The sequence below is a fragment of the Mytilus trossulus genome, chromosome 4 (genome assembly GCF_036588685.1).
Source record: "Mytilus trossulus isolate FHL-02 chromosome 4, PNRI_Mtr1.1.1.hap1, whole genome shotgun sequence".
NCBI lineage: Eukaryota > Metazoa > Mollusca > Bivalvia > Mytilida > Mytilidae > Mytilus > Mytilus trossulus.
Genome location: NC_086376.1, coordinates 94,514,754 through 94,644,332, shown reverse-complemented (window position 1 = coordinate 94,644,332; position 129,579 = coordinate 94,514,754). Strand labels below are relative to the sequence as shown.

Below are 129,579 nucleotides of genomic sequence, written 5' to 3'. Positions count from 1 at the left end.
CTGAAGTACAGATGACTTCTTTGTTTCTGAAATATATCTTACTTCCGTGTCTATGAAGCATACGTATTAACCTGTCCGTCACCGTGGTTTATTTTGTTTTTCTGCATCTGTCGTCTCTTAAACTTCCTTTGTCTTATATTTATTTGAAATTCTGGTCTCGGTAGTACATGTAATATCATTATTTCCAGAGTATATCACTACTAAGTCTCTGTAGTGTATTGTGTAATGGCTGTGTAGCATAGATTAATGTCCTAGTTGGTGAAAAATATTTAATTTCCGTTTATTTTAAGTATTTCTAATTTAGAGTTTAATAGTTCTTATCAAATGAAAAAACATCATTAACATAACTGAGAATGGAAAAGGAAAAGGAAAGAATATGTTTAAATTATGTATCTTTATAAACAATAGAACAGTGTTGCTAGTAGAGGCATGTCAACTTTTGATGATAATTCAAGGTTTTCTCGAATTTAGCACATTACTTTTGACAAATATGTTTAAAAATTTTAAATTCGTTTATCTCTTTTTTTCAAGTTTCAATCGAAATAAATGTATCGCTTATAATCGTGAACCGTTTAACAGCATTTCAAGTTATAAGTTATAAGAAATAGAAACATTCTAAATGCGCGCTACAAATTTAACCTTGCGCCTGGTAGACAGTCTACAATATTACAATAATTTGTTATCTTGGTGGAATCAGGAATAAATAGAATTTAACATCGGTGTAATCCATACACCGCTGATTACACTAAGATAACGAATTTATTTCAGTCTATTGATGCGGTCCTTTACTCATTTTAATCCGGGATGTTAAATTGAACTCTCAGATCTGTATTGAGTTTTTTTGCTGGGATATACAATTATACCCGGTCACTTCCACTCTGAGTAGTATTTCTATTTGTATCTATCTGATGAGTTAAGCCTTTGTCAACTGATTTTTTATAGTTTGTTATTATGCTGTAATGTAACACCACTATCCCAGGTATGGGGAGGGTTGGGATCCAGCTAACATGTTTAACCCCGCTACATTCTGTATATTTGTGTCTGTCCCAAGTCAGGAGCCTGTAATTTAGTGGTTGTCGTTTGTCGATGTGTCACATTTTTTTTTTCGTCCTTTGTACATAAATAAGGGCGTTAGTTTTTTCGTTTGCATTGTTTTACATTTATCAATTCGGTGCTTTTTATCGCTGGCTTTGCGGTATGGACTTTGCACATTGTTGAAGGTTGTACGGTGACCTATGGTTGTTAATTTCTGTGTCATTTGGGCTCTTGTTGAGAGTTGTCTCATTGTACAAGGGCTGTATAGCCATTCAAGGTCGTTAAAAACTTCCATTTGTTGTCATTGGCAATAACTATATCAAATCTCCTTTTTATATTAATAAAGATTTTCCAGTGCAATACTATTTTCACCAATGTTGCTGTGCATTGACAATTTTTTTTTAATTTTCGGGATTAATTTTTGTCTTTTTAATACATTTCAAAATGGGTTGCTTAGATGCGTTGACAACCAAAAAGTAAGAGGTCGTGATAACTCTGCTTATTTATGCTATTCTGCTGAACATTAATTTTCGTAATGTTCAAAAAGTACACAAGACTGATAAAAATGACGCTACCTATTATCAATGAAATGTCAAAACATTTAATGGAATAATATGTTTCAGTCACAAAAGACCAATATATAATAAATGGGTTGTTTCCTTAAGGTATAATCATTTTGTAGTCGTTACAAAATTATATTTTGATTATAATTTTACAAATGCATATCAACTATCTCTAAGAATATCTAGTGTTTACCCTGCAGCCTTTCATCGTAGTAATTAGAGTCAGGTTCTAATTAGACATATGCCCTATATAGCGGTTGATAGCATGATTTAGTACATATGTTTCGAAAAAACATAGCACACTTTGGAAAATAAGGTTTGGTAATAATATAGAAACATTTAATAATAAAATATTAATTAGTAACTAATGAATAATTCCACAGTTAGTCTATTAGACAATACTAAAATTATCCGAATGCAACAAAGAAAATAAACAGTCTACAGACTTTCTGAGTTGGAAATAGCAGGACTCGCTTACCGAGAAAATATACCAAATCCCATTCTATCAATCAAATAACCCGATTATTCAAGAAATTTTTCATTAAGTATAACATTTTCACGGATCCCTTGGGCTGTCTCGGTAACTGGAGAGCATCTTCGCTAACCAAGGTCACGTTTTCTCCACGTGGAGAATAGGGATTGGTTTGCTTTGTCGTGCCGGCTTTATAAGAGGGGGCAAGGGGGTCCCAATAACAGCAAAACAGCAAATTGATTTGGCTTATAACAGATAACAAGGAATTAAAATGGACAAAAACAGATAACAGTAAATGAAATATTAAAGGGACGTATTATGGAACACTGTTGTCCGTCTGTCGTCAACATGCGACACTCCAACAATGACGTAAACCAATTTGCATAAAACCTTGGGAAATTGTTTATTTCTATGGACGTGAGCTCCCCTTCGTTGTTTTTTTTTTTTTTTTTTTTTTTTTTTTTTTTTTAAATTTTGGATTTTAAGTTTCTGGGTAATGGGGTTTTATTCAATAAAATTATGGTTTTTTGTGTTGGTTTTTTTTTTAAAGTTTTCTGGTAATATCTCAAAAATCTTTTTACAAATTTGCAAGGAATTTTGGTGAATTGCTTATATCTCTTGATATGAGCTCCCTTTGAATTTTTATAAATTTTAGAGTTTTAAGGGGTTTTATTCAATGAAAAAAGTGGTAGTTTCAAGTTTTCTGACAATAATTCAAAAATGTTTTATAGAATTCTTTTTTCAGCATTTATTTTTATAAAAAATGATATCCAGTAAAAATTCAAGGGCAGTTATGGTATCAACGTAGGCCTAATTGACATAGTTCTTGTGTTTGTTGCTTCTAATATATGACCTGAAAGAGTTAAGATATATATATTCGCATTCTGACTTTTTTTAAATGCCCATTTAATGAGGTCACCTCGGGTGTGTGAATTTTTTCTTAATAAGACTATGAGGTAAAGTGGTATAGAAAATCAAAAGCACCAATTATAAGCATGTAATTTATCAAGTACCTCGATCCAATTTTGACACTCCAAAAGTAATTTATTCCACTATTTTCAAAGGTTCATTTTGAACATTTTTTTTATCAGGCTTTGGTTGCACCAAGTGTAGTAGTAAGTAGAATACATAGTTAAGTAGGGGAACAATGGCTTGGAGACGAAATAAATCTTTGTCTGTAATGAGGTATGTGCAGCTTTGGAACCCAGTACATGGATGGAATTTTCACTGTACAATGTGTTTGGTACTGCTTTTAAAAGAATCACAGAGCTGAGTCAATGTACCATATTATATAAAAGGTTAACTGGTTGTAAGGACCTAGTCCTTAATTTAGATTCTTGTCGGATATTCCTGGCCATATATTTTCCTTTTGTCATTTTAAGAATTGTTCTGCCATGATTTAATATGATCGTACAGGAAACAAGGAACATTATTCTCATACAAAACAGTAAGATATTTCTAAATACATGTTCCCAAAAAAAATGGAATTTATTACAAAAGATAATCATAAGATATACTCAAATTGTGCCGGACCTCATTTCTGTGATGGGTATATGTTAATGAAATCCTTTTCCGAATACAGGACCAACATATTAGTAGTGGTAGACCCCAATGTCCAATGATATTCAATTTCTACCAAAAATTTGCTGTCAAAAAAATGCTAACCTTCCAGTTTTCCATAACAGTTAACAGCAAATACATTATCACAATAACAGATAAAAAAAAATTAAAAGCCCAATAACAGCTAACAAAGAAAAAGACAATAACAGCTAACAGCAAATATATTTTCAAAATAACAGATAACAAAGAATTAAATTGCCCCATAACAACATAACAGTTAAACCCCTTGCCCCCCTCTTTATGAATATATAGCCGCATCAAACCGCAACTGGAACGTTAGTTTAAACAATATTTATTCAGATAAATCAACATTAAACGAATATACAATGAAATAATATAAAGGATTCAGAAACCAGCAATTTGCTTTTACAATTCTGTCTCCTTTTACACTTATTGAACAATACATAAATATAAAAACTGGAACGTTAAGTAAATACGTCGGATATATCCGCACTCCAGTTACCCCTTGTAAAAATTTACATCAATTGTTAATTTGTTCTCGAACTTAATATTCATAACATATTTTCCGATTTGTCCACTTTCTAAGATTAAGGAATGTAATCTTAGTGTATTTAAGCTTCCCAGTAGCTTTTAAACGACAAAACACCCTTGTTTCATTAAAAAATACAAACGTTTTCACGAAATAGATTATGAGGTTAATTTTCATTTAGAACATTCAACTTTTTACACTTGTGGTTCAGAGGCTTAATTTATATTAAGTTGAACACATCAGGCGCAAGATCTTGATAGTATAACGAGTATTAAAAAAATATTTCATCTGCTAAGATATATATCATTTCATGGCAAATTATGTTTTACATAAAAGTGGAAACGTCTTGGTGCTACGTATGTTACTAATAAATACTTAACAACTAGAATACCTTTCGCATCACAAGATAAAGCTTTTATTCTTATCAATATCCAATACATTTTTGAAAAGGGATAAACAATTCATACACATTCCTTCTTTATTTACCAAGTTCTTTCCGCTAATATATGTGATAATTTGAAAGTTTTGTATCATTTTTTTTTTTATAACGAAGATGTCACTCTGTAACTTGTGAGCAAATTATTGTAAAGTTTATTGTAAAAATGTTTCCTACGAACCCCTCAATGAATTGTTGTAAATTTTCTTTACAGAGATCTCTTTTTACACAAGGTGTCGAACGAATCTAACGTGCCCATTCCAACAAGACGTGGCTGAGTATCTATACCCACCGTAGAGGCATGAAATATTTTCACTGGTTATTCAGTAAAAACATTTAATCAATCTGTATTTGAGATTAAGTCGAAAAACATGAAATCGCTCCCAAAGATAAAACAAAATGATCGGATGTTAATATCACTATATAAGTGAACTTCTGTACATGTGTAGTATAGTAGAGATGAAATGATAAATTGCAATGTAATTCAAATATCGATCTATCGTAACTTTCGTTCATATGAGTATAACGAAAGCTATTGATTGAATAAATTGTGACATAAAGATAAGCATGAGAAATATATTATCATGGTCTTGAACGAACAAAGGTAATGTTGGCACTGGATGTAAAGAGACTAGGGTCGGATGATTTGGTGTCTTTGCTTTATTTCATAAAAAAAAAGCTCAATTAGTTTAAAGAGGATGCGTCATTAAAACATCATCAAGTGTTGTTGAAAACATATGTCAAGCTGTGTCTTGTATAGCCTACAATTTAGCCATGAACTGCTTTACATTACATTACTAGTTAAAAGATAGATTCAAGAGATTCGGTAATTCTTATATAATCAAGTTTATTTTGTGAAGAAAGATGTGTTCACATGTAACGAAATACAGATTATGCGCATGAAAAACAGGTTAGCAAACTAGCACAAAGAGATGAGAGATTGATGGTCAACCTAGAGAACGAACTTCTGTACTCCCAACTCTGATTAATTAACATAGTTTTTTTTTAGTTTTCGAATATTCATTGAATGAAATAAGATACAAAATTACGAAGCAATCACTCGCTTTAAGAATTACGGGTTTAAAAAAGATCTGCTTTCTGTAATGACTTTGCACGCAATTCAGCACGTGCTTCTCCATAGTTAGAAATGACACAATACCTTTCCTAGCTACCAATTCCAAAACATTCACCTTGTTCTATAGGTAACCAGTGGTTGCCAGTCCTAAATGTACAGTTATTTCTTAAATATACTGACTGACTTTAGAAACGCAACACTCATTTTGTAGATTTGTTTTACCAAATAAAGTGTAATCCTCATACAACTACCAGTCATGCTTATCATGCTTCTTTCTCCTTCGAAAAATTAACATCTGACTTCCCTATGGTTATTAAACATTCCGAATAATTGAGATCGCACGAATTTCAGAAAGCGAAATTTCGAGCCAATAAAAGATGTTTTTCTTTTTTTTTCTTTGTGAAACAGTTCTTTCAATCCTTGGACACGCTGAAATGAGCGAAAAATTATGCTTCACCATATTGCAAAGACTGAGGAATAAAAAACTAAATCAACCCCTTAGAATACTGCAAACAGGAAAACGTGAACGTGCTGCAACCAGACAATTTGACGTCAGAAACTCGTTCAACTGTCCTTTCGTCAATGATACCGTTAGAATTGATTTGTTGAAGACCATCAATGACCATTTCAACAAGTAGTTGCAATGCAACGTCAATAGGATTTGATTACGCAGCGTCATTTGCGAGACAGACCTACGACCGCAACGTCAAAAGTTAATCAAATTGCTGAATGCCATTTTGCACAGCTCTATGCCATAAATGTTTCCTATTAACTAAACTCCCAAAGAATTGACTACAGAAAAAATATTTAAAGCTTTAAAGTTTCAACCGCATAATTGCCAAAAACCAATTGTAATGGGTGGAACAACGGTAAAATCAGAAAGTGAAAACAGAACCCAAAACGTGCCGAACAGAATTGGTTGACCTTTCTGATAATCATTTTGGCGTTTGTTACAGGCAGTCATTGCTTCTGACGGTTACACGTTCATTGGTAAGGGGAAAACCAGGGTTTTAGTGTATAGCACAATATTTGAATGTTGACAATGACGTAATCAATTCAACTTTCGACCTGGATTTTTTTTTATACATCGAAGTAATGAAAGAACTTTCTGTTCATAAGTTTGTTTACAAGAAATTGAAATTTTGAAAATGGGATATACCAAAAATAATCTAGTGATGCGTTTCTAAAGTCGGTCAGTATATATAAAAATATTCGTCAAATTAAATTCATCTTTTTTTATAAATTATCATAGAACGCTGTTGTAGAGTTTTCTATTTGTTTATGGTATGTTTTTCTCTCAGTAAATTACTATGGTACGCAAAGGGCACGAAATTTAATTAAGAACACGTTTACCATATCATTATCCTACACATATCAGTATATGTGGTTAATTTTCACTGATGTTATCCCAAAAGCTGTTCTCTCTTCTTGTGATTATTAATGTACGTACTTATTATGTATATCAAATCTCTTCTTAATTACTCATGTCTCTTTAATTACTCATTCATCAATCTAAAATGAACAAATGGTGTCACAAAAATTAAAAAAATGAAGAAAAAATGCGTTCAATTTGAAGGTTGCGCTGACAAAAATAAAGGCATGAATTAGTTTTCAAGAAACGTTTATAAGAACCCATGACATTTGAAATGCAATTATTTACTGCATTTTAATGAAGTGATTAAAGTTCAGAAATAAGTCATGTACTGTACGACATTGTAAGTTATTATCATGTCCTAATCAGTTTGAAAAAAATAACATCTTCCGTAAACTGTAAGAAAATATTGACATCAAATTCGGAAGAATGAAAAAAATTCAGATTTGACCTAATTTGACGCCGCGAGGTACATTATATCGTCCCCAATTTGCAGAGGGAAAACAGTAATTTCACTGTCAAAAGTCATTTTTTTCAAACAAGATGAATTTCGCCTTTTCAATATCATAAAACGTAATTATCTGTCACTGGTTTAATTTCCGGACCGGGGTCCCACTTGATATTTAGATGTTTCTGTAGGGTTTCAGGAAATAGGACTGTTTGAGAATTAGAGTGATTGATTCATTAAATTTATAATGGCGAATGTCGACGGTTGTCGTTAACATGTTTTCGTTATCTCTCGTTTTACTGGTTGTTTAAGCGCTGCAAGTGCATGAGAACTTGAAGTAAAAATAAAAATTCAATCCTTGGTAAACGATCGTACACAGTCAACACTTTGTAAAAAGTAATGAGTCAGATATACGCAATGAACAGGACAAAGGAAGACATACAATATTGACTTGATATACTTCTACTAACATCCTGAAGCAGTACATAATCGTAAAAAAAATACGACATTCTCACGATTGAATTTATTTTATAACTTTGAGAATAGTATAATGGATAGACAATACTACAACATTATTTTGTAGAAGAAGAAAATAATTGGTTATTTCCGGATGTCCAGCAGCACACCATAAAGACATTATTGGGATTATTATGAGAAAACAATACAATTTATGAAAAATGTACGCAACGGTGCTGGGATTCCCTTGATAATAACTGGGTTGACTTCAGTTAGAGAAAACGAAGCTTATAAGTTACAAAATATAAAGATATTAAAACAGGACATGTCGTTAACAGTATGTTCATCGACTTTTGCAATATCAGTTTAAGGCTAATCATGTAGTTAAAACACAAATAATTGTCGCAATTTTTGTAAACATATTATTAAAACCAGCTTTTAAAAGCAAACAAACAAGGACGAATAAAAAATGTTTTCCGTCTGCAATCCAGCTTATAAATGTGACCCATTTCTAGATGTGATTTCAATTCATGATAACTCAATCTACAATGGCGGAGGACATTTCAGCGCATTGATATGACTTTTTAGCGAAAAAAATCTGACCTTTAAGCGCCAAAGTATAATAACCAATTTTAGCGCAATATTTTGAAAATAAGAATAAGAAATAAGTATAAGAAAAGCAGAATGAGAATGTTAAATTTGATGTATGCCTTTTTGTGCTTCTTTGTTACATTTGTTGTTTATGTAGTGGTATTAAGATGATAACATAATATTGACTGTGGTACCCCTATTTTTGACATTTTTACTCTTTGAGTATGTTTGTTTTGTTCATGCATCGTTGACAATGTAATGGAATTTGATGCGACTGTCATACAAGTGAGAGGTTTAGCTAGCTATAAAACCAGGTTCAATCCACCATTTTTCTACATTAGAAAATGCCTGTACAAAGTCAGGAATATGACAGTTGTTATCCATTCGTTTGATGTGTTTGGACTTTTGATTTTGCCTTTTGATTTTTTATTTTCCTTTTTGAATTTTCCTCGGAGTTCAGTATTTTTGTGTTTTTACTTTTTTTTTTAACCCATTTTATCTGAAATTAAAATTATCAATATCCATTTTAGCACAATATACTTAACCTATTTCATAATACATGATAAATTATAAATAGCAAATTAATAGAAACCAAGACAGCACAATATCAAGAAAAATATGAATACTTGTATGCATTAGCTTGGTACCAACTATAAAATTACTATTATTATGTCCATAGAACGAATATGGACCCTTATTTTTCGCTTTGAATTACATCGAGGACTTCTGCTCAAAGCTTAGGTGGAAATATAGAATCTTCAGTTACATATAGATTATGGTCAGATATTCTGCGAATTCGACACATCTCTTATCTGCTGACACAACGGACATGAACTCTTCTACAAAACAATCAGATATATTTCAATTATATAGAGATGCTATGTTGAATTAACCTTCAAACTATTTGCTTCATCCGATTCACCCTCTTTGTATTTAGCACTTAACACAACTTGATGATTTTTTCCCACAACGTTGTGGTTTCAGTTACATTTGTAGGTGAGTATTATTCAACCAGTTAAGTTCCGCTAAAATCGGCTATCGAAAATACAGGTGAACGGGTTAATCATGCGCTTAAATGGCCTCAAATGTCTGCAGTAAAACGACCCCTAGTAGTTTCATTGTGTTCGCTTCAATATCCTGCGCCCAGCACCATAGACCATTCAGCGAAATGTAGCAGGCTATATAAAATAAGCATTCGTTAGTTGAGTCATTATCAATATAGAGAAACACATGTCTTATGTTGTGTGCATGTAACACCACACAGATAAGTAATTTTTAGTTTTAGAAGCTGTTAAGGATCTCATCATTTTTTTTTGTTTATTGTTATTTTAAGATTTTAACCTTTGAACTCTCTACGACTGACATCCTGAATCGGATAATTGAGGGTTAAATAAGACTAATCTAATGACAATCACTTGGTCTTAAATTGAGTCCCACGTTTTTTAATAGGTTCTTATTATTTTCTTTTTTTTACAATTTGCTACAGAAACACGTATTGACTGCACCAAATAAATATATGGCATTTTAAAGGTACCATTCGTCTCTTTTGTGTCCTTCAAGAACTATCTTAATTATTTGCACATTCATTCTTAAGTATCAGTTCCTTAATGACATGTAGTAATACAATTTTCTTCGACGTTTTCAAAATTAAACATGATCCAATTCTAAATGCAAGTTTTTGGAAACAAAAAAAAATATTTTAAAATGTCCATTTCAGGAGCAACTATTCTGAATTTGTTTTAAACAGGGCAAGAATACTTTCATGTGTTATTAATAGTTTTGGTTAAGACGTAATGCTTTCTAAATTTTCATTTACAAATACAGTATAACCTATTTATTTAACCTTACTAGCTATAATACAGTATAACCTATTTATTTAACCTTGCTAGCTATATTGGTTTGATTGGGCTAATTTGGTTGTCTTTGCTTAATCAAACAAGTTTGGAATTAACACCTGCTCTTCAAAACTAAATTGTCTAACATAATTCAATTACTGTTATGTTGAATTTAAAATTAAGGCTACCTTATTTAGTCAAACTAGCTTGATTTATGAAGAAAAACATGTCATTTTTTAGTCAATATTGACCTGATAATAATTTCAGCCCTTTTTCCACTTTGACATCGTAGTTTTGATTCTCGTCTGAACTGGTTATGAATTATTGCGGAAAAATCTTAATAGTATAGCAAATTATTTGGCCTTCAAATGCGACATATTCCGTTTATTTTAAGTATATAAACTCGGCCAAATTCATGGTAAGACATGTTGAATAGACACCTGGTTATTTTTACTGTATGCTGACTTCTAAATGTTCATTTATTATTGTTGTCAATGGCATATACAATATCCAATATAGCCTGTAGATCGTATTTTACAAGGCATCATTGAGATACTGCTTTCCATACTTGTATTCCGAATTTCGTGAAAAAATTAGTTTAAAGGTGGTATGGGTGTCTTCCTCCATCTTGAATTGTTAAAAACAGTGAACCAAAGTTCCAGATTTTCTATCAAGTTAGCAAAATTTGATGCAGAAATGCAGATTTTTAATATGAATTTTCATTTAAAAGAACCAATTTATAAGAATATAACTTATAAATATTAATATTATTAATTCGTATATTTTAACAAATTTTATTCGTTTAGGGATAGTCACATGTTAAACTATATTTTCGAAGGTAGAGAGAAAACGGCGGATAGCAAAAACCATATTGACCGGCAAAAGCATATCGCACGGTTATTTTTAGAATATCTAAAATCCGATAATCTTTGTGACGTCATGTAATGAATTTCAGGATATTGTTTAACGTTTTGAAACACATGATATCTGTGATCGATTATTTGACGAAAAAAATCTTCAATTACATAAGATGTCAAAAAAAAAAGGTAAATGAAATAACAACTGATATGTTGTTATTGTCAAGGAGACAATGTAAAATCTATAAAATTCCAACAAACCTTAATGACGATTTTGATACAAATATGATCGGAAATTAATAATATAACAAATATAGTCTTTGTATGAGGTCAATACAGGATATATCGACCCAAAGAAGTATATCGACCTCGGACTTCGTCCTCAGTCAATATTTTTCAGGTCAATATATCCTTGTATCGACCTCATACAAAGGCTATATTTGTATAATATTTTTGCAAATGTTGATTATGTTTGTTTGTTTTTTATTTTTTGTTAAATTGTAATTTTAAGGGGAGGTAACTCTAAAATAGTGCATTTACTGAAGGATTCTACATGGAATTTTCCTATTTTGTATTTTAGCCGGAAAAAACTCACGGTGACCCTACCTTTTCTTTTGAAATTCTCAAAGCATTGTCTGAAAGCGACTTTTTCATGAAGTATTTAACAATTCTATCATTTTGTTTGGTTTCTTACCACAAAATGGTGTTTTTTCCTGTATATTCCTTACAAAATGTGTCATTTTGTCGCGTCCTGTAGCTTGAGAAAATGCGCGGTGACCTATCATTTTTATTATACATTTCAACATATATCAATAGATACTACATTTTTTTTTTATTTTAGACTCCCATACGACCTTAAGTGTAATTCTTCTTCTTAAATCTTATAGGTATTGTTTAGCCTTTTACTTTAATTTGCCAATTGAGTTTCCAATCTTTTCTAAATTAATCATAAAAAGCAAAAAAAAATATGTTAGCGCCAAGTGCTGTTGTTCCTAATGACTCAGTGTTTGTATGATAAATGTCTAAGTTTCCTTATCTTGGAATGAAAACGGTTCAATGTCATGCCAGTTATGAACTGCGCACTTTAAAACAGTTCAAAAAGGTGACGATAGAAGCCATGTACAGTTACCACAAAGAGATTTTCTCACACTAGCATCTGTAATACAAGAATTTTGTTTTCCCATTTTTTATTGCAACTCCTGTGGCTCATATGTAGATAGTAATGTATTTTAGTCAAGACTAGGACAACAAGTTGACACGGAATAAGCCCCAACTAGAAAATGCAGAAGAAAATGTATAAATAAAAGTACCGATATCTGATTAACTTGTGAATATCTAAAAGATGCCAATTTGCAAATTTATCATACTTTTTACCTCGGTAATCAATGTGCAAGACATGAATATACGATACAGTCCTCTGTCAGTAAACTTTTAATTTTGTAAACGGTAAAGGGATATACCAAATTTTTCGCGGGTATTTTATGATTCAATGCCAAGAGTAATTGACACTTAATCAGACCAAATCAGTCAGTTCAAAAACAACATTCTTATAATGAAATTAAAGATTTTTTTAGTCCGTTTCTGAGTGTTTTACATTTTTATGTTGTGTCGTTGTTCTCCTCCTATATTTAATGCGTTTCCCTCAGTATTAGTTTGTTACCCCCATTTTGTTTTTTGTCCATGGATTTACGAGTTTTGAACAGCGGTATACAATTGTTGCATTTACTTATCAACATCTTGATTTCACAAATAAAGAATTTTTAATTTTAGTTCCATATCTGAAATTCTTACTTTGATTCGTTTTCTCTTTTTAAGTTCTGACTAAAAACCATTTGTTTAAATCTCTTTGTACTGTTATCTCTGTCGACCTTCACCGTTTTGTTTCAGTTCTTTGGTAAAACTATATTTTTTGTTTGAAGCATTATTAGTGAGATAAGCTGTCAAGAACTGAAACATTTATCTTAAACATCCGATCGCCGCAATGTTTGATTGACATGCATTTACGTCATTTTGTTGCACCTCATGTTAATGACCTTTTCATTGACTGAAACTTATACCATTGCATAACATTTGTGCCGTTGTTGGAATCCAATTAAATATATATGCAGTTCAAGGGCAAGGTCATCTTTTTCTTATCAGCAATGGAACAACTTTGGTGATTAAAAAATTAAAAAGCCAATACATTTGAAAATATATGACCCACAAGTATTCTTACTTTTGAAAATGAGTGTTCTAATCAAATTCAAGATAAGAAACAATAATAGTTAGTAAACAGCGTTATTTTGTATCTTAAAATGAAAAGCAGGTCTATAACACAAAAGTTGATGCGATAATATCATGACACAACATACAAAGTTGTAATTAGATATTTTGCACTTGAAGAAAATTTCAAGAAAAAACAAAACTGACAGCTTAACCTGCTTTGCAGAGTTTGCCCTGAAATATAATCTTTAAATTAAGTATTACAATCCCAGTAGCACAGTTCTTCTGTACTGGCATAAATTTACGGATAATGTTTTGGTTTTCTTGTTTGTTATAAAAGTCAGGAAATCATTTGAAATGAATTCTATTATAGTTTTAATTTGGTTCAGATTAATTCCTCTTCAAATTGTGCATTAATTTTCTCTGTCAACGGTTAATTTTGAAAACGTGTTTGTGCATCAGTGAATATGCATTAATTGTTGAAATGCACATCTGATGAATGCATTAATTTTTTAATAACAAACACTGGACACTTTTAATTTGCAAAACACTCATTTGCAAATCCGCCGCCGCCTCAAACAAGAGCTACAATATCATGTATATAACCAAAATGTGCGGAATTACATGGGATTCAATTATTTCATTGGTTTTATACTGTTACTTTCATATTTATTTTGCAATTTGAATTATAAAAACATGGGATTTTCAATATCCCATGGGACAGGGCAAAATCCCATGGGATTTACCGTTATCCCATGGGATTTTGGTTACATGAATATTTCAGACGATAACATTTAATATGATAGAAATAAAGTAGAAATGCAATGTAAAGAGTTCGTTTATGTATTTTGGCTCTGGGAATTTTTTTAAATATGAAAATTGTGCTATAAAATTGTTTTTAGAAGCCGTAATGCTGACGAGAAAAAAGCATTATAGACCTTTTTTGTTTGACAGTCCGAATTTTTACATTCACGCGGTACGTTCATAGGACCAGAAATTATTGTAAGGATTTTTACAAATATTTTACCCTCAAACTTTTCAATTGGATTTTGTGAAAAAATGTGGTAAAACGCATGTGATTTTCACTTTAACTCTTGATAAATAAATGTCAATGGTTTCAGAAAAGAAATCACTCAAAAAGAAATTCTACTTCCGACCAATTTATCTTTTTGTGATTTGTTGAACTCTTTTGCAATATTTTGTATCAAATTGATGCAGATTGTTGCCAATTAACACCAAAAATAGAACTGTAAATAGTTATCAAAAGTACCAGGATTTATAATTTAGTACGCCAGACGCGCGTTTCGTCTACATAAGACTCATCAGTGACGCTCACATCAAAATATTTATAAAACCAAACAAATACAAAGTTGAAGAGCATTGAGGATCCAAAATTCCAAAAAAGTTGTGCCAAATACGGCTAAGGTAATCTATGCCTGGGATAAGAAAATCCTTGGTTTTTCGAAAAATTTAAACTTTTGTAAGCAGGAAATTTATAAAAATGACCACATTATTGATATTCATGTCAACACCGAAGTGTTGACTACTGGGCTGGTGATACCCTCGTAACAATCAGAAATCAAACACATGGAAGATATTTGCACAAGCAACACACATTTGTAAGATAGCAAGGGGAAAATAATACTAAGTTTTTTTTCAACTGTGTCCTGCTAGTTACACTACTTTAGAAAGATTGATTCGGATTTTACCGCGCTGGTAACATCAAGAAGGGCTTCAAAGTTATTGTGAAACTGCATATTCTAGAGGTGGCTTGAATCAGATGTGGATACTTAAAAATTCCAAAGATCTTTTAGAGTACATACAATCTAATTCTCTTTCATTTTGTAACAGTATTAAAACATTTGACTTTTCTACTCTTTAAACAAGTATTCCACATTCCAAACTAAAAGACAAAGTAAACGAGTTGGTATTACTTTGCTTCATAAAAAAGAATGGCTAACGTAGATACAAGTATCTTGTCTTAGGGAGGGATAAATCCTACTTTGTAAAGAATCACTCTGATTCTAACAAAAAATTCTCTGAAACCGATATTATCAAGATGCTTGATTTCTTGATTGACAACATATTTGTTACGTTCGGAGGACGTGTTTTTCAACAGACTGTCGGCATCTCAATGGGAACAAACTGTGCCCCTCTACTTGCTGACTTGTTTCTTTATTATTATGAGGTTGACTTCATGCAGGAACTTCTTAGGAAGAAAGATAAGAAGTTAACAATATCCTTTAACTCTACTTTCCGCTATATAGATGACGTTCTTTCACTAAACATTTTTAAGTAGCAACATTCCAGAAGCACCTGTATACGGGGTAAATATCTCTCAATTGATACGATATTCCCGTGCTTACATTTCCTATCATGATTTTCTTGATAGAGGGTAACTGCTCACAAGGAAGCTATTAAACCAAGAGTTCAAAATGGTGAAGTTGAAATCATCCCTTCGTAAATTTTACGGACGCCATCACGAGTTGGTTGACCGCTATGGAATAACCGTTTCACAAATGATATCGGATATGTTCCTTACGTCGTAACTACAATCCCTTCCCTCTCATGAATGTGACCTACCGAATTAGACTATTTACCGGATGTGTAATCACATACGCAACACGACGGGTGCAACATGTGGAGCAGGATCTGCTTACCCTTCCGGAGCACCTGAGATCACCCCTAGTTTTTTTTTTTTTTTTGGGGGGGGGGGGGGGTTCGTGTTGTTTATTCTTTAGTTTTCTATGTTGTGTCAAGTGTACTACCGGTATTGTTTTTCTGTTTGTCTTTTTCATTTTTAGCCATGGCGTTGTCAGTTTGTTTGAGATTAATGAGTTTGACTGTCCCTTTGGTATCTTTCGTCCCTCTTCTTTTACAATGTATAAATCCTCAACAGAAAGTTCCTTATCAAATAGCAAAATTAAAAGCCACAACACGTAAATCAGGGTAAATAATGAGTTCATTCAAACTAGGTATTGTTCCTGGTTTTTTTTCTTCATAAGGAAGACCTACTGTTTTGAAAGGAATTAAATGAATATATATACACTGACGTTAAGATAAATTATTTGACATCTAACAATAAATCCATTCATAATGAACTGATTGATATTTTAGTGTTAGAGACACGATCTGTATAAGTTGTTTTTGGCTTTGAACTAGCCTTCAGTAACTACAAGTACTCTCAGATTTGTATTTAGTATCTTTGATGTTTTTGTTAGTTGTGTTTTTGCTTTGTATGGATATAATGAGTTTTATAGTTTTTTCGTATGTTGTACTGTTTAAATACTGTTTCACATAGAGTTTGGCGCTGCTGGAGGGGTTATATGTATATTGTTTGCTTGTAAATTTGTGGTTTAAAAAACTTCAATATCATTTGAAATTCAAGAGTGTCATATCTTTATTTCCTAGTCTATGTGTGGTTATAACTTCGTTCCTTTCGGTTACATCCCCTCTGCAACGTATACATTAGGTTCTATTATTTTATTAACTTATTAATTTTCAAACGTGTTTGTCTTCACTAAAGATATATTAATTGTTTAAATACTCATCAGATCTGGTGAAATAATTTATGAAATGTGGTCTCCGTTTCATTCCACATTACGATGTGGATTAGGTTGTGCTTTTTTCTAAAACATTTTTGACATCACTGAATGTACTTCTGAATTAATTTGTATTATGTTGTAGAATTCAATCGCATTTAAAGATATTATTCATATTTTTAAATATACATGATTAATTTATATGAAATAATTAATTAAACATTAAGTTTTGCTGTCTTTCGTATAACTGTTTGTTTAAATATTTCTGTATCGTTCATTATTTTCTTTCAAGTTTTCGATGCAATATTTTTTTTTGCTGTTTGTAGCATCATATGTTAGATAACCTGTCCAGAAACTGGCACTCAAATCTTAACCATCAGATCGCCGTAATGTTTGATTGATAGCCCCTTACGTCATTTTATTACACCTCACGTTAATGACCTTTACATTTACTGAAATTTACACCGTTAAAGAACATAAGTGCCTGTGTTGGATACCAATTAAAAATAGATGCAGATCAAGGACGAGGTCGTCTTTTTTAATCGGCAATGGAACACAGTTAGTGCTATAAAGCCAAAAATCAGCTGACATTCAGTACTTCGGTACCGACGTAGATATACGGAGATTGTTTTCTAATGAATTTGTGGTTATACAATTTGGCAATTATGAATTGTATCTCCCTTCTGTATAGCATTGATGCCTTGTCCTAAATCGTCTTTTCGTTTAAAATCAAGATTTCAAATAGGTTGTTGTTTGATATTTGACTTTTTTAAACGTCCTGTACATCGTAGAAGATCATGCATCAATTGTTGATATTCGAATTTTATTAAATAGTTCATAACATTTGGCACTGTTTAATTACACTTTGAGAGTGGTATTTAAAAAACAAATTTAAATGTTGTGTTATAAATTATAAAATAACAAAACTACCAAACTCCAAGAAAAATTCAAAACGGAAAGTCCCATATCAAATGGCAAAATTAAAAGCTCAAACACTTTAAACAAATGCAAAAGAATAGCCTTATTCTTGATTTGATACAGGCACTTTCTTATGTAGAAAATGGAAATCTGTTGAATAACGTACAAACTACACATTTGTTGAATCAATTTATAACATTTGGCACCGTTTAATTGAACTTCATGGTGTGTGCATTAACTTTTTTTTAATTCATATTTTGTATTTGTTTTAAACATCACTAATTATACATGTATTGTCAATACTTACATCTGCTGAATCAATTTATAAGATTTGGTTCCGTTGAATTTCACTTCAATGTATGCATTCGGTGTATTTAACTTTGTAAACGTTTAGAGCATAATGAACATACATTAGTCGTAAAAATGCGTATCTGGTGAATACATTTATAAAATTTGAAACCGTGTAATTGTGCTTCAAGGTTTATATAATGTTTTTTTTAATTTCATTTTGGTAATCACTGAAACTTCTTCATGATTTTGTCTTTGGTAGAGAGTTTTCCCACTGGCAATTATACCTCATCTTCTCATTCTAATATTTAAAAAAAAATTATTCAGTTTTATTATAAGTGATATTATGAGTTTCATGCATTTTATGTACGAAACAATTAACGAAAAACTTTGATATACAAAAAAGGACAACAATTGAATTATAGGCTCCTGATTTGCAAGGGAAAGGTATATGCAGATTGTTGCGGGATTAAACATGATTGAGGGCGCCAAACTCTTTCTTGAACAGTATTTTAACAGCACAACATAAGAAAAAACTATGAAACTCATCATATCAAAACTAAGTACAAAAGCAACTAACAAAAACACACTAAGAACAGATATGAGAGTACTCGCAGTTACTGAACGCTAGGTCAAAGCCAAAACATCATACACAAATCATGTATCTAAAGTACCGAAGTACTGGATGTATTTGATTTTAATTTTGTTAAGCACTTACACTGTTTTGCTGCAGATAAAAAAAAATGACCTCGTCCTTGATCTCCATCTATATTTTTAACAACCGTATACATATCAGTAAAGGAAAAGGTCATTAACATGAGGTGAACAAAATGACGTAAGGCGGCTATCAATCAAACGGCGATCTGATGTTACGATACATGTTCCAGTTTCTGGACAGTTTATATATTGCAAATGATAGTTACACCAAAGACTTAAAAAAGCGGCAAATAAGATTATTGTTTTAATTAATAATTCAAATGTTATAAATTGATTCATCACAATGCATTATATTTACACGCAAAAATCATTATGTTTGTGCGCATTTGTTTGTGCCATTTCCGCGCATTTATTTGACAGGTAAACTCAGGTAGACATAGTAATACTTATTCATTATTTAAAAGTAACAAAATAATACTCACTCCGATAGTCTTTGTCTCCTACTCACTGCCGAGGAGGTGTTTCTGTTGTTTCTTTGTTATCCCCTTATAGTTAATGTGTTTCCTGAGTTTCAGTTTGTAACCAGAATTTGTTTTCTCTCAATTGATTTATGACTTTCGAACAGAGGTATACTACTGTTGCCTTTATTTAAATCATACAAAATATAAAAAGTTAAAATTTTGATAGTACATGACTTTACAGGTCGGTGCGAGTCTAAATTTGAAGCCAATTGCTTTGAGAAATGAAAGTCCGTTAACTTTTCCATCCTGGAATTTTCTCATTTGCTCCATCAATTTTTTTTTTACGTCTACGCGCTACTAATTGTGTATCAAGTTCATTTTCCAATTTAACTGCGATCACCATTCGGTGAAATATTCTTCATCCGAAATATTTGCAATGAAGTTACAAGTATTGGTATTAATCTTTAGCGGAATTTATCACGATTACTCTATATTTGTTGCAAATTGAATATGAACAATATGTAATATAAATTTACAAATATTTTCAAAATAAATAATTTAGATTCATATTTATTATGAAATTTAAAAATGCATATTCGTGGATATCTTTTTTATATTTTTTTTATCTTAGTTTAAGGTTCCAAATTTTATGTTTTTATCCTTCAGATGAGCATTTTACAAATGATATCAGATATGTTCCTGACGTCGTAACTACAATCTCCTTCCCTTTCATAAATGTGACATACCAAATCAAACTATTTACCGGATTTGATATCTCATAAGCAACACGACGGGTGCCACATATGGAGGAGGATATGCTTACCCTTCCGGTGCACTTGCGATCATCCCTATGTTTTGGTGGGGTTTGTGTTGTTTATTCTCCAGTTTTCTATGTGTTGTCGTGTGTACTATTGTTTGTCTGTTTGTCCTTTTAATTTTTAGTCATGACGTTGTCAGTTTACTTTCGATTTATTAGTTTGACTGTCCATCTGGTATCTTTCGTCCCTCTTTTTTTTTTAACAATTAATGTATATCCATTGATGCCAAAAACGATAAAAAAAATCTTAAGCATGTCTTAAAGTGCAATTATACTGTACCAAATTTTATAAATTTATTCATCAGAAGCATATTTCAACATTTAAATTATCCCAAGTCATGCCAAAAACTTAAGTAATAGGAAAAAAACTACTGCCTTCATGCTGAAATGTTATATCTAGTGATCCACAAAACCAATGAAAATGAAACAATTGAAAATAGCTCATGCACACGTTGAAAAGCATGCATAACCGAAAGGAACAAAAAGCAATAACTAATAAATCTAAGATGAAGGGAACAAAAACATGCATTCGTTAATTAAAAATCATGTCCAGTCTATAACAACAAATTTCAATAAAACAATACCCACATCTTCCTCGCAGCATAGAACATGTAAACTATTTGGATATTGATACTGAATTCAACAGTGACATTTCTGTGTGATCTCAGCATATACATGTAGGACTCAAATATATGGTGGGTTCCAAATCTATGGCAGATTCCTAATCTATCGTAAATATGACGTCATGCCATTCCTAATATATGGCAAGTTTTGTTATTTCCTAATATATGGCGGATTTTTGTTGTTTCCAAATTTATGACAAATGTTGTGCAAATGGAAAGCACTGCAGTACATAAACGACAAATTACTTGTCCTAAACAAGTTGAACTTTACGACATCGGGATCATGTCTTTAAACATTTGTGAAATGAACATTGATTTCCATAATGGTCAACCCAACAATTTCGTAAATGATGAATTCAAACCTGAAAGATTGAAATGATGCGCCACATAAAAATAGAAAATAAAACATCTGTGCATGGTACCTGTTTACAGGGGTGAATCCAGCCATTTAAGAAAGAGGAGGGGGGGGGGTGTTCCAACCCAGGACAAAAGGGTGTTCCAACCACATGTCCCCATTCAAAAATGCATTGATCGTCCCCAAAAAAGGGGAGGTTCTAACCCCCGGACCCCCTGGATCCGCCACTGTGTTTAGCCCATTCATTAAACCATCTAGTAAGTCCTTTAAAAAATAAAAAGGCAGGTTTTTATAAATATCAAAAAGAAAAAGAAAATTGAACAGTTTAAATTTTCACATAATGTTATTTCATCGTTAAAACTATTTATTTTACCTTTGGTGACAATTTAAATCATAAAGGTATCTGGTAATTTTTTGATCTTTCACTTTATAAACTTTTCCAGCTGTAAACCATTTATTATATCTCCTTTTTTTTAAATGTCCGGTACTGAAAACAGCCGCAGTGTCATTATTCATCGATAGCGTCGGCAGGTACAGCACATTTTGCCTCTCTTTCGAATAAAAGATGACATTATGGCTTTTTATAAACCATCCTTAAATTGTTGTGGACGGAATACCTTCATTTGGAATTGTGTTCAAATCAATGGGTTCCGCCATCGTTAGCGGCGACGACGATGTAATATGGCGTTACTGGTATTCAATTGTGACGTTATGAAAAATATCTGCCATAGATTTGGAGAAAACAAAAATCTGCCATAGATTTGAGTTGTTTGGCATTTGTAACGTCACATTTGCCATAGATTAGGAATCTGCCATATATTTGAGTCCTACATATATAACTTAATTGGCTCTATGATAGAAAAAAATCAAAAACAAAGTGACTGTTTGAAATTAAAGAAGAATTATGAATACAGTTGTGAAATAAAACACAATCCGACACAAAGATAACGCTGCCTTCTAACTGTTTCAAATATTTTTTTTTAAGTTCAAGCTGTCAGAAAAAAATCTTTATAGTAAAAAACAAATGTCAGTTAGTCATACACTTTTTAATTGAAAGATATTTTGTGAAAAGAATCGTAGATGCTAAGAAATATTAAAACATGCGAAACTCATGTCTAATATATATTAAAATTTATTGACGTTTTATCATAAACACTATTCTATAGCTGTCAACAGAAGAAGACTGTATCCTATGGATCTGCATCAAATCGCTTTAAACAACAACAAAAATACAAATAATACATATTTTGAAGTACAATTATAACAGAAAAGGACCGAAAGTATGACCACACTAGGACAGGAAATCAAAGCTATTCTTGGAAGAGATGCTTTCCATAATTTTAAATGATTCATAACAACCAGTTTAAGAAAACATCCATGTATCCAAGCCAGTACCGAAGTACTCATTATTTTTTTCAGCATAAACGCTGTTCTATTGCCGATCAAAAAAATATGACCTTGTCCTTGATCTGCATCTGGCAAACAGAGACATAAATGTTCTGCAATGGTGTAAATTTCAGTAAATGAAAAGGTCATGGTGTGAGGTGACGTAAGGTTATCAGTCTAACCTTGGCGATCTGACATTGAGATACAAGTTCCAGTTTCTGGACAGCTTACACATTATCAATGCTTCAAACAAAATAACAAATGTGTAAATAGCAAAACCAGAAACTAAGAAACCAGAAATCAGAAACAAGAAACAAGAAACAAGAAACAAGAAATTAAAAATTATCTAATATTGAATATGTTTCTAATAACTAATTATAATTGACCTGATATAAATAAACATGTATAACTGATAAGGACTCTGATCTTTATGCACCTGCTGTAGCTGAAAACCTTATCAATTGTAATAAAACTTAATTATATACAAAAAAGTGTCAGTTCAGTGTTGGATTTTTAATTGTGTTGAAAATTTGACATTGTTTATAGATGTTTTAATCGTGTGTTTACTTTATAGTAAAGAGTTGCTGATGTAAAACTATTATAAAGTGTCAGTTCAGTGTTAGACCACAAACATAACTTGGTACAGATTTTTATTTGTGTTGAAAGGTTGACATTTTTTATACATCTTTTAAAAGTGTGTGGTTGCTGATGTAAAACAATTATAAAGTTTAAGAAATATCACCTCTGAATTTGATTTATGATTTCCTTTCTTTCCTTTTTTTCATTGTTTTAATAAGTAAATCTCATAATCATCTGTTCAACCAGTCGAACCAAACTTAAAATTTAGGAACTATGTCTAAAAAAGTTTTCCTGAAGAAGACCTATGCTGATGCAATGAAAGGTATGTAGATTTCTATTCTTAATTCTACTACATAAATAATATACATTTTTACCCCAAGAAAATAACTAATCTGTTTTTTTTAATCACTACCCTATATTTAAATCAAATAGGCCCAGGACCAATCCAGTATCCTTCGAAATTAATTTCATTTACAAAGTATTATGTGCATAGATTAAGAGTAATTAAGAGCTGGTATACTCAATGTATGACAAATTTTTCTTGTTTTGGAATACATTTTTTCGGCATTTATTTTTATACTTTTTTAAGAAACACTTGCTTGTAGTATAATTATTGTGTGTGTATTTTTAGAAAAGAAACATAGAGCCGGGACTGTGTTCTTAATACTATAAGAGTTGTTTCTGTTACGGTCATGTAGATCTAAGCCTATCCTCATCAGGTATCCCTGGCCTAAACATTTTTGTTTTGTAATATTAAGAATGGTTCGAATGGTGCAAATGTATCCCCTTGAATCAACAGACTTTCAGTTGAAATCCCCACACTTCTTTCTGGAGAAAAGATAAAATAGTGAATGACATGCCAATTTACTTTGAATTCTGATAAAGGTACATGAGTTTCAATCTTGAATTTATAGGTCTAGAAGAAGAAAACTCATTTGAGGATGGTTCTCCAGGTGAAAGTGTAATAAATCCACAGTTATGTATTTTCAAGTATACAAATATAAAAGCCAAAGATTCCAATGAACCAACATTCCCATGGAGAGAAGAAAAAAAGCAACTCAGAAAAGCAGACCACCAATGAAAGTTGAGGAAGATTTAGAAGAAGTAATAGAAATTATGTCTTCCCCAGAGAAGTCACCATTTAAAAAACATAATGATTCCGTGCAAATGCATTTGAATAGGTCAAAGATAAGACGACAAATAATTCCCTTATGTGATGATCAAGATAGCGACAGCTCAAATGATGATAATAAAGATGTGGTTATACATGTACTATCGTCAGACACAGACTCTCTTCCAAGTCTCTATGATCCAGCTCTTCAAAAAGAAAAAGATGTTGATACAGATTTTGAAATGGAAGACGAGGAAGATGAGGAAGAGGAGGAAGAACTCGAGTTTAAAAAATTCCAAGGACAGATGCATTTCGACCTGTATCAGGCATTTACATCTATTAACCGTGGACTCACTGCAGACGAGATCCTAAATGTTCTTTTAAGCCCCCATGGATTCAGCATTTGTGAAACAGTTCCACAATATGTGCAGACGCCATCGGGCTTTCTTTTGGACACTAGAAAGCTAAAAGATGCAAAAGATGTACGTGCCGATGGAAATGGTGCATGGAAGGCACAAACAAAACCAAAAAAAAATACAAAATCAATTCAAAAGGAAAAGCACATATTGCCAGAGATGCTTTGTACTCAGGATCTGACAACATTTATGAGATTATTAGATCATATTCTACACACAAAGAAACATCTAATTTCCGACGCTTGATTATTGTAGTAAATGGCTCTCCGTTTATCATACTGCAGTACTATTTTATTGGGCCAACTGTTCCTGTGCTCATGAAGCCTCATGGAAATTCAAAGCAAAAAACTGCACCTGTGTACCGTAGAGTTGCACCGAGTTCATTACAAAGGATGACAAATATGGCAAATTCATCTAGGTATTCAACCAAATCAGTAATCAAAAATTTTATTGAGGAAGAAGGTGGAATAGAAAATATTCATGCACAGGATATCCCAAGAAATGAGCAACAAATAAGGAATTTGAAACGAAAAATGAAAGATGATGATACAGATGAAATAACTGAAATTCTACATGAATTTGATGTTCAACGCGACAATTTTATCAGGAAAATAGACATCCGACCAGACTTTATAGTTGTTTTAGCGTCTGACCAACAACTAAAAGACTTAAATCGCTTTTGTACAAGACATCCATGCTCTATATTAGGAATTGATCATACGTTTCATTTTGGTGAATTTGATGTTACCGTGACAACGTATCGAAATCCCATGTTACAGGATATTACTCCAGGTAAAAAAAATGTTAAATACTAGCCCTGTGTTTGTTGGACCAGTTTGTGTACATAAAAAAAAGACACACAGACTTATTTTACATTTTTTTCAACCTTAATTGCAAAAGAAAAAGAACTAAGAAACATGAAAGCTATGGGCACTGATGGTGAAGTTGCCTTGGCAAATGCCTCACTAATGGCATTTGAAAGTGCTACTCAACTCAGGTGTTTTAATCACATTCAAAGGAATATTAAGAACAAGCTTCAAGAAATTGGTGTGTCAAAAGAGAATAAAAAGATAGTTATTTCAGACGTTTTTGGATCATTAGCTGATACTGCACTTAGATATGCTGGACTGGTAGACTGCCTAACAAACATAGAATTTGACCAAAAATTAGAAACATTACAAGAAAAATGGGACACCTTATCTCCTAATTTTTATATGTGGTTCAAGAGACATTATGCAGATAATTTCAAATCACATGTCATCCAGTCTGTAAGGAATGTGGCTGGGCTTTCAAGATCTGAGTGCTACACAACAAATGATAATGAAAGCATGAATAGTGCCTTACAGAAGGTATGCGGAAAGAACAAGACACTTCCATCATTTCTTAAGGAACTGAAGGATTTCATAAAAACTCAGGAGAATCAAATTTCGTTGGCAATTGTTCAACAAGGACATCTAAGATTGAAAGAAAAATTCCAAAATCTTGAAGTTCCAATATCTACATGGGCAACATGGGATCCATCAGAGAGAGAAAAACACATTTCAAAAGTTAACAATTATATTGCAAAGGCAAAGGAAAGTTGTAGCCGTATATATACTCCTTTGGAGGTAACAAATGGTCTTAGTTCCTCACCAGACTCATGTGGTATTACAGATGTCCAGGAAAATATTATTAAGGACATTTGGGAAAAAGCAGAAAGATTATTACAAAAGGAATTCTCCATTGTTTTTATCCCTGAGTACCCAGATGCCAGAAGAGTAAGTAGTTTGTCCAATCCTAAAACATGCCATTTTGTGGAAATTTGTAGGAAGACAGGAAATATCAAGTGTGAATGTCATTTGAATAAACTTCACAAAATTTGCCATCATGTACTAGCGGTTGCAGAGAATGCTGGAGTATCGGATGATTATTTACAATGGATACAAAAGAAGAAAACAACTCCCTCTCTATCACTAGCAGTAAATACCACTTTGCCAAAATCAGCTGGGCGAAAACCAAATGAAAAGAGAGGGTGGGCCAAGAAGAAAGCTACATGTACCAAACCATCCGACCTTTCAGTCATTGAACCTTTCCAAGTGGACACTGAGAACAATTATATATTCCGATTTTTAAAAAATACCAGGATAATGGTGTGTTATGGTTGTGGAAAAAGATTTCGTTCATCAACTGCAGAAGTTCCTAATCCTCCATTTGACATAGTTCTTGCCAAAAATAGGAGTATAGGAATTATGTCAACGAACTTGGCCAGCTTAAACTGTCACTCAGGCGGGAATTTGTCCATTACCATATTAACACACAGTGTATTTTGAAAAAAAGATCTATTGTTCGATGGACAGAAAATTCTAGTTACACATAATGTAACAACAAGACTGAGTACAGAACATCGTGAGTTCATTCAGGAGAGATTAGGTCTACAACTGTAAATCACTAATAATGTACCATGAAGGAAATACAGCGTTTTAATTCTGAGCTATATGGTTATTTGTAAACTCTTCACATTGTACAAATCATGTTAACTAAGTGTTTTGTAAATTAGGATAAAATACCCTTATTTCTGTTGATTTTTCGCTTAACCCTAATGGTCACATTGACATTTGAATCATCTCTTCACTATTTTTTTTTCATTTTTGTGAATATGTACATATGCTTGAATTATAGTCATTTTATACACAGTTGAAAATTGTGTCATTTTTATACGCATGTTTACAGGACGTATAATGGTATACCATTGTCCGTCTGTCCTTCCGTCCGTCCATCTGTCCGTCTGTCTGTCGTCAACATGTCAGACATTAACTCAAAAATGCTTTTACCAATTTGCAAGAAACTTTGGTGAATTGTTTATATCTATTGACGTAAGCTCCCTTTCAATTTTTATAGATTTTAAATTTTATATTTCCTAGTTATGGGATTTTATTCATAAAAAGGGGTGATTTTCTAGTTTTCAGACAATACCTTTATTGCTTTGAGCAGTTTTCATTAAACTTTGGTGCCTGGTTAATATCTATTAAGATAACCTCCCTTTAATTATTCATAAATTTCTGATATGACATTTAGAAGTTATTGAACCTTATTTTTAGAAAATGTGACGGGCGTATCATGCGCTCATGGCGCAGCTGTTTATTCTTTTTTTACTCATTTTTACATAGAAACTATGAACAGTGTAACTGATTTTTTTTTCCAATTTCACTTGTGGTATTCTGATCACTATTTATCTAAATGATTAAAAAACATGACTCAATTTGTACTCAAAATGCCACTTGAAAGATATTTTTACAGCCAGAATATAAAACAATATTAAAACATCTATAATCAATGTCATCCTTTCAATGTAACAAGTTAAGTATGCAGTCCAACACTGAACTGACACTTTTTTGTATATACACATGTGTAAATAGCAAAACCAGAAACCAAGAAACCAGAAATCAGAAACCAGAAACCAGAAACAAGAAACAAAAAATATAAAAAATATGTAATGTTGAATATTATTTTTAAATAGCAAAACCAGAAACCAGGAAACCAGAAATCAGAAACAAGAAACCAGAAACAAGAAACAAAAAATATAAAAAATATGTAATGTTGAATATTATTTTTTTAATAACTAAATATAATTGACATAATATAATTACACATTTATATTAAACTGATAAGGACTGTTCTGTATGCATCTGCTGTAGCTGAAAACCTTATCAGATGAAACAAAACGTATATACAAAAAAGTGTCAGTTCAGTGTTGGACTGCATACTTAACTTGTTACATTGAAAGGATGACATTGATTATAGATGTTTTAATATTGTTTTATATTCTGGCTGTAAAAATATCTTTCAAGTGGCATTTTGAGTACAAATTGAGTCATGTTTTTTAATCATTTAGATAAATAGTGATCAGAATACCACAAGTGAAATTGGAAAAAAAAAAATCAGTTACACTGTTCATAGTTTCTATGTAAAAATGAGTAAAAAAAGAATAAACAGCTGCGCCATGAGCGCATGATACGCCCGTCACATTTTCTAAAAATAAGGTTCAATAACTTCTAAATGTCATATCAGAAATTTATGAATAATTAAAGGGAGGTTATCTTAATAGATATTAACCAGGCACCAAAGTTTAATGAAAACTGCTCAAAGCAATAAAGGTATTGTCTGAAAACTAGAAAATCACCCCTTTTTATGAATAAAATCCCATAACTAGGAAATATAAAATTTAAAATCTATAAAAATTGAAAGGGAGCTTACGTCAATAGATATAAACAATTCACCAAAGTTTCTTGCAAATTGGTAAAAGCATTTTTGAGTTAATGTCTGACATGTTGACGACAGACAGACGGACAGATGGACGGACGGAAGGACAGACGGACAATGGTATACCATTATACGTCCTGTAAACATGCGTATAAAAATGACACAATTTTCAACTGTGTATAAAATGACTATAATTCAAGCATATGTACATATTCACAAAAATGAAAAAAAAATAGTGAAGAGATGATTCAAATGTCAATGTGACCATTAGGGTTAAGCGAAAAATCAACAGAAATAAGGGTATTTTATCCTAATTTACAAAACACTTAGTTAACATGATTTGTACAATGTGAAGAGTTTACAAATAACCATATAGCTCAGAATTAAAACGCTGTATTTCCTTCATGGTACATTATTAGTGATTTACAGTTGTAGACCTAATCTCTCCTGAATGAACTCACGATGTTCTGTACTCAGTCTTGTTGTTACATTATGTGTAACTAGAATTTTCTGTCCATCGAACAATAGATCTTTTTTTCAAAATACACTGTGTGTTAATATGGTAATGGACAAATTCCCGCCTGAGTGACAGTTTAAGCTGGCCAAGTTCGTTGACATAATTCCTATACTCCTATTTTTGGCAAGAACTATGTCAAATGGAGGATTAGGAACTTCTGCAGTTGATGAACGAAATCTTTTTCCACAACCATAACACACCATTATCCTGGTATTTTTTAAAAATCGGAATATATAATTGTTCTCAGTGTCCACTTGGAAAGGTTCAATGACTGAAAGGTCGGATGGTTTGGTACATGTAGCTTTCTTCTTGGCCCACCCTCTCTTTTCATTTGGTTTTCGCCCAGCTGATTTTGGCAAAGTGGTATTTACTGCTAGTGATAGAGAGGGAGTTGTTTTCTTCTTTTGTCTCCATTGTAAATAATCATCCGATACTCCAGCATTCTCTGCAACCGCTAGTACATGATGGCAAATTTTGTGAAGTTTATTCAAATGACATTCACACTTGATATTTCCTGTCTTCCTACAAATTTCCACAAAATGGCATGTTTTAGGATTGGACAAACTACTTACTCTTCTGGCATCTGGGTACTCAGGGATAAAAACAATGGAGAATTCCTTTTGTAATAATCTTTCTGCTTTTTCCCAAATGTCCTTAATAATATTTTCCTGGACATCTGTAATACCACATGAGTCTGGTGAGGAACTAAGACCATTTGTTACCTCCAAAGGAGTATATATACGGCTACAACTTTCCTTTGCCTTTGCAATATAATTGTTAACTTTTGAAATGTGTTTTTCTCTCTCTGATGGATCCCATGTTGCCCATGTAGATATTGGAACTTCAAGATTTTGGAATTTTTCTTTCAATCTTAGATGTCCTTGTTGAACAATTGCCAACGAAATTTGATTCTCCTGAGTTTTTATGAAATCCTTCAGTTCTATAGAAATGATGGAAGTGTCTTGTTCTTTCCGCATACCTTCTGTAAGGCACTATTCATGCTTTCATTATCATTTGTTGTGTAGCACTCAGATCTTGAAAGCCCAGCCACATTCCTTACAGACTGGATGACATGTGATTTGAAATTATCTGCATAATGTCTCTTGAACCACATATAAAAATTAGGAGATAAGGTGTCCCATTTTTCTTGTAATGTTTCTAATTTTTGGTCAAATTCTATGTTTGTTAGGCAGTCTACCAGTCCAGCATATCTAAGTGCAGTATCAGCTAATGATCCAAAAATGTCTGAAATAACTATCTTTTTATTCTCTTTTGACACACCAATTTCTTGAAGCTTGTTCTTAATATTCCTTTGAATGTGATTAAAACACCTGAGTTGAGTAGCACTTTCAAATGCCATTAGTGAGGCATTTGCCAAGGCAACTTCACCATCAGTGCCCATAGCTTTCATGTTTCTTAGTTCTTTTTCTTTTGCAATTAAGGTTGAAAAAAATGTAAAATAAGTCTGTGTGTCTTTTTTTTATGTACACAAACTGGTCCAACAAACACAGGGCTAGTATTTAACATTTTTTTTACCTGGAGTAATATCCTGTAACATGGGATTTCGATACGTTGTCACGGTAACATCAAATTCGCCAAAATGAAACGTATGATCAATTCCTAATATAGAGCATGGATGTCTTGTACAAAAGCGATTTAAGTCTTTTAGTTGTTGGTCAGACGCTAAAACAACTATAAAGTCTGGTCGGATGTCTATTTTCCTGATAAAATTGTCGCGTTGAACATCAAATTCATGTAGAATTTCATTTATTTCATCTGTATCATCATCTTTCATTTTTCGTTTCAAATTCCTTATTTGTTGCTCATTTCTTGGGATATCCTGTGCATGAATATTTTCTATTCCACCTTCTTCCTCAATAAAATTTTTGATTACTGATTTGGTTGAATACCTAGATGAATTTGCCATATTTGTCATCCTTTGTAATGAACTCGGTGCAACTCTACGGTACACAGGTGCAGTTTTTTGCTTTGAATTTCCATGAGGCTTCATGAGCACAGGAACAGTTGGCCCAATAAAATAGTACTGCAGTATGATAAACGGAGAGCCATTTACTACAATAATCAAGCGTCGGAAATTAGATGTTTCTTTGTGTGTAGAATATGATCTAATAATCTCATAAATGTTGTCAGATCCTGAGTTCAAAGCATCTCTGGCAATATGTGCTTTTCCTTTTGAATTGATTTTGTATTTTTTTTTGGTTTTGTTTGTGCCTTCCATGCACCATTTCCATCGGCACGTACATCTTTTGCATCTTTTAGCTTTCTAGTGTCCAAAAGAAAGCCCGATGGCGTCTGCACATATTGTGGAACTGTTTCACAAATGCTGAATCCATGGGGGCTTAAAAGAACATTTAGGATCTCGTCTGCAGTGAGTCCACGGTTAATAGATGTAAATGCCTGATACAGGTCGAAATGCATCTGTCCTTGGAATTTTTTAAACTCGAGTTCTTCCTCCTCTTCCTCATCTTCCTCGTCTTCCATTTCAAAATCTGTATCAACATCTTTTTCTTTTTGAAGAGCTGGATCATAGAGACTTGGAAGAGAGTCTGTGTCTGACGATAGTACATGTATAACCACATCTTTATTATCATCATTTGAGCTGTCGCTATCTTGATCATCACATAAGGGAATTATTTGTCGTCTTATCTTTGACCTATTCAAATGCATTTGCACGGAATCATTATGTTTTTTAAATGGTGACTTCTCTGGGGAAGACATAATTTCTATTACTTCTTCTAAATCTTCCTCAACTTTCATTGGTGGTCTGCTTTTCTGAGTCGCTTTTTTTCTTCTCTCCATGGGAATGTTGGTTCATTGGAATCTTTGGCTTTTATATTTGTATACTTGAAAATACATAACTGTGGATTTATTACACTTTCACCTGGAGAACCATCCTCAAATGAGTTTTCTTCTTCTAGACCTATAAATTCAAGATTGAAACTCATGTACCTTTATCAGAATTCAAAGTAAATTGGCATGTCATTCACTATTTTATCTTTTCTCCAGAAAGAAGTGTGGGGATTTCAACTGAAAGTCTGTTGATTCAAGGGGATACATTTGCACCATTCGAACCATTCTTAATATTACAAAACAAAAATGTTTAGGCCAGGGATACCTGATGAGGATAGGCTTAGATCTACATGACCGTAACAGAAACAACTCTTATAGTATTAAGAACACAGTCCCGGCTCTATGTTTCTTTTCTAAAAATACACACACAATAATTATACTACAAGCAAGTGTTTCTTAAAAAAGTATAAAAATAAATGCCGAAAAAATGTATTCCAAAACAAGAAATATTTGTCATACATTGAGTATACCAGCTCTTAATTACTCTTAATCTATGCACATAATACTTTGTAAATGAAATTAATTTCGAAGGATACTGGATTGGTCCTGGGCCTATTTGATTTAAATATAGGGTAGTGATTAAAAAAAACAGATTAGTTATTTTCTTGGGGTAAAAATGTATATTATTTATGTAGTAGAATTAAGAATAGAAATCTACATACCTTTCATTGCATCAGCATAGGTCTTCTTCAGGAAAACTTTTTTAGACATAGTTCCTAAATTTTAAGTTTGGTTCGACTGGTTGAACAGATGATTATGAGATTTACTTATTAAAACAATGAAAAAAAGGAAAGAAAGGAAATCATAAATCAAATTCAGAGGTGATATTTCTTAAACTTTATAATTGTTTTACATCAGCAACCACACACTTTTAAAAGATGTATAAAAAATGTCAACCTTTCAACACAAATAAAAATCTGTACCAAGTTATGTTTGTGGTCTAACACTGAACTGACACTTTATAATAGTTTTACATCAGCAACTCTTTACTATAAAGTAAACACACGATTAAAACATCTATAAACAATGTCAAATTTTCAACACAATTAAAAATCCAACACTGAACTGACACTTTTTTGTATATAATTAAGTTTTATTACAATTGATAAGGTTTTCAGCTACAGCAGGTGCATAAAGATCAGAGTCCTTATCAGTTATACATGTTTATTTATATCAGGTCAATTATAATTAGTTATTAGAAACATATTCAATATTAGATAATTTTTAATTTCTTGTTTCTTGTTTCTTGTTTCTTGTTTCTGATTTCTGGTTTCTTAGTTTCTGGTTTTGCTATTTACACATTTGTTATTTTGTTTGAAGCATTGATAATGTGTAAGCTGTCCAGAAACTGGAACTTGTATCTCAATGTCAGATCGCCAAGGTTAGACTGATAACCTTACGTCACCTCACACCATGACCTTTTCATTTACTGAAATTTACACCATTGCAGAACATTTATGTCTCTGTTTGCCAGATGCAGATCAAGGACAAGGTCATATTTTTTTGATCGGCAATAGAACAGCGTTTATGCTGAAAAAAATAATGAGTACTTCGGTACTGGCTTGGATACATGGATGTTTTCTTAAACTGGTTGTTATGAATCATTTAAAATTATGGAAAGCATCTCTTCCAAGAATAGCTTTGATTTCCTGTCCTAGTGTGGTCATACTTTCGGTCCTTTTCTGTTATAATTGTACTTCAAAATATGTATTATTTGTATTTTTGTTGTTGTTTAAAGCGATTTGATGCAGATCCATAGGATACAGTCTTCTTCTGTTGACAGCTATAGAATAGTGTTTATGATAAAACGTCAATAAATTTTAATATATATTAGACATGAGTTTCGCATGTTTTAATATTTCTTAGCATCTACGATTCTTTTCACAAAATATCTTTCAATTAAAAAGTGTATGACTAACTGACATTTGTTTTTTACTATAAAGATTTTTTTCTGACAGCTTGAACTTAAAAAAAAATATTTGAAACAGTTAGAAGGCAGCGTTATCTTTGTGTCGGATTGTGTTTTATTTCACAACTGTATTCATAATTCTTCTTTAATTTCAAACAGTCACTTTGTTTTTGATTTTTTTCTATCATAGAGCCAATTAAGTTATATATGTAGGACTCAAATATATGGCAGATTCCTAATCTATGGCAAATGTGACGTTACAAATGCCAAACAACTCAAATCTATGGCAGATTTTTGTTTTCTCCAAATCTATGGCAGATATTTTTCATAACGTCACAATTGAATACCAGTAACGCCATATTACATCGTCGTCGCCGCTAACGATGGCGGAACCCATTGATTTGAACACAATTCCAAATGAAGGTATTCCGTCCACAACAATTTAAGGATGGTTTATAAAAAGCCATAATGTCATCTTTTATTCGAAAGAGAGGCAAAATGTGCTGTACCTGCCGACGCTATCGATGAATAATGACACTGCGGCTGTTTTCAGTACCGGATATTTAAAAAAAAAGGAGATATAATAAATGGTTTACAGCTGGAAAAGTTTATAAAGTGAAAGATCAAAAAATTACCAGATACCTTTATGATTTAAATTGTCACCAAAGGTAAAATAAATAGTTTTAACGATGAAATAACATTATGTGAAAATTTAAACTGTTCAATTTTCTTTTTCTTTTTGATATTTATAAAAACCTGCCTTTTTATTTTTTAAAGTACTTACTAGTTGGTTTAATGAATGGGCTAAACACAGTGGCGGATCCAGGGGGTCCGGGGGTTAGAACCTCCCCTTTTTTGGGGACGATCAATGCATTTTTGAATGGGGACATGTGGTTGGAACACCCTTTTGTCCTGGGTTGGAACACCCCCCCCCCCCTCCTCTTTCTTAAATGGCTGGATTCACCCCTGTAAACAGGTACCATGCACAGATGTTTTATTTTCTATTTTTATGTGGCGCATCATTTCAATCTTTCAGGTTTGAATTCATCATTTACGAAATTGTTGGGTTGACCATTATGGAAATCAATGTTTATTTCACAAATGTTTAAAGACATGATCCCGATGTCGTAAAGTTCAACTTGTTTAGGACAAGTAATTTGTCGTTTATGTACTGCAGTGCTTTCCATTTGCACAACATTTGTCATAAATTTGGAAACAACAAAAATCCGCCATATATTAGGAAATAACAAAACTTGCCATATATTAGGAATGGCATGACGTCATATTTACGATAGATTAGGAATCTGCCATAGATTTGGAACCCACCATATATTTGAGTCCTACATGTATATGCTGAGATCACACAGAAATGTCACTGTTGAATTCAGTATCAATATCCAAATAGTTTACATGTTCTATGCTGCGAGGAAGATGTGGGTATTGTTTTATTGAAATTTGTTGTTATAGACTGGACATGATTTTTAATTAACGAATGCATGTTTTTGTTCCCTTCATCTTAGATTTATTAGTTATTGCTTTTTGTTACTTTCGGTTATGCATGCTTTTCAACGTGTGCATGAGCTATTTTCAATTGTTTCATTTTCATTGGTTTTGTGGATCACTAGATATAACATTTCAGCATGAAGGCAGTAGTTTTTTTCCTATTACTTAAGTTTTTGGCATGACTTGGGATAATTTAAATGTTGAAATATGCTTCTGATGAATAAATTTATAAAATTTGGTACAGTATAATTGCACTTTAAGACATGCTTAAGATTTTTTTTATCGTTTTTGGCATCAATGGATATACATTAATTGTTAAAAAAAAAAAGAGGGACGAAAGATACCAGATGGACAGTCAAACTAATAAATCGAAAGTAAACTGACAACGTCATGACTAAAAATTAAAAGGACAAACAGACAAACAATAGTACACACGACAACACATAGAAAACACCAGATACGCATTTTTACGACTAATGTATGTTCATTATGCTCTAAACGTTTACAAAGTTAAATACACCGAATGCATACATTGAAGTGAAATTCAACGGAACCAAATCTTATAAATTGATTCAGCAGATGTAAGTATTGACAATACATGTATAATTAGTGATGTTTAAAACAAATACAAAATATGAATTAAAAAAAAGTTAATGCACACACCATGAAGTTCAATTAAACGGTGCCAAATGTTATAAATTGATTCAACAAATGTGTAGTTTGTACGTTATTCAACAGATTTCCATTTCCTACATAAGAAAGTGCCTGTATCAAATCAAGAATAAGGCTATTCTTTTGCATTTGTTTAAAGTGTTTGAGCTTTTAATTTTGCCATTTGATATGGGACTTTCCGTTTTGAATTTTTCTTGGAGTTTGGTAGTTTTGTTATTTTATAATTTATAACACAACATTTAAATTTGTTTTTTAAATACCACTCTCAAAGTGTAATTAAACAGTGCCAAATGTTATGAACTATTTAATAAAATTCGAATATCAACAATTGATGCATGATCTTCTACGATGTACAGGACGTTTAAAAAAGTCAAATATCAAACAACAACCTATTTGAAATCTTGATTTTAAACGAAAAGACGATTTAGGACAAGGCATCAATGCTATACAGAAGGGAGATACAATTTAATTGCAAAATTGTATAACCACAAATTCATTAGATAACAATCTCCGTATATCTACGTCGGTACCGAAGTACTGAATGTCAGCTGATCTTTGGCTTTATAGCATTAACTGTGTTCCATTGCCGATTAAAAAAGACGACCTCGTCCTTGATCTGCATCTATTTTTAATTGGTATCCAACACAGGCACTTATGTTCTTCAACGGTGTAAATTTCAGTAAATGTAAAGGTCATTAACGTGAGGTGTAACAAAATGACGTAAGGGGCTATCAATCAAACATTACGGCGATCTGATGGTTAAGATTTGAGTGCCAGTTTCTGGACAGGTTATTTAACATATGATGCTACAAACAGCAAAAAAAAATATTGCATCGAAAACTTGAAAGAAAATAATGAACGATACAGAAATATTTAAACAAACAGTTATACGAAAGACAGCAAAACTTAATGTTTAATTAATTATTTCATATAAATTAATCATGTATATTTAAAAATATGAATAATATCTTTAAATGCGATTGAATTCTACAACATAATACAAATTAATTCAGAAGTACATTCAGTGATGTCAAAAATGTTTTAGAAAAAAAACACAACCTAATCCACATCGTAATGTGGAATGAAACGGAGACCACATTTCATAAATGATTTCACCAGATCTGATGAAAATTTAAACAATTAATATATCTTCAGTGAAGACAAATACGTTTGAAAATTAATCAGTTAATAAAATAATAGAACCTAATGTATACGTTGCAGAGGGGATGTAACCGAAAGGAACGAAGTTATAACCACACATAGACTAGGAAATAAAGATATGACACTCTTGAATTTCAACTGATATTGAAGTTTTTTAAACCACAAATTTATAAGCAAACAATATACAGATATCCCCTCCAGCAGCGCCAAACTCTATGTGAAACAGAACTGTGGATTTATTTATTTTCGTGGGTACCAATTTTCATGGATACAGGAAAACTTGCATATTCATGGGTATTTAAATTCGTGGTTTTGACAAAATTCACATGCATTTCTTTAGAAAATTTGCATTTCGTCGAAAATTTCAATTCGTTGTTTCCCTGTACCCACGAAACCCACGAAAATTGGTATCCAACGAATATTAATGAATCCACAGTATTTAAACAGTACAACATACTAAAAATCTATAAAACTCATTATATCCATACAAAGCAAAAACACAACTAACAAACACATCAAAGATACTAAATACAAATCTGAGAGTACTTGTAGTTACTGAACGCTAGTTCAAAGCCAAAAACAACTTATACAGATCGTGTCTCTAAAACTAAAATATCAATCAGTTCATAACCAATGGATTTATTGTTAGATGTCAAATAATTTATCTTAACGTCAGTGTATATATATTCATTTAATTCCTTTCAAAACAATAGGTCTTCCTTTTGAAGAAAAAAACCAGGAACAATACCTAGTTTGAATGAACTCATTATTCACCCTGATTTACGTGTAGTGGCTTTTAATTTTGCTATTTGATAAGGAACTTTCTGTTGAGGATTTATACATTGTAAAAGAAGAGGGACGAAAGATACCAAAGGGACAGTCAAACTCATAAATCTCAAACAAACTGAAAACGCCATGGCTATAAATGAAAAAGACAAACCGAAAAACAATAGTACACATGACACAACATACAAAACTAAAGAATAAACAACACGAACCCCACCAAAAACTAGGGGTGATCTCAGGTGCTCCGGAAGGGTAAGCAGATCCTGCTCCACATGTGGCACCCGTCGTGTTGCGTATGTGATTACACATCCGGTAAATAGTCTAATTCGGTAGGTCACATTCATGAGAGGGAAGGGATTGTAGTTACGACGTAAGGAACATATCCGATATCATTTGTGAAACGGTTATTCCATAGCGGTCAACCAACTCGTGATGTCGTCCGTAAAATTTACGAAGGGATGATTTCAACTTCACCATTTTGAACTCTTGGTTTAATAGCTTCCTTTTGAGCAGTTACCCTCTATCAAGAATATCATGATAGGAAATGCAAGCACGGGAATATCGTATCAATTGGGAGATATATACCCCGTATGCAGGTGCTGCTGGAATGTTGCTACTTAGAAATGGAAAGTTCACAATTGGAAAGCTGAAATCATCTGTTTTGTCGTAAAGTTTTGTCTTCAACCGACCCTCATTGTCAAATTCTAGATGTAAGTCAAGATATGAAGCCGACTTAACTGTATCTGTAGTATCCTGTATCTCCAATTCGATGGGAAAGATGCGTTCCACATAGTCACCAAATTTTGAATGGTTTAGTGAAAGAACGTCATCTATATAGCGGAAAGTAGAGTTAAAGGATATTGTTAACTTCTTATCTTTCTTCCTAAGAAGTTCCTGCATGAAGTCAGCCTCATAATAATAAAGAAACAAGTCAGCAAGTAGAGGGGCACAGTTTGTTCCCATTGAGATGCCGACAGTCTGTTGAAAAACACGTCCTCCGAACGTAGAAAATATGTTGTCAATCAAGAAATCAAGCATCTTGATAATATCGGTTTCAGAGAATTTTTTGTTAGAATCAGAGTGATTCTTTACAAAGTAGGATTTATCCCTCCCTAAGACAAGATACTTGTATCTACGTTGGCCATTATTTTTTATGAAGCAAAGTAAAACAAACTCTTTTACTTTGTCTTTTAGTTTGGAATGTGGAATACTTGTTTAAAGAGTAGAAAAGTCAAATGTTTTAATACTGTTACAAAATAAAAGAGAGTTAGATTTTATGTACTCTAAAAGATCTTTGGAATTTTTAAGTATCCACATCTGATTCACGCCACCTCTAGAATAGGCAGTTTCACAATAACTTTGAAGCCCGTCTTGATGTAACCAGTGCGGTAAAATCCGAATCAATCTTTCTATAATAGTGTAACTAGCAGTACACAGTTGAAAAAAAAACTTAGTATTATTTTCCCCTTGCTATCTTACAAATGTGTGTTGCTTGTGCAAATATCTTCCTTGGGTTTGATTTCTGATTGTTACAGTTCTATTTTTTGTGTTAATTGGCAACAGTCTGAATCAATTTGATACAAAATATTGCAAAAGAGTTCAACAAATCACAAACAAAATAAAATTGGTCGAAAGTAGAATTTCTTTTTGAGTGATTTCTTTTCTGAAACCATTGACATTTATTAATCAAGAGTTAAAGTGAAAATCATATGCGTTTTACCACATTTTTTCACAAAATCCAATTGAAAAGTTTGAGGGTAAAATATTTGTAAAAATCCTTACAATAATTTCTGGTCCTATGAACGTACCGTGTGAATGTAAAAATTCGGACTGTCAAACAAAAAAGGTCTATAATGCTTTTTTCCCGTCAGCATAACGGCTTCTAAAAACAATTTTATAGCACAATTTTCATATTCTAAAAATTTCCCAGAGCCAAAATACATAAACGAACTCTTTACATTGCATTTCTACTTTATTTCTATCATATTAAATGTTATCGTCTGAAATATTCATGTAATATTTTCTGCCGTACGTTTAACAAATATCGACCAAATACTGATATATTAAGGTGTGTTCCTTCGTGAACTTGAAGCTTCGTTCCTTGATATTTTCCAATTCACAAAAAAAGAAGTCCAAATAACATGCGTATATATAATAAACTGCTAGATTTTAATGACGTTCTGAACTCATTACAAAGCACAAAATCGTGTTCTAATGTATTGCTAATGATGTGGTAGTAGACAATCATAAAACTTTCCTATATACAAAGTCCAAATGACATGGGTTTTTTTTAACTTATCATATAGAAAATGTTGGACTTTAAGTCACATTTCATCTTTAAGACGTTTAGCTTTTAGCTGTCCTGGTTGAATTTTGAAAATGAAAAGAACAAATCATGCTTTATTGAAGTTGATATTTAATTAAACAATGATTTTGTCGGTTGACAAGGGCGGCCCATGTCTGTTAGTTTTGGCCTTAGATGTCTCCATAATGTACCCAATACTTTGTATCATTTCAAATCACCAATGTGGTGTTCTACTTGAATTTTGTATTCACCAATCACTGCTTAAACGTTGTAACATGGAAACAAGGGGTCAACTATATTTTTTTTCAAAATCCATCAAGGAAAACTTTAACTAGAACAAGATATCTTGAAGCGGAGAAGACCGTCGTTGATTTTCTCGATTTCTCGAATTCCCGATATAATATATTTCCCAATTTCGCAATTTAACTTTTTCTCAATTTCTCAATTTTTCGATTTCTATAATTCCCAATTTCGCGTTTGCAAAGTGAAAGGAGAAGACACGAAAACGCGAAAAGGCGAAATAAATGTCTGCATCCAGCCAACATTCATATATTTATTTATTTGGTTGATATATATTCTTAAGCTATATAGGCAATACAGTATAAAACCGTCAATCCAATATGTTACGTAATGATAATCATGATGTTTTTTGTGTTTGAGACCCATCCATTTTACCTGTAAACTGTAGGTGTCATTACTCGGTGTCGAGAGATGTTGAAAAGGTCTAGTAAGACATCTGCTCGAAAGTACAGCATCAGATATCAGAGTGAAGTAAGGCATTATGTTAAATATATGGACTTGCTCGATGTATGAGACTGTCATCAAAGTGAGAGGGTTAGCGCTATGAAACCAGGTTTAATATGACAGTTCTTGTCCATTCGTTGTTTATGTGTTTATGTGTTTTGTTATTTGATTTTGCCATGTGATTATGGACTTTCCGAATTGATTTCCCTCTAAGTTCAGTATTTTTGTGATTTTATTTTTTAATAACTGCGAACACACTTTTACCCCTTTGATTCTTTTTCTTCTTAAATCTGATTAAAATTTGGATCGATCGTAACTAGCTTTCTCCTCTTATAACAAAATCAGAGGTGTTTTGTTTTGTTCTCTTTCATTGTGATACACTAAGTATGTGTTGATCTCTTTTAGCTTCTTTGCAGTTTATTGTGTTGTTGGGTTGCCTTTATTCATGTGCTTATGTTAGGAAATAATTGAAGAACAATTACACGGCTGATTTAGACATTAGAACTACTAGCATCCTGAAACAAAATTAATAAGTTATTGTCCAAGGATTTTCTTATCCCAGGAAGAGATTATCTTAGCCGTATTTGGCACAACTTTTGGGAATTTTGGGTTCTCAATGCTCTTCAATTTTGTATTTGTTTGGCTTTACAACTGTTTTGATATGAGCGTCACTGGTGAGTTATGTAGACGAAACGCGCGTCTAGCGTACTAAATTATAATCCTGGTACCTTTGATAACTATTGTTACTCTATATGTTGAACTCTAGATGATCATTTCTAGAAATATTTCATTTTTGTATGCTGTTGGGTTGGCGCATATCAGTGAAAAACGGCATGGTTTCATATTAGATGGTTAAAAACTTTGAACTTGCTTTAGGTAACTGAGATCATTCTCACATCATGGAACTGTTTATTATTGAGTATTTAAAATAATATACCTTTAAAATAAACCTGAGAGATTTTCTTGTGGTGATTTTCATAGCATCTTTTATGTTCCCTTCATAACAAATGAAAGTTAAAAGGTGGTTGAGATTCGTGAAATCTATATAGTTAAACCCGACAAAAAATGTTTATATGTTTGTTCTAAGTCCGGAACTTTGTCTCGATATCTCTTTCTAGTGACGCATATTCCAAACCTCCTTTTATTGACGGATGTCACATGAGGAGCGGGATCTGCTTACCCTTCCAGAGCACTTGAAACCACCCCTAGTTTTTGGTGGGGTTCGTGTTGTTTATTCTTTAGTTTTCTATGTTGTGCCATGTGTAATATTGTTTTTCTGTTTGTCTTTTTTCATTTTCAGCCATGGCGTTGTCAGTTTATTTTCTATTTATGAGTTTGACTGTCCCTTTGGTATCTTTCGTCCCTCTTTTATTGACATATACCACAAATCTATGTATATGACGTCCCCATTAATGACCTATACCCACATGGTCTTTTATTACAAACACCCGACATCCAATTTCAATGATGTGTATCCCACGTTTCCTTTTGCTGAAGTTTAGAACAAATCTAGAATGTACTTTTTTTAAGTAAACACCTCACATGTAAGTTGTTTGACATGTACCCTACTTTATTCGTCATTAAAGTTAACCAAAATCCTCTCTTATTGACGAATACCCGATACCTCCTTTAATTAACGTATACCTAAATCTCTTAATGATGTATACCCCACAATACCCTATTACACCTCTTCTTACGAACTTATAAATCGAAATCTCCTCTCATTGACATATATCTATAATACTAAAATTACGAGGTCCAATTTGTCAGCCGTCATCACGTGAAAACGACGAATCAAAGAATTCAACTTTATATACAACTTATATAGTACAAAAGTGTAGATTAAAAATTACACCACTCCAGGCCCTTTTGTTTTCCACGTAATTAATATTGCCAATAATTAAGAAGTTCCGGGTCAAGTCCGATACCGATGCCAATAGTATAATCACCTGTTACTTATTACCTTATCTGTACGTTCCGCATCTGACAGGGGCACCACCAAACAGTGTATGCAGGACTAATATGCTATATACACGGGTCATAATCACAGGGTTGACACTACTAAATTGTCAAATTGTTACCGATTATAGTATTTTAATCAGTAAGACTTTCTAAGATAACAATACGAATACTAAAAATCTGGAATAAAAAAAAGGCGTTTACATAGGTACAGTTTTCAATTTGTTAGCGGGCATGAGTGACGTAAAACAGCGAATCAAATAATTCAACTTAATTTGTAACTAATATAGGACAATGCTGTTGATTAAAAAATACTCCATTCCAGGACCTTTTGTCACACAGTTTTCCAAATAATTAGTATTTGTCATGACCAATAATTGATAAGTTCCAGTTCGACGGGTTCAAACAGAAAGATTTGAAAGCAGAGAAAACTGTGTATCTTATAATCCGCATGATTTTATCAGATGACAATACTAATACTAAAGCAAGGCTTGCGCATAGTTATATACTTAAGTCACGGGTGTGTTCTAGTATATATATATATATATAAGAGTAAGCGACAATTACCCCACCAAAAACTAAGGTTATCTCAGGTGATCCGGAAGGGTATAACTGTTATTCTCTAACTATGTACTTGAACTAAATCGTACCAATAAAAGCAACAGTAGTATACCAGTGTTCAAATCGATGGAGAGAAAACAAATCCGGGTCACAAACTAAAACGGAGGGAAACTCATCACTTACAAAAGGAAAACAACGGAACAGGAACACTAAAGTGCAACAAAAAACGCCAAAATACATAGAATCGAACTATTTGCCAGATTTCTGACGTGGTAAATTAATTTTTAAGAAAAAATAAACTTGTTTTAGGAAGAAAAAACATACAACATATTGTTAAACTATTCTTTTTTTATTAATATAGAAACTGTTGACATTTAGATGTAAAATTTGATGATATTGAAGTTGTCTTTATGATATATGAATGGTCCTTGTTCGTTCAAAACACTGTATTATTGTCTCATGAAATGAAAGTAAATAAAGTCGGAATCAGTTCAAAATTGAAAAAGAATAGGCTGTCTTATTGTCTTTGCGCGAATTTAATGGAGCATGAAACCGGTGAATGTGCTCATTGTATGGACATAGAATGGAGGAACACCATCGGCGCCATGTTTCACTACCTCGACATGATCTCCCTTCTGTAGATGGACAATTTCACTATTTGATGCGCAACCCAATTCTAGATGCTCTGCGTCTGCGTGAATAATCATTTCATCGTGGTCGTTGACGTGAAGAGCCATTTCTAAAATGGAGTCCCTCTTGGTGCATATTGTGACACTGAAATAAAAGAATCCTTCTTCTGGTGCTACAAATTTTCCAGTATCAGCATGGTATGCGTGTCCAGAGTTTACTCTGACTTTATCGAAATGAGCAATCTCTTCAGCGACCATGTTTTCAATAGGATGGGTCAGTTCAGCAGAAAATGCCACGTGGTGAGATTTGAAATATTCGACCTCCTCGTGCAGATGTTTAATTTCTAGATGGAGTGCGTCAATCTCATGCTTATTATGCTCTGTATGGTTTTCAACATCTAAAATATAAATACAGTCTATGGTTTATAATGCAGCATTGATGATCAATTGTCTAAGTAAACTGAATAATTTATATTTATTGTAATTCAAATATGCAAAGAGAAAATATTTTACTGTTGATTGTCTGTTGGTTGATTTTGTTTTGCCATGGCATCGTCAGTTTGTGTAAGACTTGTGAGTTTAAAAATCACCTTGTTTATTGCACCTCTCTATACTGAGATAAGTCTAACATTTATAGATTATGTTTTTGTGCGCAAAAAAAACTTTGAAGTATATAAATGTCATAGATATGATTTTGCTTTTTGATAGCATAATTCTTACACAGATATGCATCGGATATATACAGCACTGAGACATAAATCTAACAATTATAATATATAAACTTGAGAATGAAAATGAGGAATGTGTCAAAGAGACAACAACCCGAACAAAGAGCAGATAAACCGTATTGCCTATCGTTTCAATGAGAATTTCGTTAGCTGTGTATGTACATTCAGGATCATTCAGGAAAATAAGATATAATTATATCAAAAGAACAAAGCGTGTATTTGTGTACATTGACAAATAATGTACTTTTAATATTGTACTGAAAGCTGATCAAAGGTCAGGGTATATTCGTGCGTTTTAATTTATTATGTATTGTGTACGGTTAATAACCATGATGTTTTGATCGATATTGCCGTAAATACATAGCTTTGCTTTTCTACTTTTGAGGTTACAGAAAAGATTTTGAATAAAAAAAAAAATTCTAATTTATAGCTCTGTTTTAATCTATGAAAAATCTTGTAGAGACAGCCAAAGATTTAGAAGGTTATTCAAATAAAGTATTATTGAAAATGACAAGGTGAATACAGCTCCATACCGAAAACTGAAATATACTACGATACGAATGAAGAGTGAACGAACATGTTTTGAAATTTAAAAGGACCCGTAGAGTCTTATCCCCTTAGGTTGCCGAAGACATAATAATACTAAAAAAAACCTAACAAGAACAAGTAGAGCTTAAAACTGATAGTTACAGAACACATTCTTTGAAATTATCAAGGACAAAGATGGTCAAATAACGGAACGTAAACGTACATACACCATTAAATTAGCAAGGACAAAAATGGTTAAATTGACAATCTCAAACATGATAAAAAAAAAAGAGAATTAACGTGCACATACCATGAAAATAACAGCCTCAAGGATGGCAGAAAAATTTAAAGTTACCGTACACATACAATGAAATTAACAACGTTAATATGGCCACAAGGGCACGGAGGCCTATGAAACCGAAAGTCAACGAATTATATGGCGACATTTACAAGGATATGAAGACATAAAACTTAGAATGACCGAACATAGTATTACTGATTTTTAGATGGCCATCGCTGCCTTTAAAGTTTAACAAGACTTTGATAACATTAATATAGCATTGACATTTTCCAAATAATTTACCCTTCGGCTTTACTATAAAATTAGACGGACAAATATATAAATGGTAAATATAGTATCAGAATAATTGATACAGAGACATGAGTATCGCAAAAAACAAGACGGGAAATGCGTTATCATCTGTTTCTAAAACGTTTTAAAGTAAAAATTCCAAATTTCTTACACAAAAATAAAATTATGATAATAACAAAAAAAATATATATTTTTTTAAAGCAAGGAACAGTTCTTATATCAAAATTAACATTTAATCATTCCGTATGACTGTTTTTGTTCGATAAGTTACCTAGTACATTTTCAAAACTTTTCAAATATCTGTTATAAGGCATTTTGATGTGAACAGTGTCACAAGATTATTTTAAAAACAAAATTCCAAAATAAGGCGTTATATGAGGAAAATACATATCGTGTTATATTGTTTTAATTGAAATAAGCTCTTACCGTGAATCTCTTTTTCGATTTCGTGTTTGATGAATTTTTCAAGGTCAGCATTGAGTGATGTTAAATCGAATTCGGCCTTAAGGAAAGCGTCATGGTGGCCAACTATCGGGGCATCGTGGTGGTCACCATTGTGGTCATCAACTGGATTAGTTAGCCCCTGGTCAAATAAACTGACAACGCAAAACAGCACCAGGAAGGAAATTTGGTAACGACCCATTCTCACACAAGTTTAGACTGATGTATATGTTGTAGTAGGTAAACGTCGACTGTCGTTTGTGATTGCTCTCATTTGAATCTCATTTTTATACTAATGTGTCAAGGCGCATGGGCATGCCCGAATTAGCAGTCCAAAATTTGGAACATTGAAACAAAGAAAAAATACTGCATCGGCAGCATTTAAATTATGTCAGTTTTACGAAGTTTATACAAGATTTATCTGTAATTTTTTTTAAGGAAACCCTGACAAATATATCAATTCCAAGTGCAATTAGGTTTTAAAACGTGGATGTATGCCAAGGTTATATGCATTTCAAGTTAGAGTGCAGAATGACACGGGCAGAGGGTAATCAAATTCTACATTAACTTGATAAAAAATGATACATACATATGCACTTTGGTTTGTTACGCAAACACATTCGAAAGATTTATATTATGTCAGCATTTCGTGGCTACTTTCTTAAAAGTCAGCCGATACATTTTAGATTAACCGACATTTCCATGGCCAAATATCGAAAGTCGGTTTCAGTGGCGTGGTTAGTTTTACCTCGAACTTTTAATGCACCAGGGAAGGAAGAAATAGTTCGTTTTACTCCTCTCTATCTCTCTCTCTCTCTTTATATAAATATGCTTATGTGAATACAAATAAAGAAAGAAAGAAAGAAAATTATTTGTAGTATAAAAATTGTAGCCCAAATGGGAATGAAGCGTGTATAGAATAATTGTATTGACAGGTACATATTTATAACTGTTTTAAATCGAGCGCTACTAATGAGTTTGATAAAACATTTGTCCTCCAATACAAATTCCTTGCTCGGTATCTTTGCTCAGTTTTTACAATCTCTGGGTGAATGTCACTGCTGTTGGACGTTTCATTACTGATAGAATCATCAGCACAGTAGTCAGCACTTCTATACTGACATGATAATATCATTTTTAAAATTTGTTTTTAAATTATCTGTTCACAAAACCCTTAGTTATATATTTCTACCCACAGTCATTCTTACGAGTTTTCAGGGACAATTTTTCTGCATTTTCATTTTCAATGAACTTTTAATAATAGGAAAATAAGACGATGTTTTATGTGATCGTCAATGATTTTTTTTAAATTTATATTTGATTTTGGCCTTTACACTGAATCGAGAGACACTGATGAGAGTTACATAGACAAGCACGTGTCTAAAGTAACACATTATAACCCTTGTATCATTACATTCTACTACAGCACATTGAAATCAGCTGAAAATAGCTTGAATACAGGGGATGTTTCTCGTACTAGAACGTACCAGATTATAATACACTACAAATTGCCCATGCGCCTTGACACATTTGTATAAAAATGAAATTCAAATGAAATTAGATACAAACGACTGTCGACGTTTACCTTTTTCAACATCTACATCAGTCCTGAACTTGTGCTAGAATGGCTCGTTACCACATTTCACTCCTGGTGCTGTTTTGCGTTATCAGTTTATTTGACCATGGGTCAACTACTCCCGTTGCAGAACCACACAACGATGCCCCGCTCATGCCGATTATTGGTCACCGCACAGCTTCACTGAAGGCCGAATTCGATTTGACATCACTAAATGCTCAGCTAAAAAAGAACGTCTACCATATCATTGAAAAGGAGTTTCACGGTAAGAAATTATTTTAAGAAGAAACAATATTACACGACGTGTTATAGACGATATAAATTTTTATACATATAGAGCTTGTTGTTTGTGGGTTTTTCTAAACAGTCTTGGAATCCCATTCACATAGCATTTTCACATAATTAAAAATCAAAATGTTTAATTTAAAAAAAGTAAAAAATCGAGAAAAAACGGGAGTTTCACACCCGGACACCCCCTTCCCCCCCTTTCCCCCCTTTTTTTCTTAGATCCGTCAATTAATTTATTTATGATGAAAAAAATACTTTCGTTTTGATTTTTTGCTTCCAACTTAATTAAAAAGTAACACGAATGGGTGATTGTTTATTCCCCTTTTCGTTTTTCTGTCTCAATTATTGTGATAAAATATTTGCCGTCTATATTTTTGGAATAATATATTCCTCACTTCAAATAATCGTATAGGAAAAGGGACATTTTCTTGGAAAATTTCATTGGTTTATTTCTGTTAATAAGTCTTGTTTAGGATGAAGGTGGTTATTTAAAAAAAAATTTATTCAAAATAATGGGTATACTAACGGTAATTTTTGGTCTCGTCTGGCACAAAAGTCGCAATCGCGGTTTTCGTCGCAGTATTCAAAACATAAGAATAACAATCTGGCAGCGGCGGCTGCGGTAGGGTTGACTATTTCTATAAAGCTTTATGTTTCAAAATGTAGATGGCATGAATGCTTCAAACTTTATATGCTGATACCCAATGTTTCCGGTCATCTTTCCTCATTTTCATGGTTCAGCGACTGCTAAAAAAATATTTAATTTGTCATATGAATTTCTCACTTGTTATTAGTAATATGACAACTAATGTATGTTAGGTACATGTATATGGGTGCATTGCAACGTCTAGCTGCAACTCAGTCAAGGTTCACCTGACCTTGGCCTCAGTGATTATCTTTAAAGTTAAAGGTTCGTGATTAGGTCTGTTTCTCAGATACTCTAAGCAGTTTGTCAACTATATATTGTGTTTGGAATTATATAGTAATGGGTACATTTCAGTCTTTAAGTTTTCGTTTGACCTTGACCTCATTTCTATGATTCATTGGTCAAAGCTATTTTTTGTGTTTCGTTTTGATTTTCATGTACTCTAAGCAATATGTCAACTATATTAAGTGCTTTCAATGTTTTTGGCTGTACATGTATCATCTGATTTTGAACGCTGATTTTGAACTATGCATGGTTGAATGGTCAATGCTAAGTGTTTGTGTTTTGATCTGTTTTTCATTAACCCCATGCAATAGGTCAACTATATTTGTTGAATGGAATAATTGTAAGGTGTACATATCTGTCAACTGGATTTACTTGACCTTGACCTCATTGTTATGCATCTTATAAAATATCAACTCCAAGTGATACATGTAGTTAAACCTGTATCGATAAGACTTTAAAACAAAACAAAAAAAAAACAATTGTTAGTAAAGCAGTCGAGACATTTCAGCGTGTGCATTCATTTTTTGATTTATGCATTCTGCGGTAAATCTGTTGTGATTTTAAAAATCGTCACTATAACAGCTCTTATTTATTATTCAAGACACAGCTTAAAATATGTTCTTGTTAGAAGCTATATAACTAGTAATATTCTCTCATTGGAGGGGGGTGATACAATAGAATTTCTATGATTTTTTTTCTTCATCTCTTTACCTTGGTGAAAGAAAGAAATACAAGACTATTCTTGCAAAGACATTAAAATGCCCCCCCCCCTTTTCCCCCAAAAAATAACATCTCGATACTTTTACTCTTGTTAACTTAATCACATGCATATAATTTAGTTTAATATTAGTATCATTCAATAAAGCATTGCTTCAGTACATGATCGTTAAGTGAGGACATTTGTTGCTGTATTTTGACATTCTTTCAAGAATTTAGGTGCTCCATCACTTCGTAAAAATGTATGTGCTTCATATACAACACCATCATAAAATTAGGATTGGACATATCATTTGTAATAAGAATTATGCAAGTGCATCGAAACTTTCGAACCAATTTAGATATTTGGTAAAGATTTAAATTAATTTGTGGTGCCTCTCAATTTACTAGGTATTCTTAAACTTGTCCTTGTTACTTTCCGAGCATGCGTTCAGTATCCTTCTGTTGCATATCCCCTTGTTTTTGTTCGTTCAACTTCAATATGCGGATCCAGAGGGCCACCCCCCTTTTTTGTGGTAAAAATTTGGTTGATTATATAGGGAATCACAGAAGCATGACTGGAACGGTCCCTTTCTAAGGGCAGTCATTTCCATCCCTTCCCCTCTTTATGAAAATATCTGGATCCGCTACTGACTGTCTTCCGTTTATACAACTCTTTATACTCTTAGTGTATTCCAGAAATACCTATCACCCGTTTATACAACTCTTTATACTCTTAGTGTACTCAAGAAATACCTATCACCCGTTTATACAACTCTTTATACTCTTAGTGTATTCCAGAAATACCTATCACCCGTTTATACAACTCTTTATACTCTTAGTGTATTCCAGAAATACCTATCACCCGTTTATACAACTCTTTATACTCTTAGTGTATTCCAGAAATACCTATCACCCGTTTATACAACTTTTTATACTCTTAATACCTATCATCTTGTTAATCCAGTAATACCTATCACCTTGATAATCTTAATTGCTGTCTCAAGTTTTCATTTGTAAAATTCAAATAAAAAAGCGTATGCTGCAAACTTACATAATTTTCCCTGTTTGAACCTCGCTTGCCTTAAAATAATGCTACGCAATCGATCACAATAAAAAAGTTAATAACTTAACATGAAAAAAATAAAGTTAAAAGCAGAAATATACCCTAGCCTTCGATCTGGTGTCAATACAATATCAAAAGTACATACGGTATTAATATCAACAAATACTAGCGTTCTTCTTTGATATAAAGGTAACATTTCTTTTTTTTCTTTAATGAACCATAATTTTCATTGAAACGATATGCTATGATGTTTTTTACATAATCGTTAGGTTTCTGTCTCCTCTTTGTACGTATCCTGGTGCATATCTTTGTAAGAAACATTCAAAAGCAAAATAAGTACATATGACATTTACTCAAAACAAAGTTAGAGTTTAAAAATGAATTTCTCTCAATGTTAGACTTTTTTCAGTATTAAAGAAAGAAGGCGAAATAGAAATAAAAAGGATGTGGTATGAATACCAAGGATACAACTCTCCATCCAAGTCACAATTTCTTGAAGTAAACCATTATAGGTCGAAGTACGGTCTTTATCACGGTGCCTTGGCTCACACCGAACAGCAAGCTATAAAGTGCCCCATAATGACTAGTGTAAATTTCTTCAAACAGGAAAAACAACGGTATAATCTATATGTTAAACAAGAAAAAAGTAACATTTATGAACCACGTCAACAAACGACAACCACTGAACGCCAGGTTCCTGACTTATATGACAGGTATCGCAAATGCAGCAAGTTCAAACGTTTTGATAGGTACCATCCTTCACCCTTACTTGAAACAATATTTTTAACATCACTACATAAAAAGACACACTAAAAATATCAAAGTTTAACTAGCAAAGGGATATTATTCAAACTCATAAGTCGAAGAACTGCTAAAAATGTCATAGCATAACAAAAACAACCAAACGACAAACATTCTTAAAAAAGACATTTTCCCTCTTTAGACATACTTAAAATTCGGTTTATTTTTAAAAATAAAGTATTTCTAAATGCTGTCATATGAACAACAGTTTTTTTTTTTATTTTTTAGCTGCTCAAAACAACACGCACGAAATTGAAGACCTGCATTGTGAAATTAAACAGCTACACAAAGAAGTTGATTACTTAAAATCTCACCACGTGGCCTTTTCTGCTGAACTGACCCATCCTATTGAAAACATGGTCGCTGACGAAGTAGTTCATTTTGATAAAGTCAGAGTAAACTCTGGAGGTTGTTACTGTGCTGATACTGGAAAATTTGTAGCAGAAGAAGAAGGCTTCTTTTATTTCAGTGTCACAATATGCACCAAGAAGGACTCCGTTATCGAAATGGCACTACACGTTGAGGACCACAAGGAAATGATTATTCACGCAGACGCAGAGCATCTAGAATTGGGCTGCGCATCAAATAATGAAATTGTCCATCTTCAGAAGGGAGATCATGTTGAAGTAATTAGACATGGGTCTGACGGGCATCCTCCATTCTATGTCCATACTATGAGCACATTCACTGGTTTCATGCTTCATTAAATTCGCGCAACGGAATTGATACGGCCATGTATTTTCCATTGTGACTTAATTCCACTATATTTACTTTCATTTCATTTTGACAAAAAGGATTTGCAACAATACAGTGCTTTGAGCAAATAAGGACCATTCATATCATAAAAACTTTTTTTAAATTATCATAAAATTTTACATCTGTAAACAGTTTCTATATTAATAAAAAAAAGAAAAAGAATAGTTAAAAAGTATGTTTTATTTTTGTAAAACAAGTTGATATGTAAAAAGAAGATGTGGTATGATTGCTAATGAGAAAACTTTTAACAAGAGACCAAATAACACAGAAACTAACAGATATAGGTCACCGTACGGCCTTCAACAATAAGCAAAGCCCATACCGCATAGTAAGTTATAAGAGGCCCCGAAATCACAAATGTAAAACAAATCAAACTAAAAAAAACTTACGGCCTCATTATTGTGCCAAAAAAGAAATATGTAACATAGCGACAAACGACAACCACTGAATACAGGCTTCTGACTGGGGACAGACACATACAAAAAGAAAGTTAACGAGATATCAACTCTCCTCTTAATCTGGAACAGTGGTGTAACAGTAAAACATAAAAACGGCCTATAAAAAAATCGAAAAAGACTTAACTCATCAGATGGATACAAATAGAAATACATCTTACAAAAACATGTGAACTCGACTGAGAAATTATACATCCGAAGATTGTCTTGCTTTGATTTAGTTCAAGTATATAGTTATAGAATACATTGTAAGTGAATGCCTGTAAACAAAGTATTCAATATATTTCATGGTTTTCAGTAAATCCATTCAAGCTGATAGCTTTTTGGTAGTTGTATTTAATAACAGTCAGAGTCGTAGCACTGGGCAGATTTACTCATTTTTTTAAAGTACGAGATGTATAGGCATGCGATTATATTTGATGCGTATGTATGCGTCAATATGAGATATATTGATATAAATCAATGTGCGATGTATAGGTATGCGTCAATGTACAATGTGAGTATACGTCAATATGAGATGTACAGGTATGCGTCAAATATTATAAGTTATATGGTTCGCTACTGACCCCCTACGGATCCATAGAGGGTTAGTAAAATCCATAGGGGGTGAGGCCGGAGGCCGAGTCCCCTATGAATTTTATTCACCCTCTATGGATCCGTAGGGGGTCAGTAGCGAACCGTATAACGAATTTATCGGACGCTGGACTTTTTCTGCGGCGTTTTGTTGAAAAATAAACAATGAAACACAACAACATTAACAGATGACGTCGCCATTAACGCGTCACGAACCCCATATGAAACTTACTAACCCCATACGGTCTCATAGGGGGTCACCACGTGACGGCGTTTAACCAATCACAACGTGATAATTCATCTGTGGTCCGATAAGAGATGTTAAAGTATGCGTCAATATGAAATGTGAAGGTATGCATCGATATGAGTGGTGTGTATGCGTTTATATGAGATGTGTAGGGATGCGTCGATATGAGATACTAAGGTATGCATCAATGTGAGATGTTGTCATACGTCAATACGAGATGTTTTGGTATGCGTCAATACGAAAAAGTGTATGTATGCGTCAATATGAGATGCGTATGTGTGCGTCAATATGAGATATGAAGGTATACGTTAAAAAAAGATGCGTCAATGTGAGATGTTGGCATACATCAATACGAGATGTTTAGATATGTGTCTATATGAGATGTGTATGTATGCGACAATATGAGATATAAAGGTATGCGTTAATAAAAATATGAAAATATGAAATATAAAGGTATGCGTTAATAAAATATGCGTAGTTATGCGTCAATGTGAGATGTTTGTATACGTTAATACGAGATGTGTACAGTATGCGTCAATATGAGATATATCGGTATAAATTAATGTGCAGATGTATAGGTATGTGCCAATGTGATATGTGGGTATGCGTCAATATAAGATGCACAGTTATGCGTCAATATGAGATGTAGATATAGGAAGATGCGGTGTGAGTGCCAATGAGACAACTCTCCATCCAAATTACAATTTAAAAAGTAAACCATTGTAGATTAATGTACGGCCTTCAACACGGAGCCTTGGCTCACACCGATCAACAAGCTATAAAGGGCCCCAAAATTACTAGTGTAAAACCATTCAAACGGGAAAACCAACGGTCTAATCTATATAAACAAAACGAGAAACGAGAAACACGTATATATTACATAAACAAACGACAACTAATGTACAACAGATGTTTGCGTCAATATGAGATGTGTATTTATACGTCAATATGAGATATGAAGGTATACGTTTAAAAAAATGCGTAGCCATGCGTCAATGTGAGATGTTGGCAAACATCAATACGAGATGTTTAGGTATGTGTCAATATGAGATGTGTATGTATGCGCCAATATGAAATATAAAGGTATGCGTTAATAAAAATATGCATAGCTATGCGTCAATGTGAGATGTTTGCATACGTCAATACGAGATTTGTACAGTATGCGTCAATATGAAATATATCGGTATAAATAAATGTGCGATGTATAGGTATGCGTTAATAAGATATGTGGGTATGCAAAAATATGAAATATAAAGGTATGCGTTAATAAAATATGCATAGCTATGCGTCAATGTGAGATGTTGGCATACGTCAATACGAGATGTGTACAGTATGCGTCAATATGAGATATGTTGGTATTATCTATGGTGGCATACGTCAATACGAGATGCGTATGTATGTGTCAATATGAGATGCACAGTTAGATGGCTGCATGTACAAAAAGTGTATGTATGCGTCAATTTGAGATGTATATGTATGCGTCAACATGAGATATGAAGGTATACGTTAATAAAAGATGCGTCAATGTGAGATGTGTATGTATGCGGCAATATGAGATATGAAGGTATGCGTTAATAAAGTTACATAGCTATGCGGCAATATGAGATATGAAGGTATGCGTTAATAAAGTTACATAGCTATGCGTCAATGTGAGATGTTGGCATACGTCAATACGAGATGCGTACAATATGCGTTAATATGAGATATGTCGGTATAAAATTATGTTTGATGTATAATTATGCATCAATATGAGCTGCGTAGTTATGCGTCAATGTGAGATGTGTAGGTATGCGTCAATACGAGATGTGAAGGTATGTGTCAAAATTACATGCGTAAGTACGCGTCAATATGAGATGTGTATGTTTGCCACAATATGAGATGTGTAGGTATGCGTCAAAATGAGATACGTTGGTTTGCGTCAATATGATATGCGTAGATATTTGTCAAATGAGTAGTGTATGAATGCGTCAATATGAGATGTGTAGGTTTAAGTCAATATGAAATGTGTAGGTATACGTCAATATGAGATGTGTAAGTATGCATCAATATGAGACATGGGTATGCGTCAATATGAGATGTGAAGGAGTGCGTCAATATGAGATGTGTAGATATGCGTCAAGATGATATGCGTATGTATGCGTCAATATGAGAAGTCAGAATACGTTAATATGAGATATGGGTATGCGTCAATACGAAATGTGTACATTATGCGTCAATATGAGATGACGGCACACGTCAAATGAGACATGAGGTATGCGTTCAATGATTAATGTTAAATGATTAAAAGGAGATGACGACATGACTCAATGACACAACAACAAAAAACAATGGATGTACATCAGTGAAAAGAGTTGTATAGTATACGTACACGGTATATCAAGATATAATTAAGATGTATGCTTTAGAAAAGGTTTATGAACATATGTCAATACAAGGGGAAGCAAAGTTGTTGGGTTATACGTATAAAGAAAGGTTTTGTCTATAAGACGTGTGGGTATACATCAATGAGATGTGGGCATATGTCAATAAAAGAGTGTTAGGTTGACGTTGGTAAAAAGACATGTAAAATGTAATTTTAATATATAAAAAGAAGATGTGGTATGATTTCCAATGAGGGAACTCTCCGCAAGAGACCAAATGACACAGAAATTACCAACTGTAGGTCACCGTACGGTTTTCAACAATATACAAAGCCCATACCGCATAGTCAGCTATAAAAGACCCCGAAATGACAATGTAAAACAATTGAAACGAGAAAACTAACGACCTAATTTATATACAAAAAAGAACGAAAAACAAATATGTAACACTTCAACAAACGACGATAATAGAGACATGAAGACACGTCAATAAGAGATGTTGGTATAAAAACGCATTTTTGCGCCTGTCCCAAGTCAGGAGCCTCTGACCTTTGTTAGTCTCTTGTGTACAATTTGGAAATTAGTATGGCGTTCATTATCACTGAACTAGTATATATTTGTTAAGGGGCCAGCTGAAGGACGCCTCCGGGTGCGGGAATTTCTCGCTACATTGAAGACCTGTTGGTGACCTTCTGCTGTTGTTTTTTTTTTGGTCGGGTTGTTGTCTCTTTGATACATTCCCCATTTCCATTCTCAATTTTATACATCAATAAAAAAGATGTCGAAACACTTTAATAAATAAAGACGTCGGTACTTCAATAAACGGAGGTGTCAGGAAGACGTCATTGAAATAAGATGTATAAAACGAAATGAGGTAAATACGTCAATAAAAGGAGGCTTAAAGTATGCGTCGATGAAAAAAAAAACACGTCGGGTGTATGTCAGTTGAATGTGCGATAAATCTGGGAGCAGTCAATATACATGTTCCTGGATAAAACGTAAATAAAAAAGAAACTATGGATATATACTATATAGGGTCGGGATACATGTCAATGAAGAGAAATGAAGATTTGTCCGTAAATAGCAATACAGTCTGGAGTACACGTCCATTAGAGATGTGATGTGGATAACGTGAATAAAATGACATGTGACGTTTAAGTTACATTAATAAAAAGAGACATGGTACATATGTGAATAAAAGGACATGTGACGTTTACATTAATAAAAAGAGACATGGTGCATATGTGAATTAAATGGGAAATGAATAAAAAGAGATGAGACAGCAACCAAAATACAAAACAACCAAACCCCAGTTAGAGAGCAGCATGTAATCTTCTACAATAGACAATCGTCATTTCGAGTGTTTCATCAGTAACAGGATAAGTATGGTATGCGTTAATATAAGGAAATGTGAGGGCATGCCTCAAAAATAATTTGCAGTGTACAACAATAAAAGAATATGGTGGATATTTTCCGAAAATACAAGCACTGGCGGTTGGGGGGAGAGGTGGGAAGGGTGGGAAGGGTGTATGTTAATAACATGATTAATCGGGTTATCTGAAATAAAACTTTATACAGGTTAGACGTCAATGGGACGGCGACCAAACCACATAAATAACTGAGTGTCGTCGGGAGAACAACGCACAGAACTAAATGTGCCATATGTCAAGCTCTAAAATGCTCTGATAAAGATGTTGAGACTAGAATTTACAGAGGCTATCAATATATATATTCTGTTGTTCACTTACTATAATTTGTGACGTCTTTACACTGAATCTATTGGATGTGGGATGATATGTGTTTTTGTCTCGGATGCATTAGTTTTTATGATAATTTTTTATTTGCTTTGACTTGACTAGCTTTTAGGTACTCTGAGTACTCTTGGATCAAACAATTGTGTGTTTTGTGTCTTTTTGATGTTTGTTTTATGTATGCTTTGTATCTCATTCTGGTTGGCATTACTTTAGTATGTTTTAGAAATAAACGTGTTGAAGGCCGTACTTTAACCTATAATGGTTTAATTTTTAAATTGTTATTTGGGTGGAGAGTTGTCTCATTGGCACTCACACCACATCTTCCTATATCTAGAGTATCAAAGTACAGAGTTGCATATTAACATTAGTGATAAGATATTCTAATGCTACAACTAATCTATTTTATAAAATGATTAGACTAGTTACATTTGAAATTGAATAAGCAAACACACAATCTGGAATTAAATTAATGATTAAGGCTAACTAAACGAGACATCAATAGATTGGTTTCATACAGTTTATTCTGAATTCTGGTTTTGGACTTTAATTAGATTTATTTATTACACAAGTACTTTAGAAGTCATAAAAAACCATTTCGCTTCCTTGTTTTAAAAGTCTTCTAAACATTAATTTACATGTGATGAATGCACGAATATCAACTACCAGATAATCAAACATATATGCAAATTCTAAAAAAAATAAGCGTTTATGGTCTCGTTATTGTTGAATGGTTCAATACTAGATGTTCAACTTTGACAGACCTTAAAACAACATTGATCTCCGGTCTGAAGGGTGCATGTCAAAGCATCAAATAATATTAATATTTGTTGACGAAATGAAAATATAAAATAAATCAGCTGCAAGTTGAAAAAAATCTTAGGTTTATTTCAAGTAACCATCAATAAAAGCTACCGAATGTGTCGAAGAGACAACTACCCGACGAAAGAGCAGAACACATCCCAAGGCCATAATTTGTATTCAACACACCAAGACAAATCCCGTAACCGTAGGCGTCTCCTTTGAAGAATAATAATCATAAGAGGAACTGTAAACATAGTGGTGAATCTTAAGTATAACGCCAAATTTAACATAGTGGTGAATCTTAAGTATAACGCCAATGTTAACATAGAAGTGAATCTTAAGTATAACGTCAAACTCAATTACAGTTTCGTCAACGGCTAAAGGCGGTACCCAACACTTTCACTAAAATTAATTTGGCTCGTTTAATTTTTATAAAATTTTGTCAAAGTATTTACTTTGACCCTTTAACAGAAATATAAAAATTTAAAAAATTTTGAACCAACCGTTTTGTCAGAAAAATTACACTGGTTATATAGCAGTTTAACAAACATCAATTTTGATCATTGAGAAGCTTAAAAAGTAAAATCACAAAAATACTGAACTCAGAGGGAAATCAATTTGGAAAGTCCATAATCACATGGCAAAATCAAAAAACAAAACGCATAAAAAACGAATGGACAAGAACTGTCATATTCCTGACTTGGTACAGGAATATGACTTAATATTCCTTTAACAACGCAACGTAATTAAAACGTTTAGCTGACTTTACAGAGTTATCTCCCTGTAGTGTCAGGTACCTCCTTAAAACCGTCACATTAATTTCAATTAAGTAAAATACATTTCAATCACGGCTGTTGGAATTGTATGCTATGCTTTTAATGAAGTTGACATTATGTCTATTCTGTTCTGATACAAAAAAAATCTTTAGGAAACTAACGATTTATGATGAACTCAAACACATATATTAAAAACTATGTACACTTTAAAAAAAAAATTGGAAATATGTGATACAATCACAAATGTTACAGCATCAGAACGACACTAAACAAAAATATAAAACATATTATACATGTCATCATACGGTCATCATCAATTGGGAGGCTTCAATACAATACATCACGCTTTGAATAGTTCTGAATACACTTAACAAAGAGTATTAATAGAAGTGCAAAACAATCCAAATCCAAATTGACAAAACACATATAGAAATATGTATTATTTCCAAACACAGCAAAAGCTTGACATTATGTTGAGTGGCTGATATTTCACAATATCTACTTGCAGAAATATTGATGATAAGTTCATCGTGGTCTTTATTTCCGCTATCATTACGAAATGTCTATAATAGGCAAAATTACAAATGAGATATCTATCCACAAGAGTAAAAAAAAAGTGGATGAAAGGAATTATTAGTCACCATATGAAGAAAATCTCGGATCGACACAATTGGTTTTTTTTCTTTTTATTGTTTTGTCTTATAACGCATAAAGTTGGAATGCTGAATATATCGACTTTCAGAAAATATTGTTAATAGAATTAGAACTATGTTTTATTTATAACAGAAAATGTCATTCCATAGTTTTAAAATATGTTGAAATGATTTTCGATTGAAAAGTGTTCTTATACCTAATAACAAAGTTCTGTCACGAAGCACCCTATAATGAATTTGTCCAGAATGCAGGCCATTAAATTCAAAGGAAACAAAGTAATTTTCTTTCTCAGATGGTTATTTATTGAAATAACGTATGCGTCAAAGCTGATTGTCAGAACTTGGATTCCTTTGGTTCTACGTCTGACGTATGTGTCAAAGCTGATTGTCAGAATTTTGATTCCTTTGGTTCTACGTCTGACGTATCGAATTCTTTAATGAGTTTCATTTTCTACTGAAAATAAAGAATGTTGCACTTTATCTATCCTCATACATTGGATGTGACCTATGAAATCCTAAAACTTGTATAGAATCTTATAATAAAATTCCATTTAAAAGTTTAAATTTAATTAAATTCTTAGATTAGTGATTAATAGATCTATTGTTAGTTTTATGTTTTTTTCATCATTAAATTATTATACCCTAAATAGAAAGAAAAGTTCAATTTATCTTGGAATATCATCTAACATAAAACACATCTTTACTACTAAAATAACGAGGTCCACTTTTTTAGTCGGCATGACGTTAAAACGACGCATCGAAGAATTCAACTTTATATATAACATATATATGAAATATTAGATTTTATATAAGATAATGGTGTTGATTAAAAATGTGAATCAGAGGAAATGTGGGAGTAAACAGCAATCCAACAGCAAAGAAAACAAAAAATATGTTGAGGTAAACATAAGTGTAGATGTTTGTAACAGTTACGTACGGTGATAAGAAAAACTAACTTAGCCCTTTGTCTAAAAACTAACTTAGCCCTTTGTCTAAAAACTAACTTAGCCCTTTGTCTAAAAACTAACTTAGCCCTTTGTCTAAAAACTAACTTAGCCCTTTGTCTAAAAACGAAGAGAAGACAAACACATCCACAAAAAACATGAATTAAAAATAAAAAAATAAAAAGAATAATTACTCAGTTAAAGTGAAATTAGAATATGGAAATTGTGTGTAAATGGATGTGATTCAGCTAGAAATGGTTTTGAAAAGTCATTGATTGCTGTATCAACTACATCATAAGTAATGTATCGATATGATAACGGATAAAAAACGATAAACACTCTACAAAACACAACATAGATAAGACAGACAGTATAAGACAGAGCAATACGAACCCTACACAGGGGGTGATCTCAGGTGCTCCAGAATGACAAAAAAAAATCTGCTTCACATGTACATTTGTAGTTCCCGTCGTGTTGCTCAAATTATAATAAAATGTGTGATAAGTCTCATTCGGTGGTATCACATACAAGGAAAAGAAGATAGGATCGTGGTTACGAGAATTGGATCATATCCATAACACAGATATACCATGATAGTCAACCAAGTAAAGGCTTTATTTACATTATTTTGAGAATGTTGGTATGACAATGTTTTGTCAGTCCTAATACATATCATCAATTAATCCAAGTCGACCTAATTTAAATTTCAACGTTATTTTCAGATTATATTTGGATAAAATAGAATATATTAGATTGATTAAACGAGAAACACTGTGATTGTTTCCTCATATAAAGTTAGAAAATCCTTGAGAAGAGAAAATAATCTAATACTCGTCTAATAGTTTTTATTGGAATAATACTGATAAAATTGTTGGTAATACCAATTTACTCCTATCTGCGTGAGTGTGTAAGATAAGATAATAAAAAAATGTTCCAGGGCCTGCAATATTAATGGATTTTTTAAAGTCAAAATACGATTTGATAATGAAAATCAATTGCATTTACCCATAAAGTTACTTTGGGGAATTCCCGAGGCTTCTTATATTTATAAACATCGGGCGTTTTTGAAAATTCACATTTGGGACAGCAAGATTCAGATCTGCAATTATAAAACAAACAAAAGTTCACAAAATAATTTGTTAATTTCACGATATCAAAATTATTGAATATTATACTAACGTTCAGAAGGAAAATATTTAAACTACAATCTCCAATTGTCCGTATTTTTGAGTGCTTTTTTATGCTGTTTTTTTCGCGGGGTTTGGATATAGGATTTCTCCCTAATTAATATTATCGGTTAGATATGTGAAGCACAAGCAGACAGTTAATTATTTCATGGTTTGTTGATATTTCCGTAAAATCAAATTAACTTGAAGTACTGTTGCAGTGTACTACATGGTCCTTTATATAATGCAACTTTAATTCAATTTCTTTAATTCTGAGAGCAAGCCATATTAAATCAAGGACGCGCTTTTTAAAAGTGAACAAACATCCAAGGACAAATTCAAGGACACTCAAGGATAAATTTAGAGTCAGACATATTCGTCATCTTTACAGATTATTCAAATCATACGCGTTTTTTTAGGACAAATCAATTGATATATGTTTGATTTGATTTTCTTTGTTTTGAATACTTTATTAACGTATTGTCATTTGAGTAATGCCAGCCATATTTGTATACAAAAACAAGAATCATATAGTTTACGGAAAAGGGACACAGAGCTCCCACGAGACTGTATCGAACACTTTTTTTGGGGCGGGCATTTGAGCGCTTTACATTTTACACAACATACTGTACCTTATTAAAACATATCTTCGCGTAATTGTTGAAGACTATTTCTTCACAAAAGATGACTAACACCACAAATCGTATCAGTGGTAATGGCGGTCTCTTATTGGTCCGGAAACACAGTTATCGACCTTAAATTTTTCGTTGTCCACGAATATAGTTACTAGTGTGGAAAGTGTGTTACTTGCATTTTTTTTTTACCCCTTCCAAATTTATTATCATCAGTGTATGTTAAAGTCTGTCAATTAATGTTATATCTCATAAAACAATATCTCCATTTTCTTGTAGTGTAATTGGTGCCATCATAGAAGCTACGGTAAAATTTTGAAGGCATTATTTTTTTTATGGTTAATTCTAGCAATACGGATGGTCATACTGGAAGTTTTTCATGTTCGATCATTCATGGGTAAATTTTTGTCCACAAGTAGTTACAGTATTTTAAACAAATAAACATGTCTTTGATTTAAGTCTCTGATGCATGATTTTTTATTATTAATTGTTTTTGGCTTTTATCTAGCTGTCAGTAATTGCGAGTACTCTCAAATCGTATTTTCTTGTTAATTCGACCTGTTTATAATGCTTTTTTGTTATTTAAATATGGATCTTGTCTATATACCAGCTTAGATTATTTGAAATATTACACTTCTTCTTACTACATTTGTATAAACTTCACGATTTACCTGTTTTATTAAAACCGAAAGTGATTATTTTTGAAGGGTTAAATATTTCGCAGTGGTGTCTTGCCATGGCTTAGTTTAGACTTGCTTGTTTGCTTTTTTTGCCTTGAATGTTTGTCCCTAATATTTTATTAACTCTGCATTTGCATTCAGATATCACAGATATTTATTCGTTCAAAGTGTATAAATTTACGTTTTTTGGTTGAGTTAAACCTGCCAATTGATATTTTTATCGTGCGCTTTTCTATGTTGTGATGCTATGCTATTGTTTTAGAAAAAGGTAGAAGGTTTGGCACCATTTTAACGTTTAATCCCGCTGCAAATGGTTGCACCTGTCCTAAGTCAGGAATCTGAAGTACAGTAGTTGTCGTTTATTAATGTTATTTATACTTTTTTTCTCGTTTCTTGTGTTTTATATAAATTAGACCGTTGGTTTTCCCGTTTGAATGGTTTTACAGTAGTAATGTTGGGGCCCTTTATAGCTTGTTATTCGATGTGAACCAAGGCTCCGTGTTGAAAGCCGGACATTGACCTATAATTCTTTACTTTTTTAAATTGTTATTTGGATGGAGAGTTGTCTCATTGGCACTCACACCACATCTTACTATATCTATGTGACAGAAGCGGAATAACTGCGATGTCATTATTATCACAAAAGCATTCCTAATGAATTATTATACGATACAACCAAAGCATCTGTGTTTTTGTGTGGATGCGTGTACGTGTGCTTTCAAAAGATAAAGGTATGTCTTTTCATTAAAAAAGAATTGACTTCTAAAATAAAAAGAAATGATTTATTGAGCTTTATATTAATTACAGATACAAAACCTAGGAATTCTGTAATTTTGTTTCAAATGCCTCCATCAATTACTTATAGCTCTTATAACATCTTAAGTTGTGAAAAAAGTTTCAAGAAACTGCTTTATAGGCTTTTTATTATTTAAGCTCCTGTCGTATTTGAAAAGCTAAAATTGGACCCGTAAATGAATCTACAGTCGAAACAAACTGACAATCATTTATAACAAAGAGGTAGGGCCAATATGCCGAGGATTTTTTTCACAGAAGGGCCAATTACAAAAAGTGCCAACAGAGTAAAATTTCCTATAAAAACCAAAAAGAAAAATGCTTTTTGATCAATATCTCGATTTACAAATAGTATGATATGTGTGATCAATAGTTAATTTAACCCTAAAAAGGATGAAAGTCCAATATCCGGATTTTCGGGTGTTTTTATGTGGACAAAACAGGGAATCCCCCAAGAAGGACATTTCAAACCAAAGAAAAGTTATGCTTTTTATGACTGTTGTTATTCATACTACTTTTTACTACAAAAATGAAATTGGTAAAGGGTGTCCTTATTACATAAAAAAACCAACTTTTCAAAGAAAAAATTGTAACATCGATAAATTGTACCAATATAGCTTCTAAATAAAAATAATAATGTTAAGAATCGCCGTAGTTCCACCAGGAGGGGACAGAACTACTAATAAATGACGGTTTTGAAGAAAGGGTTCGAACCTCGCTCAGAATTTTTGCATTTTTTTGTGTTGTTAAATTAAATTTTAAAGTTTCTATCATATTTTTTTGGACGTTTGCTTGATTCATAGAGTCATTTTGGTTCATTTTGACTATTCAGTTAGTGTACTAGTAAATAATGTTACGTGTATCAAAGAAAAAACAATGTATCGCTTATTGTGTGCAATCCTATGACTCTCCATACTCTTGAATTACTTTCTATTCATGTGTTTACGTTATTACATATATCCAAGGGACAACTGCCGTCAAACTGATGTAGGTGCCTGTACATAACCAATAACACGAGAATTAATTCTATAGAAATTAAGCCTACATGTTGCGGGTGTAATATACACATAACTTAAAATAAGGCCATTGTATACAATTTTCATAACAACAAAACACATTTCGTCGAAACCTTTTTTGAACATGGTATTATATGTAACAAATGCAGTCAACAACAATTTTGTCGCCAAATCACAAACTGGAAAGATACTATTACTGAAATGTTTACCACCGTCTATACACGGGTACATAACTCATCAGAAAAATAAAACAACATAACAGAACAAATCAATTACACTACAAATCGTGATTGTAGGTAAAACATCAAGAAGCTGTTGCATCTGTATCACAACGAAGGGCCGATTTGTTAAAATTACAGAAAAGGCAATACAACATGAAGTAGTAACACAGGGTGATCTATGACCAACTGATGTAAGATGTTCTCCGGTTAAAATGTATACATGTACATGTATTTTCTTGTCTAATCTTATAGACGATAAAACCGTAAAAGACCAGGACAAATACTGTGTAACAGATATACATATTCAGAATGAGAAAATCACGATTTGAATTAGTTCGATATTATTTGGCTCCTTGAGAAGTTACATGGTATGGCACCTTGCATAAAGGATGTTAATAATCAAATAAAATCAATATTTAAAATCAATAGTCATGTCCTTGTTTTGTAGGAATACCTGTTCAAGGTATGAAAATAAATGATGTGACGTATTTTTATCTACTATAAATAGCATCTATCGGGCTATTTAAAACATGATTTACCTATCTTATCGAATGAAACAAATTGCCGACAAATTGTCCCTACCTCTTTTTTTTAAATTTCAAACAAACTATGGTTTAAACTCTGGAAGATGGATTTGTCTGATGTTTATTGTCCTTTGTGGTTATTCAACTTTTAACGGTTCGGGCTTTCAAATATTCGGCATGAAATTGAACGATCATTATTTCTTCAATAACAGATAAAATAATCGTGCAATGTTTAGTTGACACAAAGATACCAAGCCACGTCAAAAGCATATTACCAAAAATGAACATCAAAATTATTCTCCTTAAAACTGTGCAGGAACGTTTTAGCTAGCTCTAATTGTATAGATTAATTGTTGATAATCACCCCAATTTGTATTTAGTGTAAAATTAAGTATGTATATGACAAAACGTTCCTGGTATGTGTATGTGTGTACGTAGATCCCTCCGTTTACGGAGCATCCCTCGAGAGCTGCAAGGGTACAGTGGAATCCGTGTACACTCCCTATCGGGATTAATGGAGATGTGTCACTAACGTATTTACAATGTTCAATATTTACAAGGACAATCCCCACCCAACACCAGGGAGTGTTAGGCGACGGCATTAAGTATTTCTTAATCATTTGAAAAAAAATTATACACAGAAAGTAGTATACCTAAAATGACAAAGTTATTTTTCATTTACCTGTATATATTATGAAAACCGTTGTTTTTTTTTCAAAAGGGTAAAATATTTTGCGTTGATGTTTTGTCATGGCTTTGTTTAGACTTGTTTGTTTGCTTTTTGACCTTGAAAATTCGTCCCTAATATTTTATTACTATGCATTTGCATTCAGGTATCGCAGATCAAATTTATTCGTTCATAGTGTGTTAATTTACGTTTTTTTTTATTGAGGTAACCCTTCCAATTGATATTTTGTCGTGTTTTTCTATGTTATGATGCTATGCTATTGTTTTAGAAAAAGGAAGAAGGTTTGGCACCATTTAAACGTTTAATCCCGCTGCAAATGGTTGCACCTGTCCTAAGTCAGGAATCTGAAGTACAGTAGTTTTCGTTTATTAATGTTATTTATACGTGTTTCTCGTTTCTTGTGTTTTATATAAATTAGACCGTTAGTTTTCCCGTTTGAATGGCTTTACACTAGTAATTTGGGGGCCCTTTATATCTTGTTGTTCGGTATGAGCCAAGGCTCCATGTTGAAGTCCGTGCATTGACCTATAATGGTTTATAAATTGTTATTTGGATGGAGAGTTGTCTCATTGGCACTCACACGACATCTTCTTATATCGAAATAGTTACAGTAACAAAAAAGTAAAGGTTTAAATTACAAAGTCAAATGAAAACCTCACTTTAACACATAATTACAATCTATGTATACCTCAAGACAATCATGTATTATTTGTGAAGTTTATAAAAATATTAATCTGACAACAAACTCTTGGTATCATTGATGAAATTATTTTTTTTAGAAAAAGGACGATACGTTCTTTGACATTACCCTAATTCATCAACTTTCTGTACACTGGTGACGTTTTGTAAATCCTGAGTAGTAACTGCAGAGTCCGAATGAGATAGGAAATGTATATTCCATATGCAGGTGAAGCTGGTAAAAAAAAGTAAAATCACAAAAATACTGAACCCTGAGGAAAATTAAAAAATGAAAGTCCCTTATTGAATGGCAACATCAAAGCTCAAACACATCAAGCGAATGGATAACAACTTTCATATATCGAATATTTTGCTTATAAGGCCTGTGATTTTTATTAAATTAGATGTATAAATCTAAAAATAAGGCGGAGGAAGCTGTGTCTTTAATTTCTTGTTCTGAATGAATGAATGAATTTTATTTCTCATAAACTACAAGTTACATAGTTACAGAGAATATATAAACAATTACATAAAATAATATTGAAGCACATGTGAACAATACAAACATAAAGCATTAAATTACAAACTAACCAGGAGGAGTGACCCTCACATTTATAATTTTTATAAATCTACAAAGTTTGTCAAGAACAATATGATTATTAGAGCTCATTAATTGTTGATATTTATAAATATTTGGACGAAGAATACAATAGTATGGTAACAACCTCTTTCTTTCTTGAGTAAGAGCATTACATGACATAACATAATGATATTCATCACCTACGTCACTTGATTCGCAAAGATGGCACAACCTATCATTTCTTGATATGTTATTCCACCTTCCCGTCTCGATAGGTAATCGGCGACTTCCACATCTAAATTTACACAATAAAAATTGATTATATATTGACAATTTGGAAAAATAGCTTTCTAATTTAATGTCAGTTTTAAAAATTCTATAACATAAGCATTTAGGAGTAGTGTTAATTTCGCTTAGACAATTCTGCAAAAACTGGTCTTTAAGTTTCAACTCAATACTTTTGATTACCCATTTATCTAACATTTGATTCGACCAGATATTTGACATTCCACAGGTATCAAAAACAGTTTTTACAAATGATATCCATTTACAGTTAAGACCATAGTTATGAAAAATTAATATACAATAGTTTATACAAAAGACATGAAATTTTACTTTCTTTACCACATAGTAATCTACATAAGAAACTAACCATACGAACTTTGGCATTAACAATTACAGGATATCTACCCAATTCCGCATAGACAATACAGCTAGGTGTACTCTGTTTTAAATGTAGAACAAGCTTACAAAATTTTAAATGTACACGTTCTATCAAATCAAAATTTTCAAATCCCCAAATTTCCGAACCATAAAGAAGAATAGGTAAAACTATCTTATCAAACATGTCTAACTGACATTCTATAGTCAAACTGTTTTGTCTACACTTTTTTAAAATACCATACATTGCTTTTGTAGCTTGTTCACAAATATATTTTCGGGTCTTTAAAAAAGAACCACTTCTAGCAAAAAATATACCGAGGTATTTATACTCAGTTACAATTTCTAATTCTCTATTCTGTATAACAAATCTAACATTTTTGGGTTGTCTCCCTTTGGAGAATATAAGAACTTTTGTCTTGTTAACATTTATTTTGAGTTGCCATTTTTCACAATAATCATCAAATTCATTTAACATGTTTTGTAAATCTTCACTACTCTCGGAAAACATCACAGTGTCATCCGCATATAATAACATAAATATTTTTAAAAATACTGTTAACTCGTGTTCGAGGTCATCACTAATAGAATTTACACCAAGTTCATCTTTGCCTTCAAAAAAATGTTGTAAATCATTTAAAAATATTGCAAACAGAGCAGGGGAAAAATTTTCTCCCTGTCTTACACCCATTTCACAAGTAAATAACTCTGATTTCTCACCATTAAATATAATGCGTGATTTTACATTTTCGTACATATTTTGTATAATACGGAAAAATTTGCCATTTATATTATGCTCTAAAAGTTTAAATAATAAAAAATTTCTTTGAATAAAATCAAAGGCCTTTTCAAAATCGACAAAGGCACAGTAAAGTTTCTTCTTTCTTAATCTAAGTAACTCGAATAGTGCATATACTGAAAATAAATGATCAGTAGTTGAGTATCCATGTCTGAAACCTGCTTGATTTTCTAGTAAAATAGAGTACTCATCAAGATAATCACACAATCTAGTGTTTAAAATAGAAGTAAAAATCTTACCAAGACGTGACAAAAGAGTGATAGAACGGTAATTCTGTGGTTCGGCAGAGCTACCTTTGTTCTTAAAGACTGGTATGACATTACCTATAATCCATGCCTCGGGTAAAATACCCGAATCAAAAATAATATTAAATATATACACATAAATATCAATCATACAATCAATAGACGAGGAAATGTATTCATTTACAATCATATCGTCACCCGACGATTTGTTATTTTTTATATGTTTTATAGCTTTTAATATTTCTTCAGCTGTACATAGAATTTGAACATTCTTGACTAACATCATTGTTAATATCATAAGTATCTCCTTCATACTTATTTTTGTTTATATCTTTTAAAAAAGTAAACAATGACTCAGTGGTGATATTACAATTGTTTTTATGTTTAACTTTATTCCAAATTTTCCAAAATTCCCAGGGGTTTTTGAATCTCATATTTCTCATCTTAGTGCGCAAGTTTTCGTTGTATAGTTTAATATCCTCATCCATGACTTTTTTGTAATGTTTTCTGACTGTCGAAGGCTTTCTTTAAATAAATTAGAGCCATAGTGTTTATAAAGTCTTCTGCTTTTTCTAAATTCTTGTCTAACCTTTTTACAGTCTTTATTAAACCAATCTTTGTTTGAAAAATTCCCTTCCCCGCCAATGTTTTTTGAATTTTTAGTAAATACCCCAAAAGTATCTTTTGCAGCACTCAATAATACAGTCGTAATATCACTTACAATACTATCTACAGTACCTTGATCAACTGAACTTATATCATCATATTTAGACATTACATTTAACAATATTTCGTTTACTTTATCAACATCAATGTTGTTTTTGTATTCATTTGTCTTTTCGTGTTTCCATTTCCCAATGTGTACATTTTTGTCATTAATTACTTCGCTTTCACCTTGTTTAACATTAAAACCATTTACAGTTAAAGACAAGCACAAAGGAGCGTGTATATCTGAGAATAAATTACAAAAATCAGAAAATTCAAAATCATCTACTTTACATAAAATATTAGCAGTACATAAAACAGTTTGTTGAATGCAATAGTGTTATGTCTTGGTATTAGTTCATTTGGGATAAATCTTCTTCTTTCATCTTGTAAACCCGGGCAAACAAAAATATAGTGGTATTCGTCTCCGATATCACTTTTCGTACATATTGAACATTTTCTATCGCTTCTATCAATGTTATACCATCTCCCCTTTTCTATTGGCAGTGAATGATTCGATGTTCGGAATTTACAAAGTGTATATATATCTCGGTCATTTATGATGTTGAAATAATTCTCAAATTCAAAATGTTCCTTAAAGAGCCTATACGTAATGCATTTTGATGTGCTCTGGATAGCTGAATTCCAACTTTGTTTAAACTGGTCAATTAATCTAAGTTTGATACTTTTTGGTAACCATTTGGTGAGGTCTGTATTTTGCACATAAAATAAATTTGAAAATCCGGCATTGTCCAATATATTTTTAATGTTCTTTATCCATAAAATATCATCATTGTTTGTGTGATATCGGGAATATACAAATTTATATAAGATTGATGATAACTTATTTTCATCTATAAGCAGCCTGCACCAATATGTTATCATTCGACATTTAATGCTTATTTCCAATGGGTATCGTCCAGTTTCACCGTACACAATCATGCTTGGGGTAGATCTCTTGAGGTGTAGTAAATGCTTTAAAAATTTGAGATGAACTTGTTCAATAATGTCATTTTTTCTAAATCCCCATACTTCACATCCGTATAGAAGAATTGGTTTCACCAGTTTGTCAAACAACTCTAATTGGCATTCAATTGATAAATTACACTGCCTTCCTTTTTTGATAACGTTGTACATAGCTTTTGTTGCTTTTTCTGATAGTATTTTCTTTGCTTTAATGAAGGATCTGGATCTTGTTAACAAAAGTCCAAGGTAGTTAAATTCTTTCACTATTTCAATTTCATTTTCTTCATAAATGAAATTAATATTATTAGGCTGTCTTCCTTTAGAAAAAATTAAAACTTTAGTCTTAGATGTATTTACTTTAAGTTTCCAAGTATCACAATATTCACTATAATTACTAATAGAGGTCGGTCATTTACAAACGTATCAACCGTATCGTATACGTTGACGTATCCGCATCTGTAGATTGACCAAAAAATATTATGTGATCCCGAGCTTATTAATAATACCATGCTTCATTTAAAAAAAAATCTAATTGGAATCTCTTCGAAATAATCAAACATACACTTTCAATATTTGTAATAGTGGTGTTTTGTAAAAAAAAATATAAGGGTTCTATAAAATTACATTAATTTAAAAAGGAGCCAATGTAGGGCAGGTACACGAATATCGTACACAATCCTTTAATAATCTAATTAAAAAAATATTTCAAGATCTTATATGAATAAACACCAAAAAAAGCAAATGTACTACTTGTATACATGTATAAAAGACACTTTGAATATTGTTCATTTGCGATTTTATCATCAAAGGTAATAGAAAATTACTGAGTATCACTCTGTTTGTCAATTAACAATTTGGTTCTACATGAGAACATGTTCATACACGAACACACGATTTTACCGTATTCACTCCTACCATACCTGTAAGGTAGCACTCCACAGTTAGAAAATAAAATTAAAAATGTTTTATCATCTCCTATTCCTGGATTTCTAATACATTAACCTAACTGTTTGTGTTGTACATGTACATATGCATGTAATCAGTATCTTCCATAGATTCAATTTTCCAAAGTTAAAAGGGTGAAAATTAATTCCTTTTATGTGTATCCATGGCAACATTCAGCATTTATTTACCATAAAATATTGCAAAAAGGGGGGTGAACATGTCATATATCCCCCCAAAATTTGGATCAAACTAGAATTTCAATGCCTTTGAGTGATACCTTTTTAGAAACTGTTTCCATAAATCTTCCTAATGATCAAATAAAAAATGGGTGTCTTTCGCCTCATTTTTTCGTAAAATCCAATCACAAAGTTCGTGCGATAAAAAGATGGAAAAAACATTACAATAATTGCCGGACCAATGTATGGTATGGACATGCAAATACGGACTGTCATACAGAAAACAGCCTATATTACATACATTACATAACCTTGATGTTCATATAAACCCAATACAAAGGCTATTTTAATACTCAGCTATCCAAAAATGAATTTTATTGCACACTAGCTCTCATATTTAATAAATCCACAGGGGCCAAAATGCGAAACTACACACCTAACTGTGGAGTGCTACCTTAAGGTGAAATTTTTCCCCTCCTGTCTCAACTTTTTTTATGTTTTCTGTGTTCTACTAGTTGTAACAATGAAAATGGTATGCTAGTTTTTAAAATTGGTTCAGTAATAAAGATTTTATGAAGGTTAGCAGTTGGTGTTGAAACGCGACAAAAAGTGATTTTAAAATAAATGCTGGATCATAGTGAAAAACTTCAAGGCTGTCTCATTTTTGGGGTAAATTTCTAAAACTTTTCCCTTTTTTTTATTTGAAATTATAAAATTACCTTAAAAAAGGACAAATTATACAAGTTTTAGGTGTTTGAAAGCACTTATAGGTAATTTTTGCTGTAAATAGCATACCTAACCTTGGTTTAGAAGCTCTCAAGCAGGGTATAAATTTCTTACAGTACTGGCATCATTAAATTTATTTAATGCCAAATTATGATATAAAATCCTGCTAAAAATGTTTATTTGACTTATTCACATTCAAAAATATAAAGCGATACATTCTGAGATTATCATATAAAGCGCAATCTTTGGTTACAAGGGCAAAGCTAACGGGGAACAAATTTAAGACCGCAACATGTCTAAGTGTCAAAATTTGTATATTTGGTTGCTAAGGACAGTAAACAATAAAATTAACATAAATTGCATTCCTAGCAGTTTTTTACCTTCAGAACTAAAACAAGAACATAAAAGACTAAAGATTTGTGGTCAATTTTAACTTTAAAAGTGCATTTCTGTGCTTTCTGATGTGCCATAAGGTAGCACTCCACAGTTAGAAAATAAAATTAAAAATGTTTTATCATCTCCTATTCCTGGATTTCTAATACATTAACCTAACTGTTTGTGTTGTACATGTACATATGTATGTAATCAGTATCTTCCATAGATTCAATTTTCCAAAGTTAAAAGGGTGAAAATTAATTCCTTTTATGTGTATCCATGGCAACATTCAGCATTTATTTACCATAAAATATTGCAAAAAGGGGGGGTGAACATGTCATATATCCCCCCAAAATTTGGATCAAACTAGAATTTCAATGCCTTTGAGTGATACCTTTTTAGAAACTGTTTCCATAAATCTTCCTAATGATCAAATAAAAAATGGGTGTCTTTCGCCTCATTTTTTCGTAAAATCCAATCACAAAGTTCGTGCGATAAAAAGTTGGAAAAAAACATTACAATAATTGCCGGACCAATGTATGGTATGTACATGCAAATACGGACTGTCATACAGAAAACAGCCTATATTACATACATTACATAACCTTGATGTTCATATAAACCCAATACAAAAGCTATTTTAATACTCAGCTATCCAAAAATGAATTTTATTGCACACTAGCTCTCATATTTAATAAATCCACAGGGGCCAAAATGCGAAACTACACACCTAACTGTGGAGTGCTACCTAAGCTGTTATCCGGAATATCTTTAAAAGTCGAGTTACATATTCCACAAAAAAGTCGATATTTCCTAATTGTTTTGTAAATTTCTCCTTTAGAGATTAATCAATCGACCATTTGCATTATTGAAAAAACACAAAATTAAAGCTCGGGATCATATACTGTTTTTTGGTATATCTGCAGATGCGGATACGTCAACGTATATGATACGGTTGATACGTCTTTAAATGACCGACCTCTAGTAGTGTTAATGTGAGAGTTAGTTCCATATGAATGATTTAAACTGTTTTTTAAAGTGTCCGTTAAACCTCCGCGGTTTACCTAGATATGTTTTCCACGTCTACGAGGGGCTCCACGGGGACGGTCGTTGTTCTGTTGAGGTTTTACAATTATGCTCCAATAAATATGAACAATATATATACTGAAATATTTAAATGCAACGGAGCTTTATCAGTCTGACCTTAACTTATATACCAAAATGCGGCTTTCAAACCATTCTGAATTCTATATATGAAATACTAAAATAACTTTACTTTAATTGAAACATTTTAAACATTGCTAAAAGGATAAATAAATTTACAAGTACCTGCAGCGTAGACATAAGTCTGCCGCCTCCCTGATTGTAATAATGACCAGTGACTAACTTTAAAAGTGAAATTGTATTAATATATATATGGTTAGTAATAGAGGTCGGTCATTTACAAACGTATCAGCCGTATCGTATACGTTGACGTATCCGCATCTGCAGATATATCAAAAAATATTATGTGATCCCGAGCTTATTAATAAGACCATACTTCATTTAAAAAAAATTATTGGAACAATCAAACATACACTTTCAATATTTGTGATAGTGGTGTTTTGTAAAAAATAAATAAGGGGTTCTATCAACTACTTTTACAAGCCCTTAAAAAGGAGCCAATGTAGGGCAGGTACACGAATATCGTACACAATCCTTTAATACTCTAGTTAAAAAATATTTCCTGATCTTATATGAATAAACACAAAAAAAAAATCAAATGTACTACTTATATACATGTAAGGAACTTTGAATATTGTTCATTTGAGATTTTATCATAAAAGGTAATAGAAAGTGCTGAGTATCACTCTATTTGTCAATTAACAATTTGGTTCTACCTGAGCACAAATTCATACACAAACAAACGATTTTACCGTATTTACTCCTATCATGCCTGTAAACTGTCCCAACTATCCGGAATATCTTTAAAAGTAGGGTTACATATTCCACAAGAACTCTATATTTCCTTATTGTTTTGTACATTTCTGCATTAGAAATTAATCAGTCGCCCATTTGCATTATTCAAAGTACATAAAATTAAAGCTCGGGATCATATACTGTGTTTTTGGTATATCTGCAGATGCGGATACGTCAACGTATATAATACGGTTGATACGTCTTTAAATGACCGACCTCTATTGCAGCGCTTTGAGCTCATGCATAACTCATGCTATTTAAATATAAATATATATCATTTAAATAATAATAAGAATCGCTTTAACTTTCTATTGTACTAATTTAAATATTGAGTACGTAAAGCAAAGCATAGCGTATAAAGCTATAGTCTATTTCAAAATATGCAGCGCAAAACTATTGTCGTCAATCGTCAAGAAACATGATGATATGAAATATGAATATGATATGAATGGAAAACATATAACAGGGAAAACACAATTAATATGAAATGCATAATAATGAACCAAAATGGATAAATATATCCGGTGACAATAGGATCAATTTTGTTTTGTACTGCTGCCGATTGTTTATTTACATTTTTAACTTTGTCAGTACTACTCTTTTTTGTTTGTTTTTGTTTTTGAGGTTTCTCACCGCTGATATTTTGATCCTTCGAATTCTTCCTTTTTCGAGTCCCATTTCCATCCTTTTTTGAATTCATACAGTATCACAAGTCAGTTCATTCGTATATTCACAAGAATAAATTCTCATAATAAAATTTTAAAGTTAATTTCTATAAATTTCGTTAATTTTTTAACGAGCCAAAAAATTAACGTCCAGTATGGACCTTATTTACCTTAGCCGTATTTGGCATAACTTTTGGGAATTTTGGATCCTCAATCTCCTCCAGAACTAACAGGATTAATGCGCATGTGTGAACAGTATGTTCACACATGCGCATTAATCCTGTTAGTTCTGGAGGAGATATTAATGGAACCCAATTAGAAAAGTTTGGATTGTTAATGGAAAAAACATAATTGATCTTATATCTTAATATAATCTCGCTCCTTTGGTCAAATTGTTTTTGGAAAGTGTCTATAGGAACTCCGACTGATATGAAAATGAAATGAGGTCGACAAGGACCATTTAGATTACCTTAGCCGTATTTGGCATAACTTTTGGGAATTTTGGATCCTCAATCCTCTTAAACTTTTTACTTGTTTAACTTTATAAATATTTTGAAATGAACGTCACTGATGAGTCCTATGTAGACGAAATGCGCGTCTGACGTACTGAATTATAATCCTGGTACCTTTGATAACTAATTGTACCTGGAAAAAACATTTCGTACCCTGACCATTTCGTACCTTGAACATTTCGTACCGTTCTTTCCCATAGGAATGCCGACAATTTGTTATAAAACTCTACCTTAAAATTCAACAAATATGTTGTCAATAAGTAACTAAATAATGATCACTTGCACCTCTGTGTATCATGTTTCATCTTTTTGTTCACCATTAACAAAATATGCCGTATGCTGTCCCAAAGCAACTATGGAATCTGTATGCTACCCTCAGATGCTACAACTTTTATTTCGAAAAGCATTGTGGATTATTTCTTTTAGACGATGATTCAATTTTACATGGGGAATGGTGGTATAAAGGGTATGTTCATATAGTTTGCATCACGCATTGATCAAAAATCTAGAAAAGCATACAATTTTATATCAAATAAAAGCGGGAAAGCCGCTTAAGAAATTATGTAAGAAAACACTAAACGTCTTAAATAAAAATTGCTTTAGTTAAGCAGACGATACTCTCAATTCGGATATATTTTTATTATCTCCGCGTTCTCATCTACTAAAAATGTTAACACATTTGACTATGGTTAATCGCACCATTGTCTTTATCATATAATCCTTTAATATGCAAATAAAAAAGATGATTGGCACGGTTGCAGAACTATGATTACGTAACACACAATTTGTACACAAACAAGCGATGCATAAATGTTACATGATAATGGAGGAATCATCCATATGAGTGTGAGTTTGTATTGTTTTAAGGTTCATCATAACCTTTTGGCTAAAATTGCCGTATTTACACTACAAATTTTACTCTGAGTACAGACTAACCTATACACCTGCAACAGTTTTAAGGGATGGCGAAACTAGATATACAAATTTTAAATGCATTTTATGTTTCAGAAAATTATAAACTTTTCTAGATTTTGCTATCCGTTTTTTTTAGTTCCTGCAGAAGGTGCAAAAATTAACTAAGTAGTGAAAACGATTGAGAAGCTCCCCTCATATAATAAATGTTGTGAGTAGTATTGATTTAAATGGACAATAGATGGACAATAGACACCTGTAAAAAATAGGTGATTTAACAGGTTTAAACTGTGTAGCTGAGTGGACCGTATCAAATGAAACTCGGGTGTTTGTTTATTTTGCTATCTTTTGCAGACTGGAAAAAAAATGCACATCAAAATGCAGGTAAGTTTTTAATTTTCTGAAACGTAGACTTCATATAACTTTTATATATCTAGTTCCTGCCATGCCTTAAAACTTTCCTGGATGTACCAGTTTGTCTGTACTCATAGTAATTTTTGAGGTGTAAACACGGCCATATTTTTCAATTCCTTATGATGAACCTTAATTTCATAGTCTTGATATTGTAGTCTGACCACAATGAGATATACTCACGTTAATGATTTTTAATCCTGAAGTTTTAAGTAGATTGATTTTCGAATATGAGTGAAAATCTAGAGAGACAAAAACAACACACAAAAATACGGAGATCATTTGGTGCTACAGTTTTCTGCTAAATATAAGACCGTAATGATAGAAATTTTTAAAAAAGAGTTTATTTTGATACGATTTATTCATAATATTTCATTTCAAATGTATTTTCCTTCAATCTATGCATGTCAGACATCAATAATATTTATATATTCGAAGCTTCAACAAAATTATGAGAGAAAACAACATGAATCAACTAATGTGTAGTAGAAATATAAACGATAGATTACAGAAATGCATACATGTAAACAGATTCAATTTTGATATTGAAGATATTGAAATCGTTCTATGGAAAACTCTCATACAAAAAAAGCAATTTGCAAAATTCTTTAATTTCAATTTAAGATATATTTATGATGTCTTGTCAATCAACAATATGTATAAAAGTAATTGCTTGCATGTCATATCTCCCAGTGAACTTGAGATGAAGGTCTGTTGTAAACCTTGTTCTTTTTTTCAATTTTGACACAAATGAACAACTTCAAAAGATAACAAATGTGATAACTGCACCTACCCAAATGTAAACTTTTCATCTCATAACATACACGATGATCCATTGAATGGTATCTCATTTGATACGTTAAGTTTGTGCATATTGACATTATACTACATACTTAGCTTGTGTGTGTACATGACACAAACCTGCTTTGACAGGGTTATGAATATATTTCACTGAAATTATCTCTATATACTTTTAAGGGGTCCGTCCAGAATTGGTAGACCTATACGATATGCATGTGTTTCCAAGTCCCTATCGTATTGCGTTTACAGTCTTTGTTCTTTAGATCCATACAAGTAAAATAATCATCATACGCCTTTTGCTTCATCTACTTTTGAGTCTGTATCTAGCATTAAATTATGGTTTATTGGATTTTCCCTGGATTGTACCGTGTGTTGCCATTAGCAAATATATCATCAAGAAATTTTAGAATATTTTTATCAAAAGTATTCAGAAGTATACCGCTATCCAATGGTCATAAGTCAATAAAGCGACGGAAAATCCTGGTCACAATCCAAAATTGAGGGAGACACTTCGAGAGGAACACAACTGAATACAGAAACACTCAACTGTTAGGTTTGTCTCTCTTTCTGTAAGTTTCGACTAATTGTGGATTCAAAGCCATAAAAATAAGACACAAAACCCGAAAAAAAAATATATGGATTTACCTTCATCAAGTATTCCAAAATAAAAAAATATATATCAAAGTCCGGGATTCAATACATTCTTTTTATAAAAGAGATTCATTAACTGTTCCTTTAAATCGTACGTTCCTGTTAACTTACTATCAGTCCCTGTATGTCAGTTATGATATTAATTGTGAGCAATGCTTTATCGTCATTTGACGGTGTCTTCTTTTTTCAGGTATGCGTCGATTAGTTTTCACTGGTAGTTTTCTTTATTTCGTAATTAGATATGACACGGACAAGCGGATGGTTTACAGGGATGATTTTATTTTCATCTGTTTATTACGTTTCCTGTGGGTAAGCCAGATGAGATTTTCATATCACTTTTATCTAACATTCATAAACTAATAAATCACGATCAATAACTATTTTCTACATGTTTTTAGAAAAAGATGTATTGTTTTGTATTCAGACGACCGTTGAAAGATGGATATTAAGCAGCCTTTAACCGCGTGCATTTATAGAATGAAAAATATAATTGGATTTTAACTACCTTACGTAGCGCTATATTTGGCAAAACTTTTAGGGATTTTGGTTCTCAATGCTCTTCAACTTCGTACTTTATTTGGCCTTTTTAACTTTTTTGGATTCGAGCGTCACTGATTAGTCTTTTGTAGACGAAACGCGCGTCTGGCGTATATACTAAATTTCTCAGACTAAATTTAGTTCTGGTATCTATGATGAGTTTATTCATAAGAAAGGGTTCTTTGTTTGTAGCCCGGATTTGTTCTCTCTCAAATAGGGGCGAAAGATACCAAAGGGTGCGTCAAATGCATTGATCGAAAATAAACTAATCTCGCCATTGTCAAAAAAAGGAAAAGACAAACAGACAAATAATAGTACATACAAACACAACATAGATTGATTGATTGTTGTTTGCTTTACGCCGTATTAGTTAGCATAACAAGGCTTTATCGCGGCGACAGCTAATTCGAATATTTTGTTTACAATTTAAAGCATATTCTTAAAATCAGACAAAAGGTCTTTCAATAAAATAGAATTCTAGATTAAAGCAAATTGATTATTTACAAATAAAAATGAAAAGTCTGATAACGTGATAAAAAATTAAAATCGTTTTAAATATAATAACGATTGTATATTTTATATAAACTAGAGGCTCTAAAGAGCCTGTATCGCTCACCTTGGTCTTTGTGAATATTAAACAAAGGAAGAGGATGGATTCATGACAAAATTGTGTTTTGGTGATGATGATGTGTTTGTACATCTTACTTTACTGATCATTCTTGCTGCTTAAAATTATCTCCATCTATAACGAACTTGGGCCAGTAGTTTCAGTGGAAAATGTAAGAAAAAATTTACCAATTTTATGAAAATTGTTAAAAATTGACTATTAGGGACAATAACACCTTAGGGGGTCAATTGACTATTTCAGTCACGTTGACTTATTTGTAAATCTTACTTTGCTGAACATTATTGCTGTTTACAGTTTATCTCTATCTATAATAATATTCAAGATAATAACCAAAAACAGCAAAATTTCATTAAAACTAACAATTCAGGATCAGCAACCCAACAATAGAGCAGATAAATCTTGACCTGATAGACCACTTTATTCCAGATTTACTCTAAATGCTTTGGTTTTTATGTTTTAAGCCAAAAACTGAATTTTACCCCTATGTTCTATTTTTAGCCATGGCGGCCATTTTGGTTTGATGGCCGGGTCACCAGACACATTTTTGAAACTAGAACACCAAAGATGGTTGTGACCAAGTAGGAATGGATTTGGCCAAGTTGTTTCAGAGGAGAAGATTTTTGTAAAAGATTACTTAGATTTAAAAATTAATGGTTAAAAATTGACTATAAAGGGCAATAACTCCTAAAGGGATCAACTGACCATTTCAGTCATGTTGACTTATTTGTTAATCTTATTTTGCTGAACCTTATTGCTGTTTACAGTTTATCTCTATCTATAATAATATTCAAGATAATAACCAAAAACAGCAAATTTCATTAAAATTACTAATTCTGGGGCAGCAACACAAAACCGGTTTGTTCGATTCATCTGAAAATTTCAGGACAGGTAGATCTTGACCTGATAAACAATTTGACCCCGTCAGATTTACTCTTAATGCTTTGGTTTTTGAGTTATAAGCCAAAAACTGCATTTAACCACAGGTTCTATTTTTAGCTATGGCGGCCATCTTGATTGGATGGCCGGGTCACCAGACACATTTTTCAAACTACATACCCCAAAGATGGTTGTGGACAGGTTTGGATTGATTTGGCTCATTAGTTTCCCTTTGGGCCAGGTGAGCTAAAAATGAAACAATATTGGTAAATGGAACATTTTTAAATAAATCATACATATTATAGACACTGAAGTACTTCCTACGAATATCAGCGAAGTCAATACAATTAATTAAAATATGTTTATTAGTATACTTGCAGTTACAAGGTATACATTGTGGTTCTACTTCGTTTTTTAAAAGATATTCGTGTGATATTCTAGTATGACAAATACGACATCTAGAAATAACACACTGGTCTGTTCTGCACATAAAATTATTGAAAGGTTTACCTAAATTAGGTTAAATTCATGTAATTTAATGCCTTTATTTTTCTTCACATTTTTGCGCCTGTCCAAAGTCAGGAGCGTCTGGCCTTTGATAGTCTTGTATTATTTAATTTTAGTTTGTTGTGTACAATTTGGAAATTAGTATGGCGTTCAGTTTCACTGAACTAGTATATATTTGTTTAGGGGCCAGCTGAAAGACGCATTCGGGTGTGAGAATTTCTGGCTACATTGAAGACCTGTTGGTGACCATCTGCTGTTGTTGTTTTCTATGATCGGGTTGTTGTCTCTTTGACACATTCCCCATTTCCATACTCAATTTTAATTTAATATCATCTTTTTTTCTCTATTCATTTTTCAATATATTAAAAACATATTCTCTAACATTAGATTTAAAATCGGTATATGGTATATCACAGTTGGATAAAGGATCATCCAGGGCATTCTTTGCCGAAAGGTCTACAGCTGTGTTTCCAAGGATTCCAACATGACTTGGCACCCATAGAAATATTATTTCTTCACGAAGAATTTTTAAATTCTTAATTACATAGACACAACATAAAAATCTCAGGACCAATCAACACGAATCCCACCATAAACAATTCGAATACGCATCATCCGCTTGATATCATTTGGTTAGTTTTTGTATTTGGGATACTATATAATGGGCGTATAACCCCACGTCGCATTTTATTCATGATAGACTGTTAAAACAACATATATATAGTTTACTGGGAAAAACCTAAAACAACAATTCCATTTTAACAAGCTGTCATTTTTGCAAATTTACGTAGACGTCTTTACCTATTTTATAAGTGATGCCGTCCACGATATCCATGACAGAGTTTATCATGGAAATAGTTACGAAAAATAATATTTATAAAGCAGAAGCAGCGCTTTATGTTTTTTGTAATTATTATATCAAAAGGTAGTTTAGAAGAGCAGTGTGCGTCTATTTAAATTATTAAATTAAAAAAAGGCACATCGAGGACAATTCTAAACGGAAAGTTCCTAATCATATGTCAAAATCAAAAATGAAAACCAGCAAACGAATGGATAACAACTGTCATACTCCTGACTTGTTCCATACATCTTTTTTGTAAAAAAAAATTGTTGATTAAACCTGGTATTATAGCAAGCTCCATATCTTATATGTACGACAGTCGCAATGAAATTTAACTATATTGAAGACGATGTGTGAACAAAACAAACAGACATAATAGGTTAACATGTCAACAACAAAAAAGATACAACAGGCAACATTGTGTTATAATCTTGTAAAAATAACTATAAACACAAATCAAAAATGTGAACACAGAAAAACAAAAACGCATATAGAAAAGGCACATAAACAATAACGAAAGACACCACACAAATATACAAACAATTACCATAGCACAATAACATAATGGCGGGATATATTAGTACACAGCCACGTCAAATGGATTGGGGCAACACAGACTTCACAGTTAAATAAATAATTTACAAAGACATATAAAGACATATAAATGAATACCATAACGCGTCATTTAAATGACCACCCACGTCATTATGTAGAATCTATAACTAAAGACCATCGTTTATTACTTTTGAAGTAGATAAGGAATATTTCACGAGGTTTTGTTTCTTCCGATGAACTTTTTGGAGAAAAGGACAAGACGTTCTTTGACATACCACTTGTTCAACAACACTAAAGACGGTTTAAAAAGTATTGGAAGCATCTGCAATTTCTTGAATATCGAATGAATTGGGAAATGTATATCCTATATGCAGGAGAATATAAAAAAGAATATGTGGTATGATTGCCAATGAGACAACTCTCCACAAAAGACCAAAATGACACAGAAATCAACATCTATAGGTCAACGGGCGACCTTCGACAATGAGCAAAGCCAATACTGCATAGTCAGCTGTAAACGGCCCCGAAATAGCAACTTAATGAAATTCAAAGCAGAAAACCAACGGCCTAATCTATGTTGGTATATTGATACTAGGGTTAAGAAAATGCTAGTTTCATGAGAAAAAATAGGCAGAATAAGGAATGCCGTGTCCGTTTTAGTTCTGGGCGATATATTAAATGAATTTAACTAGTAAAGTTTCGTTTGTTAATGGAAAGTCTAGTATACTAGTATCTGAATGTGAAATTTGATGGTCTGGCTTCTTTGATCTTCTTGTTTTCAACAAACTTCTGAAGTACTCCGACTCATTCGAAGATCAGAAGATATCGCTGATGCACAGTTCGTTTCTATACCAACAATTTGGTGACAAAGTCTACCTCCAAATTGAACAAATATTTTATCAATAAGGAACTCCAGCAAACTGGTAATTTGTTCCTCGGTTTATCATATTTTATTTTTGTGTTCACTATTGACAAAATATGCCGTATGATATCCCAAAGTAGTAAATGTATAGCGTGCGCTTACATTTTTGTTTTCAAAAGCATTGTAGACTATTTCTTTTCGACGATTTTTGTTACACGTGACATAGGGAATTGTTGTATTCAGGGTTGAAAATATAAAATTTTTGATAGAATTTATTGCAGAGAAAAATTCGAGATTTACAGTTATCCACACAGGTAATCAGTTTCATAGTATTTCTGAAAACCCTCTTTCACTGTGAAAAAAGTCATTTCAATATTATGGACAATTCTATTGCCGAACATCCAGATGATCTAGCAATCATTATGTACTACTGTTTGAATTGAATTTTGTGCAGCTTAAGCATCCCGTACAAACAAGGTAGAAATGTCTTTCGATTTGCTTCTCATAGTAATGTTCAATGAAGCTATGGTGGCCTTATTGATCACCAACATCCTTGTCAAATGATGTTTTTGTATGTTGGATTACACGAGTCTTCATCTATTCATAATTCTTTTACAAGAGACTCGTAGTCATACTTTTATGTTTGGTGATAAAGCATTGAGCTTTCATCAAAATATCGCTATCTTGGCCTAGTCATCTGTGAACACACCGATTTTACAACTACAACGCATGAATTACTTACCACAGGCAGCAGAGCTCTAGGATCATTAACTTCAAAATACTATAATATGGGAAACATGGACTATGATAATTACACCAAAATCTATGACAGAACAGTGTCGCCGATACTTTAATACGCATCTGCTGTATGGGGATTTAGGAAGTACAATCCGCTAGAAAGATTATAGTACAGAGCCATACGGACATTTTTGGGAGTTGGAAATCACGCTCCTCTCCCGGATATCACAGGAGATACAGGCTGGACTCATATATACATGAACACTCAATGTAACTTGATAAAAATATGGTGTAAATTATGTGAAATTCCTGATTATAGGCTGTGTCGCAAAATTTTTATGTGGGATTTGAACATTTCCAACAGATACAAAAGAACATGGATTAATGATGTAAAATTAATAATGACTAAATGTGATCTACAAGATGTGTATCTCAATCAAAACTCAGAACGACGACCAACGGCTCATATAGTATCTTGTGTTAAGAACCAACTCGTTGAACTGCATCAACAGGAATGGCTAAATGCACTGGGATATATGCCTAACTTACGAACATATAAAAACATTAAAACTGACTACAATGTAGAGCAATACTTGAACAAGTGTTTATCAAGACAACAACGATCAGTGATAGCCCGGTTGCGAAGCGGAACTTTACATTTAGAGATCGAAAAGGGCAGCTTTCGTTATGTGCCACTTGACCAACTCCTTTGTAAAATGTGCAAGTCTCATTCAATAGAAGACGAATCCCATCTCTTGCCGTTTTGTGAACGCTATAAACAATTACGAACAACATTATTTAGCCGAGATAAGTACAACATAGACTTAACTACGCTACCAGCGATCATCAAATTAAAACATTTAATTTGTTATTACAGCAAGTTTGTTTCTAACTTTATTTTGAACCGTTTTACCATCAGACAATCTGTGATCAATTGATAACGTGCCTTGCTATAATTTGCGTGTAAATTTGAACTATATTTTTTTTTTTCAATAATGATACCCAATGTACAGTGCATCATGAGCCTATTTGGTTGGCTAAAAATTACCAATCTTATATATTAATGCAATTTTTGTTATAATTCAGGTTGCACTTTAATATTCTATTCTATTCTAGTAGTACGATTTGCTTACAATGACAAGTCAAAAACAATTAAACTGTTTAATGTGCGTTTTGACTATTATACCATGTCAATTTGGTTTAAAAGTATTTTTTTCTCCTTAGTTGATAAATTGTGTAACTTCGTTTAATAACTAGCGTTTTTAAACAAATTATCAATATTGAGATGAAACACATATGGATTAATTTGGATTTAAACCATGACAAACTTGACCAAAATCATGACAAATTTCTATAGACTAAACCGAATCATGTCATAGCGTAGGAAAACCATAACAATTTCGATAGTTTGCTTATTTTTCGTTTGTCTTGAAAATAACCATTCTAAAATAGATCGTTTGACAAGCAAAGCAGATTAAACCACATTATTTGCTTTTCATTTGCTCGTTTGAATAGAACTGAGGCAATCGTTCGGGGAAGTAACTTAACACAATAAAAAGTCAAAGCTATTATTTCAGTTAAAAATTCCGTCCTGGTATGGATCTTTAAACTATTTGCCCAAAAAAAAGTAATTAATGGGGTCAACAGTCTAGCCTTTGCAAGGAACTTTAAATGCAAAATTTTAATTAACAAGCTTTTGTATCAGCACTTTCATATTATTTATATTACCTCCCCTTATTTGATGGAGGAAGCAAGAAAATCGTCCGAATAAAATAGGCAAATCGTAACTTTTTATAACCGTACAAACCTCAAATAGCTTCTGCTTTTTATTAGTATTACAATACTAATACATTAATAATGGCATATAAAAATAAAGCATCTTCTTCTTCTTCTTCTTCTTCTTCTTTTTCTACATGTGTTGTAAAAAACAAACTTTAAGTTACACACACATACAAACACAAAATATGATATCTAAATATTTTATTGAAACTATTTATTAACGAAAAAAAATTGTCATCGGATTTTGTCAAAGCTATTAACTCTATGTATCATTCGTATGTTGATTAGTTGCTGCCTTATTAGTAACAGATGTCTCCTTGGCCATGTTAGCATCAAGCTGGGTAGCAATGTTACTTTTAAGTTGGAGTACTTCATCCCACTTGGGGTATAATTCTAATATAACTGTACAGGGTCGTTCCATTGTCATCTTATTTGTATTTATAATATTCAAAATTCATTTATTTAGTGTTGATGTTATATTTGTTATTCTCATCGGATTTTGTCCAATGCTTACATGTAGTTCGTTTCTGTGTGTGTTACATTTTGACGGGTAGACTTTATATCGATAAATTAAGTAGTCTAAGAAAAGCAAAATGAGTATGTTAAATTTGATGTATGCCTTTTTGTGCTTCTTCGTTACATTTGATGTTTTTATAGTGATATTAAGATGATAACACAATATTAACTGCTGTACCCCTATTTTTGACATTTGTACTCTTTGAGTATGTTTTTTTTGTTCATACATCGTTGACAATGTAATGGAATTTGATGCGACTGTCATATAAGTGAGAGGTTTAGCTAGCTATAAAACCAGGTTCAATCCACCATTTTCTACATTAGAAAATGCCTGTACCAAGTCAGGAATATGATAGTTGTTATCCATTCGTTTGATGTGTTTGGACTTTTGATTTTGCCTTTTGATTTTGGATTTTCCTTTTTGAATTTTCCTCGGAGTTCAGTATTTTTGTGTTTTTACTTTTTTTGATATTGTGTCGTTGTTCTCTTGTTATACGTTTCCCTCAGTTTTAGTTTTTACCCGGATTTGTTTTTTCTATCGATTTATGAGTTTCGAACAGCGGTATACTACTGTTGTCTTTCATCGATATGACGAGGTTACTACCGGTTAATATATATTCCTAACAAACAAAAATTGTATATTCAAATTTACCTGTGTACGTATTTGATTTTTTACAAGGTTATTTTATTTTATTTATTATATTTAAATCCCCCTTTTTTATTAATCTCATATGTATACTTTGTCATGGATTAAATTTATTAGTTCATTTTATGTCTTCTTAAATTTGTTAATATGTCTTTTTGGTCGAGTTAAGACGTTCGAGTTGATATTTTACAGTTTGTCTTTCTATAAATATAGGATGATGTGGGATGAGTGCCAATAAAACAACTCTCCATCCAATTCATAATTGTTATACCATTATATGTTGTGATGTCACTCTACTGGCTCGGGTTAAGGATAAGGTTGGTGCCTGTTAAAATATTTAAATCTGCTGAATTTGCTTGCACCTGTCCTTAGTCAGGAACCTGTTTTTCAGTGGTTATCATTTGATGGTGTGGTTCATATATAAAGGCAACAGTAGTATACCTCTGTTTTTGGTGGGGTTTGTGTTTGCTTAGTCTTTAGTTTACTATGTTGTGTCATGTGTACTATTATTTGTCTTTTCGTCATTTTTCTTTTTAGCCATGCCGTTGTCGGTTTGTTTTCAAACTATGACTTCCCTTTGGTATCTTTCGTCCCTCTTTGGGAGAAAACAAATCCGGGTTACAAACTAAAATCGAGGGAAACACATTAACTATAACAGGAAAACAACAAAACAACAGAACATTGAAGTGCAACAAAAACAACCGACAATGCAACATACATGGAAACGAACAACTAGATAAGTACTGCCATATTCCTGACATGGAACAGTGTCTCTCGTTTCGCGTTTTTATATAGATGAGACCGTTAGTTTTCCTAGTCGTGTTTGGTGTCCTCTATAGCTTGCTGGTCAGCGTGTGCCAAGGTGCCGTGTTGCAGACAATACTTTGACTTACAACTGTTTACTTTTTACACATTGTGACTTGGGTGGAGAGTTGTTTCATCGATACCTATACGAAATTTTCTTATTTTTATTTGCAGACATTTTTGTGAAAGACAAAGCCAATACCAGTATGACACTTGTCTTTCGGGTGGTTACGGGTATGTATTCTGATATTTCACCATAATATATTGAGATGAATATAATAAACCCTGAAGACGCCAGACGCGCGACTTTGTCTAAAACAAAATCGTCTGTGGCGCTCGAATAATAAAAAGGACAAACAAAATACGAAGTTTAAGAGCATTGATGACCACAAAAACCTAAACAGTTTGCCAAATACTGCTAAGGTAATATATTTCTGAGGTAGGAAAGCATCAGTATTTCATAAAATCAGAGTGTTCGGGCCATATTTTCATTGAAATTAAAACAAAGGTTTACATCAACAATGTCCCGGAATATGTGGTAAAATCAATTGGAATTATTTGTATAAGTTTAAATGACTAAAATATTATACACAGTATTTACTATGAAACGGTTATCTATAGTAGGCTTTTGATGTGAACGATCATAGGCCCTTGAGAAGAATACAAAGAAACAAATGTATCTAAACGTTTGATTATAATTTAAATCATATAAAATGTCTGCAAAATGAAAAAAATGAAACTAGCACAACTTTAAAAATATAATTGCACTGGAAAACAAAACTTATTAGTTTCACAATTAAAAATAAAATATTATGACTTTTCCAATCATCCGAAATGAGCACGCAATATTGTTCAGCTTTGTTGTCATATTTTGATGGTTTTTTTTTACTCTTTTTTAATTATTTGGTAAAGTATAAATTTATCACGGGAACACTGAAAATTAAATTATAACACTATTCAAATGTATGCAGGTGTGAAGATTACACAACTTACAGAAAAGTCATTTGCTGCGATGGATGGGAAGGATATACTTGCGATGTTCGTAAGTTTATAAAATAATATACACAATTTATATAATTATTTCATATCGATAAAAATACTTTCAATTATCATGCATAGAAAGATTCAATATAGAATCATATTCAAAACAGTGTGGTCCTGGCCATTAATTGACAACCTTAATTATCCCATTGACTGGGACAGATTAGGCGAACGCTTGTCGGTAACAATCACTGCTCACTATGTACTTGTTTAAGACACTGAATCTGTTGGGCCACCAACGGTTCTCAACACCTAAATAAAGCAATTCGAAAAACGAATCCGGAATAATACGATGTGTTGATTTATATCAATAATATAAATCAAAACATAAAGGTTATTCCTGAATAATTTTTCGAATTACTTTATTATAAAAGGCGTTAAGAACCTTTGTTGACCCCACAGTTTAAATTCTATAATAAGTAAGAAGTGAGCAATGGTCGTTACAGACAAACGTTCACCTAATCTGTCCCAGTCAATTGGATAATTTAGGTCGTCAATCAATGGCCAGGACCACACTGTTTTGAATATGATTCTAAGTCGATTTGTAATCAAATCAAAATAGCAAAAATGTCGCTCAAAGTAAATAATAGTATTCTACTTGAACTAACGTCAAGGGGAATGCTGGAATTAAATGTTGTCCGTGAAAACACGATTTGTTTAGCCAAGGTCCAATAAAGTTTGGACAGACTTGATATATGTAGTATATTTATCAAATTCTAAACTGATGATGGCACTGTTTAAGTCCGGAATATGACAGTTGTTCTCCAATCGTTTCGTTCTGTGATATAATCAACAGTTTATTTTTTTAGTATTTGCCTTTTTACAGTTTCATAATACTACACACTGCTTAAAATAAAATGTTTAATCTGGTTTTAACCAGATGGTTGCCTTTCTTGACGAGAGAAAGATTGTAGTACTTGTGAAATATTTGAAGTATGAGTAATGTGAAATATATGGCTTGTGAGAATTCTCATCCATGAAGGTATTAGCAATTTTTCCCAGTTTACATCGACGGTTTTATTATATATTTAATCATTTTAACTGTAAACAGACGGTTTCTCAAACTTTAGATAGATATTGCATTAAGATATATACTTTTTTACGATTGTATGTCTTTAATGGCGTATTGTTAAATTTCAGCCATATGTGATCCTCCCTGTAACGGTGGTGAAACCTGCTATGGTCCTGGTACATGTCGCTGTTCAAACAAAACTGTAGAAGGAGTATGTTCTGGTTGTAAGTTCAGAATTATTCAGTGCATAATTGCTCAATTATTATTGATTCAATTGTCATTGTTAGCATTCCTATGTGAGGTTACAGAAAGGTAATAACGTAGTCGTATTAGGGAGCGTTTAATACAGGTTGCACTTTGTAAATACAGCTGTTTCACAAGCAACACCTCTTTTGGGGAGATCCATAATATTCATAGATATGCTAATTTGCTAACATACTGGTTTCCAGAAATAATGTCTGTGTTTCATATAAAAGAGACAAATTGGGAATGTAACAAGTAAAAACAAACATGGTAGTGCAGAACATTAAATCCTAGGAGGACCCAAAGTGTAGGTAGGGGTAGTACAGAATAAGTTTAAACTCTTCGAAGTTCGAGGCATATTAATATTGAAAATATGCCGCACAGCCCTATATTTAAGTTCTAAATATTCCATATTCATAAAAACCAAACGAAAATGTCTTCTGATAGGTTCACAAAACAGATAATTGAACCTGTAAATACTATAGTTTATAATTTAAATTTCTTTTGTACAATAAATAAAACTGTGCTTTGAAAATATAGCAGTTGTTTGCAGTCAGTTCTATAAAACCTTCCGACAAGTCATACATCGGACTGGTAATTTTATGCATACAACTTTTGAAAATATGGCATACAGTAAGATGTGGATTGGAGACAGAGGCAGGATTGGATACTTTATATAATCGTGAATATTGGAATGATAAATCACTAATCAACCTTACATGTATATTATTCTGAAATGCTTTAATTCATCAGAATAGTTCCAAGCAGGTTCTATATATTTCATGTAAAAAAAACAAGCACATAGGGTAGGGTGACACTAATTAAAGTCTTGTTTTAATTCCTTGAAAATTGAAACCGGGATGAGGTTATAAAATGTACTGTTAAAAAAATTTTAATTATATGAAGTGATTTCTTTAAGATCTTAAATCTGACGAATAAGTAGTATTTTGAGAATGAAGTTTTTTCTACAGTTTTTTTTTTTAATAAATGTAAGTATAGGTTACACTTTGTAATATTCATAGATAATGTACTGGTTCCCAGATATAATATCGGATATTCATCTTTGAGAGACATGGAAATGTTACTAGTTATAAAACATGTAAGCGCCGTTTATTCTTAGGAGATCCAACAGTGTAGGTAGGGCTATCTATTACAGAATTGTAGTCTAAATTTTAACTTTTCGAAGTTCAGGGCATATACATGATGAATGAGATATAACGAGTCCAGAACCAATCCTATATATACCAATACATATTCTTAGTATTTGACTTTATTTCATAATCTATTTTGTTCAATTCAATATTTTATCATAAATATTTGTTGTTTTTTAAGGTGTTTCGGTTAAGGTTTAACTACCAAGGCTTTTCCTCATCAGGTATCCCAAGCCTCTAACTAATAAAATAATCAGTTTCAAAGTAAAGTTCAAAGCATCCATACGCATAGAATTTAAAAATTCTGCATACCGGGATACGACACCTGGTAACTTTGTATTGATGTATTGTATTCTAAATTAAATCAGTTTATGATTTGATATAACTATTGTCTTTTATGTTGTGATTTGCTCATAGCATATACTGTTGTTCAGGAAATTCAGTGTTTGTTTAATATATAGATTTTTATCCAGAACAACAGTAGATGAATTTTTGTCAGCTTTCTTAATAATTATATTATTATTTGAACGTAAGGTTTTGAGTGCCGCTCTCTCATGTTTAGAAAGATTATTTCTAACTTTGTTTATTTTAAGTCTGCATATTTCCATCTTTGTGGCAAATAGATAATTTTCTATTGTGTTGTTTGCTAAAGAGGGTTTAAATCCCGATTTGATTCTAAAAGGATGATTGGTGTCCGCATTAGTTTTATCACTAAAGTGATATTTGCATCGCATTTTTCTACCTAGTTCGTCAAAATCTCGTAAGAGATTTTGTTTAATGTATTTTACATCTGGACTGGGAATAAATTTTAATCCCTTTGCAAAAACTAATATTTCATAGTTTGTGAGATTCTCACGTGAAAACACTTCTATATAGTTTAAAGCTTTTTTTACATTTTCATGAAAGTGTTTTGTGGGTTTAAGATGGCCTTTGTTATTATTATGTATACGGAGTTTACTTTTGTATTTTATTAATCGTTTTTTCTTATCCCTTTTTCTGAGAGATCTTTTTCTATTACTCATAGTAATTTATTTGTAAAAAAAATTTTTTTGTGACAAAACAATTTTGTTTGTTTGTATAATTATTTCAACTCTAATTGAGAGATGAAATGAATATATATGAAATTCAACTCTATTTGAGAGATGAAATATATTTTATTAATTCTACTCTATTTGAGAGATGAATTGATTTGTATTTTGTTTAAATCTATTTCAAAAATTATACATTGTATATATAAACTCTGTTGAAGTGTTTGTTCACTTCTGCGGCAATCAATGTGTACTGCAAATATACACCAAGAATTACCACGTGCATACATTAGTCTAAGATTGGATATTCCAATGTTCCCACGTCACTCGTAACAAGCAACAAAGTTCGTCATTTGTATTCTCAATCTGATTGGTTGTTCCGTAATTAGTGTAGATCAGTTACTACGTCATCGAGCCATCTAACTCTGGTCATATGTGTGTATTTTATTAGATAATGATTTAACACTGAATTGTTATTAAACTAGAAAGATAAAATATAATGCTAATTAAATTCCTTTATATAAATAAGTAATGCTTTAGACAATACTATTAAATTACGATATTAATATTATCATTCTAAAAATAAATAGAGGTAATTGTGAGACAGATATAATCTATTCATGTAAAGATAAGGGTTGTTGATGAAATTGCACTGTTTGCCCTTGCGTAGTCATGTGTATAATTTATCGATAACAATCCTGCTACGTGTGTATGATACCTGTAAAGTTATGTGATTTTTTTTGAAGATGTTAATACTTAGATTGTAACTTTCAATGCCCCATTATTGGGGTTGGTCTAACTATTTTGATTTGAAGTAATGAAGATCGTTATAGTTATAAACAATACTATAAATTTGTTACAATGTTCAGGTGGTCTGTCCCTACAGATAATCAAATTCGATGCGCTTCGTATTATTTTGTATGAAGTAAAGGTGTGATGCTATTAGAAACTGAATAATAGTTACCCATGTCGAATGTAAGTTTCCTGTGATAATGGTTGTAAGAATGATAAATTTGGATGTAAATTGTCTGTACGTAATGAATTTGAAGATTATATATTCCAAAACAAATTCCACAGACTTTAATAATGGCATATTTGTAAATACCTTGTTATACAATAATAGCATTTATAAATGCATTTATTTCTTATAATGTTTTAAGAAATATGTACTAAATACATATATGGAGATTACGCATGTCCAGAGACAAGATAATACGAAGGTTTGGAACAACGTGATTGAGGCGGAGGCCTCGTATAAACTTGAATGAGATATAACGAGTCCAGAACCAATCCTATATATACCAATACATATTCTTAGTATTTGACTTTATTTCATAATCTATTTTGTTCAATTCAATATTTTATCATAAATATTTGTTGTTTTTTAAGGTGTTTCGGTTAAGGTTTAACTACCAAGGCTTTTCCTCATCAGGTATCCCAAGCCTCTAACTAATAAAATAATCAGTTTCAAAGTAAAGTTCAAAGCATCCATACGCATAGAATTTAAAAATTCTGCATACCGGGATACGACACCTGGTAACTTTGTATTGATGTATTGTATTCTAAATTAAATCAGTTTATGATTTGATATAACTATTGTCTTTTATGTTGTGATTTGCTCATAGCATATACTGTTGTTCAGGAAATTCAGTGTTTGTTTAATATATAGATTTTTATCCAGAACAACAGTAGATGAATTTTTGTCAGCTTTCTTAATAATTATATTATTATTTGAACGTAAGGTTTTGAGTGCCGCTCTCTCATGTTTAGAAAGATTATTTCTAACTTTGTTTATTTTAAGTCTGCATATTTCCATCTTTGTGGCAAATAGATAATTTTCTATTGTGTTGTTTGCTAAAGAGGGTTTAAATCCCGATTTGATTCTAAAAGGATGATTGGTGTCCGCATTAGTTTTATCACTAAAGTGATATTTGCATCGCATTTTTCTACCTAGTTCGTCAAAATCTCGTAAGAGATTTTGTTTAATGTATTTTACATCTGGACTGGGAATAAATTTTAATCCCTTTGCAAAAACTAATATTTCATAGTTTGTGAGATTCTCACGTGAAAACACTTCTATATAGTTTAAAGCTTTTTTTACATTTTCATGAAAGTGTTTTGTGGGTTTAAGATGGCCTTTGTTATTATTATGTATACGGAGTTTACTTTTGTATTTTATTAATCGTTTTTTCTTATCCCTTTTTCTGAGAGATCTTTTTCTATTACTCATAGTAATTTATTTGTAAAAAAAATTTTTTTGTGACAAAACAATTTTGTTTGTTTGTATAATTATTTCAACTCTAATTGAGATATTTTGTTATAATAAAACACCCATGCAACCACGCATCCCATATTGCTGATAGGACCCGACACAAATATCAATTTCGTGTTTCGGTAGTTAAGCTTGGGATGGTCAATTTAAGATGCATTATTTGAATATAATCAAATATGAAAATAATTCATATTTATATTGATATATTTATATTTTTATTCTTCTTCTTTATATCTAGTTATTATGACAGATCTACCATCATCAGGGGTCCAACTGTCAATTTAATGTTAAAGTCTTTAACTTTGATCTACTAAGCATATCTCCAATACTTTTATGTTTGCTATACGCAACTATTGGTGCTGCATTGAATATTTGTGCACAGTCTTCATCGAACTGTAATAACTGCCAGTGTTTCATTATACGTTTCTTTATTTTACGTATATATGGATTATATTTAGTTATTAAAACTAACGGAATACTTTGCTTCTCTTTAGATTTGTTTTGTTGTAATAGATCAGTACGGTCAATTGCTAAAGCATCAGTAATACTATCATCTATTTCCAAGTTATCATAACCCCTATCTAATAATTTCACTTTGAAATTAGTTAGATTGTTTATTAATTTGTTATGGTCACTTGTATTTCTAATTTGCCGTATTGCTTCACCTTTAATAAATCCTCTGAATACATGCTGTGAGTGACAGCTATTTCTGTGCAGAAACAGATAAGAATTTGTTTCTTTAAAATGTATTTCGAGGTCAAGAATGCCATATGTTGTAAATCTTTGACCTTTAATTACATCAACATCCAAGAACGACATTTTATCGTTTTTGATTTCATAGGTGAACTTTAATAAGGGGTTATAATCATTTGCTAGACGAAAAAAATCTGTAATTTCATCTGATGTTCCATCATATATTATGAATCCATCGTCTCTATATCTGCCATGATAGAATATTTTGTCTTTATATTGAAATGCAGAAATAATTTCATTCATTATTTCAAACATAAGAATGTCACAGATTTCCGGTGACGGAACTGCACCAATTGCCGTACCTATTATTTGTTTGTAAATTTTCCCATCAAATTCAAATACATTGTTTTCTAAAATGATTCTCAACAAATGTATTAATACATTGACTGGCGGAGCATTGACCTTAAAGTTCGATTTGTCAAAACTGTCATATGCTCGTTCAACTGCACGCAATAATGCTTCTTGAGGTAGATTTGTAAACATCTGTGTTATATCATACGAAACTAACAGGCTGTTTGCCATAGGTTTTAATTTCTCAATGATATTAATGAACGATGTAGTATCTTTTATATATGTGGACTGATTTTGAACTATTGGTATAAGAAAATAGTCAACGTAATGACCTATAAGTTCAGTTACAGAACCACACTGTGATATAATTGGTCTGCCAGGTGGAATTATATTTAATTCATTTAATCCATCTTGTTGTATTTGTTTAAACGTCTCTATTTCAAGGCGGTGAATTTTTGGAAGAATATAAATTCTCCCTAATCGTGCATCTCTTAATTTTTGACCATTTGTTAAAAATCTAAATGATATTTTGTCGATTATGCCTTGATCGTATAATGATTTAACATACTCAATGACTTGGATTTTCAGTTCTGCCATGTTAAATGAATCTAATTGGCAGTAATGTTGAGTATTTAGTTGTCTTGTGACTTCTGTTATATAGTCTAGCCTGTCTAAAATAACACAATTTGAATTTTTATCTGCCTTTTTTATTACTATTGTTTCATCATTTTTCAAATTGCTTAGCGCTATTCTTTCGCCCTTAGTAAGATTGTTTTTTACATTTCTTTCTATTGGTAGAAAAGACAATTCAAGCTTGGTTAACTCTATATAATTTTCCAACGTATGGCACGTAGAGGCAGGTTTATATCCTGTATTGTTACGAAATGGATGAAGGTCAGTTTTTTCTTGACTGAACATATACCTACATCGTAATTTTCTAGCAAATTCATTGTAGTCTTTTAGTATAGACATTTTTGCATTTTTGCTTGATGGCGTTGGTATAAATTTCAAGCCTTTCGCCAACAGGATATATTCCTGATTTGATAATCTGCGTTTCGATAGATTAATTACATGCTTTTTGGCATGTGCAGTTCTTTGCTGCATATTGTATTTATTCCGTTCTTTTTTATTGTAGAATCGGAATTTTTGCTTTTTAGCATTTCTATTAAAACGACGTGCCATTTTTGAGTTCACATTGGGTGATTCTCTTAGCTACGTGCCTTTGTTGAGCTCACATTGGGTGGCTGAAGAATTTTTAGGTTTACACATGTTATAAACCTTGAAAGAAGATCCGCCCATTTTGACGTGGGTTGATAGGCGGGGATAAGATAGCAGTGAGAAATTGTCTGTGTTGATGATGTATAAATGAGTCACATTGTTGTGTGGAATTTTTCAAAGTAAATCATGTCATGAAGTATTTTCAAATCAAGGCTAAAAGCTTTGTCCACCGGAACAATAAATTAACACACACCGTATCCCATCATACAGGCAATGCGGATCGTTCTCAATGCAGAAAACGATTCTCGGTAAGGTGCAGAAGGACAGCCGTCCATGAATACATTTTGTTATAATAAAACACCCATGCAACCACGCATCCCATATTGCTGATAGGACCCGACACAAATATCAATTTCGTGTTTCGGTAGTTAAGCTTGGGATGGTCAATTTAAGATGCATTATTTGAATATAATCAAATATGAAAATAATTCATATTTATATTGATATATTTATATTTTTATTCTTCTTCTTTATATCTAGTTATTATGACAGATCTACCATCATCAGGGGTCCAACTGTCAATTTAATGTTAAAGTCTTTAACTTTGATCTACTAAGCATATCTCCAATACTTTTATGTTTGCTATACGCAACTATTGGTGCTGCATTGAATATTTGTGCACAGTCTTCATCGAACTGTAATAACTGCCAGTGTTTCATTATACGTTTCTTTATTTTACGTATATATGGATTATATTTAGTTATTAAAACTAACGGAATACTTTGCTTCTTTTTAGATTTGTTTTGTTGTAATAGATCAGTACGGTCAATTGCTAAAGCATCAGTAATACTATCATCTATTTCCAAGTTATCATAACCCCTATCTAATAATTTCACTTTGAAATTAGTTAGATTGTTTATTAATTTGTTATGGTCACTTGTATTTCTAATTTGCCGTATTGCTTCACCTTTAATAAATCCTCTGAATACATGCTGTGAGTGACAGCTATTTCTGTGCAGAAACAGATAAGAATTTGTTTCTTTAAAATGTATTTCGAGGTCAAGAATGCCATATGTTGTAAATCTTTGACCTTTAATTACATCAACATCCAAGAACGACATTTTATCGTTTTTGATTTCATAGGTGAACTTTAATAAGGGGTTATAATCATTTGCTAGACGAAAAAAATCTGTAATTTCATCTGATGTTCCATCATATATTATGAATCCATCGTCTCTATATCTGCCATGATAGAATATTTTGTCTTTATATTGAAATGCAGAAATAATTTCATTCATTATTTCAAACATAAGAATGTCACAGATTTCCGGTGACGGAACTGCACCAATTGCCGTACCTATTATTTGTTTGTAAATTTTCCCATCAAATTCAAATACATTGTTTTCTAAAATGATTCTCAACAAATGTATTAATACATTGACTGGCGGAGCATTGACCTTAAAGTTCGATTTGTCAAAACTGTCATATGCTCGTTCAACTGCACGCAATAATGCTTCTTGAGGTAGATTTGTAAACATCTGTGTTATATCATACGAAACTAACAGGCTGTTTGCCATAGGTTTTAATTTCTCAATGATATTAATGAACGATGTAGTATCTTTTATATATGTGGACTGATTTTGAACTATTGGTATAAGAAAATAGTCAACGTAATGACCTATAAGTTCAGTTACAGAACCACACTGTGATATAATTGGTCTGCCAGGTGGAATTATATTTAATTCATTTAATCCATCTTGTTGTATTTGTTTAAACGTCTCTATTTCAAGGCGGTGAATTTTTGGAAGAATATAAATTCTCCCTAATCGTGCATCTCTTAATTTTTGACCATTTGTTAAAAATCTAAATGATATTTTGTCGATTATGCCTTGATCGTATAATGATTTAACATACTCAATGACTTGGATTTTCAGTTCTGCCATGTTAAATGAATCTAATTGGCAGTAATGTTGAGTATTTAGTTGTCTTGTGACTTCTGTTATATAGTCTAGCCTGTCTAAAATAACACAATTTGAATTTTTATCTGCCTTTTTTATTACTATTGTTTCATCATTTTTCAAATTGCTTAGCGCTATTCTTTCGCCCTTAGTAAGATTGTTTTTTACATTTCTTTCTATTGGTAGAAAAGACAATTCAAGCTTGGTTAACTCTATATAATTTTCCAACGTATGGCACGTAGAGGCAGGTTTATATCCTGTATTGTTACGAAATGGATGAAGGTCAGTTTTTTCTTGACTGAACATATACCTACATCGTAATTTTCTAGCAAATTCATTGTAGTCTTTTAGTATAGACATTTTTGCATTTTTGCTTGATGGCGTTGGTATAAATTTCAAGCCTTTCGCCAACAGGATATATTCCTGATTTGATAATCTGCGTTTCGATAGATTAATTACATGCTTTTTGGCATGTGCAGTTCTTTGCTGCATATTGTATTTATTCCGTTCTTTTTTATTGTAGAATCGGAATTTTTGCTTTTTAGCATTTCTATTAAAACGACGTGCCATTTTTGAGTTCACATTGGGTGATTCTCTTAGCTACGTGCCTTTGTTGAGCTCACATTGGGTGGCTGAAGAATTTTTAGGTTTACACATGTTATAAACCTTGAAAGAAGATCCGCCCATTTTGACGTGGGTTGATAGGCGGGGATAAGATAGCAGTGAGAAATTGTCTGTGTTGATGATGTATAAATGAGTCACATTGTTGTGTGGAATTTTTCAAAGTAAATCATGTCATGAAGTATTTTCAAATCAAGGCTAAAAGCTTTGTCCACCGGAACACCAATCATCCTTTTAGAATCAAATCGGGATTTAAACCCTCTTTAGCAAACAACACAATAGAAAATTATCTATTTGCCACAAAGATGGAAATATGCAGACTTAAAATAAACAAAGTTAGAAATAATCTTTCTAAACATGAGAGAGCGGCACTCAAAACCTTACGTTCAAATAATAATATAATTATTAAGAAAGCTGACAAAAATTCATCTACTGTTGTTCTGGATAAAAATCTATATATTAAACAAACACTGAATTTCCTGAACAACAGTATATGCTATGAGCAAATCACAACATAAAAGACAATAGTTATATCAAATCATAAACTGATTTAATTTAGAATACAATACATCAATACAAAGTTACCAGGTGTCGTATCCCGGTATGCAGAATTTTTAAATTCTATGCGTATGGATGCTTTGAACTTTACTTTGAAACTGATTATTTTATTAGTTAGAGGCTTGGGATACCTGATGAGGAAAAGCCTTGGTAGTTAAACCTTAACCGAAACACCTTAAAAAACAACAAATATTTATGATAAAATATTGAATTGAACAAAATAGATTATGAAATAAAGTCAAATACTAAGAATATGTATTGGTATATATAGGATTGGTTCTGGACTCGTTATATCTCATTCAAGATTTGAAAATACTTCATGACATGATTTACTTTGAAAAATTCCACACAACAATGTGACTCATTTATACATCATCAACACAGACAATTTCTCACTGCTATCTTATCCCCGCCTATCAACCCACGTCAAAATGGGCGGATCTTCTTTCAAGGTTTATAACATGTGTAAACCTAAAAATTCTTCAGCCACCCAATGTGAGCTCAACAAAGGCACGTAGCTAAGAGAATCACCCAATGTGAACTCAAAAATGGCACGTCGTTTTAATAGAAATGCTAAAAAGCAAAAATTCCGATTCTACAATAAAAAAGAACGGAATAAATACAATATGCAGCAAAGAACTGCACATGCCAAAAAGCATGTAATTAATCTATCGAAACGCAGATTATCAAATCAGGAATATATCCTGTTGGCGAAAGGCTTGAAATTTATACCAACGCCATCAAGCAAAAATGCAAAAATGTCTATACTAAAAGACTACAATGAATTTGCTAGAAAATTACGATGTAGGTATATGTTCAGTCAAGAAAAAACTGACCTTCATCCATTTCGTAACAATACAGGATATAAACCTGCCTCTACGTGCCATACGTTGGAAAATTATATAGAGTTAACCAAGCTTGAATTGTCTTTTCTACCAATAGAAAGAAATGTAAAAAACAATCTTACTAAGGGCGAAAGAATAGCGCTAAGCAATTTGAAAAATGATGAAACAATAGTAATAAAAAAGGCAGATAAAAATTCAAATTGTGTTATTTTAGACAGGCTAGACTATATAACAGAAGTCACAAGACAACTAAATACTCAACATTACTGCCAATTAGATTCATTTAACATGGCAGAACTGAAAATCCAAGTCATTGAGTATGTTAAATCATTATACGATCAAGGCATAATCGACAAAATATCATTTAGATTTTTAACAAATGGTCAAAAATTAAGAGATGCACGATTAGGGAGAATTTATATTCTTCCAAAAATTCACCGCCTTGAAATAGAGACGTTTAAACAAATACAACAAGATGGATTAAATGAATTAAATATAATTCCACCTGGCAGACCAATTATATCACAGTGTGGTTCTGTAACTGAACTTATAGGTCATTACGTTGACTATTTTCTTATACCAATAGTTCAAAATCAGTCCACATATATAAAAGATACTACATCGTTCATTAATATCATTGAGAAATTAAAACCTATGGCAAACAGCCTGTTAGTTTCGTATGATATAACACAGATGTTTACAAATCTACCTCAAGAAGCATTATTGCGTGCAGTTGAACGAGCATATGACAGTTTTGACAAATCGAACTTTAAGGTCAATGCTCCGCCAGTCAATGTATTAATACATTTGTTGAGAATCATTTTAGAAAACAATGTATTTGAATTTGATGGGAAAATTTACAAACAAATAATAGGTACGGCAATTGGTGCAGTTCCGTCACCGGAAATCTGTGACATTCTTATGTTTGAAATAATGAATGAAATTATTTCTGCATTTCAATATAAAGACAAAATATTCTATCATGGCAGATATAGAGACGATGGATTCATAATATATGATGGAACATCAGATGAAATTACAGATTTTTTTCGTCTAGCAAATGATTATAACCCCTTATTAAAGTTCACCTATGAAATCAAAAACGATAAAATGTCGTTCTTGGATGTTGATGTAATTAAAGGTCAAAGATTTACAACATATGGCATTCTTGACCTCGAAATACATTTTAAAGAAACAAATTCTTATCTGTTTCTGCACAGAAATAGCTGTCACTCACAGCATGTATTCAGAGGATTTATTAAAGGTGAAGCAATACGGCAAATTAGAAATACAAGTGACCATAACAAATTAATAAACAATCTAACTAATTTCAAAGTGAAATTATTAGATAGGGGTTATGATAACTTGGAAATAGATGATAGTATTACTGATGCTTTAGCAATTGACCGTACTGATCTATTACAACAAAACAAATCTAAAGAGAAGCAAAGTATTCCGTTAGTTTTAATAACTAAATATAATCCATATATACGTAAAATAAAGAAACGTATAATGAAACACTGGCAGTTATTACAGTTCGATGAAGACTGTGCACAAATATTCAATGCAGCACCAATAGTTGCGTATAGCAAACATAAAAGTATTGGAGATATGCTTAGTAGATCAAAGTTAAAGACTTTAACATTAAATTGACAGTTGGACCCCTGATGATGGTAGATCTGTCATAATAACTAGATATAAAGAAGAAGAATAAAAATATAAATATATCAATATAAATATGAATTATTTTCATATTTGATTATATTCAAATAATGCATCTTAAATTGACCATCCCAAGCTTAACTACCGAAACACGAAATTGATATTTGTGTCGGGTCCTATCAGCAATATGGGATGCGTGGTTGCATGGGTGTTTTATTATAACAAAAATTATATCAAATCATAAACTGATTTAATTTAGAATACAATACATCAATACAAAGTTACCAGGTGTCGTATCCCGGTATGCAGAATTTTTAAATTCTATGCGTATGGATGCTTTGAACTTTACTTTGAAACTGATTATTTTATTAGTTAGAGGCTTGGGATACCTGATGAGGAAAAGCCTTGGTAGTTAAACCTTAACCGAAACACCTTAAAAAACAACAAATATTTATGATAAAATATTGAATTGAACAAAATAGATTATGAAATAAAGTCAAATACTAAGAATATGTATTGGTATATATAGGATTGGTTCTGGACTCGTTATATCTCATTCAGATAATTGAACCTGTAAATACTATAGTTTATAATTTAAATTTCTTTTGTACAATAAATAAAACTGTGCTTTGAAAATATAGCAGTTGTTTGCAGTCAGTTCTATAAAACCTTCCGACAAGTCATACATCGGACTGGTAATTTTATGCATACAACTTTTGAAAATATGGCATACAGTAAGATGTGGATTGGAGACAGAGGCAGGATTGGATACTTTATATAATCGTGAATATTGGAATGATAAATCACTAATCAACCTTACATGTATATTATTCTGAAATGCTTTAATTCATCAGAATAGTTCCAAGCAGGTTCTATATATTTCATGTAAAAAAAACAAGCACATAGGGTAGGGTGACACTAATTAAAGTCTTGTTTTAATTCCTTGAAAATTGAAACCGGGATGAGGTTATAAAATGTACTGTTAAAAAAATTTTAATTATATGAAGTGATTTCTTTAAGATCTTAAATCTGACGAATAAGTAGTATTTTGAGAATGAAGTTTTTTCTACAGTTTTTTTTTTTAATAAATGTAAGTATAGGTTACACTTTGTAATATTCATAGATAATGTACTGGTTCCCAGATATAATATCGGATATTCATCTTTGAGAGACATGGAAATGTTACTAGTTATAAAACATGTAAGCGCCGTTTATTCTTAGGAGATCCAACAGTGTAGGTAGGGCTATCTATTACAGAATTGTAGTCTAAATTTTAACTTTTCGAAGTTCAGGGCATATACATGATGAAAATGTGCCCCACAGCCTTATTTTTTACCTTATAGTGCATAATATAACTTTCTGTTCTGGAATATATTTTGTTTACATACCTTCATAGTAAAAGTGCCACAGTGTTAGCCGCAAAGGGAGTTCCTATGGGAAATGCATTGTCTAAATTTACAGAATATCAACCTACAGTAATTATTGCTCAATTGGTCTTGTCAAATGAAAAAATAAAAAGCAAATCCGTTGTTTGAATCTGTATGTGTGTGTTTGATGTTGACTGTTGTTCCCCTGTTTGTGACTTGTTAACTTATTATGTCTGTGTGTCTTCTTTACGCATCGTAATGGAATTTGATGCGAGTGTCATACATGTGAGAGGTTTAGCTAGCTATACAACTAGTTTCATTCCACCAATGTCTACATAGGAAAATACATGTACAAAGTCAAGAATATGACAGTTGTTATTCATTCATCTGATGTTTGTTAGCTTTTGATATTGCCCTTGGTTTAGGGACTTTCCGTTTTGAATTTTCCTCGGAGTTTTTCTGGAATTTGATGCGAGTGTCATACATGTGAGAGGTTTAGCTAGCTATACAACTAGTTTCATTCCACCAATGTCTACATAGGAAAATACATGTACAAAGTCAAGAATATGACAGTTGTTATTCATTCATCTGATGTTTGTTAGCTTTTGATATTGCCCTTGGTTTAGGGACTTTCCGTTTTGAATTTTCCTCGGAGTTTTTCTTATTTTACATTTTGATTGAAAGTGTATAGGTTCAACGAAGATTCTTAAAAAAATCCGGGTATCAACGCGTGTTTCGATAATCATTTGTACATTAAATAAGCCGTTATTTTTCTTCCTCGTGAGAATTGTTTTATATTTGTAATGTCAGATGACGCTTTTACAATTTTATATATAGTATGACAATGAGACAACAACCCAAATAAAAGATAACAGAATAATCATTAAGGAGGCAATACACAGTCTCGAACAAACGACAGAATAAAAAAGTACGTTCAAGTGTAGAAAAGAATTAAGACCCTTCAAAATTTTGTTGACATCTCCCACGTTCGACAAAACGTTTGTATTTGGAAATAAGTTGTATTAAATTCGGAATTGGACAGCTATTCCCATTAAATAAGTTGTGATTGTATTGTAGCAGGTACGTAAAAAAGGACGTCAATTAGAGAAGATTAAGAGCATACGATACAGCTTTGATCCAATGGGAATTGTTGAATGCAAAATTTTCATCAATCTTATTCAAATATCTAATAAGAAGTTTACCTTAATGTGCTACATTTAGAGATAATGATGTCGAATTTTTAAACATTTACTCAAATTTCGGTACCTTGCACATTGCTATCATTTGGGAAAACACAATTTACTTTTGCTTTTTTGTAAAAACATTTGAAAAATCTTCCTTACATAAGAATGCTTTAAATGTTGGTAACAATTCTTTAGAAATAATTCTTTTTTATCACATGCTATAAAAAACTGTATATATAATTTTTTTATATCTAATTTAAAATTATGTCATCGGTGATTTTTCATAAAAATTGATACAAATTGTCTGCATACATAATCAACTAAATGTCATTTTTGAAAAGGAGGATCAGTGTATTCGTTATTACGATCAAACTAAAACTCGTCAGTCAAAAATGACAGATAAATAAACAAACAAGATTTCACAAAACAAAACAAAACATAGATACTAAGTAACTAAAGATTCTGCAAGACGTACCCCAGCAAACCCCGAGGTGATCTATCTCCGAATGAATTGGCGTCGTTTGGAAAAAAGGCGTTGATCTTAATACATATAATGTATGAAATACAAATTTGTCTTTCAAAAATTAGGTGAATAAAAGGGTGTTTTTTTACAGATGCGTGTTTTCCGCCTTGTCAACACGACGGGGAATGTTATGAACAAAATAGATGTTCCTGTCGACCAGGTTATGCGGGTGATTTCTGTGATGTTAGTCGTAAGTATGCCCCATTTCCATTCTCAATTTTATTAATAAAGTTGTTATCATTCCAGTTTTTAGTTTAACGATATTGTGTAATGGCATACTTCATATTTTTCAGAAATATAAACGAGCTGATAAGATTTCCGTTTAAAGAAACTGAAAGAGATTAAGTAAAAATGTTTTGTTTAAATTTTTTTAATTATTTTAGTCATTATTATTTCACTTGCAAAGAACAGTTGTTAATGTCTGTGTCATTTTGGTCTTTTGTGGATAGTTTTCTCATTGGCAATCATACCACATCTTCTTTTTTATATTGTCTAGCATTTTTATTTACAGTATTATGAAATCTTTTAAGTGAAACCGGCCATGTAAAGGAGATGACTACTGCTCAAGCAATTTCATATATATAAATAAGATGATGTTGAATGAGTGCCAATGAGACAACTCCCTATCCAAGTCGCAATGTTTAAAAACTTATCAATTATAGGATTAAGTACGGCCTTCAACACGGAACATTGGCTCATACCGAACAGCAATGTATTAAGGTTCCAAAATTATACAGACGGAAGACACATAAGGCGACAAACGGAATAATTTATTTTCATACTAGGCATTCATTGTTTTGTTCAATCCTTATTTAAATAATAAAAATTAAAAATTGGCCTCGTAAATAAACTTTGCCTGTTGCTTTTATGTTTCGACATTTGGTACGTACATGTACTTCATATTCGAAGCTATAATTATTTGAAATGTTTTAAACTACGTAGCTTTAAGTAATGTTGAAATATAACTGAAAAAACTAGTTCTTATTTTTTCGGAGGATAGTAAAAATGTTTAAATACTAATTGATGCGCATCAATATTGCAAGGCAATAGAATACATCAGAATAATTCCTGTAGATGAAGTTGCCATGGAAATTTCATATTACAATAGAAGTTGCCCTCCAAACAACTCGCGTTAAAACTGTTATTTTTTCAGCATCTGATATTATATTTGTGGTAGACGACTCGGGTAGTGTCGGACATGATCATTTCCGTGTAACCATGGAGTATCTTGCCAATGCTGTTAATAGACTTCCTGTTAGATATGACTTAGTACGTATTGGAATGGCTTTATTCAGTGGCTCTGCTAGAAAAATCTTTGACCTCGATGATCATTTCACAAAAGAACACATAACAGACGCTATATTGAAAACATCTTTTGGAAGTGGCGGAACAAATATTGATGGTGCTCTTGGTTACACTTGTGAAAATATGTTTCAACTCGAGTCAGGAGATCGAACCCATGTCCAGAATATATTAGTGTTGATAACTGATGGGCAGTCATCAGAGGTAAACAAACATGGACTGTTAAAATGTAACAACAAAAACGTAACAATAATTGGAATAGGAATTGGTAGCAACATTGATGAAGATCAACTTAGATATTTAGTCTCCAAACCGGAGTATTACTTTGATACAACCTACGATAACCTAGATACAACTTTGCCAAAACTTATAGAAACTATAACAGGTATTTTATAGTGTTGAATTATTCTTTCTTATTAATGCCATTGTTGTAACATTAAGGAGATTTGTTAACAACTATTATAGTAAAATAAAGTATCTGAAGTTGTAAAAAAAAAAAAAAAAAAAAAAAGAATTATTCTTTCTGCTGTACTCTTCACATCGCCTTATAAAGGTATCGAAAGTTGACGTGAAAAAATAACTGTAAAAGTGATCAGAAATTCCTATAAACTAGAAAGTCTTCATTAAATAGTATGACAAATCTGTATGCGAGTTGTTTCATATAAATACTATTTTTTTTATTTTGTGGGTCGTTTTTTGGTATTATGTCAAAAATTGTAACTGATTTTATTACTTTTTCAATATCTACAATTATCATCACAAACAAAATAAAACATTAATTATGGGAAAAAAATCGATAAGTTTTCAAGGAGAACCTGGTCCTAATAAGCGTATACTGACAACTTTGTGACAGCTATAGTGAAAGTGTCAATTGCAACATATCAATTATTTTCATGCTGTTTACGGTGTCTTAATACATAATACATTAGATGTGTACTGATTTATATATATTAGATATGTGATTTTTTATTTATTGTAGTTGGCTTTAAATTAGTTTCCGTAATTGCAAGTACTCTCAGATCGGTACTTTGGGTCTTACATTTGTTGTTTTTTGTATTTTTTATAACTTTCTAACGCTGCCCAAAATTCTACATTCACAGTGAACTGAAGTATTTTCATTATAATATTCAAATAAAGACAACAGCTGTTCAATTGTCATAAATCGATATAGCGAAATTAAATCCAGTCATCAACCAACACCCGAGGAAAACACATCTACTATATGAGGAAAACGACAGAACATACACTGAACTGCTACAAATAAAAACCAACGTACATAGAATATGACTATTTGACAACAACTGCCACATTCCAGACTTGGTACATGTCTTTTTAAGACAAACCGATTGGTTGAACCTGGTTTTATATTTAGCCAAACATCCCGCTTATATGGCAATGTTCATTAACGCTAAAATGACAACATTACGTGACAGGAATACAGTACAAATAAGAACACAAAAGACATATACACATCATATAATAGTAATGCATTGCAACATGTAAAAAACACAGAATAACAACAATAAACTAATTGAAGACCCATTGGTCGGCTGTTGTCTGCTCTATGGTCGGGTTGTTGTCGCTTTGACACATTCCCCATTTCCTTTCTCAATTTAATTGATTTATGACAGTACACAAGTACACCACAATAGCATTATGAACGGTGCGTCACACGAAAGTACCAACGCCACAAAAAGTGATTCACTGGTAAAATCAAAAAAAGGAAAAAAGTTGGGATTAAGTTTTTAATGGCGTTATTTTATGTATTTTCTAACAATTGCAAGAAAATCCAATATAAAGAATTGTGTTAGTAATTATGTATTTATTTGTACTTCCAAATAATGTCAGTTTTTTCATCTAAATCAAAACTGATTAAAACAAATAACTCATGTGAAAATAGTTGCTTTAAACTAAAAAATCATAGAAATAAACTTGACTAATTTTCTAAACTACATATAGAAAATAGCAATAGAATTCAAACCACAAAAATTATCTCATATTTTTCTACACCTTATTCCTCCCTCAGCTGTGAAAAATGTACTCAGTAGTAGTGATTTTTTTTTGGTCCAATCACACTGTTCATGTATATTGACTTAAGTTTTACACAAAAGATTAATCTAATTCCGGAATGTAAAAACTACTGCGCCACTTAGTTGATGTTTCTACCAATCGATGACATTTTCAAACAAGTTTTAGTCGACAGTATAGGATAGAGAGAACTGCATACAGCAAAATTCATCAGCGATATTACATCTGCAAATACGTTGGCATTACCGAAGTGGTCAGATAAATATCATACGTTAAAATATTACATGTTCCCTTGGATAATTAATTTATTTTACACCAGTTCTAGTTTTTAACTAAATATTCTTATACTTATAAAAATAATTTTTTGAACGATTAAAATTGATCAGATAAAAGGACTACAAATAAGGCAAATAATTGAAATCAAGTTAGCACAAGCCAGATATATGACACATGATTTTCATTCATTCGATGTGTTTTAGCTTTTGATTTTGCCAAAAGATAAAGTACTTTTCTGTTTTGAATTTGCCTTGTGTTCGGTATTTTTGTTATTTTTCTTCTATTACCCAAACAATAGATAAAAAAAAACCTCTGTGTAGCAAAAATGATGAGCCGGACAGATTATGCTTTTCATGGTTTCCATTTGTTCAAATAGTATTTGAATGAATGGAAATTACATTTTATTTAAGGAATGACTGTAATATTTTTTCTGTCTATGAAGAAATAACATAAAAAATTTGGTGCACCCTGAATAACGCTCAAAGCGGGTTATTTAACAGTGTGCACCATTTTTTTTTATGTTATTTCGAATAGACAGAAAAAATATTAAAGTCATATCTTATAATTTAATTCTAAATTCCATTTTAAACCGTAGAAAAACCATGAAAAAACGTTGATGACGTCACGGTCACATGACTAAATTATGTCTATGGGCTCATAACAAAATAACGTCAGCCAATCAAAAAACGCGTTACATCCAAAATTAAATTATTCAAATATATATATTTCGTTCTTCTACGTCCCTCTTCTACTATGTCTATATTATTTTCATTCATATATATTTTCGCAAGCACTTTGTATGACCATTGAAAAGTGTCGTATTACTTTTGTCATTTAGAATATAAGATTTGTTATGCATTTTATCAATTTCATGCGACAATGTCCAATTTGTCAGCAATGGGGAAAAGAAATAGACTTATCTCTTGTCAGAGAAATCTTAATGTTATGGCCATTCTTTTTTTTTTTAGATTTTTGTCCACCAGGATGTAAAAATGGCGGTACTTGCATTTCTCGAGGAAAATGTCAATGTCCAAATGGATATGCAGGATTGCTTTGTGAAACGAAGGGTAAGTCAACATTTGAAAATATTGAGATACTATGTTAAAAATATTGTGTTTGATGAATCATTTAAACACGTGAACATACACAACAATAAACAAAATGCAAAATTGGGTTGTGAACGGTTGTGGTAATTGAAAAAGTAAAATCACCAAAAAACGAACGCCAAGGAAAATTTAAAACGGAAGGCCTTTAATGAAATGGCAAATTCAAAAGCTAAAACACATGAAACGAATGGATGACAACCGTCATATTTCTGAATTGGTATGGGAATTTTCTTGGTGGATAAAACCTGGTTTTAAAGTTATCTAAATAAAGGCAACAGTAGTATACCGCTGTTCAAAACTCATAAATCCATAGACAAAAAACAAAATCGGGGTAACAAACTAAAACCGAGGGAAACGCCTTAAATATAAGAGGAGAACAACGACACAACACTGAAATGTAACACACACAGAAACGGATCAAACAACAGACGAAATCCCACGAGAATAACAAATATAACATCAAAACCAAATACATGAATTTGGGATAGACAAGTACCGTGCCACGTCTTATCTTAATATCTCAAAAATAAGAGAAAACAAACGACGCAACGTTAAAATGTAACACACACAGAAACGAGCAATAATATAACAATGGCCATCTTCCTGACGTGATACAGGACATATTTAAAAGGGGAAAAATGGTGGGTTGAACCTGGTTTTGTGGCATGCCAAACCTCGCAATTTAATGGCAATGTTAAATATAACATTGAAATGACAACACAATAATAATTACAGGACTACAATACAAATAAATAGGAGATCATATTAGACAAAGAAACACATGATTAATAGATAACAAAAAGCCTCAGGTTTAAAATTCAATACGCCAAAAACGCGCATCTTCCACACAAGACTCACCAGTGACTCCCAGATATAAAAGATCGAAAGTGAAAAAAAGTACAAAGTTGTACAGCACTGAAGATCAAAATTTCAAAAAGTTTGTGTCAAATACGGCGTTGTTTTTATGCTTGATAAGAACATCCTTATTATTTAGAACAATTAATGCTATTGCAAACAGTAAATTTTATGAAATGAATATGAAAGAGATATACATAATGAAACTAAAGTATTAACTAATTACAGAAAACTAAACCCGAATACAAAATGCTAAGACCAACACAGAATAGACACACCCGATTCAGTCCAGGCCTCAACGCAATGAATCATAAAAATGACGTCACATACGATGGCGAAAAGGCACAAACATTACGTCAAATTTGAATTTATGAAATTTCTGAAACAGCATGACGTCACATATGAAAAACTATAATTCAAAAGTAAGATAGAATTAGGATTGATTAAAGATTATATCAGAACTAAGTACTGATATTACATTTAAACACAATACATATTGCAATTCTTATTAAAAGCAATTAACTATAATATATATATGTCCAGTTTGTTATGAATCCAACTTCAAACGTAAATTATCGAACAAAATTAAATTTGATAATTGAAGGCGGTGATTAATTTCCCTTTCCAAAACACATAAATACAATAAAAAAGACGTTAACACATTTGACAAAATCCGATGAGAATTACAAATATAACATTGAACATTTTAAACTAAATACATGAATTTGGTATAGACAAGTACCGTAACACGTCTTATAGTAATGCAAATTCAAATTCAGCAAAACAGTCGCAATCGGAAATAAGTCACGTTTTGGTAATTAAAAGATCATACGACATAATGACAAACCACAATCTTCCATGTGGTAAAAATGTCCTTAGCTAGTTTAGTTAAACCTCTCATTATAAAAACACGTTTGATATACTTATTCCCTGTACAATTTCCTGTCTGGTCGAAATATTGATTACTTAAAGTTTTAGCAGATACCATATAAAATCTACAATGTAAACCCCTGTCACCTCTCTGAAAAATAATCTGGCTCTGTTAAATTCATATCATACCGAGAGATACGTATCAGATATATAGGAGTTTGTAAGTTGTTACATAACTAATTGTCATAAGTATAAATCATGTTTTATTTGAAAATATTAAAGTGACATGCAGTCCAGGATGCAAGAACAACGGAACATGTTACAACACGAACAGATGCAGATGTCTCGTTGGTTATAGAGGAGATGTGTGTACGATTCGTAAGTGTGTTATACATGGTTGTTCAAAAATAAAACAATCAGTTATGGTTATAAATATTCAATTCAGTCCTTGAACATATGGAAAAATCTGATAAAGGATTAAAAGTTGAAAGCTGAACATTTACCCATAATAAATATTTTTTACATACCAGTACATGCCTTGACTTCCCATTTTAGGTTCAAAATGACAATAGCAGGGGGGGAAAGGAAAGAAACGATAATTACAAGAGAAAAAAGTATAATCACAAAAATACTGAACTCCGAGGAAAATTCAAAACGTAGAAGTAATCCTTCCCTTAAAATTCTAGAAGGTATTCAAAATATCTAAGCATAGTGACAATGTCAGTTTATTTTCATCCTATGAGTTTGGCTGTCCCTATGGTACCTTTCGTCCCTCTGGTACCTTTCGTCCCTCTTTTAATGTTGTTTTCATTTTGGAAAGTTATTGTTAGATTATGTATATCTACTGTAGCTATCTGCAATCCTGAATGTAAGAACAATGGAACTTGTTCTGAACCTGACATATGTATTTGTGAAAAGGGATACGAAGGAGGCGTGTGTGAAGTGAATCGTAAGTATAATCAGAACTATTTATTTTTCATGGTTAAAAGTTTTGCGGTTTCAATGTAATGATTTGTCTGCTTAACATGCTTTTGTAGACTCAGTTAGAGCTATATTTTAGAACAGCGGTATACTTCTACACGGGTTATGTTCTTCTCATATATGTTATGATGGTATGCTACCTACTAAACCCCTAACGGGAAGGATTGTGCCTGATGTTCATATGATGAAATCATAATCTTTCAGTCAGTTTAATTGAAGTCTGGAGCTGGCATGTCAGTTAACTGCTAGTAGTCTGTTGTTATTTATGTATTATTGTCATTTTGTTTATTTTCTTTGGTTACATCTTCTGACATCAGACTCGGACTTCTCTTGAACTGAATTTTAATGTGCGTATTGTTATGCGTTTACTTTTCTACATAGGTTAGAGGTATAGGGGGGGTTGAGATCTCACAAACATGTTTAACCCCGCCGCATTTTTGCGCCTGTCCCAAGTCAGGAGCCTCTGGCCTTTGTTAGTCTAGTATTATTTTAATTTTAGTTTCTTGTGTACAATTTGGAAATTAGTATGGCGTTCATTATTACTGAACTAGTATATATTTGTTTAGGGGCAAGCTGAAGGACGCCTCCGGGTGCGGGAATTTCTCGCTATATTGAAGTCCTGTTGGTGACCTTCTGCTGTTGTTTTTTTTTTATTTGGTCGGGTTGTTGTCTCTTTGACACATACCCCATTTCCATTCTCAATTTTATTCTGTTACCATTATTTATGTATTGTATAGATTGTGAATTTAACCCTGTTCAAGCAACTGTTCAGATTTTGATATTATGTGTTCAGTTTCTGAGCAGGAGTTTTAAACCTGTTGATTCTATCAAGAATAATATAAACTCAGTCAAATTTATACATTTAATTTTTGATCTAAAATATAAACAATTTGACGCTTTTCATTTAAATTATTGAGAGGTGTATGTAGTCATATTGTCTAAAACATGCCTTGCCGATTGAATCAAAAAATGTTAAAAAGGCCAAATAAAGTACGAAGTTGAAGAGCATTGAGGACCAAAAATTCCTAATATATAGTTTTGCCAAATACCGTAAAGGTAATCAATTTCTGAGATAGAAAAGTTAGTATTTCAAGAATTTAAAGTTTTGTTAACATTTAAGTTATAATTATGAAAATATGAATGATAACTCAAGTCAACACAGAAGTGCTGACTACTAGGCTGGAAATACACTCGGGGATGTAAATCTCCACCATCAGTAACAGACTTCATTTAAATTTACTTGATACATATTATTCAACAACAGGGTGCATATTTTGAAATGAAATTAAGGATATGATTTTATTTTTGTCATCATCTATTGGTGGTTTTTTTTATAATTATTCTTTTCTCTTTCAGAAAACTCAAGATCTGCATACATTCTGAGTGGGTCGCCTGTTTTTCTTTTATTAACGTTTTGCATATTGAAAGTATTGAGCTTATTTTGAAGAGAGAAAAGAATAGTTTTAAATGTCTCGTATAATAATTGTTACAAGTAACTGTGTATTTCTTTTAAAATAGCGGTTTTGAAGGCTTGGTTGATATTTGCAAACAATTGGTTATTTTTTATATTTATGTTTCACAGAAGAAAAAATTGCATATGTTTTCAAACTATGTTTTATCATTCAAGTATTAATATTGTTTTTGTAATAGTGAAAAGATATTTATGACGGGCAATTCCAGTTGTATCTATTGATTTCTCTCTATTTCACGTTGTTGATAATTAAATTGTATTACGACATCTTTAATGTAAACCTCATGACAAGTCTCATTGTGTTCACATATACTAATGGCAAATATAACTTGTTAAAAACAGCAACCATGAAGGGCTAGATAAGATTTAACGTTTTTATTTCAGAGCTCAAAATCTTGTGATGTACCCTTGTTCCCTTTTAATTCAGAAAGTGATATTAAAAATGTCTGTAATGCAAGTTTTGCACATCCGAAATAACATTTTGAATATATATAATTAGGTACCAGAATTATAATTTAATACGCCAGATCCGCGTTTCGTCTACATAAGATTCACCAGTGAGTCAGTGACACTAAGATCAAATAAGGTATAAAGCCAAACATGTACAAAGTTGAAGAGCATTGATGACTCAAAATTTCAAAATTTATACAATATTTCGAACTATTAATTTTCTTGATAAAAGTTTTTATAACAAGAATAATTTCTGTTTTGTTGTATTTTTTGGGGCTACTAGATTTTGTCAGTTGGATAACAACGATTTTTAGATGATACAGACGTGTTTTCAAGTAAGAGTGACAATTATAGAAAATTGAATCCAAATGTGCGTCCTTATGATTACAGAGATGTTGTTTACCGAGTCTAAAAATTAAGATACGATCCCGGTAAAGTTATCGATCCTTTGAATAAACATATTCTTAAACGTTTCCTATTTAACAATGTAACTAATTCTTTGAATATTGTTGATATTAGTCACCACTTCGGTTTTATAATGTATATCTATGTTATAGTCATTTTATAAAATTTACTGTTTGCAAAAGTATGAATTATTCCAAACAATAAGGGTGTTTTTATGCCAGGCAGAAAACCTTAGCCGTATTGATCACAACTTTTTGGAACTTTTGGTCTTCAGTGATCTTCAACTTTGTACTTGATTTTGGCTTTCAAACTTTTTTCATCTGAGTGTCACTGGTTAGTTTTGTGTGGACGAAACGCACGTCTGGCTGGGTTAAATTTCAAACCTGATACCTGTTGTTAGCTATTATTCGTGTGTTTCTCTTTATATATTTTCTCCAATTAATTTCTATTTTAATCCTGTCATGTAATGTTGTCATTCTAATGTTATATTTAACATTGCAATTAAAACGGGAGGTTTGGCATGCCACAAAACCAGGTTCAATCCACCATTTTTTCTTAAAATGTCCTGTACCAAGTCAGGAAAATGGCCGTTGTTATATTATAGTTCGTTTCTGTTTTTGTTACATGTTTATGCTGTGTTTCTGTTGTGTCGTAGTTTTCCTATTATATCTGATGCGTTTTGCTAAGATTTAGTTTGTAACCCGATTTTTTTTTCAATCGATTTATGAATTTAGAGCAGCGATATACTACTGTTGCCTTTAATTATTGATATGAATATTGATTTTTTTTATCAGAAAATTAAAACAATACCTTAATAATGGAAAATAGTTACGTTGTCCTTACCAAAATCTGTCGATACCTTTAATTTGGTATTGCACAAGGTCATGTTTTCCCTTGACTGTTAATGACATCTTTAACTAAATCATTAAATGTTGGAAGTGTACTAATACAAATTTTATCAAATTCTTAGATGCATGATTGCTTTAGTAGTTGTTATTGACTTTAAACTACCTGTCAGTAACTGCGAGTACTCACAGATCTGAACTTAATGTCATTTGTTGTGGGGATGTACAATATATAAATACCAGTTCATCTCCACTCTGTGTTTTTGTTAGATGTATTTCTATTTGTATCCATCTGATGACTTGACAGCTTTTTCAACTGATTTTTATAGTTTGTTCTTATGACAACTGTTACACCACTGTACCAAGTAACGTAGAGGAGGATTGAGCGCTCACAAACATGCTTAAAGCTTGAGGTTCGATATGACATAAGACTCTGTGTAATCTATAATGGTGAACCTTTTACAAATTGTGACTTGGTTTGAGATTTGTCACATAAGCACTCAAACCATATATCTAAAAACCTCGTCACATTCTTTATGTTCGTGTCCCAAGTCAAGATACCGGTTACCGTTTTAGATTTTTTTTAATCAAATATAAGTTGGCCTTAAGTTGGGATTTGTAACGATAAAGAAACAAGTCTGCTATTAAAAGGAACACAATTTGTGCCCATAGGAATAACTCAAACCTGTCGATAAACTTTATTGCCGAAACGTACTTAAATGTTGCCAAGGTGAATATTTAGTGCTTTAATCAAACCATCACACGTCTAGTTAGTATATATAAATAGAAACTTGCTGTATGAGTGTCAATGTGAAAACTATCAATCCAAGTCAAAATGTGTAAAAGGTAAACAATTATAGATATAAAAAAAAACAGCCTACAGCACGGATCCTTGGTTCACACCGAAAAGCAAGCTATAAAGCGCATCAACATGAAAAATGTATATAGTTATCAAAGGTATATTTAATGGATTATAATTACATAAGACTCGTCAGTGACGCTCAAATCAAAATAGTTATAGTACAAAGTCGAAGAGCATTGAGGACCCAAAACTCCAAAATGTTGTGCCAAATACAGCTAATGTAATCTACTCCTAGCATAAGAAAATCCTTAGTTTTTTCCGAATATTCAAAGTTTTGTTACAGGAAATTTATAAAACAGTTAAAACAGGAAAAACTAAGGATTTTCTTACCCCGGGAGTAGATTACCTTAGCCGTATTTGGCACAACTTTTTCGAATTTTGGGTCCTCAATGCTCTTCAACTTTGAATTTATTTGGCTTTTTCAACTATTTTGATATGAGCGTCACTGATGAGTCTTGTGTAGACGAAACGCGCGTCTGGCGTATAAAATTATAATCCTGGTACTTTTGATAACTAATTAAACAATAAAACGAGAAACACTTTTGAACCACATCAACAAACGACAATCACTGGACAACTGGCTCCTGACTTATGACAAGTAACAGGTTATTAACCTTTTTCTCATTAGAGAAAAAGGCTTTATATGGATTCCATCAAATAAATGTGCTACCAGATTTAACTAGCGACTATTTAATAGGAAAACGTTTGATAAAATTGTATGATTGGTAGTGTAAAGAGTGGACAAGTCTAATCTTTCAACCATAAAAAAGCACGAAGTTTATCTAAATCATTATAAAGGCACTCTTGTCTTAACATGGAGATAACATGAAGTCTCCCCACGTAGGATAAACATTTTGACATGATAAAAAGTTAATTAAGTATTTATGCAAAATACGTGGTTTTAAAAACCCGCGCGTTCGAAGGGATGTTCTTACTGTTTGCGTGTGTAATGATTGCATTAGCTACAGCATATTCCATAATCTTTGAACAGTTGTACGTCGAAGGAATCTGTCTGTATGTCTCTGGAATGCGTAAATGGTAGAAACATACACAATTCGCGTTGAATACTTTAGATGTACATTTAGTTATTCCGAGATGCATTGGTTGTTACGGTAGGATCAACTTCTTTCTGTTGTTTGTACTGATTGTTTTTTTGGCTGCTATTAATTGGATAAAGAGTTGATATAGGAAGATGTGGTGTGAGTGCCAATGTGACAACTATGCATCTCAATAAAAATTTAAAATTAAAGTAAACCATTATAGATCAATGTACGGCCTTCCGCTACACGGAGCCTTGGCTGAGCTCACACCGAACAAAAAGCTATAAAGGGCCTCAAAATTACTAGTGTAAAACTATTCGAACGGGAAAACCAACGGTCTAATCTATATAAAAAAACGAGAAACACGTCTAAATTGTGTCCGTTTTAAGTTTCCAATTTTGATTGGTGGTGTAATTCCAGTTTTCCAGTTTTTATTTATCCTTTTGAATAATCGAATGTGGCATGGTATCGGTTGCTAAAATTCGATTTTTTTTTAAATGCAATATTTTATATTCAATTGGTATATTTCATCATTTAAATGCAATATTTTTTTCATTTAAATGCAATATTTTGTTCATTTAAATGCAATATTTTTTTTCATTTGAATGGTATATTTTTTCATTTAGGTGCAATATTTTTTATTTAAATGGTATAATTTTTCATTTAAATGGTATATTTTTTTCATTTAAATGCAATATTTTTTATTCAAATGGTATAATTTTTTATTCAATTGGTATAAAAAAAAATCATTTGCATGCAATATTTTTTATTCAATTGGTATAATAGTTTTTATTTATATGCAACAACGTTTGTGATTGGTCGATATAATTGTTTGGATTTCTCCCCTTTCTTTCTAAATGTGAGTGACCAATAATTAAAAAAAAACGCTTAAGAATATCACCCTCCTTCACTTGCTGTTTATTAAAATCTTCAGTCTGGTCCTAACTAGTATTTCTATTGCACGATTTCGATGGTCACAACGTTCGGGGCACTTTCAAAAACTTCCATAGGCCGAGTTACAGAGGCGTATTGAGGGGGGGAACGGTTGCGTATATAGGGAATCACTGAAGCGTGACTGGAGCGGGCCCCCTCTTAGGTCAGTCAGTTGGCACCCACTTACGAAAATTGGATCCGCCACTGTGAGTTCACTTGAAACTCTACAATCGACTTCAGAGTTAATAGATTATTTATCACGTGAAAGCACCCGAGTTGATATTCGGAACATCTCTAAGTAACTCTAGGGTAAGGCCCTGAGCAAGCATGAAAAAATAAAATATTCTCATTGGTTTGACGTCATTCAAGAGTTTCTCGAATTTAACCCTGGCTCGGTGAGGGTTGGAACCAGAGTAATTCGAGTGGTTCAACGGTAAAATCGTATTGTTGAAACCCGAGTAAGTAAAGTTAACTCGAGAGTTTCAAGTGAACTCGGCCATTGTATATAGATATATATGCAAATAAACTCATCATAGATTCCAGGACTAAATTTTGTATATACGCCAGACGCGCGTTTCGTCTACAAAAGACTCATCAGTGACGCTCGAATCTAAAAAAAGGTTATAAAAAGCCAAATGAAGTACGAAGTTGAAGAGCATTGAGATTCAAAATTCCAAAAAGTGTTGCCAAATACAGCTAAGGTAATCTATGCCTGAGGTAGAAAAGCCTTAGTATTTCAAAAAATTCTTAATTTTGTTAACAGTTAATTTATAAATATAACAATATCAATGATAATTCATGTCAGCACACAGCACATCAGCAGTGGCATCGACCCAGTTGTTGTAAATATAACTATACCCTTTTTTTTTTAATAGATTATACTTTAAATGGTTTTGCATTAGTAATTTTTTGGGGCCCTTTATAGCTTTCTGTTCGGTTTGAGCCAAGGCTCCGTGTTGAAGACCGTACTTTGACCTATAATGGTTAACTTTACATTTACAAATTTTGATTTAGATTAAGCATAAACTAGACGTTTCTCAGACTGTTTTCTTTTTTTTTAATCCTTTGTCGCGCGTTGTGTACTGTTTGATAACTCAATCTGGAAAACAATATTTATTTCAGTTGTAGTTGTTATTAGCTTTGAGCAAATTTCCAGTAATTGCAAATACTCTCATGTTGGTTGTTTTTGTCTATTTGTCTTAAAATTAGTTTTTTTTGTGTGTGTCTCGTTCCAATCTTTTGGGTTAATCTTATTGCAACTGATCATTGTACAGGTTGTTATTTTACTGTACTGTTACACCACTGTCCCAGATTTTGTCTATTTGTCTTAAAATTAGTTTGTTTGTGTATGTCTCGTTCCGATCCTTTGGGTTAATCTTATTGCAACTGATTGTACAGGTTGTTATTTTACTGTACTGTTACACCACTGTCCCAGATACAGCTAAGGTAATCTATGCCTGAGGTAGAAAAGCCTTAGTATTTCAAAAAATTATTAATTTTGTAAACAGTTAATTTATAAATATAACAATATCAATGATAATTCATGTCAGCACACAGCACACCAGCAGTGGCATCGACCAAGTTGTTGTAAATATAACTATACCCTTTTTTTTAATAGATTATACTTTAAATGGTTTTGCATTAGTAATTTTTTGGGGCCCTTTATAGCTTTCTGTTCGGTTTGAGCCAAGGCTCCGTGTTGAAGACCGTACTTTGACCTATAATGGTTTACTTTACATTTACAAATTTTGATTTAGATGAAGCATAAACTAGACGTTTCTCAGACTGTTTTCTTTTTTTTTAATCCTTTGTCGCGCGTTGTGTACTGTTTGATAACTCAATCTGGAAAACAATATTTATTTCAGTTGTAGTTGTTATTAGCTTTGAGCAAATTTCCAGTAATTGCAAATACTCTTATGTTGGTTGTTTGTGTCTATTTGTCTTAAAATTAGTTTTTTTTTTGTGTGTGTCTCGTTCCGATCTTTTGGGTTAATCTTATTGCAACTGATTGTACAGGTTGTTATTTTACTGTACTGTTACACCACTGTCCCAGATTCGGGGTGGATTGAGTGCTCACAAACATGGTGTTGTACTGCCAAACCGCTGTCCCAGATTAGGGGAAGGATTTGGGATCCCGCTAACATTCTGTATGTATGTGCTTGTCCCAAGTCAGAAGCCTGTAATTCAGTGGTTGCTGTTTTTTTCTTTGTTATACATATTTGTGTTCTTTCATTTTTTGTACATTAATTCGGTCGTTAGTTTTCTCGATTGAATTGTTTTACATTTGTGATTTTGGGGCCTTTTATAGCTGCATGACCATGCGATGTATGCTTAGCTTATTGTCGAAGGCCGTACGGTGACGTATAGCTGTTAATTTCTATGCAAATTTCTATGGAATGAGTTGCCAAACCACTTTAGAACTGAAAAATCTGTTACTCAATTCAAGAATCTAATAAACTCATGGAATGGCAACTCATGCCATTGCAATGCATGTGCTTAGTTTTAATTATTTTATGTTACAGCTTGAAATATAATAGTGCTGCTTTTTGTGAATGTTTGCTTAGATTTTTATAATTTGTGAATGCTGTGCTTTAGTTTTTATGTTTGCTTTTAGTGCTTATGCTTATGCATGTGTATAATATAGTATTTAAATAGTGCAGCCTAAATGTGCATGAAATGCATGTTTTATGTCTTTTATGTTTTAATATTTGTATTGTGTATGATTGTTATGCAAATGTATGCATTTGTCGGTTATAAAAGCTCAGAGAGCTTATGTTTATTTGTTATGTAACATGCCGACTATAAATAAAGCTTTGAACAATGCCATTCGGTTTCTTGTGGTTTACTTTTGCAAATTGTGACTAGGATGGGGAGTTGTCTCGTTTGCACTCATACCACATCTCAGTCCATGATATCTATTCAAGACATCATATAGTTTCAAAACATACTTATTTCATCATGGGTTGTTGACATGATAACCTTGTTAAACGTGAAATTTGTTATTATTTTCTGAATACCTTTTTCAATTGTGGTTCAAAATTTAAGTTATTAACTTTTTAATATATTTAACATACTATATAGTAAAAAATCATTTCTGTAGATCACCGAAAGGGGAAGTGGTCTAGAACACAGTATTATTTTATTTAGGGGGTTCAATATACATGCAATTTTTTATTAGTCTTCACTTCAAGGTTAATCGTGCAAATTTTATTAAATAAGGCTTTTTACAGTTTTTTTTACTTTACTACGGGCTCATAAGGATCTTAAACTGATTTTATTGATGTGTCCACAATAGACACAGCAATATTATTCTACGTATTTCACCTGTATCGGTTTGGACAATTCCATGGACTATTCCATACACACACCATTATGCTTAAGGGGTTTTCATATGTCATGTCAAGATGATATAGGCTATCTACCGTTGTTTGCCACAAAAAAAAATCTGGTAAAGTCACTTTTTTAAAAAACCAATATAAATATAGTTAACATATTTATATATTTAATCTAACTGTGTTCATTGACCCGAATGTTTTAATGACAACACACACCTAAAATTCGTTTTGGTCTATTCCATGACATTTGCGCGGGAAATTTTCATCAGAGACTTAATTTTAATGGACGTTCATTTGGAAAATTTTACTATCTATTTTATGTGAATAATTGTCATATGTGTTTGTGTTTGGTACATTTAAAGGATCAACGTTATTTAAATTCCGTATATCTTCATTTGACATCAGGTTTGTACGCATTTAGTCTCTTCTCTAGTCTATAATCTAAACTGAAGGCTGCGAAGGGACACATGTCATGATGACACGTGCTGCACAATCCCACACATTTCAACGAACAAAAAAGTTACTATTGAATAGACTTTATCAGCTGTTTATAGATATCTATATGCATTTCATCCCCTAAAGTCAGTCATGATAACACTGGCATTAACAGCGGAAACCGTGTATTCGCGAATTCTGTCTTTCGCCTGCTATGGACGATTCCATACAACATACACCTTATTGCTATTTAGTCCATTCCTAGTCTCGATCACCCAGACGCATTATGAATATAGCGTCTGGATTTTTGTGTCTTTGTATTTCGTTCATAGATGGCGTTTTAAAATTTGGTAATGACCTTGACCACATGTTCCCGGAAGGCAAAATCTTCAGGAATTATATGGACGATATTAAACATGCGGCAGTGGTTGACCAGAGTTTTGAGTTTCAGTGTAAAATGAAACGTTTACACAGCATGGAAACTAGACAATTAACTTATCAAGGTTTATGTTTACGAATGTCGTCTTTTAATAGAACAGGGAAAAGGTAGCGATTTTTTTACACATAACACAGAAAAGGGGGGGGGGGGGATTGCAAACTAATCCTTGGTTGTTACAACCCACTGTTTTTGTACATTAACACCTTTGTGTACAAAAACAGAGTAGGTTGTACCAACCAAGGATGTGTTAACAGAACCTTATAACAGCTAGTATCACAAAATAAAATGTTTGGTTTGGCAGTTTGTATTAGGTTTGTAGTTTTAAATATTTAACCTCATGCATTAATCTAGTCCAAATAATTATGACGTCTGGCAAGGCTATTTTATTATTTTTCTGGGACGCCTTCCTACGACTGTTGTAGGAAGGCGTCCCAAAAAAAAATTAAAATAGCCTTGCCAAACGTCATAATCAGATAATTATTTGGACTAGCATTAATCACTGAAATCTGAGACTACTATAACACGGTAGTCTCAACTGAAATCTCAATATAAAAAAAAACACCAAAACTACCATACATTTGTTTCTTGAGTTATACTGCAAATCACTACATGAATGTGCGTGAACGGACCTGGATTCGTGTCCAACCAGCAAAGATCATCAAGGGACAGTGCAAGAGAATATGAAATTCTTCTTACAATATGACAATTTATCCTCATGCTATATATAAGGATTATGCCATTTAGAATGCACTTAATGAAACTAACAATTAAACAAATACAGGTTAACCATTGTAGCAATTGTTGATTGCCATAAAAGCCAGATTAGTATTGAAAATGAAATAAAAATATGACCAACAGAATACAGTATATTATAACTATCTATAATCTATGTACATTGCAATCGTATGTAAGTATCTGCATTTAGTTGCATCTGAAATAGTAAAATACTGACATATTATAATTATAATTTATATCTTTTCCAGATCAATTATCTGTATTGAATGACTGGAGAATACAAACCTAGAACAAATGTATATATAGAGAAATACAGAGAAGAGACAACAACCTGACCAAAAGGCAGAAAACAGCCAAATACCTCCAATGAATCTACAACACACTGAGAAAATTATGCACAGAGGCATCAGCACAGCTGCCACCTAAACAAAAATGTGTTCTACTCCTGGTAACATGGGTTCAAGGTGATAATGAATGTTATAGTAGACTCCGAAATTTATAAATGAACTGAAATTATAAATCATACAAGACTAACAAAGGCGAGGCACCTGACTTGGGACATACGCTAAAATGCGAAGGGGTTAAACATGTTTTGCAAGAATTCAACCTATCCAGCTAGCCATTGTAGAAAAACAAAACAATAGGCACAGTAAATCTCAGTTTAAAAAAGTCATATTTAGTCAGGATAGGAAACAAACCAAGCTAAGAAAAATGTTGATGCATAAATTTACAAAGGACTACTAGCAGTTCCTCAGACATGTGTAACTTAAACTAAATGTCATACACTATATGTTTTATCACTTTTTGACTTCTTTTTTTGGCATATGAAATATATCTTGAATATATTGTACCAATGGTTTTTTTTAAGAATATTTTATATTGGTACCCTTATACCGGTAGGACATGAATTACCAATAAGAAAAATAATTTCTTTGGTTTTATTCCAATACTATAATACAGATACATGAAGTCAGACAAAATGTTTTTGAGCCTTAAATATCTACTTCAACTTGTTCCATAGTTTAGCAAAATTACTTTATTCAGTAAAATTTCTAAACAAATGTATAGTTTTGTAGACATAGGCCTTATACAAATTGCATTTTATTAAACTTGGGAAAATTATATTTCAGCAAAAGGCTTTGCCATCCAATACATGTATTTCATTTTGGAAGAAAAAGAACAACAGTCCTGATGATGGTGACAGGTCGAATTAATCTAACAGGTAACACATACATGACATATTGTTTTAAGGCTTTTCCGTTTAAACATACATTCATGCATATTACATGTATTAGGACAAGGGAAGACACTTGGAGATCCATAGTTACAATGTGGGGTGGGGTTAATTGCAATGAAAATGTTAGTGAAATTCTCAATTGGCTTCTATCAGTTGATTATTAATTAAGTATATATTTAACATTATTAGCTACAGTTGAATTATTAGCTATAATTGAAAAAAAAAAAAATTTCATCTGTTATATTTATCTTTCCATGGATGGGCACTTGTTGTTGAACTCTTAAAAATGCACATTATTGTTATGTTAGTTTAGTAAAATATAATAATGGATTAAACCCAAAATTTGGTTAAATATAGCCTTCTTTTGTTGTGCTTTATATACTGATTTTTTTTAATATTAATATAAGTAAGTTAACACTTATAGATATACCCCAATGAATATAATATTTTTTTACAACCAGTATATATTTTAAATGGAACGTCAGAATGCGAGAGTCGAAAAAACAATGCACAAAAACAGAAAAATTGAAACAAATGCATGACATGGATGCATTGAAAAACAAATAGAATATTTCTCTGTTTAAGAGTTATTGTATGGACTACAAACACAAAACAACCCTCTTAAAACCCAGTTTATATCAGGTGTTAAGAGTGAGCATACCCTGATTGTTTATGATTTATAGTTCATAACAGTCTGTCATTCTGTACCTCTGTCAGAACTGGTAAATTAGCCATACTTGGTATAGAATAAAGATTATTTGTACACAATGATTTTCAATGTGAAGGTTAACATAGGAAAATAACTTTGTATAATTTTCATATTTCTGTTTCATGTAAACTAGTAACGATTACCAGTATAGTTGTGTAGTTCTGAGCATTTTGTCAAACATGATATTCCCTGAACATTTTGGTACAGGATTGTGGGTAAAACTCTTTAAATATAAATATTTCTGTAAAAATTGTACATGTAATAACAATTACCCAGTTTCATGATATCCATTACCATAAATGTTGTATAGTTTGATTATAACCACAGAACTTACTTTGCTTTTCAGATACTAGTGAAGAAATCAAGAAACAAGAGTAGACACCATTTGACCAACTGTGCTTACATTTACAGTCTACTTGTGCAACAGTTGTAATTGATGTCCATATTACATTGTAGTATGATAATACTTTACAGCATCCACAGAATTTCATCTTAGTCATCAATGCCTCTCATTTCTTAATAAATTGCATTTGTTATTTTGTTTGTATGATTTTCTAAAAAGACTTTTTTGATTTAAAATAGATATTTCTTATTTGTTTCCAGTACATTAATAAGCACTTTATCACACAATCAGTGGCAGATCCAGAAATGTTTTTGGGCCCACTGACTGCCAAAGAAGGGGTCAGACCCACTCCAGTCATGCTTCAGTGATTCCCTATATAATCAACCAATTTTTTTTTCCAGAAAAACGGGGGCCTGGGCCTCCTGGTCCCCCTATAAATTTGGCATTATCATGAAAATAAATTTGCTGTAGCTATGATTTTGTATTTCGTTTTCAATGTTTATTTCTGACATAAAAACCCCTTAAAAAAATACAATATGAAACTAGGAACACTTATCCTAAAAATTGCATTTTAATGCTAAAACCAAAAAGAATGATGAAAGAACACTATCAAGTGCACCTTAATATGATTCTGAAAAATAATCATTACATTGAATGCTTATAATTATCAGAATAATGAGATATGCCATATGATATGATTGCCACAGAGATTTATATCCACCAGAGTTCAAATATTGTGCATTCAATTTATAGATCACCTTTCAACCTTCAACAATAAGCAGAAATCCATAGCCTATAGTTAGCTTGAAAAGGCTCTAACATGGCAATTAACATTGTTAATCTAACTGATATTTCTAAATTAATGAATGTTCAATTGTTATGATAGAGAAAATGAGTGGCGTTACAGTTTTATCATGTTTATGTCATGGACACAAAAACCATCTAGGAGTTTCCCAAATGACTTTGGACAGTCAAACAACAAGTAGGAATATAAAAATCTATTTTAGTGTTGAATATATATTAAATTGACAATAGAGATGGGGAATGTGTCAAAGAGACAATTAAGTAGAAGAAACCAGCCAAAGGACACCAATGCTTCTTATCACAGCAAAGAAAATGCAGCTCCCTCAGGCAGGCTTTAACTGGACTCTAAAACAAAATGTGATTTCATACAAAACTTCAAAACATATAAATGAACTTAAATTGAAAATCCTACAGGGCTATATAACATGTATAAAAATAAGAAGACGAGTATAAAAAAGATGTGGTATTATTTCCAATAAGACATCTCTCCACAAGGAACAAATGATGCAGAAATTAAACGACTATAGGTTACTATACAGCCTTCAACAATGAGCAAAACCCATATATACAGTTGTATAAAGATGAAGGAAAAACAAACAACAACCACTGTTGCCTTGGGACAGGCATATGCATACAGAATGTAGTTGGATTAAACATGTTAGTGGTATCCCAACCCTCCCCCTTACCTAGTTCAGTGGTATACCAGTACAACATAAGAACGAGCTATAAAAAATCAGTTGAAAAAGGCTAAAGTCATAAGATGGATACAAATAGAGTGGACATGGCCAAGTAGCTGTATATCCCAACAACAAAGGTACATTTGAGTATGATTGCCAATGAGACAACTCAATCAAAGTTCAAAGTGGATGTTAGCAATTATAGGTAACTTTACAGTCTTTAACAATGAGTAAAACCCATATCATATAGTCTGCTGTTAACATGGTTAAAGGCCCAGACATAAATTATATGAACAATTCAATTGAGAAACCAGCCTAATTTATTACAGAACAAAAATATTGAAAATTGAAAATGACATGCATGAACCAACAACCACTGAACTAAAGCTTAAGGCATAAGACTGTACAAGGGTTAAATAATACTATTAATTTGAAAGCATGCCTTTTATGGTTTTATTTGTAAATACCCAGCTATCTAACAAATTGCCAACTGCGGAAATTGTAAAATTTCTT

The 129,579-nt window shown here is 32.1% G+C and overlaps 4 protein-coding genes and 1 long non-coding RNA gene across 5 annotated transcripts; 3 read left to right on the top strand and 2 right to left on the bottom strand.

The window, feature by feature from the left end:
• Positions 1 to 29,330: 29,330 nt before the first annotated feature.
• Positions 29,331 to 31,372, bottom strand: LOC134716921 (uncharacterized). The gene is made up of 3 exons (XM_063579940.1): positions 30,898 to 31,372; positions 30,341 to 30,789; positions 29,331 to 30,122 (listed from the first exon to the last, which is right to left on the bottom strand). Exons 1-3 carry the CDS (start codon positions 31,370 to 31,372, stop codon positions 29,382 to 29,384), a joined length of 1,665 nt encoding a protein of 554 aa, XP_063436010.1. The 3' UTR covers positions 29,331 to 29,381.
• Positions 31,373 to 44,162: 12,790 nt separating this feature from the next.
• Positions 44,163 to 47,038, bottom strand: LOC134716385 (heavy metal-binding protein HIP). The gene is made up of 2 exons (XM_063579360.1): positions 46,736 to 47,038; positions 44,163 to 44,859 (listed from the first exon to the last, which is right to left on the bottom strand). Exons 1-2 carry the CDS (start codon positions 46,950 to 46,952, stop codon positions 44,369 to 44,371), a joined length of 708 nt encoding a protein of 235 aa, XP_063435430.1. The 5' UTR covers positions 46,953 to 47,038; the 3' UTR covers positions 44,163 to 44,368.
• Positions 47,039 to 48,283: 1,245 nt separating this feature from the next.
• LOC134716384 (heavy metal-binding protein HIP-like) lies at positions 48,284 to 53,023 on the top strand. Its single transcript, XM_063579358.1, has 2 exons — positions 48,284 to 48,591; positions 52,337 to 53,023. The coding sequence occupies exons 1-2, from the start codon at positions 48,375 to 48,377 to the stop codon at positions 52,813 to 52,815; spliced, it is 696 nt and encodes a 231-aa protein (XP_063435428.1). The 5' UTR covers positions 48,284 to 48,374; the 3' UTR covers positions 52,816 to 53,023.
• A 24,880-nt stretch (positions 53,024 to 77,903) lies between these two features.
• On the top strand, positions 77,904 to 115,869 carry LOC134714311 (transmembrane matrix receptor MUP-4-like). Its single transcript, XM_063575546.1, has 11 exons — positions 77,904 to 77,983; positions 80,103 to 80,221; positions 89,376 to 89,435; positions 90,173 to 90,243; positions 91,383 to 91,478; positions 107,020 to 107,118; positions 108,082 to 108,615; positions 111,503 to 111,601; positions 113,648 to 113,743; positions 114,216 to 114,314; positions 115,703 to 115,869. Exons 2-11 carry the CDS (start codon positions 80,154 to 80,156, stop codon positions 115,789 to 115,791), a joined length of 1,311 nt encoding a protein of 436 aa, XP_063431616.1. The 5' UTR covers positions 77,904 to 77,983; positions 80,103 to 80,153; the 3' UTR covers positions 115,792 to 115,869.
• An 8,605-nt stretch (positions 115,870 to 124,474) lies between these two features.
• LOC134714310 (uncharacterized) lies at positions 124,475 to 127,783 on the top strand. The gene is made up of 4 exons (XR_010106540.1): positions 124,475 to 124,668; positions 125,545 to 125,760; positions 126,427 to 126,518; positions 127,589 to 127,783. It is a non-coding gene; the product is annotated as an uncharacterized LOC134714310 (long non-coding RNA).
• Positions 127,784 to 129,579: the final 1,796 nt, after the last annotated feature.

Coding starts and splice junctions, on each gene's coding strand:
- LOC134716921 (XM_063579940.1), bottom strand. CDS start 31,372: ATGAAGCCTCATGGAAATTCAAAGCAAAAAACTGCACCTGTGTACCGT. Junction 30,790..30,897: donor GTTACAGGATATTACTCCAG/GTAAAAAAAATG, acceptor TAATTGCAAAAG/AAAAAGAACTAAGAAACATG. Junction 30,123..30,340: donor TGAATAGTGCCTTACAGAAG/GTATGCGGAAAG, acceptor TATATTGCAAAG/GCAAAGGAAAGTTGTAGCCG.
- LOC134716385 (XM_063579360.1), bottom strand. CDS start 46,952: ATGGGTCGTTACCAAATTTCCTTCCTGGTGCTGTTTTGCGTTGTCAGT. Junction 44,860..46,735: donor AATCGAAAAAGAGATTCACG/GTAAGAGCTTAT, acceptor TTTATATTTTAG/ATGTTGAAAACCATACAGAG.
- LOC134716384 (XM_063579358.1), top strand. CDS start 48,375: ATGGCTCGTTACCACATTTCACTCCTGGTGCTGTTTTGCGTTATCAGT. Junction 48,592..52,336: donor CATTGAAAAGGAGTTTCACG/GTAAGAAATTAT, acceptor TTTATTTTTTAG/CTGCTCAAAACAACACGCAC.
- LOC134714311 (XM_063575546.1), top strand. CDS start 80,154: ATGACACGGACAAGCGGATGGTTTACAGGGATGATTTTATTTTCATCT. Junction 90,244..91,382: donor AGGATATACTTGCGATGTTC/GTAAGTTTATAA, acceptor GTTAAATTTCAG/CCATATGTGATCCTCCCTGT. Junction 113,744..114,215: donor AGGAGATGTGTGTACGATTC/GTAAGTGTGTTA, acceptor TATCTACTGTAG/CTATCTGCAATCCTGAATGT.